This window comes from Geotrypetes seraphini, chromosome 12 (genome assembly GCF_902459505.1).
Source record: "Geotrypetes seraphini chromosome 12, aGeoSer1.1, whole genome shotgun sequence".
NCBI lineage: Eukaryota > Metazoa > Chordata > Amphibia > Gymnophiona > Dermophiidae > Geotrypetes > Geotrypetes seraphini.
This window is the reverse complement of record NC_047095.1, coordinates 112,947,207-113,091,234: the sequence shown is the minus strand read 5'-3', so window position 1 is coordinate 113,091,234 and position 144,028 is coordinate 112,947,207. Positions and strand designations below refer to the sequence as shown.

General features: G+C 42.0%; 2 protein-coding genes across 2 annotated transcripts; both read right to left on the bottom strand.

The window, feature by feature from the left end:
• Nucleotides 1-34,576: 34,576 nt before the first annotated feature.
• On the bottom strand, nucleotides 34,577-76,347 carry LOC117346308 (vomeronasal type-2 receptor 116-like). The gene is made up of 6 exons (XM_033915708.1): nucleotides 76,218-76,347; nucleotides 73,706-74,004; nucleotides 62,278-62,784; nucleotides 49,289-49,516; nucleotides 38,379-38,505; nucleotides 34,577-35,472 (listed from the first exon to the last, which is right to left on the bottom strand). The coding sequence occupies exons 1-6, from the start codon at nucleotides 76,345-76,347 to the stop codon at nucleotides 34,577-34,579; spliced, it is 2,187 nt and encodes a 728-aa protein (XP_033771599.1).
• Nucleotides 76,348-86,322: 9,975 nt separating this feature from the next.
• Nucleotides 86,323-109,458, bottom strand: LOC117346307 (vomeronasal type-2 receptor 26-like). The gene is made up of 5 exons (XM_033915707.1): nucleotides 109,102-109,458; nucleotides 104,652-105,434; nucleotides 101,237-101,464; nucleotides 92,809-92,935; nucleotides 86,323-87,218 (listed from the first exon to the last, which is right to left on the bottom strand). The coding sequence occupies exons 1-5, from the start codon at nucleotides 109,456-109,458 to the stop codon at nucleotides 86,323-86,325; spliced, it is 2,391 nt and encodes a 796-aa protein (XP_033771598.1).
• Between the last annotated feature and the right edge of the window lie 34,570 nt (nucleotides 109,459-144,028).

Below are 144,028 nucleotides of genomic sequence, written 5' to 3'. Positions count from 1 at the left end.
TGGCTTCCATGCGCCTCCTTTGGCACATAGGATCGGCTGTTCGCAGCTTTGAGCAAAAGCTGCAGCAAGACGGAGGATGGAGCCAGCAAGACTGTAAATATCTAGGGGCGGCAGAGAAAAATACTGCATCACCCTCGAGCATAAGCTGGGCCACACAAAATTTTTCACAGGGCTTCATGCGGCCCGGGGACTACGGGTTGGACACCCCTGCCCTAAAGAGCAACCAGAAAAGGAAGTGAAAATGTATGTTGTCAACAATGAATAAAGAATCCCATCCCTGGCAAGGACAGATTTTTTGATATCTTGGTTTACCCAAATGTGTTTTGCGGTCGTTGTAGCTTGCACAAAATGCTGCAGCACGTCTTATTTCTCACACCTTCAAATATGATCTGAGAGGAGGGGGAAGAGCAATAAGTCCTTGTATCATACAAGTGAAACTAAATAAGCCCTTTAGGTAGAACTAAAGGTGAAGAAAAATGGAAGAATTACCCTACCTCCAACCCTTACTACCATAGACCATTGTATTAAAGGCCTAAGAATGATTCATGAAACATTCTGGCTATACTGGTCAGCTGTCATACAGTATTTGCGAAATAACCTGCTGAGATAAGCGAAACTTATGATAAGTAAAACAAGCAAGACTCACCCAGCTTGCATGCCAACAGGCACCACATCTGCTATGATATCATAAAAGGATTAAGACACATCCTGATCAGCATCCTGATCAAGAATAGAATATTAAAGACCTCATTTGGAATACTGTGTGCAATTCTGGAGGCCACACTACCGAAAAGATGTGCTGAGAGTAGAGTCGGTGCAACGGATGGCCACCAGGATGGTCTCGGGGCTCAAGGATCTATCGTACGAGGAAAGGCTGAAAAATTTGCGGCTGTACTCACTCCAGGAATGTAGGGAGAGAGGAGACATGATCGAGATGTTTAAGTATATTACCGGCCGTATCGAGATGGAAGAAGAGATTCTCTTTCTCAAAGGACCCTCAGCCACAAGAGGGCATCCGCTCAAACTCAGGGGCGGGAAATTTCATGGCGACACCAGGAAATATTTCTTCACCGAGAGAGTAGTTGATCCTTGGAATGAGCTCCCGGTGCAGGTGTCGAGGCAAACAGCGTGCAAAAATTTAAGAGCAAATGGGATGCCCATGTGGGATCCCTTAGAGCACAGTTCTTCAACCGCCGGTCCACAGAAAATTTCTGCAAGTTCGCGCAGGGCTGGCGAGATCAAGTTGGCAGTTAAATTTCCTGCCGACTGCGGTTCCTGCTCATTAATGTTCCTCCCAGCCTCAGGCGATTAAGATAGGCTGCCGACGTCGGGGCCTTCCCTCTCTGAGTCTCACCTGTTCGGAAACAGGAAGTTGAAACAAAATAGGCGGGACTCAGAGAGTGAAGGTCCTAACGTCGGCAGCCTGTCTTGATCGCCGCCCCTGCCGAGTTGCTGAACAGGGCCGCGGGGAAGTTACAAGTAGAATGGAGAGAGCTGCAGATACAGGTGCAGGTGGAGGGAGATGGTCAGCGTGTGCGAGCAAGATCCTGGGAAGCCTTCACAGTGACTTCCTCCCCTCCCACCAGCTCTCCTACTTGCCAGGGCAGTGATTTACCGGCAACTTCCTGCAGGCAAGTACTGAGAGCTGCTGGAAGGGGAGACAGCCACTGTAGGAGGCAGGGAAGCTGCTGGATAAAGGGAGAGCTGTTACTTGGAGAGAGTTAGAAGGAGAGATGCTGCTGGGAAGGGAGGAGGGAAAGGGATGGGAAGAGAAGAGAGTTAATGTTGGATAGAGGGAAGAGGGAAGGGAAAAGAAGGAGAGATGCTGCTGGAAGGGAGAAGGAGGGAAAGGGATGGGAAGAGAGTTAATGTTGGATAGAGGGAGGAGGGAAGGGAGAAGGAGGGAAGGGAGAAAGAAAAAAGGAAGGAAACAGCTAGCAGGGAGATTACAGGAGGGGAAGGGGGTCAGGGTGGAATGGAGAGATTAGATGAGGGAAAGGGGAGAGAGAGGAATGAGAAAGTAGAGAGACATTGATGCTGGAAAGGGGGTCAGCAGAGAAATGAGAGAGGGATAAAGATGCTAGATCTGGTGTAGGAGAGATAAAAATGAAGAAGGCAGTGAAGCTGGAATGAATGATGTAAAAAGGAGAGAGGAGGAACAGGCTGGATGGACAGGGAAGAGGGGCATAGAAAGAAGTCAGATACATATGGAAGGGGGAGAGGGCAGACATTGGATGGAACGGGTAGATGCTGGAAGGAAAAGAGTGAAAAGAAGATGAAAGCAGAAACCAGAGACAACAAAAGGTATAAAAAAATAATTTTATTTCTATTTTGTCATTAGAATATATCAGATTTGAAATATATATCCTGCTAGAGACATAACTGGGGACTGCAGTATTCTGTTAGCATGATATTTCTATGTAGCATTCTATAATAACTTGGCTTGTTCAGTTTTCTTGATAGTAGAGGGGATATATGTGAAGGGGAGGGGAGACAGGGGTTTTGCTGGTCCGTGCTCTGTATATTTGTATTTATAAAATCACAGTTGTTCAGAATATTGTTTCTTTTTATACTTTAATAAAATACGTTCAATATAAAATCATAATTGCGGCTTGTGCAGATGGGATCAGATGGTTTGCGGGGACCGAGCTCGCGGAGATGGGGTGTAAACGGGGTTTTTAAATTTTAGTCCTAGTAGTTTGCCTGTCCACAAAATAATTATTTTATTTCTGCCGGTCCACGGGTGTAAAAAGGTTGAAGAACACTGCCTTAGAGGGTTAAGCCAAGGGAACCTGTCACCAGGAGTGGGATTCCTAGGATAGTAGACTTGGGGGTGGGTCAGTAGAGTGGGCAGACCTGATGGGCTATGACCCTTATCTGCCGTCATCTTCTATGTTTCTATGTTTATTTTGCAAGAATGCCATGTAACAAACAGGATTTACTGGCCAAAGGCTCGGAATTGCTGATAGTGATATTTAAAACGGCATATGCAGGAAAAGATAGATTTTTGGTAAACAGGACGCATGTATTGCATGACACAAATATTATAAACCAATTAGTGAATTAACAGGTGTAATGACGTGTAAGAAATAACCAATAAAAACTAATCGTGTGATTTAGACCAACATGGTGCCGGCCACCTAGAAATGTATAAAAACAGGCCTTTTAGAGGAAGTAACTAGAACAGACATCTTCAGGCCTGAAGATCACATTCTGTTACTCTATATGCTGAAAGATTTTATTCTCGTAAGCTGTTACTGATTTGTTAATAAATATACTTATTGATTAATAACAGTATATTGAGTGTGAGGTCTCTCATTGGCCGTAGGCCCAAACAACGGGCCTTCGATAGATCATATCACACTAATTCTTCATGAGCTTCATTGGTTGCCAATTGTTATGCATATTGAGTTTAGCGTTCTTTGCTTGATCTTCAAACTGCTTCAGTTAAACTGTCCATTGAGTGTTCGCTCTTTGTTGCAGTGATAGCGTCCTTCACGGGAGTTGCGGTCCGCTGAAAAAAATTGTTTGGATCTGTCATCCTTAGCGATGGTGTGACTTTCAAGAAATCATAAGTCAATTCTTTCAGTCCAGGGCCCAATGCTCTGGAATGCCCTTCCTTTGTTTTTGCGGCAAACTACTGTGCTTTTGCATTTCAGAAAGGGGTTGAAGACTTTACTGTATGAGTGTTTCTCTGGCTCCATCTCTAAGAATGTTTAGATTTTCTTTTATATTGTGTATACAATATTGCTTTTGTGTGTGTTTTTATCATATTTTGTATGCTACTCTGTTCCTCGCCTAGATTTGTGGATAGGCAGGTTATAAATATTTTTAAATAAATAAATAAATAAAAATCCAGGGAAACCACTACCGCTACCACCTTAGAACCTGTTCATGGAGGACTAGAAAGACAGGGAGAAAAGCGAGTGAATAGCAGCATCAAGCAAGATTTACCAACTCTAATTGCAATCAGATATCAGACATCATGGAAGAAATCCCTATACCTGAAGTTGCACAACAGTACTCTCATCTGTAACCAATAGAAGAACACCTGCAATCAGTGCATCCAAAAGCCAAGATCCTGCTCTTACTATGAAGAGATATACCAGCCCTTGACAGAGCTCTTGAGCTAAAGGTAGGACCAGCTGATGCTCTATATGCTTACCAACTCACCCTCAGATGGGTGATTGTAGGTGACATCTGCCTCAATGGGCTGAGGAGATTAAATGAAGATAATAATAATAACATCAATTAAACAGATTTACAAGAATTAAACAGATTTACAAGAATTACAGTAAATCAGATTTACAAGAAGCGAAGTCGTTGAGGTAAGCATGAAGGGGTTGTATAAATCATTGTAGTTAGCAGGTTGGGGGAGAGCAAAGAGAAGGAGTAAAGGGAGAGATCATTTTGTTGGTGGGGGGAGAGAAGTGGAAGAAGGGGGGATTAGGGATTCCATCCGTGGAATAAATGAGTTTTGAGTAGTTTTCTGAAGTCGAGGTAGGTGGGTGCCTCAAGCATAATTCGGGCTAGCCATGGGTTCTGTTTGGCCGCCTGGAAGGCGAAGGTTTTGTCGAAGAACCTTTTGAGGTGACATAGTTTTAGGGAGGGGAAGGCGAATAGATTGATTCTGCGAGGGTTCTTTTTGTTGCAGTTCAGGTTGAAATGAAGGATGAGGTAACTCGGAGATAAGCCAAATAAAGTTTTGTAGCAAAAGCATGCAAACTTGAATAGGATTCTAGATTCAAAAGGTAGCCAATGTAGTTTGTGGTAGAAAGGGGTGATGTGTTCTCATTTGTTCAAGCCAAATATGAGGCGGACGGCGGTGTTCTGGATCAGTTTTAGTCTTCTGATGGTTTTCTTCGTGGAGCCCAGGTAAATGATATTGCAGTAGTCAAGGATGCTGAGAATGGAGGATTGTACTAAGAGGCGGAATGAAGTGTCGTCGAAGTATTTTTTTATGGTGCGTAGTTTCCAGAGCACCGAGAAGCATTTCCTGACTGTAATATCAGTATGTTTTTCAAGGGATAAATGTTTGTCTAGGGTGACTCCCAGTATTTTTATGGTTTATTCGAGGGAGAAAGCCGTTCCTTTCACTTGAATTGTGGTGTCTTTGATTTTGTCATTGTGGGTAGCTAGGAAGAATTTAGTTTTGTCAGGGTTTAATTGTGCACAAGATGTGAGTCTTGGCCAACAGATGCAATACCTTATTCAAGCCTTGTCAGAACCATCTGCAAGTAAAAAAGTCTAGAGTTGGAAAGAACCAGAACCTAGTTCAATCATTTACCAGAGCACGATCCAGAAAATCATTTGGGTGATACACTGTTCCAAGTCACAAAGGATGATGACAAACTAACTTTCAGTTGAGGATAGAGAATTCCTCAAGATCATGGATCAGGAATTCTCTAAAGATGAGTCTAACAGTAGGGTGGCTATTCTACCTTTTTGGACACCCAGAATACAACTTCTAAACAATGGAGAACAAGCTCTATCTCAGCTCACTTCACTGCAGAGAACTTTATGGAAGAAACCAGAGACAAAACAGCACTTTATAATATTCGGGACGTGTCCGAGCTCTAGACAAGATGGAAGCCTGAACTCTGCTCTCCTCCTTTACTTCAATTTCTTTCAAAGCCAGACTAAATATATCCATCAAAAAACATATTTTTTCTGCAATCCAGATAAAAGAAAATGTCAGCATCAAAACCATGTAAAATGGATGTAGCTACTAGCTCTCCTGCTGGTATGAAAAGAACCAAACTGGATCCACCAACTCCTGAAAAACTTTCACCTGAAAAGAAAGCCACTACTGCAAGTGATATTGTACTGGATGAATTTCATGCCCTCAGGGAATTGACAACTAAACACTTTGATGCTACCAGAGAATTAAAAGCTGATCTGGCTGAGATTAATACTTCACTTTCCAACTTTCAGCTGTGCATTGAAAAGCTTGAAGCATGTGCTGACACTGCTGTACTGGAATCAGCACAATCTCAGAGCCTTAAGGACAAACGTTTCAAAAAGCTGGAACAAGATCTGGAAGATTTGGCTAATCGCAGTCGTAGAAATAATTTGAGAATTATTGGCTTAAAGGAAGGAATTGAGGGTTCTGACATGACTGCTTTTCTACAGAAATGGTTACCTAAAGTACTACAGATTGAGTCTGAAAATGACATTGATATTGAACGCTCTCACAGAGTTCTCTCCAGAATGACACAAAATCAATCTTCCCCACGCCAGATTGTTGTTAAATTTCTCCGCTTTCAACAAGTTCTGTGTCTACTCACTGCAGCTAGAGCACACACTGGATTGATCATTGATGGAAGAAAGATTTTTATTGTTCCTGATCTGGCTCAAACTACTGCCAGGAAAAGAAAGTCCTTTCTGGCTATGAGACCCAGATTAAAATCAATGAATGCCCGATATGGTTTGCAGTACCCAGCAAGAATGATTGTTACTATACACAATGCTACCAAAGTCTTTGACTCACCTGATTTACTCCAAGAGCATCTGGATCAAATTCAGTCCAAAAGAATGGGAACCTGACTGTTCACTGGTGCCTGTCCGGTATCACTGTTAGACTCAACTACAGTTCAAAATTCAACTTTCTTCACTGGTTTTGACTTTTCCCCTTATTGGGACATCTGGTTTTACAGCATTTTACAGTTTCTGATTGTTTATCTATTACATGTGCTTTTGCCACCATTTTGAATTGCCTTCTTCTCCCTCTTGCTTTCTGTCTCTCTTCTTCTCTCGATACGACTCCATTTTATTTCACCTGATTTTCTCCTACAACAAGGTTTTTACCATTATTTATTCTTTTTACTTTATCTGATGAACCCTAACAAATGAATATTTGAACCTTTTATTGCTTGCTTTTCCTCTAACTGGATTTTTGTGGCATTTCACTTCCATACTACCCTCCCTGTGCATATTTCTTTATCTTCTTTTTATGCTTCAATGTACTACTTGGTGTTTGTGTTGCTGTGTCTCCTGTATTTTGTGGCAGACTATGTCATCATTGCACCCTGATTCTTGATGTTTCTTTCCCTTTATTATTTGTTCTCCCCCTCTTACTGTGTTTTGGGTTTTTTTCAAGCTGTTTTGCCTATGCCTGCACTCTACCTCAGAGATTCTTCTTTTCTGATATGCACTATAGCATATTTTATATGGCATGTTTCCCAGACTCTTTCCTGCCTCATAATTTGATTATGATTTCAATATTTGTTTTCTAATTCATCTGCTTGCTTCTCTTTTTGCTGTTCGCACTGGCGCATTGTGTGTGCATTTATCTTTTCTTCTCTTCTGTTTGCTCCTTTCCTTTCTCTTTTATTGTCTGTATATGGATTCTGGATATCAATCTAATTTTGCATTAATGTTTGTTTGCTCTGACTTTCTGTTTTGATTTCCTGGGACCTTAGAGCCTGAGGCTTGCATCTGTTCATTTCCTTGTGGTGTGCTCATTTATTTCCTTTCCCTTTTACTGTCTTCTTGGTGTCCCACTATTACTTTATATTATGATATATTCCTTTAGATATATATTCACTCGCTAGTACCACCAATTGTTTGTATTTCCGTCAGACTTGTCCACTTGTTTATTTCTCCTTACTTCTGATTTTACCATTCTAAAGTCTCAGTATATGATGTTCATCTCATGTTCTCTTGGTTTCCCAGCAATGATGAATTTTTATGAATTTTATCCCTTTGTTATCTATTGCATTACATTACATTACATTACAGATTTCTATTCCGCCATTACCTTTCAGTTCAAAGCGGATTACAAAAAGAGTTATTGAAGAAGGGTTACAACGTTAGATCAGAGAAGGTTTCCAAGAGAGGGAAAAGTAGGATCTGGGGTTAGGGAGGGGATGGTAAGAGGGGGGTTAAGTTTTATCATGGTATTAAGCTTTATTAAGGGATTTCTTGAAGAGTATAATTTTTATTTCCTTTCTGAACATCTTCTAGTCTGGGGTTGTTGTCAATAGGTTGGAGACTTGGTTGTCTATCTTCGCTGCCTGAGTGGCCAGTAGTCCGTTTTTTTCCATTTTACTTCTTTGATTGGGGGGTAAGTGAATGGGGTGTGTGTTTTTCTATGCCTGGTAGAGGTGGTTTGGATGAGGCGGTTGTTTAGATAGGTTGGGCTGTCTCCATTTATAGTTTTAAATAGTATACAATAGAATTTAAATTGTATTCTTTCCTGGATTGGAAGCCAATGAGAATTGAATGCCTCAGTAATGTGATCATGTTTTTTCAATGAATAGACGAGTCTCAGAGCTGTATTCTGAATTGTCTGTAGTTATTTAATCATTATTGCAGGGCAGGGGAGGTAGAGGATGTTGCAATAGTCTAGGATACTTAGAATTAGAGATTGTACTAGGAGCTGAAATTGTATTTTTTCGAAGAATTTTCGGACTTGTCTAAGGTTTCTCATAACTGTGAAAGATTTCTGTATTGTTTTGTTAATTTGTGGTTACATGGTGCAGCCTCTGTGAATAGTCATACCTAGAAGTTTTAGGGTGGTTTGCAAAGGGTAGTTGATAGAGTTGATTTCTAAGTTGGTTATGGTTGGGATTTTGTTATTTTCTAGGAGGATGAATTTAGTTTTGTCTGGGTTGAGTTTCAGTTTTTGGTCTTCCATCCAAGTTGTAACTGTAGCTAGAGTTCTGTGTAGTGTGTCTGACATTAAGAGCATTGGTTGGTCGAAAGGAATGAGGATGGTGATGTCATCAGCATAGCTATAAGAGGATAGGCCTTGTTTGTTCAGGTAAACGTCATGAGAGGCCGTATATAGGTTGAAGAGAGTAGGGGACAGGGTTGGACCAAGGTTTGGATTTTTCTTTGTCTGATTTTACTTTGTATGTTCTGGATTTTAAGAAACCTTCAAACCATGAGTATACTTTATCTGAGGACAGGGTTGGACCAAGGTTTGGATTTTTCTTTGTCTGATTTTACTTTGTATGTTCTGGATTTTAAGAAACCTTCAAACCATGAGTATACTTTATCTGAGATGCCTATTGAGTCCAAGATTTGCAGTAGGATGTTATGGTCTACCAGGTCAAATGCCACCATCAGGTCCAACTGTATGAGCAGCATTTTTTTTCCAATGCTGAGGTGTTGTCTTGCTGTGTCGATAAGGGAGCCTAGTAGTGTCTCTGTGCTGAAGTTAGTTCTGAAGCCGGATTGCGTGGGATGGAGTAAGTTATGGTCCTCGAGATAGTTAGTGAGGAATTTGGCTACTAATCCTTCTGTAGTTTGATATATAGAGGTATTGAGGTTATTGGTCTGTAGTTGGATGAGAGGTCTGTTGGTCCTTTAGGGTCTTTTAAGATTGGGGTGATGATGATTTCGCTGAGGTCATTCGGGAAAATGCCATCTGTGAGCATGGTTTGTATCTAGTGTAGGAGTAAGGTACGGAACTTAGTGCTCGCTGATGACAGGAGATATGGCGGGCAGTGGTTGAGTTCACATGATGCATAGCTGTACTTATTGTAGAGTTTGTTGAATTCGTTCCAATGTATCTTAGGGAATTGGGATCAAGATCTGTCTGTAGCACAAGATTCATTTTCTGTGGGGAGTATTGTGACTTCGAGTAGGTGGGTTGGGTTACTAATGAGAGTAGCTCTGGTGTTTGTAATTTTATTCTTGAAGTGTTCAGCTAGGAGGGAGGCTGAAGAGGAGGAGTTATTGTTAGTGGTCAAATAGGGTATGGTGTTAGTTAGATCTTTTAATATTTGGAATAGTTTTTTGGTATCTTGGGTTTCCGTGCCTATTAGGTTGGTGTAATGTTTTTTTCTCTTTTCTTTTAATAGAAGTTTGTATTGTTTGTTAATTTTTTTCCAGGCGGTTTTCGTGATCTTGGTTGGTTTTTCTCCATTTTCTTTCCAGACATCTGCATTGTCTCTTGAGTAGGAGTAATTCTTCGTCGAACCATTGGTCAGATCGTCTGCATGTTCTGGTTTTGGTTCGAAGTGGGGCTTGTTCATCAAGGATGTTGTTGCTCAAATAGCCCCAGTGTGAAATGAAGTCTTTGGGGTTATCTTCTTGGATTGTTTCGTCTACTTTTGACCAGAAAATGGCGGGCTCGATGCATTTGCGTGATGTGTAGGTTACTATTTTGGATATTGGTTTGGATTTGTTTTTGGTCCAGATGATGTTGAAGGTGTAAGTGTAGTGGTCTGACCAGAGGGATGGGGACCAGGTTCCATTAGACATTTGAATTTCTGAAGTAGATGTTTGATGGGTCATGAAGGCTGCAATGTCCAGTTGGTGTCCTTTCTCATGAGTAGTTTGTGGGTTTAAAATTTGGAAGGATAGGGCATTGAAGAAAGAAAGTAGATTGTCTACTGGCTTGGATGAATGGTCTTCAAGATGAAGGTTTAGGTCTCCTAGGATAAGATTGTGTGCTACTGTAAGTGAGTTTTGGTATATGAAGTTTTCAAATTCAGATCTAACCATGGCCCAGTTTCCCGGTGTTATATAACAGAGCATGCAGTTTAGTGAGTTTTTCAGTGCGGTGGAAGAGATTTGACATGCTAAAAGGTCCATGTATTATGCTCACATGCTGCCTACACTGATGTCATATATATCTCCCCTACTATTTAATTATTTTACTATTTACTGTTTATATTTCTGTCTTTAATTCTGCTGATCACATCAAAACCTTCAGTAACTTCTACCTTGTATCACCATTTACCACCAGTTCCTTTTCTAAAATTAGTTGCTTTAGATACAGACTCTGCTGCCTCTTTAGCTCAATACTATACTATATTGATATGCATTAGTCTATCTTTACTCTGCTCTTCTTTTATAATTGGTTTCTATTAGTATTATATGCCTTTTTAATTATTGCTCAACTCAATGAATTTATTAACTCTCAATTGTCCTTCAATTCACTTAATATTTAATCTCATGACAATTCACTTATATCACAACTCTAATATATGATGAATTTTCTTTGATTGTCTTTTATAATTAGTTTCCTCAATAGTTTATAACTATTGCTTAACAGATGAATTACTTCAGTCATTTCCCTCTTTAAATACTCATTAATTTCTCATCTACAACTTCAGATAATCAATTATTGTTTCATCCCCAACTGATTCTATATGTATAATGAATTTTCTTCATCTGTCTTTAATTTATTGATTTCTCTGTAGTTTCTAATTCATAATTATTAGATGAAGTGCCCCTGTCACATCTTTCTTGATACATATCAATTGTTACTTCTACAACTGCAATGTCATATTTACTTTAGAGAGTTGCGCGGGGACAAAACTCCCACCCGTCCCCACCCGTCCCCACCCGTCCCCGCCAAAGTCTCACCCATCCCCACCCGTCCCCGTGAGGAATCCCTCCATCCCCACCCGTCCCCGTGAGGAATCCCCTCTGTCCCCGCCCGTCCCCGTGAGGAATCCCCTCCGTCCCCGCCCGTCCCTATAAACTTCAGAAATAGTTATTTCATTTAATTATGCTACTGAATTAAAGGCTCTGGTAGAAACCCATTTACAAATAAGCAAAAAGACTATTAATTTGGAAATATTAATTGGGAAGAATACATACTTTGTAAATGAGTTTCTACCAGAGCCTCTTTTGTTTATAAATTTTTATCAACACAACTAATATACTACTTTATCCTGAAGCAAAAAAAAAAAGAAATAGAATTATTTTCCTACCTTTGTTGCCTGGTTTCTGCTTTCCTCATGTTCTCATTCAGTTCCTTCCATCCACTGTCTCTCTTCCTTCTGCGTCTTCCATTTGCTCTGTTACTGTGCCTCTCCCTTTCTCCCCCTTCCAAATTGGTCTGGCACCCATCTTCTTCCCTCCGCTCCCCCCATAGTCTGGCATCTCTGTCTTCTTCCCTGCCAGCGTCTTCTCCCCACTCTCTCTTCACTATTTCCTTTCAGCGTCCTTCTCCACCCATCTTCCCCATGTCCTGTCAGCGTCCTTCTCCCCCTCTGTCTTCCCCATGTCCTTTCAGTGTCCTTCTCCCCCCTCTGTCTTCCCCATGTCCTTTCAGTGTCCTTTTCCCCCCTCTGTCTTCCCCATGTCCTTCTCCCCCCTCTGTCATCCCCATGTCCTTCTCCCCCCTCTGTCTTCCCCATATCCTTTCAGTGTCCTTCTCCCCCCTCTGTCTTCCCCATGTCCTTTCAGTGTCCTTCTCCCCCCTCTGTCTTCCCCATGTCCTTTCAGTGTCCTTCTCCCCCTCTGTCTTCCCCATGTCCTTTCAGCATCCTTCACCACCCCCCGTCTTCCCTATGGCCTTTCAGTGTCCTTCTCCACCACCACCCCCATCTTCCCCATGGCCTTTCAGCGTCCTTCTCCACCCCCGTCTTCCCCAGTGCTTTCAGTGTCCTTCTCCCCCTCCTTTTCTCCTGCCCCGGGTGCAGCACAGCCGGCCAGGTCCCCTTACTTTTGTGCCGACAACAGCCCTGGTCTGACAAACCTCCCTGCTTTAACCACAAATCTAAATTTCCTTCTTACAGCTGCTGTAAGAAGGTAATTTAGATTCGCGGTTAAGGGCAGGGAGGTTTGTCGGACCAGGGCTGTTGTCGGTCGGTCAGGAAAGCGCCACAAAAGTAAGGGGACCTGGCCGGCTGTGCTGCACCCGAGGCAGGGCAGGGCAGACCACCCCCCTCCCTTGGTAGCCATTCGAGCCGCGAGGCTACTCCTCCTTACCTACCCTGCCTGCAGCACAGAGCCGAACGGAAGTCTTCCCGACGTCAGCGCTGACGTCGGAGGGAGTGAGGGCTTTGTTTAAGCCCTCCCTCCCCTCCGACATCAGCACTGACGTTGGGAAGACTTCCGTTCGGCTCTGTGCTGCAAGCAGAGCAGGTAGGGAGAAAAGCCGCGCGACTTAGTACATCCAGCCCTCAGGAACCCCGCGACCCTAGGGGGCGTCCCCACAGGATCCCTGTGACCCTAGGGGGCATCCCCATGGGATTCCCGCGACCCTATGGAGCGTCCCCATGGGATCCCCATGACCCGAAGGGGGAACCCGCGAGATGCCCGTGGGTCCCGCGGGATTCCTGTCGTCCCCGTTCCCGTGCAGCTCTCTAATTTACTTTTACTTTAATTAACAATACTTTATACTGTATATATTATGAATTTTGATGAATTGCCTCTATAAGTATCACAATTGATTCCACATTATTCCTTTGTTTACTTTTTTCTGTTGCATTAATCGAGATCAATTTGAATATCTGAACCAATATGTTTCTAATAATCAGTTTTATTGAACTATATTTCTATATTAGCACAAGATTTACACTTTTACTATATAAATTGTGTATTGCTGTATCTGATTTCTGCTGTTTTAGATTCCCTATTTATTTATCTCTTATTTTTATTTACCATTTCCCTTTCTATAACATTTGATAATCGATATATCACTGACAGCCAGTTGCATTGCTTTTCATATTCAATTGCCATCTCTGTCTTTCTATTGATTTTGTTGTTTGTCCTCAATAACCGATTTCTTTATTATATACAAAATTGTTTTATTTTCCTCCTGATCTATGTACTTGAATTTAAGATTAATTCCCAACTCTTTTTTTACTTTTACTACTTCTTGATTCTTTGATTTCCGGCCTCTTTACATTATGTTTCATCTATAGGAGGATTCCCTCTTTTCAAGCTTTCCTTGTATATCTGCTTTTCCCCCTTTCTCTCACAATTCCTGTAGACCGGCTGAGCTTTCTTCAGCTCTTTATGCCTCTTATTCTTTCTTTCCCTCAGAGGTCTCTCACTCTTTTTCTTTCTCTCTCATTCTTTCTTGAGTTGCAGTGCCAAGTACGTATGAACGGCTTTTCACAATTCCATGGCAGACGATAAAACATTCTCCAACCTCTCTTTTATTTCTTGGAATGTTAATGGCCTGAGACATCCCATAAAGAGGAAAAAAATCATTACTCATCTTAAAAAATTCAAGCCTTCCATTGTTTTTTTTACAGGAAACACATATCTCCAATCTCTGCCATTTTTTAGATAATACTAATTGGCTGACTTATCTGGCAGAGGCTCCAGTGATCGGTAGAAAACATGGTGTAGCAATATTATTTAACAAAACTACTCCAGTTCAGCTTCTGGAAGTCAAACATGATACTGAAGGTAGATGGTTGATAGTTAAGGCAAATATTCTCTCACAGGAAGTTCTTCTTGTTAATGTATATGCCCCAAATGTAGATTCCCCTGAATTTTTTACTCAACTTTTCCACATCATTGCTGAGTTTGACACCCTCCCTCTTATTATGGCTGGTGACTTTAATCTTCCATTAGACATCTGGCTGGATAGACACTCTTCCAGTGTTGTTGTACCTTCTAAAGCTAATTTTGTCTTAAACTTCCTGCTTAAGCATTATGACCTTACTGAACCCTGGAGGCTACAACATCCAGATGATAGAGATTACACCTATTTTTCCTCCCCCCATAAAAGCTATTCAAGAATCAACTATTTTCTTATTTCCTCCTCACTAGTGCCTAATCTACTTTCCACTTCAATCAATCCTATTGTCATCTCCGATCATGCCCCTATAACACTTTCATTAAAGTGGAACGCTCTGACCCCAACCAAATCTCCCATTTGACGATTGCCTAATCACCTCCTATCTGATGAATCTGTTAGACAGAGAATTGCTAAATTTATAGACAAATTCTTTCAGTTCAATTACTCCGATTCTATGGATCCTCTACTTATATGGGAGGCCTTCAAGGTCTCATTAAGAGGAGAATTGATTTCTTGTCAAGTGTTTAAATTAAAACTAGATAGAAAAGAACATCATCTTGAACTTCAAATTAAGCGTCTTGAGCATGACTTTTTTCTTGCTAATGATAAATCTCTTCTTCCCCAAATATATAGACTAAAATACACTTATAATAAATTAGCAACTATGGCAGCACAACATGACATTTTCACCACTTCCACTAAATAGTATATGGAGATGAACAAAAGTAGTAAAATGCTTGCTAACTATCTTAAGCGAAAATGAACTAAAGTACAGATCTCCTCTATTAAAGATTCAGATGGGAAACTCCTTTAGTCACATTCTGACATCTCACAAGCCTTCCAAGATTTTTATTCTCAACTTTATTCTTCTGAGATCACACAACACTCGCCCTGTGCCGAAGAATTCCTGGCTACGCTGCAATCTCCTAAATTAGGTTCATCAGACTTTGAAAAACTTCAATGCCCTTTTGACTCTTCTGAAATTCTGTTAGCTATAAAACATTTATCTTCTTGTAAATCTCCTGGTACTGATGGCATTACAGTTGAATTTTACAAACTCTTTCATGACAAACTCTCCCACACTCTCACAGCTTTATTCAATTCCTTAGATCCACAAAAAGTATCTAACATTCATTTTTTAGATGCTATTATCACTGTTATCCCAAAACCTGGCAAAGATCCTCACCTAATTTCAAACTATAGACCCATTTCTCTACTTAATACTGACTATAAAATCTACGCTACTATACTATCCAATAGACTTCAACGTTCAATAGGCTCGATCATCTCTCCCCATAAAATGGGCTTTATGCCAAGATGACTTATAACAGACAACTCCCGTCTCTTATACTATCTTACTTCCATTGCTCGTAACTTCAAAGAACCTTGTATAGCCCTCTCCCTTGATGCTGAAAAAGCATTTGACAGGGTGGAATGGTCCCATCTCTTTCTTACGATGCACTGGTTTGGATTTCCTCCGCAATTTATTAATTATGTTAAAATCCTTTACTCTTCCCCAAAAGCATCTATAATCACCAATAACATACTATCATCCTCTTTTAAGCTGCATACAGGTACCCGACAAGATTGTCCCCTCTCTCCTCATTTATTCAATACCTCTCTTGAACCTCTTCTTCTAGCAATTAACTCCTGTGATAGAATTTCTGGAATTCTCCATAACAACATTGAATATAAACTTACAGCTTATGCAGACGATGTACTACTTTATCTTACTAATCTCGATCAATCTCTACCTGCCCTTTTTGATTTAATAGGTTATTTTTCTCTCTTTTCTGGTTAAAAAATCAATCAACATAAAACAGAAGTTTTACCACTTAACACTTATTCTCAACCGGCTTTAGTTCAACCTTTTCATCTTCTTTGGTCTCCCACAAGTATGAGATACCTAGGAACTGATTTATATGCTACTCTGTCTACTACAATACACCACAATAGTGAAAAACGTATTGCTTATATCAAGACTCTATTACATTCCTGGCACCCTCTTCATATCTCCTGGTGGAGCAGAATTGAAACAATTAAAATGGTCATAGCTCCTAAGATAAATTTTATCCTTAGTATGATCCCATGTTTATTTCCAACTTTGTTTTACAAAACGATTGACAAACATATTTCATTCTTTCTATAGAGTCAAAAACCACCGAAAATTGCCCTTAAAAAACATAAGGCTCCAAAAACTGAGGCAGGTGTATTACTACCTGATTTTCTGACATACCACAAGGCTTTTATTCTACAACAATCTAGCCAATGGCTTTCATTGTCATCTGACTATTGTCCTCTCTTGCTGCTGTTGGAACACTCCCTCTGTACTTTCTCTCCATCACTAATTGCACTACTGACATCCCACTCAAAACTTCACAAGTACAACCATATCATCTCCCAATCTGTTTCTTGTCTACTTGAGCTAGATAAACTACTTGAAATTTCTATTTGTACCTCTTCTTTAACTTCACTATGGTTCAATCCGCATTTCTTAATTGACAAAGCACCAATTTTTTGGTCTTCTTAGGCTAAATTGGGGATATGGTCCCTCAACGACATTTATACGCCAGCCTTACAATTGCTGACATTTGCAGAATTAAGTAGCACATTTGCTATACCGGCTTCGGCTTTTTACCAGTGGTTACAACTAACTAGTGTAATCACTAAATCAAAAATTTTACAATCAGTAGTTGTTGGAATCCCTTCTTTGCTCTCACACTGTTTCCTGCTTATTACAACAGGTCATGTTGCGTCCCGAATGTATAAATTACTTATCACCCCTTATACAAAAACTGACACTTCACTATGTAAAACCTGGGAACTCAATGTAGGACACCCAATATCAGACAGGCAATGGACGACTCTTTGGTCTACAGTCATCAGAACAGTTTCCTCTGCAAACTCAACCCAATCAATGTTTTTCTTACATCATAGAATGAACTGGATGCCCCAAAAGCTACATATTGCTAGTCTCCTTCCAAAAAATAGATGTTGGAATTGTAAATCTCTCCCTGGCACATTGCTGCATATGTTGTATGAATGTCCTGTACTTCAATCCTTCTGGTCGGACATATGCTCTCATCTCAGTCAGATTTTTAACATTCAAGCTGCTCTTTCTCCTTCAATTATTTTACTAAAATCCGAGGCTCCTATGCTTAACTTACCTCAAACTCAACATACTTTATTTGATACACTTTTTATTATAGCATTAAGACTTATACTTTCTAATTGGAAGTCATTTGAATCTATTTCAATCTATTTTTTGTTTCAGTCAGTGCTTCTTCAACATAAACGTGAAATGTTGATTTCCACTTATACACCCATGTTTTCCAAGGCTCGTCTAAAATGGTCTGCCTTCATAGACTATCTTAACCTTCCTTGATTCTCTCTTCTAGCTTTCTCTTCTTCTCTTTTTCTCCGTCTCCTTTCTTTTCTTGACCTCTGAGGGATTTTCTTTCTTCTTTTCTTCCCTTTCCTTCCCCTTTCTTTCCTTCATTTAGCCTCTCCTCCCTTCCCTTTTTTACTCTTTTCTCTCCATTCTTTTACTTTTTTCCCTCACCCCCCTTGTCTTCTCTTCCAACCACTTTTACCCTCCCTTTTTATGTAACATAATTGGACATGCTTGACCATCGTACTGTATTATATTATCTATTATCATTAATCCCTGATTTCTTTGATATTGCCTTTATATGATTGTCCTTGATTGTTCTTATGACCCTTGTACACCTTTTTCCTTTTTGTATTTTACTAAAACTCAATAAAATTTCAAGTTAAAAAAAGAGCACTTTATAATATTCATGCAGAATATGCTGGACAATGACCATTGTCACCAGCGAGCTCAAGGCAATGGGTCCCGAGCCGCTGGGACAAAGAAAATACTCTTGTGTGCCGCTGCGGACGACACAAGGAAAAGAAAGGTAGGTTCAGTAGAAGAAAACACAAGTGAATCAGGTAGGTAAAAATCAAAACCGGACTGGATTTATTCTTCAGAACAAAAATCAAACTGTTGTTTTACTCTAATGTTCTTAAACCAGCCCTCAAAACAAAACCGAAACATAAACTCTGTCAGGAATTAGCTACAAATAGTTCAGTCCCCGAACATCAGGTTTGGGTAAACTTAATAGTCCTATTGCGGTACAAACAGGGGTTTTAAACCCAAAACCAGAAACCTTATGCTTCAAGCAAAAATGGATTCTTTATGTAAGCAAGAGTTCCAGTCAATAAGGTTTCACTACAAAATAGTCCCAGCATAAGTTCTCACTTTCCACAGGAAGACTTGTGCCTGAATCAGTGCCCCAACACTGATTCCTCCAGCTGCAGAAGTGCTGGGGAAGGTGGTGTGCTCCACGTGTTGGAAATTTGCCAAGATTTGGCCCTCAATCCCTCCGCATGAACATGGGGCAAACCCCACCACCTTAGCTACAAAACAGTTACACTGCAAAAATAGTCCAACCAGCAAAAACCCGGATATTTGTAATCCACATTGAGAGTTTTAACCACTTGCCTTGGACTAGCAGATTTCCATGGGCTGAACACCGGTAGGTACCTCAGTGAGTGGCTCCGGCTCCGGTTCCGGTTCCAGTTCCATGGCTTGGGATTCTTCCAAAAGGTCTGAAGGTAGTTCTGCTCCAGCCTCAACAAGTTCCATGCATTCAGGCACCGAACAGCCCTGCAGAACTCCCAGCCCTGAGCTTTGCAACTGCCTCTGTTCCCTTCAACTCTCCTTCTCCCTCTCCAGCAGGTCAAACCTCTGGTTTAGGAGCTGGCAACCACGCCCCAAACCCTCAGGTGTAGAGGATATCCAGTTCCTTCCTCTCTGATTACGTGGGGGAAGGGAAACCTGCAGTCTAGCCCCAGGACTCCCTCTACTGGATACTGGAGGAACACTAGGTGAAAGACTAAACTGGGGTTTAATTTGGGCCAGTTGGGAACAGTCTGCTTTAGAGATAGGTCTAACCCTAGAGTCAGACCTAGCAGGCACAGTCTGCATATCACACCATGCAGAACCAGCTCCACCACTGAAAGATAATAAGGAGTGCTGGTACTTATCTATCATTGGCATATATTAGAGAATGACAGGAAATTTTTTTTCATTGTTCCCAACCCGTCCCTGTAAGCTTGTCCCCATCCCTGCTCCATCCCTGTGAGCTAGGTCCCCATCCCTGCCCCATCCCCACATAACATATATGTCTTCCACATTCCCTCCACACTATAAGTAAAATTTCATATCTAATCTAATCTAAACCTTAAGTTTATATACCGCATCATCTCCATGAGAATGGAGCTCGACACGGTTTACAAGAACTTAAAATAGTGGGTAGAGAAGAAGAAAAAGGTTACATGAACTTATGTGTAGAAGGGGGGAGAGAAAGGGGGGAAGGATAGAGCTACAATTTGCTGAAAAGCCAGGTTTTCAGTTGTTTGCGGAATAACTGAAGGGAGCTCAGGTTCCGCAGTGGGGTGGTGAGGTCGTTCCAAAGACCTGTGATTTTGAAGAGAAGGGATTTTCCCAGTTTGCCTGAATAGTGGATGCCGCGTGGAGAGGGGAAGGCTAGTTTAAGCCTTTGGGCAGTTCTGGAGGAGTCGGGACTGGAGGAGTTGAAAGACAGTGGGATAAGAGGAGGCAGGATTCCGTGAATGATCTTGAAAGCCAGGCAGGAACATTTGAAATGGATTCTGGAGATTATTGGGAGCCAATGAAGTTTGGCAAGGAGTGGGGAGGCATGGTCAGACTTGCATTTTGAGAAGATCAGTTTGGCTGCAGTATTCTGGATTAGCTGGAGTCTTAGAATACTTTTTTTGATAATTTAAGTAGATGGCGTTGCAGTAATCTAGTTTGGAGAGGATGATGGATTGTACAAGGATGGCAAAGTGTTGTTGGCTGAAGTAGGATCTAGCTTTCCTCAGCATGTGAAGGCTGAAAAAGCATGATTTTGCCAAGGAGTTTCACCTTCAAAATGGCTTCATCAGGGGTCGACATTGAAGTGTGCAGCTAGCTTACGTTAAGAAACAAAAATGGCGCCATTTTTGCTTCTTAACGTAAGCTAGTTGCTTCTTAACATAAGCTATCTGCACACTTGAATGTCGACCCCTGATGAAGCCATTTTGAAGGTGAAACAGGTCCCATAGGGCTATTGGCTACACCAGCTACATTGGCCATTTAAAGATCATTGTTTAACAACTAAAAAGATAAGTGCTACATAGAGTCCTTTAAAATATATATTTTTTTGATTGAAGCACAGTACACTTTATTGATAAAAACTTCAAAATATTCTCAGCTCGATGAAAGATACCCTTTCCCTGCTTTATCTTTATAAGATTTATTGCAGGCATCTGAGAGCTAGAGAGATTTAAATGCAGATCTTTTGATCACAATTATTGACTATAAGTCCTTGAGTTTGTTTGCTTGTTCAAGTTAGAGGACTTAGTCCATTGGCATATTTTTGATTTTTGTGGTATTGAATTATATTAATATACAACTTTTAAGAATATTGAGTTAGTATAGCAAGATTTAATTTTATTTCAAAGTTACATTTATATGTCAATTAATAATTAATATGCAAAGGAAAACTCATATAATTTGTTTAATTTCTAGTTTAAAAAAAATTTAAAGATTTTCAAGGGAGGGATGTTAGGAACATGCCTGTTCTGATGTTTTCAAGTTATCGTAAATTTGAATGGGGGGAATATGAGTGGGTGTAGGGGGGGTTATGGGGATATATTATTTAAGCAATTGAAAATTAAATCAAAGGAAGAAGAAAGAAGAAATAATGGGAAGAAAACAATGTTAATGAATAGATTACAATATAACAGATTATTAGTTTAGACCTATGAATTTAGTAATAATTTTTCTAATGGAGGTTAAAATATATTCAGTGAATGTAAATGGTCTCAACCATCCTATAAAAAGGAAAAAAACACTTCTTTTCCTAAAACAACAGAATTGTCTGCTATTATCACTTGCCTGCTATTAAATCTAAAAAATTAAAATGTGATTGGATAAAGCATTGTTTTTTTGCACCAGCTATAGGGAAAAAAGCAGGCGTAGCAATTCTAATTCATAACAAGTATAATGCCTTATTTAAAATGATAAATGCAGACCCTTCAGGAAGGTGGATACATGTGGACATGATAATGGGAAATACTACCTTGGCACTGTTCAATGTTTATGCACCTAATTCAAATCAAATTGAATTCTTTAAAAATCTTCATCAATTATTAATACCACTGGCTACTTCTAATGTAGTTGTGGCTGGAGATTTTAATTCTGTTATGGATCTGATTTTGGATAAAAAACCTAGTACATGTATGAAATCATTAGGGTTAGATAATTTAATACAAAATATATCTGCATGATATATGGCGAATATTTCATTTTAATGATCGTGAATTTTCTTTTTATTTCCAAGTCCATAAATCTTTTTCTAGAATAGATTATTTTATTTGTTTCAGACTCCTTAGTTCAATTAGTAACGCAAGCTTCTATTGATCCAATCATTCTATCGGATCATGGAGGGATGTGGATCAAAATAAATTTAATGGATCATCTGAATAATAAATCAATATGGAGATTTGATAACACATTGCTGGCAGATCCAAATTTTGTTGAAAAAATTCAGTCAAGAATTAATGAATACTTTCAATTTAACAATACTGAAGATGTATCTATTGAAACAATTTGGAATGCATTCAAAGCTACCATAAGAGGACAAATTATTTTCTTTTCAACATTTACTAAAAAACAAATTTAAAAAACAATTTTCCAATTTGGAACAAGAAATAAAGAGATTAGAGTCAAACTTAACTAATAATTGGGATAATTCTACTTTACAAGAATTATTAAAAATTAAAGGAAAATATAATGAAATGTCTTCTAAAATAATAGAAAAGACTTATTCTCTCAACAAACAATGTATTATGGAAATTTGAATAAGGCAGGAAGATTATTGGCAAATTATTTAAAAGTAAAAAACCAAAAAGCAAAAATAGGGATGGTAAAAGATGAAAATGGGAATACATCTTCTCAAACAGATGTAATTATAAAACAGTTTTTGAAATGTTATAAATCTCTGTATTCTTCTGAGCCTTATTCAGACAAGGAAAAAGATGGATTAGAGTTTTTTAAATTAATTAAAGGATCAAAAATTCCTGATCATATAAAAGAAAGCTTGGAGAAGCCTATATCATTAAAAGAATTACAAACAGCATTGGGGTCCCTTAGATTTGGATCTGCTCCAGGTGGTGATGGTTTCACAGTAGAATTCTACAAATCTTTTCAAATTACCATATTACCTTATTTATTAAATTTATTTCAAACACAATTAATAAATGGAAGTATAAAAGGAACTATGGCAGAATCAGTTACTATAGTTTTGCCAAAGCCAAATAAAGATCCCACATTGGTTTCAAACTACAGACCTATTTCTTTAATAAATGTAGATGGGAAAATTTTGGCTAAAAAAATCAGCCAATTGCAAGTGGAATATAATAGATCACCACAATTATTATTCCAAAAAGTCCCACTACCTGAGAGGAATAAACCGAAATAAGATCAATGGGAAAAAAAATATATTTTTTCAATAAATGGAGAAAAGACCTCAGTTTCTTCCAGGAAAAATTCACCTGGAGAATCTCTATGCCAGCCGTATACAACTTAAAGCTGCATAGGAAAAAACATCCTAGGTCAATAAAAACTCCATTTCAAAAGCTTATAATAAATAATCCAAAGTCCAAGTACAAAAATCTCACTTATCTCAGTAAATTACTGTCCTCCAGGTGGGGTCCAAATCCACACGATCCATACACTTCTCTCCACGCTGTTAGATTTTCCCAGCATGGGAGGAAAATCAAATCAGACTCCTGACAGGCCCTGTTTCGCTTTAAGTCGCTGTATCAGGGGAGGTCTCTCAGCCAAGCAATACAGGCATCAGTCCTTTTTCCACAGATTGGGCCTCAGCTGATGTCTAAGGAAAAATCAGGAGTTCTCTGTGGTTTGTTATCAAATGGGAATGATACTAGTGTTTTTTCAGGGGTGTTTTTACAAAAAAATAAATAGTACTCTTACAAAATTTATTTGGCAAGGTAAAATAGCTAGAGTTGCCTTAGTGACTTTACAAAAATCAATTGTGGAGGGAGGGGTAAATTTTCCAAATTTCTATAGGTATCATCAATCCTTTATTATGTGCCAAGGTATGTATTGGGTCCTCCCAGAACTCATGGAAAAATTACCAGATTGGTTAAGATTGGAATGGCAACTAATGTCTCCTATAAGGCTGTGTCATATTATTAGTACTAAAATGCCTAGGTTATACAAAGAAAATAAAATATTAATTGACACCTGGAAAACTTTAAATTTGATAGATAAATTAACTTCTAATCCAATTCATAAATCGACTAATCAAACAATATGGCTTAACTCCAAGATTTAAATTGGCGAATTTAAGCTTATCTGGAAGCAATGGATAATAAGAGGAATACATACTCATGATGATGTAATTTCTAATGGTAAACTGCTTAAGTTTTCACAGTTGTAACAAAAATTTGGCTTGAATAAATCACAGTTATAAATGGTTGCAACTGAAGTAGGTCATTCAGGCGGGGTTCCCTGAATGGAAAATTCTTAATAATCAATATAGTTTAGAATTCCTATGCTTTCAGGCAGACTTTCTGGGACACCAGGTCACGCAGTGGTACAAATTAATATCTGGATTATTGAAAAAAAAAAAGGCTAAGAAATGGTCTTAGAGACATTTTGAGCATTGAGATTAAGAACAAAATTATAGCATCTCAATGGCCACGTATTGGGTCTTAGAGGATGAGATGTACAATGTACAATATATGAGACAAACTTGGTTTTTCTTGTTGCATAGAGCTTTCTGGACCCCTGTTCATTTAAAAAAATTAGATGGCTCTAAGTCTGATAGATGCTGACATTGTAATCTTGAAGCGGGGGAGTGTCAAAAAATGATGGGTCCCGGGTGTCACATATGCTAGGTACGCCACTGCTAATGGTCTCTAATATATTATTTTGCTAATAGATTACCATTGATATTGTGCTTGTTTGTTGTGCATAAAGATTAGTAACAAATACAGGACATTTATCAACACACAGGTTAACCTGGACCCATCTTCCATTAGCATCATGAGAAGAAATGTGATATCCGGTCCATTTCTGACTAGGGTAAGGACCCCATTTCTTTTCCCTAATGCAGGAGAAAAGTAAGGTAAATGGGCCCAGGGAAGCCATATTTTATTAGCCTCTGTAGCACTGAAATGGGTTTCCTGTAGTAATATGACATCTGGTTTTGAGGAACTTAAGTACGACAGAATTTTCTTTCTTTTAATAATATTATTAAGGCCCTTGACATTCAGTGATATATATATTGTAACAGGGAACTCCCTGTCCCAGCCAAGAGAACTACAAAACCCAGCATGCACCCAGCCCAGGTCACTGGAAAACCTGGCAAGGAGTCCGGGCAGCCGGCACAGCCAGGAAGGAAAGGGAAAAGGTAGGTCATAGCCCAGCCCAAGAGCCAGAGGGGGAGGGCCATAGTACCTAATTCTTCCCCCTATTACTCCTTTCCTCAAGCTCCAAAACCTAAAACCCACCAAGGAGGGGGTGGAGTTAACCCTCAGGGTGTGCAGCCCCACAGCCTCAAATACGAAACAGGGATAGTCAGCAGGGGAGCTCAGCTGGTGCTAATCACAATCAGCCAGCCACCAGCAGGGAGTGCAGCTTCCCAGGAGCTCATGTGCCCCAGCCCCGTACGCTATTGAGGAGGCAGACCTGCCGGATAGAAATTGAAATCCCTGGACGATATCGTGCCCTGGCAGACAAACCCTGGGAGGGTGAAACAGAAGACTGGCCTTGGAGAAGACAGGTTAGCAAGGAGCTTACCCGCAGGCAAGGAGGGGGCTGGGAAGAGCCACGGGAGGTCACCGGGTGGAAAAGCAGCCTCTGCTATGAGTCCCATGACTGGGAGATGCACAGCCTTCCTGGGGAGAGTGAGCCCAGGGAAGACATGGATATAGGGGGAGAGTGAGGTATGAGAGGTCTTGCCAATCCTCCCAGAAGTCCAGTCCAGGTTAATTGTAACCCTGGACACAAGCAGAGCTAGGAGCAAGGCTGGGACTGGCCTGCCCAATTGAGAAAAGTCATTGCCTGAGGTTTTACGTTGCCTTACCTCTGGAGAACTTGTAAGAACCCCCTGGAAGTTAGCCCAGGTGGTGCCTGGCTACGGCCAGCTACTAAGGACACAAACTGTATAGGGGAATTTGGACTATAAACCTTTTTTTTTTGTTTGTGTTTTGGGGTTGGTGTATTAACTTGCTCTGTTTACTGGACCTGGAAGCTCCAGGCGGGGCACAAGGACTGGAGCACATGTTATGCTTTGGGAGAAAATGTGAAGAACTAATTATAGGTTCCAACATGTTTTGCTTTTGAAAACATTAATAAAGCTGCATCCAGTTCCTAGAAAATCCGTTATCCGGGTTTTTCATTCACCCAACCATATAAAAGGCGCTACAATAAATCTGCCTGTGGTCCGAGCCTGGTTTCCCACCTACTTAGGAACTGGCCAGTCACAATATATATATATATATAAATAATTATTTATTTCAATAAGTGCAATGCTTTATTCATTTCATTAAGTGCAATAACTTTCAATAAGTGCAATACAAGATAAAATCATTTTACACTTTAACATCACTTAATACTCTATCAAAGTCTAATTCATATCACATATCCCTTCCCCCACATCCCCAACAATTATTCTCAGGCTTAAGAAAAGAAAAAGTATCCCCTTCCCCCTCCAACTTAAACTTGTATGTTCAAAAGGAGAAAGTAATATTCATTCTTTACAATATTTTGTTAATGGCTCCCAAACATCCTTAAATTTCTTAAAATGCCCCTGCTGTATGGCTATACAAGTGTCATCCTCAAGAAATGAGCAGACCACAATATGTTGCATGGTTGCACTATTATCAGAAGTGACCTCCAACACAAACACTGGAAATAATGCAAAAGAGCTACTTCCATAAACAACCATAGGTTCTACTGAAAAGGGACACTTCTATGTGCATTCAAGGGACCTGACACAGCACTGTGTTTTGGTAAAGATTATGCTCCCTTGGTGTTCAATAGGTCTGGAAATATAGATCTGGCACAATCTTCATCAAAACATGGTGCTGTGCCAGGTCTCTTGGATGAATATAGAAGTTTCACTCATGAGATCAGCCTTTGGTTGTTTATGGAAGTAGCTCTTTCACATCAAAATTTGCTAAATATTTAGCACGCACTAAAAAGGCTAGTGCACCTTAGTATAAGGATCCCAAAGTCTTTTTTAGAAACAGACTTTATTTTTGGTTGAAAAGACACCTCCCTTGTCTGTCTTTGTTGCACTACATGTAAAACATCACATTGTAATATGGAACATTTTAAATTGATGTATAGTCAATATATTTAAAAGTTTTGAAATGGAAAAAGATTTTCTAGCAGGCATTGAGAAAACAAAAATAAGTAGCATTTTATATGGAATGAATACCTGAAAATCCAGATGTCTTTATATGAAGTTGAAGTAATAGGTGGAGAACTGAAATGATATGATTAGAGGCTAGGGTTGAAGCTTCAGCACCCTGAGGTTCAAGTCCAGCACTGGTCCTTGTGACCCTGGTAAGTCACTTAACACAAGATTGCCCCAGGTACATTAGACAGATTGTGAGCCCACCAGGACAGATAGGGAGATATACTTGAGTACATGATTTTGGATAACTTAGGGCTCCTTTTACTAAGGTGCGCTAGTGGTTTTAGCGTGTGCTAAATTGCCCCGCGTGCTACATGCTAACACCTCCATAGAGCTTGCGTTAGTATTTTTGGTGTAGCGAGGGGTTAGCACGCGCTAAAAATGCTAGCGCACCTTAGTAAAAGGAGCCGTTAGACTATGGCCTCCTTTTACATAGGTGCGCTAGCATTTTTAACGCACGCACCGGATTAGCACGCGCTATAGTGCTAGTCCAGTGTACTTGTGTGCCTAGGGGCCCTCGATGAATTAATCCTGCCCTGCCCATGCCAGGATTAGGGATGCGACTTCCTCAATTGTGGCAAGCAGTTATGAGCTGCCCTAAGCCTATCCTACTGCTGTTCTTCTAGCTCTTGAAAAGCCTTTCCAACTACCTTTTCATCATGGCCATAATCATACTGGTCATTCAGGTCATGCTATGTCCAGGTAAGTGAAACCAACATTATAGTCATCAAGCTGTGGTTTTCTCCAGGCTAAAATGCTGGTTCTACTTATATGGACACTGCATGACCAATATCACCATAAAGATCATGGGACCAGTTAAGGAAGCTTAAGAGAACAAGCTAGGCAGAGTTTTGCATTTCCAGCAGGATGCTCAGGGCCTACTGTCATTGACACAGGCTCCCGGAACATCTACTGGGGCTGATGGAATAAGTATGTGGTAAAATCAGTTAGCTTAGCAGAAAAATTAACATCCATGGAAGTGAGCCTTGAAGATGTACGCAGGCAGATTGAAAAATTAAAAACTGACAAATCCCCGGGTCGGATGGAATCCATCCAAGGGTTCTGAAGGAACTAAAGGAGGAAATAGTGGAACTACTGCAGCAAATTTACAATCTATCCCTGAAAACGGGCGTGATCCCGGAGGAGTGGAAGATAGCCAACGTTATACCCATCTTTAAAAAGGGATCAAGAGGTGACCCTGGAAACTACAGACCGGTGAGTCTGACCTCTGTTCCGGGGAAAATGGCGGAAGCACTGATGAAAGAAAACATCGATGAACATTTTGAAAGAAACAAACTTCTGATAACCAGCCAACATGGTTTCTGCAAGGGGAGATCGTGCCTAACGAACTTATTGCACTTCTTCGAAGGAATTAACAAACGGATGGACAAAGGAGACCCCCATAGACATCATATATCTAGATTTCCAAAAAGCCTTTGACAAGGTGCCCCATGAACGCCTACTCGGAAACTGAAGAACCATGGGGTGGAAGGAGACGTACATAGATGGATCAGAAACTGGTTGGCGGGTAGGACACAGAGGGAAGGAGTGAAGGGCCACTACCTGGACTGGAGGAGGGTAACGAGTGGGGTCCCGCAGGGCTCGGTGCTCGGGCCGTTGCTATTTAATATATTCATAAATGATCTAGAATCAGGGACAAAGTGTGAGATAATAAAATTTGCAGACGACACCAAACTATTTAGTCGAGCTCGGACTAAAGAGGACTGCGAAGAATTGCAAAGGGATTTGAACAAACTAGGAGAATGGGCGATGAGATGGCAGATGAAGTTCAATGTTGAGAAATGTAAAGTATTACTTGTGGGAACCAGAAATCCGAGGTACAACTATATGATGGGAGGGATGTTAGTGAAAGAGAGTACCCAAGAAAGGGACTTGGGGGTAATGGTAGACATGACAATGAAGCCAACGGCACAGTGCGCAGCGGCCGCTAAGAGAGCAAATAGAATGCTAGGTATAATCAAGAAGGGTATTACTACCAGAACGAAAGAAGTTATCCTGCCGTTGTATCGGGCGATGGTGCGCCCGCATCTGGAGTACTGCGTCCAATATTGGTCACCGTACCTTAAGAAAGAAATGGCGTTTCTAGAGAGGGTTCAGAGGAGGGCAACACGTCTGATAAAAGGGATGGAAAATCTTTCATACGCTGAAAGATTGGAGAAACTGGGACTCTTTTCCCTGGAGAAGAGGAGACTTAGAGGGGATATGATAAAGACTTACAAGATCTTGAAGGGCATAGAGAGAGTAGAGAGCGACAGATTCTTCAAACTTTCGAAAAATAAAAGAACAAGAGGGCATTCAGAGAAGTTGAAAGGGGACAGATTCAAAACAAATGCTAGGAAGTTCTTCTTTACTCAATGTGTGGTAGACACCTGGAATGTGCTTCCAGAGGACGTAATAGGGCAGAGTACGGTATTGGGGTTTAAGAAAGGATTGTACATTTTCCTACTAGAAAAGGGGATAGAAGGGTACTGTGCAGGTCCTAGACCTGTTCGGCCGCCGCGTGAGCGGACTGCTGGGCGCGATGGACCTCGGGTCTGACCCAGCGGAGGCAATGCTTATGTTCTTATGTTAAAAAAAGGTTTGGATAATTTCCTAAAAGAGAAATCCATAGGCCATTATTGAGATGGATTGGGGAAATATACTGCTTATTCTTAGGATAAGCAGCATAAAATCTGTTTTGCTTCTTGGGATCTAGCTATATACCTGGGACCTGGGTTGGCCACTGTTGGAAATAGGATACTGGACTTGATGGACCTTTGGTCTGTCCCACTTTGGTAATTCTTATGCCAACTGCTCAGAGAAGCAAGTTTTCAGAGGAGCAATCCATCTGGATCAAGTACCTTAAAAGAATCCCTGAGTCTCCAAACACATTTATCATCAAACATTACTGAACTTTCTTTGATACAATGCTATGGTACTTTTTACCCTGTTGTAGAGGAGGGTAAAAGAAGCTACTGATACATTTTAACTGTGAGGAAAGAATACAACAAGCCTTACATTTAAATATTGTACTTAGCTTTGTTTTCCTCGACCGGCTTTGTGTACAGCTAGTAATACAGACTTCTTGCTGTCCACTCAAATACCATCATTAAGTACAGCAAGAAGTCTATATTACTGGCTGTACACATAGCCGGACGAGGAAAACAAAGCAAAGTACAATATTTAAATGGAAGGCTTGTTGTTCCTCAAGCATTGGTTATCAAGGTTACTGTTTTGAAAGATAAATAAACTTAATTTGTTGAAAACAAACAAAATTTATATTATTAAAATCAATCATTAATTAGAAAAATTTGTTTATAAAAGAATAAAAAATAAGAAACAAAAAAAGAAAAAATAAGAAGGGGAATTTAAGGAATAAAATGATAGCTTGCATTAAAGCTATATTGATAAGACTAGTTCTAAAGTCAAAATAGCTGCAAGCTCTTGAAGTCACCTTTTCCCAGAATGGTTACCAAGATATTCAATTGAGTCGTTAAATGTAAGGATGTCTAATCCATTCATATATAGTCCATCAACTATTGAGAAGGGTGATTAGTCAGCGACAATATTTTGAGAAGGGAGTGATATATTTAAATAAAGGGATGACATGATCATTTTTATGCTTACCAAATAACAGTTTTGCCGGTGATGGGTCAAAAGCGCGTGAAGACAAAGGCGTGCCGACAACTGAGCACAGACAACTGAGCGCAGGGCTTCATCGCGCTGAAGAAAAAATGTATTTTAAAAGGCTCTGACAGGGAGTGTGGGGGGAGCCCCCACTCTACTTAAAAGGGATCGTGCTGCCTCACGCTGTGTTGGGAGTGTGGGGGGGTGTGTAACCCCTCCACATTATACTGAAAACTTAACTTTTTCCCTAAAAATCAGGGAAAAAGTTAAGTTTCCAGTATAATGTGGGGGATTACAACCCCCCTAAACCCCCCACAATGCCAGTGCGATCACTATTATGTAAAGTGGGGGGTTCCCCACCAACACCCCCCGTCGGAGCCCTTTAAAATATGGTTTTTCTTCGGCACGATGAAGTCCTGCGCTCAGTTGTCCGCGCTCGGTTGTCGGCGTGCCTTTGTTCTCGCGCGTTTTAGACTATGAACCGTCTCTAGTGGATGAGCTGTAACTTTTTCAGGTCACATTTTTTCAAACAAACATAAAGTAAATTAACATAATCTAATTGTGATAAAATAACTGCCTGGACCAAAACAGTAAAATATTGCTGGGAAAAATAAATGATGAACCCGTCTAAGCATCCTGAGGCTGAGAAAACATTTTTTGTTACATTATTAACTTGAGAAGAAAGAGAAAGTGAAGAATCCAAGATAAAGCCCAGGATTTGAGATGTAAATTCAATTTTCAATGAATCACCTGAAATTGAGGCATCGTCATTAAACATTACTGGGAAGCAAATGCAAGGGAGACCAATGCTTATTAAAAGAAATTGTATTTCCAAATTTTTTTGCAAAGGACTGACTCATATTTATAGGTAATAGAACTGATTGCCACCAGAGGTGGGAGGAAAGAAAGTTGGTTAACTTCCATTGAGAAAAAATGCTCTTAAGTGCTATGGACAGAAGAATGTCAAAACGTTTTTCATAATGTTCCATTAGAAATACTCCTGAAGCATATTGTATATTAAATATCTTAAGAATAATATCCCAAATTTCTTTACAATATTATTTTATATGTGTACCTTTGTACATCATATGAAGTAGTGAGCCAACAGCCTGCCCACAATTCCAACAGTTGTAAATTAGGTAGGTGGCCTACCAGAGAGTGTATCTGTGTATGGGGGGGGGGGGGGGGGTCAATAGAGCTTTGTGCCACCCATTCATTAGATTTTAACCGGTTTGTACTTCTCAACCCATATCAGGCACATTTCAAATCAACTAGACATGAAGTTTTCTATTTTTTTTAGCTCCCTATCTCTCCAACTAACTCTCTGACCAAATATAAACAGAACAATATTTTCCCATTTGAAAGTATTATTTAATACACAGTTTTCACTCTTTTTTAAAGTGGTTCAGGGTGATATTGGCGTTTGGGTATAAGCAGTATACCAAGATAATAAATAATAACATAAGAACTTTAATATCAGGACAGACTGAAGGTCCATCAAGCCTAGTATCCTTGTCCCAACAGTGGTCATCCCAGGTCCCAAGTATCTAGCTAGACCCCAAGTAGTAAAACAGATCTTATGCTGCTTATCCTAGGAATAAGCAATGGATTTCCCCAACCCATCTCAATAATGGCCTATAGAATTCTCTTTTTTATACCCCACTAAGCTAACTGATTTCACCAGCAACAAATTCCAGAGTTTATTTACATGTTGTGTGAAAAAATATTTTCTCCGGTTTGTTTCAAATCTACTATTAGTAGTTTCATCGCATGCCATTAGTTCTAGTATTTTTGGAAAGAGTGACCATGGTTAAAGAATGTAAGTGCACAGTATAAGATAGTGACCAATGCATCAGTGCCTTACAGACCAACCTCTCTGAAGTCCCCAGCCCCAGAATCAGGCCAAGGCATGGAGAAGGGGGACAGAGAAAATATCACAGAACATCACCGCGAACTGCACAGAGGTATGTTAGAGAAGGCCTCATTGGAAGTCATGGCAAAGTATACCCTAAAGAGCAACCATGAAAGGCAGTGAAATGTATGTCGTCATCAATGAATAAAGCATCCAGGCCCTGCTAAGGACACAGTTCTTTGATATTTTTAACATCCAGGGAAAGCACTACCCCTACCACCTTAGAACCTATTCAAGGAGGACAAGGAAGACAGGGAGAAAAGCAGGCGATTATACCATAGATTCAATGGATAGCATCATCAAGCAAGATTTTCCAGCTCTAATTGAGTGCAACCAGATACCAGACATCATGGAATAAATCCCTACACCTGAAGTTGCACAATAGTACTCTCATCTGCAACCAATAGCAGAACACCTACAGTCAGGGCATCCAAAAGACAAGATCCTGCCCTTACTATGAAGAGATACACCAGCCCTGGTCAAAGCTCTTGAGCTGAAGGTAGGCCCAACTGATTCTACATATGCTTACACAACTTAATTTATTGGTATAAATATTTGGCTACAGCTTTATTATTTATAATAATATTATCTTGACTTACAGTACAATCCATGTCCAAAATCTACAAACGCCCAATATATATTACACCCCCCCCCCAGGAGCTCATCAGTGTTGAAATTAGTTCCCATTTAGTCTTTAAACTTTATAACATCCCCCCAACGTTACAGGCTATGCTTACCCTTGCAAAGGTGTCACCTACGAGTGTTACATTTATTTACTTATTAATGGCTAATCTCACAGTTCCAACTGGGCCAATACTCCATTTTCTATCATGCCCAAAGCTGCGACCACACTTTCTAACCCTTAAAGCTCAACCAAATTTACCCAAAGCCACATAAAACCGGAAAAAAATCTCCCCCTATTCTTGAAGTCTCTGATGACTTCCCAGCCATACTCATCATACTTCAAGTCACCTAGTAAGGTCCAGATGCTTTTGAAATCCTCTTTCAGGTACACTGAGTGAGCCAATGGAAGAAATGAGTACGTGATTCTGTTATGGAGCAGCAAGACTTTGATACTCTCGGATGAGCTGTAAATGAAGAGATGCTACTCTTTTGGGTTACAGGTGAGTCCAATTGCATTAAACAGACTGGTCACATTTTGGCAGGGTGAAGGTGAAAAAAACTTGGTGATACATTCCTTATTTGTGAATGGCACACTTCAAATCATCAAGTTTCACTGCTTAACCTAGACCTCAAAAGCTCGACTTTGGACTTGGTGAAATCAAGATTTTTTTTCCATCAGAAGCAAGTGCAATGTGTCTGTGGTATTGTTTGCCATGTATCAGTACCCTACCACTCCATAGTAAAAGGGCCCCTAAGTTTGCTCAGCTTGGAATCAATTTGGAATGTTCTATAAGAAAGGTAAATTTTAAGAATATCAAAGTCCTGGTCACAAAAGCAAAGTTTGAGGGAAATGATAACCATTAAACTATACTTTTGTGTCATAGGCAATTAAGAAAGAACATATTACCCAGAAACAAACAATGCTGTATTTTTTTATGAACATGACAGTTTTCATTACTGTTCTGTACTGATAAACATCTGTTACTATGGTGCTTAATTTTAGGCATCTGAAAGCTGCCTATTGTATGTGGTGCCTATTCTACAAAAGAAAGTAAATTCTAGTATCATATTCAATCAAAGTTTATGTGCTGATATTCTATTTTATATAGTCAGGAGAAGGTACCCACAAACATATGAACCATATTGCACTTCCCACTAACTTTAAAGTTAAAAGAATAAATATCAGATCCCCAGAGGAAGGGAGATATTCATCCCAAATGCTGGTGACAGTATTTAATTTATTCTCTATACTCTATATGTTTCATATTCTGCAGTCACAGTGGTGGCACTATACTTTTAAATTACAAGAAATAATCTATTAGGATTGCGACTGAATATTGCCAAAATCAACTTAAATTCTCATCCTACTCTTCTTCAGCCCTTGAGAATGATGAACATACAGCTGGCTTTGAATATTGGATGGACTGTGTACAAGTTGAAATAAAACTATAGAATTTATAAATTTCTGACATAATGCAAGAATTTATTTTTGGGCTCCTTTAACTAAGGTGCACTAGCATTTTTAGCATGCGCTATATTGCCACTCACGCTAACGCCACGCTACGTGCCAAAAACTAACACCAGCTCAATGGAGACGTTAGCATCCAGCGAAGCTTAGTAAAAGGAGCCCTTAGGTTTCCTTTAACATTTCGGGAAGTTGAAGTCAATTCATTTTTTTGCGATATACTTCCTATTGTTCCTTTCAGGCCTCAATAGAATAATGTAGCACTTGGGAATAAAGATACACCCCAGTATTCCAGAACCAGAGGCCAAGATAGCAAATATCTCCACTGCTACCATATACTTGCCCCTGGTGCTCAGGTATGTAGGGATGAAAGACACCCAGACACTGCAGAATACCAGCATGCTGAAGGTGATGTGTTTGGCCTCATTGAAACTGCCAGGCAGATTTCTTGCTAGAAAAGCCACAATCAAGCTGATACCAGCCAGAAATCCCAGGTAACCCAAAACACAGTAAAATGCAATTGCCGACCCTTCATTGCATTCAATTTGAATTGTTCCATCTTCTCCTTCCATGTTAAGATGTGGGAATGGAGGAGCAGCTCCCAACCAGATGAGGCAAAGGAAGACTTGAAGAAGGGAACAGGAAAGGACTATAGAGTATGAGACCCTGGAACCCATCCATTTCCGGAGCTTCCTTCCAGGTTTGGTGCTCTGGAAAGCCATCACCACAGTGATTGTTTTTGCCAGGACAGAGGAGAGAGAGATGGAGAAAGTTATTCCAAAGGCAGCCTGTCGGAGAACACAAGTCACTTTATCAGGATGGCCTATGAATATTAATGAGCAGAGGAAGCAGAGCATGAGGGAGACTAGAATAATGTAGCTTAGGTTCTTGTTGTTGGATTTCACAATAGGAGTAGCCTGGTAATAAATGAAGATTCCCAGAATGACAGCAGTGATGAAGAAAAAGAAAATGCTGATAAGTGTCAAAATGATTCCCCAAGGTTCTTCATGGGAAAGGAAGCTTATTATTTTTGGGACACAGGCATCTCTTTTTTCATTGGGCCACTGGTCCTCTGGGCATCTTATACAGTCGTCCATATCTGAGAAGAAATAGAATTTTCTTAGCATCTGAAAAATGGCCTCAGTTTTCAAGAATGGCTAAATATTGCTCTAAATTTTAAAGATATGAAGGTTGATATTCAGCTGGTGGTGCTTAGCATTTTGCTGAACTTGGATGACTTTATGTTCATAAATTCAATGTTGGGCCATGTCACTAGCCAAAGTAAGTCAGAGAATTGCATAACATTGCACTTAGGGTTTATGAACCATGCACTTTTAGGGGTGTTCTTGAGGACATCTTTGCATTGGGAAAGTAAAATACTTGCAAAAAATGGAATGTCCAAATTTCCCTCCCTTTTTTAAATCATACAAAATGTGCAAAGTTTGTAATAATTTTATTGATTATAAGCCCATTAAATTATATTAATTTAAAAAAAACCCTCACATATAGCTTGAAAAATGTCATAGGGGTTTTAAAAGGGATGGAACATAGATAGGCCATAGACGGGGATTACATTTAAGCCCACAGGTTTCAGAATATTGTATGGTTTCTAAATGGTGGTACAAAGTTATTGAATTGCTTGTTATGTGTTTTTGCAGATTAATTGCTGATATTTGTTACTTTAAAAGAATAGCATTACTGTTTCACTAAATTATGCATGTTCTTTGTGCTAAAAAGTGTAGGAAGCTTATGATGCTATATTATACTATGCTTTGGTCTTATATCTCACCAAATCTTCCTAAAATAGATTTTTAAAGATGCAGAGTTTTATTTTCAACCTGAGAACACTGTAGAAAGAGACAGACCCGCAGTTTGGAGTAGGGAGAAGCAGCTTGTTTCTCTGGTTAATAGTTTGGTGGAATCTTGTAGAGAATTGCTGTCAGTAGCTGGCTACCTTTATAGATATAGCTCTGGGGATCAGTGTCCCAGTCCCTGAATATACTGGTAAAGGGGAAATTTCTATTTGTTCTTTTTACATTCTTTTTCTCTGATAGTGTCCTTCTGGCCTCCCTCCTGTACACATAACCATCTATAGGGTACCACAGGAGGCCAGGGGTTACATTTTTAAAAAAATAAGAGCCCCCAATCCCCTCCTACCCTTCCAATGACATCTTCTTTCCCTCCAGTCTCTTTAAGAAGCTTATCAACTTGATGCTTCTGATCACTATGAATAGGACAGCATGTGGAATTTATCACAGGTTTTTTTAATTCAAATATCACATAAATAAGATTCCATAGATTAGTGACTCTCATGGTAAACTAAGCTACAATAAAAAGCCAGTTTCTTAAGGGTCCCAAAGCATCAAGAGGGCATCCGCTCAAACTCAAGGGTGGGAGATTTCAAGGTAACATCAGGAAGTACTTCTTCACTGAAAGGGTGGTTGATCATTGGAATGGCCTTCCACGTCAGGTAGTTGAAGCTAGCAACGTGCTCGACTTCAAGAAATGATGGGATAAACATGTGGGTTCACTTCGGGGTGTTGCTTAGGGGGATTGTTCTTTTACGGGGAGGGTTCTTTTGAGTGGGCAGACGTGTTGGGCCGACGGCCCTTTTCTGCCATCATACTCTATGTTTCTATATACTATGGGGCTTATAATCGAAAGAGAAAAACGTCCAAAAACTGGCCTAAATCGGCACTTGGACGAACATTTCTCTAAAACGTCCAAGTGCCGATAATCAAACTGGGTTTTGGACGTATTTCTAAACGACTTAGGCCTTCATAGAGCTGCTCAATGTTCAAAGCTAAACGGGGCATTTCGGGAGGCGTGTCGAGGGAGGGAGTTGGGCGGGACGTGGGCCAGCTTAGACTTAGTTGTACAGCATGTATAACCGAAAGTTGAACAACAGAGACTAGAGGAAACTTGGACGTTTTGACTTAGACCATCTAAAACATGGTCTAAGTCACTAAAACCCACTTAAACTCACCAGATAATCACTGAAACCACATAACACAGACCCCCACACACTACCCCAGTGATCACTAACACCCCCCACCCCAATAAAAATTTTAATCATAACTTGAAATTTCAGCCTCCAGACCATCATCACCTGGCTGCCTAGCATAGGAAAGCCTAGTCCTCCAGCCCAGAGGCAGCTTAAGTCATCTTGGGGACCCATAGAGAGATGTACCCATGCCCATAAGCTCCTGTAATCACTGCATTGTTACTGAAACATGTGCACTCCCCTATGCACCCCAAACCCCTTTTGTACTGGCATGTAAGTGGCTCCTGCATCCATAAGGGCTATAGGGGTGGTAGATAAGTGGGTCTAGGGGATTCTGGAGGTGGTTTGGGGGACTCACTGTCACCTATAAGGAAGCTGTAGTGAGGAGAAGCCATGGCACCCTGTTTGTGAAGTTCACAGCAGTGCCCTGTAAGGTACCCCATTATTTAGGTGCCCTGTCTGGGTGTTCTGACAATCACTTTGGAGACCCTTCCCACGTCCAACAGGGCTTGTTCTAGATGTTTTTGACTTGGACGGACATTTGTACGAAAATGGACTATAAAGATAGACGTTTCAGATCAGATCTGCAGGACGTATAATTTGGACGATTTTCGAAAGTCAAAAGAAGTTAGTCGTCTCTTTCGAAAATGTCACTTAGGCACTTTTTGACTTTGGATGACTTGCGAAATGGACGTAAACGGACTTAGACGTCCCTTTTAATTATGCCCCTCTATACCTTTAAAATTATTCTCCCAAAAATCCATTAGCTGTAGAGCCCCTAGTGTACACTTAAGCTTGGGTACCTCCACTATATACTTCTGGATCTGAATAATCTACTGGATTCTTCTAAGTAACCAAGCCCAACCACTGTTGGAGACAGAATTCTGGGATGGATGGTCTATTTGGTCTTTTTTCAATACGGCTTTTATCATATTCACAGAACAGACATCGTACTGAATAACCTGCCACCATGAGCATCTCAAGTGTTAAACATCACTTACCAGTTTGATTGGAGATCTCTCTACCTGTACAGGGAGTACAGTCATAGCAGCAGACTGGCTTTCCTTCTCTGGGTAATTTACTATAGCCAGGAGAACAGCTCTGACTGCATCTGGATTGTGGAAATGACTGAAGATTGAGGAAAAAAAACTGTCTTCAAATGACAGTGGACTGTAGTGTATAAAATGCACATTATTTTTCTACTACTATTACTAATAATAATTATTATTATTTCTAGAGCACTATCAGATGCACGCAGCACTGCACAGAGTCACAAAGAATAAGAAACAGACCCTGCTCAAAAAGAGCTTACAATCTAAACAGCCAAAACAGACAAACAGGATATCATGGATACAGTTAAGTGGAACGATTAATCAGCAGGCTGGGTTGGAGGGCAGAGGAGTAAGGTTAAGGATTTAAAGCTATATCAAAAAGGTGGGTTTTCAGTCTGCTTTTAAACAAGGGAAGGGAAGGGGCTTGACGGACAAACTCAGGTAATTTATTCCAGGCATAGGGGGCAGCTAGATGAAAGGAATGAAGTCTAGAATTGGCAGTGGAACAGAAGGGTAAAGCTAAGAGTGACTTATTTGAGGAATGGAGTTCTCTGGGAGGTGTATAAGGTGAGAAAAGTGAGAAGAGATATTGCAGGGCAGCAGAATGAACACACTTATAGGTCAGCAATAAGATCTTGAACTGTATGTGATGGCAGATAGGGAGCCAGTGAAGTAACTTAAGGTGAGGGGCGACATGAACGTAGCGAGGTTGGTAGAAGATGAGTTGTGCAACAGACTTTTGTACAGATTGCAAGGGGGAGAGGTGACACTGTGGGATACCTATTCTGATTGGCCCAGGTGCCTTAGGCCCTACCAGTAGGCGGGGCTTTGGGACGGATGGGCCAATCCGGCCTCATTCCATCGTTGGCTGCCTGCCGGACAGGCGGGTTTGGCTCCCGTCTGTCTGGCCAACTAAACAAAGGTACGGGGAAGGGGGATGGGGTGTCGTGGGGGTCGGCCATGGGGGTCACGGGTCAGCTGGGGGGCGGTCGGAGGTTCTTGTGGGGGGCGGTCATTGGGGAGAGGGGGGTTTGCATCGAGGGTAGGAGGGCCTGGGATCCCTCCTGCCCGTAATGTAGTGCGGGGTGGGGGTAGGGGGTCGCCGTGGCCAGGAGGGTTTTGGCTCCCTCCTGGCCCGATGTTGTTGGGGAGTTGGGGAGTCGGCGGGGCAAGAGGGCTTGAGCTCCCTCTTGCCCCGATCGTGTCGGGGAGTCGGGGGGCAAGAGGGCTTGAGCTCCTTCTTGCCCCGATTGTGTTGGAGAGACAGGGGCAAGAGGGCTTGAGCTCCCTCTTGCCCCGATCATGTCGGGGAGTCGGGGAGTCGGCGGGGCAAGAGGGCTTGGGCTCCCTCTTGCTCCAATCATGTCGGGGAGTCGGGGGGGGGCAAGAGGGCTTGAGCTCCCTCTTGCCCCGATCGTGTCGGGGAGTCGGGGAGTCGGCAGGGCAAGAGGGCTTGGGCTCCCTCTTGCCCCGATCGTGTCGGGGAGTCGGCGGGGCAAGAGGGCTTGAGCTCCCTCTTGCCCCGATGTTGTCGGGAGGGGGGGTCGCGGTTTGACATGGCAGGAGGGCTTGGGCACCCTCCTGCCTAGATCATTGTGGGGGGGATTCTGTAACCGGTGTTGTTTTTGACAGACACCGGTTACAGAATCCAGCTTTTAGGCGAAGGACTGGCTCCTCCTTCGCCTAAAAGCCCTTCTTGTTGGACGTTTGTGGCCTAGGCGTGTTTTTGTTTCATTATGGATAAAAAGTGTAGACGTGCTGTGGGGGTACTTTTAGTAGAGCAGTGGAGATTGGGCGTTTAGGCAGAGGAAGGCCATAATCAAAACATGGACGTTTGTTTTGGTTATGGACACTTTCACTGCTTCTGGGTTGAATGTTTAGGGACTTAGGCCAAAAGGGGACTTAGACGCTTTTTTTTATTATGCCCCTCCACGTTTATATATTTTTTTTATACTGGCTGGTTTATGCACTTTTTTATATGAGTCTAGTTTTTATTAATTTTTCACTTATTCTAGAATGTTGTACATGTTAAAGAGTGTTTAATATTTTTATAATTGTCTTTTTATATATGTCTTAATTTATATACTATTTCTTCTAACAAATTGTTTTATTTTATTGTTATAACATTTTATGAAAGGAATCAAATAAATGTACAATAAAATGATACAAAGAGATATTCATTACAATTAAATTCATAATAAAACATTTGCATACATATTTTATCATTCCTCCAAAATTTATTTCTATATACCTAATCTATTTTTTCCTATATCCCCCTTTAACCCCTTCCCTTTTTCCCTTACCCTTATCTCCCTTCATTCTATTTATTTCATTTACTAGTCTTTAAGCCCGTTACATTAACGGGTGCTAGAATAGATGTATTTCTTTCTTTCTTTCTATCTCTCTACCTCCTGCTGTATTTCTCTCCCTGGCCCCCTTTCTCTCTCTCTTTCTGTCCCTCTTCCTGCCCCTGTGGCTTTCTTCATTTCTGTCACCCTCCCTCCCGCTGTCTGTCTGTCTTTCTTTCCATCTATCTGTCTCTCTCCCTGCTCCCTATGTAACATTCCCTCCCCCTCCATTTCCCTGTGCAGCAGCATTTCCCCCACCCCACTTTCCTGTGCAGCAGCATTTCCCTCCCTCACCCCACTTCCCTGTGCAGCAGCTGCAGCATCATTCCCTCCCCCTCCATTTCCCTGTGCAGCAGCATTTCCCTCCCCCACTCCACTTCCCTGGGCAGCAGCAACAGCATTTCCCTCCCCCACCCCACTTCCCTGTGCAGCAGCTGCAGCATCATTCCCTCCCCCTCCATTTCCCTGTGCAGCAGCATTTCCCTCCCCCACTCCACTTCCCTGGGCAGCAGCAACAGCATTTCCCTCCCCCACCCCACTTCCCTGTGCAGCAGCTGCAGCATCATTCCCTCCCCCTCCATTTCCCTGTGCAGCAGCATTTCCCTCCCCCACCCCACTTCCCTGTGCAGCAGCTGCAGCAGCATTCCCTCCCCCTCCATTTCGCTGTGCAGCAGCATTTCCCTCCCCCAAACCCACTTCTTTGTGCAGCAATAGCAGCAGTATTTCCCTCCCCATCCACTTCTCTGAGCATCAGCAACAGCGGTATTTACCTTCCCCTCCAGGTCCCTGTGCAGCAGCAGCATTTCCCCCAACCCCTCCCTTCCCTTCCGGTCTGGCCTACCATCACAATCACTGTGGTCAAGGAGATCTCCCTCCTCCAGATTAGACACACTGATTGGCTGCTTCATTAGAACTGTTCGTTGCCGCAATGCTTCATTCAGTGAAAGAGAGGGAACAGGAAGAAAAACGGCACTACCAGTAGAAGTTTATTTTTAAGTTTAAAGGTGCCGCCGCGGCTCCTCTCAGGATCGCTGCCTGCGTTGGAAGCCTTCTCCAACGCAGGAGCGGCTCATGAGAGGAGCCGCCGCAGCACCTTTAATCTTAAAAATAAACTTCTACTGGTAGTGCCGTTTTTCCTGGATGGAGGTCTGGAGCGGCAATTCTGTGCACGTGACCGCCGCCAGCACTCCCAATGACCTCTTCGCGGTCCAATGCGGGCAGCCATAGCGATGTTTCTCTGGTGGTGGGTGGGTGAGGGCGGGAGGGTGGAGTCGCGAATGTTTGCTGCCTCTGTCAACCGGCCACAGCCAAGCGTGTATGCGCACTGCGAAAATATCGCCGCTGCAGCTCCTCTCATGAGCTGCACTTGCATCGGAAGATGAGAGAGGAGCCTTGGCGGCTTTGGAGGTCCGTAGTCCGAAGCTTTAGAGGGACTGAAGGGGACGGAGAAAAACAAATTGCGGATGCTGGGAAGTAAGTCTGGCGAGTCGCGCATGCGCACTCATGCGGCCACAGACCTACAGGGCACGGAACACGCAAATAGGAGTGCGCATGTGTGGCTAGCTCTTTATTATATAGGATACTTTAGATTATTTTTTAATATTATTATATTATAGTAAATGAATTAAACAGAAATACTTTTCAAGTAATTTAACATATATTAAAAACATCATTCCTATTTCCCTCCCGACCCTAGAATGCAAGGTGACATGAAATACCAAATAAATAAAAATACTAAAAACATTTACTTAAATTTAATATAAAGTATTAAGAATCATACTTCTTGCTTTCGAGAATAATTTTTGTATATAAGGGTCCCATATTTTTAAAAATAAACGTGTTCTTTTAGGAAATTTACGAACCTCCAAAACCTCAAATAAAATTAAACGATGGAATTGATTCCTCCAATGCCAATAACTTGGAGTATCTTCTTGTAACCAATATTGCAATATGCACTTATGACCAATCATACATGCCTTTTGAAATAGAATGCATCTGTCCTGTCCAAAAACCCCACAAGCTATTGCTTTACCGAATAACACCCCTTTTGGAGATTCAACCAATTGACAATTCTATAATGACCCTAAAAATAATAGGATGGCAGACCAGAAAGATTTAACCAGATGACATTTCCAAAATGCATGAGATAAAGTATTAGAATCTTTCTCACATTTGATACAAATAGGAGAATTAACTAATCCGGCATGAAATGCTTGTACTTGTGAAAAATATGCACTATCCAAAACTCTATATGCAGTAGCGTACTAAGGGGGGGCGGGGGGTGGTCCAGCCCAGGTACAAGCCCTGAGGGGGTGCTCCCGGCCTTACCGTTCAATCCCCCCCCCACCCCCAAAGGATCGCTCGCCCCCCTGGCCTCCCTGCACCACCTATGAAGCAGCCCGCAGCGGGATCGCGATGTCAGCGATCCCTGAGCTGCTTCGGTGCTGCTTCCTGTGCCGTGGTCCCGCCCCTCCTCTGACATCAGAGGAGGGGCAGGACCGCGGCGGAGGAAGCAGCTCCGAAGCAGTGCGGGGATTGCTGATATCGCGATCCCGCTGCGGGCTGCTTCATAGGTGGTGCAGGGAGGCCAGGGGGGCGAGTTGTCCTTCGGGGTGGGGCGGGCAGGCAGGCAGGCCTTCAAGGGGGAGGGGGTGACAGATAGGCAGGCAGGCCTTCAAGGGGGGGTACAGGCAGGCCTTCAAAGGGGAGACAGGCAGGCAGGCCTTCAAGGGAGGGATAGGCCTTCAAGGGGGGGACAGGCAGGCAGGCTTTCAAGGGAGGGACAGGCCTACAAGGGGGGGACAGGCAGGCCTTCAAGGGAGGGACAGGCCTTCAAGGGGGGGACAGGCCTTCAAGGGGGTATAGGCCTTCAAGGGGATCAGACAGGCAGGCAGGCAGGCCTTCAAGGGAGGTGCAGGCCTTTTGGGGGGGTGCAGGCCTTCGGGGGTGCAGGCCTTCCGGGGAGGAGTGCAGGCCTTCAGGGGTGGGATGCAGACCTTTAAGGGGGGGGACAGGCCATCAGGGAGGGGGGCCCTGGTACAGAAATACACGGAGGGAATGGGGGGGTTCAAAGAGACGCGCATATGCCGGACTTTGGGTGGGAAGAAATAATGAGTCTGAAAATAGAGAAGAGGGAGAGAGATGATTTACCATGGTTTTTAGAGAGGGAAGGAACAGAAAGGGAGAGTAGTTGGGCACAAGGGATGGTGTGGAGGGGGGGATAGAGATACTGGATAGGAAGGTAGTTGGGAAAAAAAAGGGAGAGATGGTGGACCCTGGCATGGTGGGGAAGGAGGGAGAGATGCTGGATGAAAGGGTAGTTAAGAAAAGATGGATCTGTGGAGGGAGACGAAAAAAGGATAGATGCCAGACCTCCTGGAGAGGGAAGGGAAACGGGGAGGACAGAGATGGCAGATGGATGGTTAGCATGCAGAAAGAAGGAAGAAGGAGACCCTGGCAAGCAAGTTATCAGAAGACAACCAGAGCCTTGGACCAACAAGATTTGAAAAATAACCAGACAACAAAAGGTAGAAAAACTAATTTTATTTTCTGTTTTGTGATTACAATATGTCAGATTTGAAATGTGTATCCTGCCAGAGCTGGTGTTAGACCACAAACGTAAGCTAGGATTTAACAGAGAGGAAAAGTCCTTTTTGTTTCTTTATTTTATTTACACCACAGCGCCAGTGTGGTTAGGAGAAGCCAAAGGGGGGTGAAAAAGCTATAATATAAACCCACCAGGATGTTTGAAAAAACAAACACCCAATTGGGCAGGAAAGTTGAATCGAAAAATCAATTCAATAGGCTGAATCGAATCAAAAAAATTTTTTTTCTTGAATCGGGCAGCACTAGTTTGCGCTACTGTCTTAGACTTTAGGACCTGGGATTGGAGAGAGATGGCATCCTCAGTACTTTATAATGAAAGTGAAACGAGGATTTGGTCAGACTTTTGAAGGGTCTGCAGAAGAAAAATATTGTATAGGCCGGGGACATGAGACAGCAGGAAACGAGAACTTTTCTTCCTTCTATTTTTGTGAATGGCAAGGCTGAGGATGTCAGAGAGTTCAGTTAAAATATGTGCTTTTAAGAAAATATAATAATGTGTTTTATAAAGTTTATAAGCATTGCTGGCCTACCCGGTGATTTTCATGTGCTAGACTGTTGTGCAACTCTCAATTTGAAGCCTCTCGGACTAGATGATCATGGACTAATGAACTGATGAACTAACCAAGATCCAGTTTTGGATAAAAGTAGTCACAATGACTGTAGTATGTGTGTGAAAGTTGGGAAGTGAGTGTGAGTGAAGGGTATTAGGTTCACTGACTAAATTATTTTGATATTTAATAATAAATTAAGTATTGGAAAGTTGTAAAAGTACTGCAATGAAAAGGTGGTGGTGGTGGCGGCGGCAGCGTGTCAATGTGTTGAGAGGAAGAGGTGGTCTGGGAAATTCTGCTGAGCAAACTCCGGGCCCATTTCCACCCCCCAGTTAGTCCACTCCACTCAACTTGTTCACACATTGAGTGGGTCTTTGGGTGTTGTGCCTGGGTAGTTGTTTTGGGATCTCTTCCAGTGGTTTGTCAGTATCTCCTTGTAGTCCAAGGAAGGAAACTTTGTTAACCTTAGCATTGACCTTCAGAATATGGTTGTAACAGCGCTGCTTGTGTGGTATTAGGCTATGTAGTGATCGAAAGAAAAAAACAGACCTTTGCACATTTTTGCACTATATGGTGGGTGTATGAGGAGATTCACATTTCCTACACAGCTAAGTCCTTGTGAAGTAACCTTGTTCTTTCTGTATTTGACATCTAGCAAGGTCTCTGTTTGGAAGGAAAGATCTAAGCTTAAAAATGAAGTGGCCAGAAATTATGATAAAAGCAGATAGCATTGCTGATTTTAAGAAATGTATGGCCAAATTCCTGGAGGAAAAGTCCATAGTCTGTTATTAAGACATGGGGGAAGTGTCTGCTTGCCCTGGATCGGTGGCATGGAATGTTGCTACTCTTTGGGTTTTGACCAGGTACTAGTGACCTGGATTGGTTACCATGAGAATGGGCTACTGGGCATGATGGACCATTGGTCTGACCCAGTTAGGCTATTCTTATGTTATGTTCTCATCTGTAGGGGCCTTTGTTTTCACTTCTTATTTTAATGTATTTTTTTCTGGGAACTTATCAGTGTTTTTTAGAATGGGAGCAAAAATGGAAGAGAATTAATGTGTGTGGAATGGGGGGGTTACTAATTTTTTCAGCTAAATAATTCAGTCCACCTCAACCAGACATAGGAGAACTCACGCACCATTCACACATCCTCCAACCAAAATCGTCAAAAGAAAAAAACTGTTCGACAACCTCCTAACACTCGACCCCCAACTCTACAACCTATTGACCTCGACCATAAAAACCCTTCTATTCAAAAAACACATAAAACCGAACTAACACAATCAGAACTGTCCCAAGCATCACCTGCAACTACTCCATATGTACTTCTGATGTCATGTAAATTCAGACATAATTTATGTTATGTTTGGATTAATGGTTACATATATGAGGTTCAATAAAAGAAAATTTTCAGTGCCTGTTTCTATTATGACCATTTATTTTTCATGGTTATTACAAAAAATATTTTTTTACATGGGGAGTGTGTAAAAAAATGATGGGCCCCGGGTGCCACATACCCTAGGTACGCCACTGTCTATATGTACATTCTCTCCAAATATATCCTGTAATAATTTTAGGGAAACGATGAATAGCATGACTGAAATCTTGAAGTGATAATTGAATTCCCAATTCATCATGTCATTTTTGTATAATATTCTCATATGTTCTATTTGGAATCTAGCTCCACCACAATTTATGTAATAAAGATACAGAAATAGGAACATCATTACATTGATTTAAAAAAATTTAAAATCCTTTCATGTACACCCAATGAAAAACCCCCTCTTATGATTTGACTCACATAATGTTGTACTTTGTAGCGTGGCCGGCCCTCGAGGCTTGCGGTAACCGGCCCACGCTTAAAATATTCTCCCCAGCGTGCTTCCCCAAGAGGGAGGAAGACCCTGTTGTGAATAAGCTTATCCTATGTGCATAAAACAGAATGGCCTCACACAGGTAAGTAATGAAATAAAGGAATCAAATTTATTGTTCAACTGAACAGGTCCAAGCAAAAATGCATAAAAAAGAAAATGTACTCATAAGGTCTTGGTCATAATCATGAAAATAAAAATAATATGTTGGTAACCAGCCTGGTCTGGATAACTTTCCCAAAGTTCTTTCATCAATGTCCCAGGTATCACAGAGTCTCCGGCAGTCCTTGACTCTCTCAAAGTCTTATTTGTAAATTGGCAAACAAACTATGGTACACTGCAATGTGCAGCGCTGCCCTTTCAAAAGTAGTGGCAGCAGGCTGGCGGATTTGTCAAAGGGGCTCCTTGTTACCAATAGCAAAGTAACCAGCAAACCCTTCACTAAGGTACTGGGTAAATCCTGTCCCAGCTTTCAGGATATTCACACCTTATGAAAAGAACTTGCTGAAGTTCTTTTCACAGCAGCCATATTGGCAAACAAAAAAAAAACTTCTCATATAAGCAAACATTTTGCTAGCATACATTCCTTTAGCTAGCAGGCTCAAGGAAAATCCTTATGCCCAGCAGAAATGGAAACATTCAAAACTTAACTCAAAAAGCAATTCCAGACTAATTGATATCCATTTCCTCAAATAGTCCCACCTCTGGTAAAGCACTGCAATCCATAGCTTCACATTCTGGGTTTACCAGGGTTGTTCCTCCTGGTTCTGTGTCCAGCATTTCAATATCTTTTGGCTCTGGAGGAATTGGAGGCTCCTTTCACCTGAGAGCTTCTCCAGTGTCTCCCTTCCTCCTGGTCATCCAGCTCTCCAAATGCTGCAAAGCTGCTGTACCACGCCCAGCCCTACTCAGGGGCTGAACTTCCTTCAGCTGAGGCTGCCTTCTGCCCTGTTTAGCCAGCTTCTCACAAAATGGAAGATTTAAAGGGGCCCTACCTGTTTTCACCAGGCTGTGTTCTGCAGCAGGTCTGAACACAGCCTGTGCTTCCTGGTCTTGTTCCTGCCTATCAGGGACACAGTGATTAGCCCGGACCAGTTTCAGGGGATGTTTTCTCCGGGGTTTAACTGGCACAAGGCCGGCATTGGGCTCGGGTTTGTGACAACTTGCATATATCCATACAATGACCCTGGACCACTTCCAACAATTAAGGAAAGTTCTGGAAATCTACGTAATCTCCCAGACTCATCTAAAAGCTGAGCATAAATTTAACCCCTTTATTTGCCCAATGTGTAAAAGTAATATTAGTCATACCTGGAGAAAAATCACTATTTCCTTGAATAGGCAAAAAATCTGTAACAAATTGATGAAATTCCCATAATTTCAATAATTTATTTCATACCAATCTTAATGGAATCAAAATAGAATTACCTTTTAAATAATCTGGTAATCTTGAACTTGGCACTTGAATCAAAAATAATAAATGGTAAGGGTGAAAAAATGCTTTTTCATACGACAAAGGGGTAAATGAATCATCCTCTAAAACCCAATCCCTTATATGTTGTAATAAACAAGCCCAATTATAAATACGAATATCTGGAAACCCTAAACCTCCTTTTATACCCGGACCTAGTAAAAAATCAAAAGACAATTTAGGGTTTTTAGCAGCCCAACAAAATTTTATAATTAAAGTTTGTAACTTTTGCCAATCACCATTACTTAATACCAAAGGGATCATCTGGAAAACATATAGCCATTTTGGAAAAATTATCATTTTAAATAACGCAACCCTACCCACCAAAGATAAAGGTAAATTCTGCCATTTTTGTAATTTTAGTTTAGTATAATTAAGCAAAGTTGGAATATTTACCTCATATAACCTTTTAGGATTCCCTGGCAAATAAATACCTAGATATTTAAAATAATTTTCTGTCCACTTTAAGGGAAAATCTGGGCCCCATTCTCTATTTAACTTATCATTGGTCGCTAACGCTTCAGATTTGCCCATATTTAATTTAAAACCAGAAAAATCTCCATATTCTTTACAATATTCTAATAATGTTTACAAAGATAAATGAGGATTAGTTAAATATACTAGAATATCATCTGCAAATGCAGCAATTTTAAAAGTAAGCCCCTATATTTACCCCTTTAATATCATCAGTTAAAACAATATCCCTAATTAATGAATCCAACATTAAAATAAATATTTTATTATCAGTTGTGGTTATAGCCGCTGACACATCACTTGTGTGGACATGCTTTGTGTTATTTTGGCATAGATACGCTTTTGCACCGATGGCCATTCAATTCCGGCCCGCACTGTCAGCTTTTGAAAAAAAGGGGGGATAACGAATTAAAAGTTAGCAATAGAAACTATGTGATCTATGTGAAAGTTAGCAATAGAAACTGCTGTATTGGATCTTATGGTGTTGTTTTATGTTTGTTTTTTTTTATATTACAAAATGTTACATCTCTCTCACCTGGATAAAAGCAGCTTCCCACCCTATCTCTTTTTCATTGATTGTGAAATCCTCCCCAGGGGGAGCAGAAGGTTTGTAACTTCCAACAATTTTATGTTTCAGTTCCCACTTGGGTAGAAAGATAAGATTAATAATGTTGTAGTCCATGAGAAAGTCTCCATTCTCATCAAAAAACACCTCTTCACCCAGCATGTTCTTAAAGTGCACATTCCTCAGATAACGATGAAGCTAAAGAATAAAGGACATATTTTCAGGAATGTCCTGATTAGCCGGTTTTCCTTTTAATTATATATTTATGAACATTTATAATCTGCAAGTCTAATATTCAATTACATGGCACAATTAAAAACACAATGACACTTAGGATCTGAAATTCAAAATGATTTAACTGGTCACAATGGCTGCTATCCCCAAATATTCAGTGAAATTAACCTAAAGCCTAAGCTTGGGTTTTTTTTCAGTTAATTAAATAGTTGCCTATTGGATAGCTCAAATTCTTAAAACCAGCTATTAAATATTTTATACAAACAAGAATTATCTGAATCAATTTGATTTTAATCTTATCTCCCACTGTTCATTTCATTGCAGTACTTTTACAACTTTCCAATACTTAATTTATTATTAAATATCAAAATAATTTAGTCAGTGAACCTAATACCCTTCACTCACACTCACTTCCCAACTTTCACACACATACTACAGTCATTGTGACTACTTTTATCCAAAACTGGATCTTGGTTAGTTCATCAGTTCATTAGTCCATGATCATCTAGTCCGAGAGGCTTCAAATTGAGAGTTGCACAACAGTCTAGCACATGAAAATCACAGTTTCTTAAACACAATCGGCAGGCCTCTCTGTCCTCATGATTGTCCTGTTCTTTACAATCACAAAAACAAAGGTACTTAACTTCCGGGGCACCGACTTCACACGCATGGGAGATTTTATCCATCAGACGCTGCAGGACCAAACAGAGACCGGTAATGTGGAAGCTATGTGGTCGTACCTGAAATCATCCATACACGAAGCTACTAATCGCTACATAAAATCGGTAGACAAACGGCAAAGAAACAATAAACCCCAATGGTTCACTGAGGAGATCTCGCACCTCATTAAGGAGAAGAAAACAGCATTTCTTTCCTACAAACGTACGCAGAGAAGGGAAACTAAAGTAGAATATAAGACCAGGTCTGCAGCGGTCAAAACAGCAGTTAGGGAGGCCAAACTTCGAGTGGAAGAAACTTTGGCAAAAAACATTAAAAAAGGGGACAAATCTTTCTTCAGGTATATTAGTGATAGGAAAAGGAACACAGACGGCATAGTACGCCTTAGAAGACCGGACGGAAACTACACAGTGGCGGATTCTGAAAAAGCCGAAATACTAAATGAATATTTCTGCTCAGTCTTCACCTGTGAGGCACCGGGACACGGACCACAGTTGAAGGCAAAACAAATTGCGGAAGACCCGTTTCAGAATTTTGAGTTCACACCTGAAGATGTCTACAGCGAGCTGACAAGGCTCAAGGAGAACAAGGCCATGGGACCGGACAATTTACACCCAAGAGTGCTTAGAGAATTGAGAGATGTTCTGGCGGAACCGTTGGCCGTACTCTTCAATCTCTCACTAAGCATGGGGAAAGTTCCGTTGGACTGGAAAATAGCCAACGTCATTCCTCTGCATAAAAAGGGTTGCAAGGCTGAGGCTGCGAACTATAGACCGGTGAGTCTCACTTCAATAGCGTGTAAACTCATGGAAACACTAATTAAGCATAAATTAGATACGGTCTTGAATGAGGGGAATCTCCGGGACCCCAGTCAACATGGATTCACCATGGGTAGGTCCTGCCAGTCCAATCTTATCAGCTTCTTTGACTGGGTAAAAGAAGGCTGGACTCGGGAAAGTCCTTAGACGTCGTATACCTTGACTTCAGCAAGGCTTTTCACAGCGTCCCACACCGCAGACTGCTGAACAAGATGGAATCGATGGGGTTAGGAGTAACACTAACTGCATGGGTTAAAGATTGGTTAAGTGGCAGACTTCAGAGGGTGATAGTTAACGGTACCCTCTCCAAAACGTCGGAAGTGACCAGCGGAGTGCTGCAGGGCTTAGTCCTGGGTCCACTCCTCTTCAACATATTCATTAGGGATTTGACTCAAGGGCTTCAAGGTAAGGTAACCTTATTCGCTGATGATGCCAAACTATGCAATATCATAAACAGCTACAATCTGCAGAATACTATGGAACAGGAACTCCGTACTTTAGAAAGTTGGTCCTCTGTCTGGCAGCTGGGCTTCAACGCCAAGAAATGTAAGGTCATGCATCTCGGAAATGGAAATCCATGCAGAACTTACACCTTGAATGGAGAAACTTTGACCAAGACTACAGCAGAACGAGACTTGGGAGTGATCATCAGTGCAGACATGAAGACTGCTACTCAAGTGGAGAAGGCTTCATCTAAGGCACGGCAGATGATGGGTTGTATCAAGAGAAGTTTTGTCAACAGGAAGTCTGAGGTCATGATGCCATTATACAGAGCCATGGTGAGACCTCATCTAGAATACTGTGTGCAATTTTGGAGGCCACATTACCATAAAGATGTGCTCAGAATTGAGTCGGTTCAGCGGATGGCCACCAGGATGGTCTCAGGGCTAAAGGGTCTCTCGTACGAAGAGAGACTGAACAAATTGCAGCTCTATACTCTCGAGGAGTGTAGGGAGAGGGGAGACATGATTGAGACATTTAAGTACATCACGGGACGGGTCGAGGTGGAAGATGATATCTTTCTTCTCAAAGGACTCTCAAACACAAGAGGACATCCGCTCAAAATCAGGGGAGGGAAGTTTCATGGAGACGTCAGGAAGTACTTCTTCATGGAACAAGTGATAGAGCATTGGAACAAGCTTCCAGTACAGGTGATCAAGGCCCACAGTATCCCAGACTTCAAGAATAAATGGGATACCTATGTGGGATCACTGCGAGAGTCATACCAATGAATAGGGTCGCTAGGATATAGACTTAATAGAGCAGGTCAGTAGAGTTAAGGGGGCCAGTAGACTTAAAAGGGGGTCAATGGTATGGGCAGACTTGATGGGCTGTAGCCCTTATCTGCCGTCATCTTTCTATGTTTCTATGTTTCAATTCATAAAGCATTCAGCTGACAGGGTTGTGGTCCCTGGGAGTGCTTGTGAATTTTTCTTAAGAGCACACACAGACTGTTACACTAAGCAGGTTGTGTATGGTATAGTTTGACCGTGTGATAAATGGTATCTGGTCCAAACATGATGAAAGATCAAATTTAGGGTGGTTCAATATCTTAGTAATCTCAAATTGGGTAAGGAGGATACCCTGCTTGTTTCACATTGGAAAACAAATGCTCATAAGGTAGAGGATATGCGGTTTGTGGTTTTGATTCAACTGTCTTTGCCAAGTGGTGGTAATATATCTGAGGTACTGCTTAGAAGGGAACAGAGTTTAATTTATGAGTGGAATACGGTTAAGCCTTATGGGCTCAACATAGAAGTGAAATGGAATCTGTTGTGACAGGAATGGGGGCTGAATATGGTTGTTTTCAACAAAGAAGTGGACTGGAAGTTGTTATAACTGGAATGGGAGTTGTTTGAACAGGGATATAGAAGGATATGGAGAGGAAGTGAGGTCATGCAGTTTGATTTCCTGGTAGACGGTATGTTTTCTACTTACCAGCTGATCCCGGCTTCTGCCGAACACTGGATCCCTGCTCAAGTCATGCTTAGTTTACTGGTAGGTGAAAGGTGTTTTAAAGATTTTGGGGAGGTTTAGTATGAATGAAAGGGAATGTATGTGATATTGTTGTGATATTGGTGAGCCTTGAAAACACAGCTCCTGAAGATGCCAGGTGGCGAAACACAATCTTGGGTTGAGCTGAATGCTTTATGAATTGAAGAACAGGACCATCATAAGGACAGAGAGGCCTACCAATTGTGTTTAAGAAACTGTGATTTTCATGTGCTAGACTGTTGTGCAACTCTCAGATTATATGCCTCGGGGGGGGGCGCTGTTGAGCCCGACGAAGATGGTCGTCTGAACAACCGGCTCCAGCAACCTTTACCATCTTTATTCTATCTGGCTGCACTACACTGGTGCCAGACCCCTCAATCCAACTCCATCTGCACTGTAAAAGATGGCTGCAGCTACCAAGGGCAAGAGGCACAAACCCGACCCTCCCTATCCTGCAAAGAATTCAAAATCGGAGACACATGATGGCCCTGAGGATCCCTCCATGTCTGATTTGTGGAATGCAATTAAAACGGTGCAAGACCTGATGACTGAGACTAAAGATGCCATCTCCGAGCTTAAGGATGACCTTTCCACAATACAAACCGAACTGACCACCTTCAAATTAAAAATAGCGGATTTGGAAATAAAATCGGCGACCACAGATGCCAATATTAAGGCACTGCAGGGCCATGTGAAATGCACGTTGGCCCTGGAAAAAGAGATGGAAGACGCAAGTAACCGTTCGCGCCAAAATAACCTGCGTCTTTTGGGGGTCCCGGAGGGTCAAGAGGGTAATAATATGGTGGCGTTCCTGGAGTCCTTTATCCCCAAATTACTGGACTTCCAATTTAAACATGATTTTGAGATTGAGCGCGCTCACCGCTCACCATCCTCCCGGTTCCCGCGTGATCGCCATCCATGACCCATTGTGCTTCGGATCCTCCACTACCCACAGGTCATCGAAATTCAACAAAAAGCCCGATCCATGGTGCCTGTGACCCACAAGGGAAATAAAATCCTCTTCCAACCAGATCTTCACAAGAATACCGTTAAAGCCCACCAGCAACACCTTGCATTCAGACCGCAATTGAATAAGATGGGAGCCCGCTACAGACTGTTCTATCCGGCGAGAATGAGGGTTACTTTCCTGAATCAAATGCGGGACTTCTCTGACCCGGAGCTCCTGGCTACTTACATCAAGGAGACTTCGCCCACTACGATTGACTCTGTATGAGCTTGCCCCTGCTGTGCCTGCTGCTCGTCTCTCAAGCTGCCTTTGAAAAGTGACTTTTATACCTTGTTTTCAAATTTTAAATTGCATAAATATTATACCATGACTCTCTCTCTTTTTGCTATAACCTGCTTGAATGGCTCCTTTCTATATTTCTTTCTACCTCATCTACCTTATTGCCGTATGTGCTGGTCCTCTCTTCATGTTCTTTGCTCTTTTTTCTTTACTGCCATGTGACTTTGCTCTGCAGGATCATGCACCTCGGCCATATTGCTCTTCTGTCCCTACCTTTACTTTGATTTTACCTTCCTTTTCTGTAAGTAACTCCTTACTGCTAACTGCCTGGTATCTCCAACACTTTCCTGCAGTGTTATTTTTTCACAATATGCTCCTTATTTGTAGTTAACAATTATTGGCTATGCTTCACAGTACTGATTACGTGTTAACCGAGTTCGAGTGCCTTTTTCAACCACTGTCTTATTGTACTGCATGTGAGCTGTAATATTCGATCTATTTGCTTCTGCATTTTCTTCTTATTTCCCCCTTCTCTGCTCTCTTCCCTTACAGCTACTAATATCTATATCTCTCCGTCGTGTTTACTGATTAAACTTCAGCGCTACTGAGCATTTGTTTACTTTTTATCCCTTTTTCTCTGCATTTTATTTTTCTTTCTTATCATTAACTATTCTGTTATATTACCATGCTCACTATGTTTGTAGGGACATCTCCTTCCAAATTAACCTCTTTCTCTCCTGGTCTGGGATGTTAATTGCTATTTTATGCCTCTTATTCTTAATACTATCAAAAAGTGTTACTTTCACAGCATGCTCCATTAGTTTACTAGCCATTAGATGTGCCTCATTACTCTGCTGACTCACATGTTTGCACTGATTGCTGTTAATTAGCCATTGTTGACTCAGATGTTTCACTTTGCTACAGCACTTTAACTTTTTGACTCTGCTGTTTGCTTTGTTAATTGAGTGTGCACTCAGAGCTACTATTTGCACAATACTGTTTAGCTGGTTGCTGAGTCTGTTTGTTCACTCGGCTATCTGTCCCCTCTTCGGCCACCCACAGTTCTTGGCTTGCTGTTTTATTACAGTGGGCTCTCTCCTCCTTTCAGGTATATCTTCCTACTCCTTTACTTTATTTATTTATTCTTTCTATTGGTGTTTCATGATGCATACAGCTTCTACTTTTTCTGGCCTTGTCATATATATTGCTTATGAGTCCTCAATCAAAATTTGTATGGTTCTTACAAGTACCTCAATCCTACTGCATAACACATTTCCTTGCTTCCAATGTCATTATCTATAATCTCTTTAAACGTCAAAGGTCTTAATAATGTGATTAAAAAACGTAAATTACTGTCTTACATTGATGATCTTAAAGCAGATATCATTCTACTTCAGGAAACTCATCTTAATGATTTTGGATCAAGTAAGTTTCTTAAACAAGGTTTTTGTTCATCTTTGTTTTCCCCTGCTTTAAATGGATAGAATGGTGTTATTACTCTAATCAAGCAACACCCGTCCATCTCCATATTATCCAGCTCTCATGATACTTATGGTAGATGGGTTAGTACCAAACTTTCTATATCCAATCGTGCATTGCGTATCATTAATATATATGCTCCAAATTTAGATTCTCCTGAATTTTTTCATAATTTGGCTAATCATATTTTACAGGATCCTGATACTCCTATTATTATTGGAGGTGATTTTATCCTTATTTTAGATCCCTCCAAGGACAGGAAATCACATGCCTCATACAAGAAACCAAAAACCTGGTACGCATTACATGATATTATTTCCCAGCTTCATTTAACAGATCCCTGGAGACTGCAGCACTAAAACCATGATCAATTTACGTTTTTTTCAGAACCACACTCGACCTATTCAAGGATTGATTATTTTCTTGCTGGTGCATCTACCTTATCACACATCACCACTTCTGATATTCACTCCATCACAATTTCTGATCATGCTGCTATTGCCCTGACTTGCTCTTACTTTTCTCTTACACCTCGCAGTAGGCAATGGCAGGGAAGGGGTAAAACGCAGACCTTACGGACCTGACGGACCTCGCGGATCTAAACCCGTATGGCCTTAAAAAATCTGAGGTCTGTGTCGGTCTGTATCCCTGCCACTTGTAGTTTCTGTCGCTGACAGACCTTGATTGAGATTTGAGCACTGACGGATCCGTCTCAGCATAGGGAGGGAAAAGTGTTAGGATCCATCGGCGCTAAAAATATCTTCGAGGTCTGTCAGAACCAGAGACTAGTGCTGGAGCGGCAGAGCAGAAGCCAAGACAGCGGGGATATAGGTTTTGGACGTGCGTTATGGAAAAGAAATCTCCAAAGTCCAGCACTAGTCTCTGGCTCTGACAGACCTCAAAGAGATTTTTAGCGCTGACGGATCCTAACACTTTTCCCTCCCTATGCTGAGACGGATCCATGAGTGCTAAAATCTCATCAAGGTCTGTCAGCGACAGAAACTACAAGCGCCACAGACACGGACCGACACGGACCTCAGATTTTTAAGGCCGTACGGGTTTAGATCCGCGAGGTCCGTTAGGTCCGTGAGGTCCGCGTTTTACCCCTTCCCGCAATGGCGGTTCAATTCCTCTCTCCTCGCTGGGGCCCAATTCTCTGAGTGCATTACTGCTGCCATCCAAGAATTTTTTCATTTTAATATCCCCACACACTCCAATTGGATAACCACCTGGGACGCCTTCAAAACTTTCATACGTGGGACGATAATTCAGTTCACTGCTCGACTCCACTCCTCTAGAAAACAAGTCCTACGAGATCTTGAATCTCGCATACGTGAAGCGGAGGCTACTCATATTTCAGACATTACTGATATTCCTGCCCTGACTAATCTGCGTAACCTTAGACTCCAATATAACTCTTTATTGAGCTCATCTGCCGTCAAATCTGTCTTTGTCCAGGCTGCTTCTTACTATGCAGATAATAATAAGCCCGGCCACCTGCTCGCGAATTATTTGAAAAAATCCCAAGAGAAGACCACCATATCATCTATTAAGGACCCCACAGGACAACTTACCACGGATTCTTCAGCCATCTCTTCCGCCTTCCATAATTTCTATCAAGATCTTTATTCTTCTGAAACCACTTCCTCTTTATCTAGTCTCAACTCCTTCCTGTCTTTCCCACACCCCTCTCTCTCTCTGACTGATACTCTTTCGCTTACTTCTCCTTTCCCTTCCCAGGAACTCACGGATGCCATTAACTCCATGGCTCCAAACAAATCTCCGGGTCCTGATGGCCTTACAATTGAATTCTACAAAGCCTTTCTACCCATCTTACTTCCACACATGCTGCCTTTCTTTCACTTTTTATGTAATCAAGGTCATTCCACAGGTTCTTTTACAGAAGCTACCCTCATTGTCTCCCAAGATGTCAAAAATTACCGCCCCATCTCACTAATCAATGTAGATGCCAAAATTTTTGCCAAGATCCTCGCTTCCCGTCTACAATCTGTACTCCCTCTTCTCATTTCTCCAGATCAATCTGATTTTCTAAATAATCGCTACTCTTCTAATAATACCCGACTATTGTCTCATATTATCCATCATTCTACATCTCATTCAGACAGACTCTTAATTATGGCCCTAGATGCCGAAAAAGCCTTTGATTGGCTTGAATGGCCCTATCTCTTTCATGTCCTTCATTGGTATGGCTTCCCTGATTCCTTCTTATCTATGATTAAAGTTCTGTACTCTCACCCGACAACACGTATTATGATCAATGGACATCTTTCACAACCCTTTTCTCTGTCCCGTGGCACGAGGCAGGGCTGTCCCCTATCTCCCTTACTCTTCAATCTTGCCCTTGAACCACTTTTATCTGCTATTAGGAATGATTCTCGGATTGATGGCTTCCACTATAATGACTTTTCAGTTAAACTATCAGTGTATGCTGATGATGTTCTTCTCTACGTCACTCCGTAGTCTCTCCTCTTTGTCCTTGAACAAATTGACCGCTTTTCAGCTGTTTCTGGATACAAATTGAATGTCAATAAATCTGAACTACTGCCGTTGAATTGTATCGACATTCAATCTGACTCCTCCCAATACGGTTTCATTTGGTCCCCCTCCAAGATCAAATATCTTGGTCTGTATTTTGGGCCCTCTATTGAATCCACTTCACGACTTAATTCAGACTATATCTTTTCTATTATTCGTTCTTGCACCTCTAGATGGTCCCCCCTTAATCTTTCCTGGTGGGGTAGACTATCTACAATACGCATGATGATCACTCCTAAAATCAATTACATTCTTAGTATGCTCCCCTTTCTTTTTCCCCATTCGGTCTATTCTCGCATTGAACAATTACTCACTTCCTTTTTATGGCAAGGCAAGCAGCTTCAGATTGCACTCCATAAATTGAAATGTTCTAAGGAGCAGGGTGGGGTCAATTTCCCAGCTTTCGTGAATATCACTATGCATTTTTAATGTCTCAGGGCTCCTTATGGCTGAATTTGGAGTCTATGCGTAAGGCTCCTACTTGGTTATCTTTGGAGTTTGCTATCGTTGATTCTTATATTTTGCTTATTTCTTATATCATGCTCCTGCTATCCCTCTTCCCCAGTTGGCAAAACAAAACCCAATATTGCAGAGTACATGGCAGGCGCTCAACCATATTGACTCCCTCTCAAACAAGAAATTGATAGATTCAGTATTTGCACCAATCTGGCATAATCCCAAACTTAAGATAGACAATGCGGTGATCATATGGAAAACTTGGCATCAGCATGGAATTTGGCATATTTCCCTTCTATTGCATAATGACAAATGGATCACCTTTTCAGACATCATGGCCAAATTTAATATTCCTCCTTCTCAATATTTCAAATGGATTCAACTTCACCATTGTCTTACAGCGAGGTACCCTACCCCAGCATCTCTTCATACCACCTCAGAATTACACTCTCAGGCTCTTTCCTTCACTGCATCCAAAGGCCAATCATCTAATTGGTACAAATGTATGCATTCTAAATGTTTCGCTGCAATCCCAGCTTCCCTGACTAAATGAGATATATTGTTGCAGTCTCCATTAACTGATTGTATTTGGAAGGAGCTGTGGGCCAGAATTTTTAAATCTCTCCACTCTGCCTCCCATAGACAATCCGCGATTTTTCTATACCATCGAGCCTTCTGGACTCCTTCCAAAACAGCCAAAATTAAGAGGTCCTCAGATAGCTCCTGTTGGACTTGTAAATCCTCAGAAGGCTCTCTACGGCATATGATATATGATTTTCCCCATTTACAGATTTTTTTGGTCCTCTATTTGGAATATGATTACCAAAATTTTTCTTATTAATGAACCCTTTACATTAGGTGTATTAATTCTGGGATCCTCCGCACTATCCTCACCTTTATCTTTGTATCATGATCGCCTTTTGACCCTTTTGCTATTTCTAGCTATTCAATTAATTTTGCAAAATTGGAAAGACTTCTCTAATCTCAGCTTCACTCATTGGTGGAATTCAGTTTGTCTTCATGTTAAATATGAACGACATTTGGCAGAACGCTTTAAATCACTATCCACTTATAATAAAACATGGTCGATACTATTGGATTACTGCACTCAAGACCTTTGAACTAATAATATTTATTAGATCTTTACCTGCATAATTTTATTGATCTAATTGATTTACTCATTTGCATTTTTCATTGGTGTTTAATATCTACTGCATTCTCAGGACTCATCAGTGACCCCTTCAACATTTATGATAATTGGTTTTACATAGCTTTTGTAATCTATGATTTTCTATCTTTGCTTAAATTAGGGTTTCCTATGCACATCCATTGCCCTACCAACTTCTCTGTCTTGCTATTTATTGTGGCTAGAAGACTGTATTGTATTATTTAATGCTTTCTGTTTGATACCGATATATTATCTTATTGTGGTGATGTACTTGAAAGGAGCTGTCACTTCTTTTTTTGTTGGGCTTTCTCGGAAGCCTGTTGTTGTTTATTTTATACCTATAAAATCAATAAAAATATTTTGAACAAAAAAAAAAGATTATAAGCCTCTCTGAATAGATGATCATGGACTAATGAACTCATGAACTAACCAAGATCCGGTTTTGGATAAAAGTACACTTCCCCCTCCCAATTCGCTGTTTCTCCATTTGCGGTTTCATATAATCGCGATTTTTTTCTGGGGAGGGGGAAATAAAAAAAGCAGTCTTAATTTTAAAATAACCGATATTTTTTTCCTCCCTGCCGCCTTCCGGGCCTTACCTGGTGGTCTAGAGGGCTTTTGGGGCAGGAGCGATCTTCCTACGCTCCTGCCCCGTGCAGATCGCCATGAGGAAATGGCTGCTGTGAGTTTCAGTAGTCTCTCAAGACTAAGTTGGGAACTCCCTACAGCCATGTCCTCATGGCGATCTGCACGGGGCAGGAGCGTAGGAAGATCGCTCCTGCCCCAAAAGCCCTCTAGACCACCAGGTAAGGCTGGGAAGGCGGCAGGGAGGTGGGGGTGGATCAGAGCCAGATAATCACGGTTTTTCGCCATTCGCGGTCCGGCTCTGCCCGTATCCCCCGCGAATGACGAGGGAGAAGTGTAATTACAAATACTGTAGTATATGTGTGAAAGTTGGGAAGTGAGGGTGAATATGAGTGATGGGGATTAGGTTCACTGACTAAATTATTCTGATATTTATTAATAAATTAAGTTTTGGTAAGTTGTAAAAGTACTGTAATGAAATGAACTGTGGGAGATAAGATTAAAATTGAATTGATTCAGATAATAAAAAAAGGCAGAGAGAAGACCAAATGATGACAGCTACTATGGTTAAAAAATGAGGTGAATAAAGAATGTAAATGAAGGAAACAGAAAACAGTATATTAGAGTTACAGCCTCAACACCCTGAGACTGTGGGTTCAAGCCCAGCACTGATTCTTGTGACCCTAGACAAATCACTTAACCCTCTCTTGCCCCAGTTATGTTAAGTAGATCTTGAGTCCTCTGGGACAGATAGGGAAAGACACTTGAGTACCTGAATGTAGATAACTGATAACCTCCATTGATAGGCAGTATATAAATAACTAATGAACCTGATGTGGTGCACAATTGAGTCCAGTGGGGTTTGGAGGGACCACCATACACTTAAGGGAGTTATGGTAAGGTATATTCCTGGGCCTTTTTGGGTGAAGTTCAATGCAGTGTTCCACTTCTCTGTGTGGACTGTCTGTTAAAAGTGTTGGCCCCTCCTTCATCCCAATGGCTTATTTTTACATTTTCCACTTGGACTTTTTTTCTTCTAAAATGGTTCAAAAAAGATACAGTAGATGCACCGAGAACAAGCACATCTGAGAAATGGCCATTTTTGAAACAAATAGATATTTTGTGGTTTTGAAAATGGTCATATTCCACAAAATGTCTAATCTCAGATTTGGAAGTTATATTGAAAATGCCCCTCCACATATTTTTTGAGATATGGTGATCATGGGAATTCCATAGAGATTTTACCCACAATATACGGCCCATATACCCAAATTTATTTGAAGATACATATATTTCATTCTGACCAAAATCTGAAGAATTGTTTTAAGATGAGTGCAAAAGTCTAGATAACACATGTGGTAATAATAAATCTTTTAAATAAGATGGATCTCCCTCCACGCTACCAGTAGCTAATTGCCACCAATTCTATTTCTGAATATAGCATTCCTTTATGAAATGATATTACCTTCCATGGCAAATAATCTGATAATCTCTGTCGGTCTCCATTCCACATGGTGGTATTTCCAGAGCCAGAGAAAAGCATGTCTTTCAGTGCATGTGCCAGGGCATACACAGCATTGTAAATAGTATAACTTCTGGCAAAGTGGGTATTGGTACAGTGGGGATAGTAATATTTTTTTGGAAATTTACATGATTTTCTGATGCTTTTGGAGCAGATTTTTTCACATAGTCCATTCCACCACAATTGAATATATGAATAATTAGGAAACATAATAGGATTTACCTCTCGTACAAATTTGATAAAGCTTGGAATATTTTTCTTCATTCCTGTGAATAGCAAGGTGTTATTCTGGAAACTAGATTTAAATTTGTAGCTGGTTGTAAAATCAAAATCAGTTATGATGATACAGACCTTGCCAGGTATCTCTAGAATATTTATCCATTTAAAGAAAGTCCATGAAAGCTGTATTTCAAAATAGCTAATGATTACTTTAGTTGATGATTTATGAATAGTCTTATTCATTTTGTCAGCTCTTAGATATGGCCACTTTCTGAGTATTTCTATGAATTCAATACAGGCTCCGTTCTGCTCAATCCTTTCTTTCAGGAGATGGACAAACTGCAGGCTGTTGTCATCTTCATATATAATGATACCAACCCAAGTCCAGTTGAAATGTTTCAGTAATTTCATGATCCCAGCAATGATCGGAAGAACATTGGGCATAGTCTGATATAGATAAGGAAACTTAACAATATATCTGTTAAAAGGATTCTGATAAACATAGCTGATCTGTCAAGAAATATAGTTAATTCAGAATTATCTTTATCTTCCAGAGATTGTGGGAGTTAGCTACTAAGCTACAGTAAAATATTGCATGTTAACACAGCTTAGTTTTCTGTAAAGTCAATAATACAACTTGTAATTATGATCAACCCCACAAACTGTATTATTGTTATGCCCTGAAGCATTAAGCCAGTATGTACAGTCCAGTTCTACTGGGCACCATCTTAAATAAAGACTTCCTTAAAAAGAGTGTTCCCAAATAAAGACTTCCTAATTCTCAGAGCAGACTCTTATCCTTCTGAAGTAACTCCAACTTCCTGAGGCCACCCCCTCCTTCAAACATATTATCAGACCCTTGAGGTCAACCCTATTTCCCAGAAGCAACTGCCTCCAAAGTCACCTTACCAGATCACTCACCCACCTCAAGTCACCCCAGCCCCTTAACTCCCCAGAAATCCACTGGACCTACCAAGGAATTCCCTGCTGTCTAGCAGACATTCTATTTTGCTCCATCAGGCTCTGGATTCAAAATAGACTACTTCTAGGGTTTGCATTACCAGTTAAAAATACAATATGAAAATTCTTTATTTCACAATTCACCTCAGCAGTAGACGTATAAAACTACTTAAGGATTTAACAGGTTCCATTTTAAACCTGGAGAGTAAAAATGTCAGAATAACTTCTGCCTCAAATGCTAGACCCCAGGGAATGCTTTAGTAGGTTTGGGGAGAAATGAGTTTAAGGGTGGGGATTCTGTGAAGTGTCTTCAGGAAGGTAATAGTGTATTCTGTGGAGGGAAGGTTGACTTTGGGTGATAAGAGTTTATTCTGGGGATTGGAATGATTTTGAGTGATTGGATTGGAGGAAGAGTATAAAGGAAGTACATACCTCTTTGTATGCATTGGTCCTTTTAACATAGAAACATGATGGAAGATGAAGGCTAATTGACATATCTAGTATGTCCATCTGCAGCATCCACTATCTCCTTGTCTCCCTCTCTAAGGGATCTTATGTGCCTGCCTCAAGGTTTCTTGAATTGAGATACAGTCCTTGTCTCAACAACATCTACCAAGAGACTATTCCATGCTTCTACAACCCTTTCAGTAAATATATACATATATATAAATATATATTTCCTTAGATTATTCCTGAGCCTATCACCTCTTAACCTCATTCTATTCCCTCTCACTCTGGAGCCAGGATCCAAGATGTGACTACCTGCTTAGGAAAAATAATCAAACCCCAAGACCACTACCCAATGCTCCTCATCCACGTTGGGACAAACGACACCGCAAGGAACTCACCGGAGAAGATACCGGAAGACTTCAGAGCCCTAGGTGAAAAGCTGAAGCAATTGAAAGCACAGGTGGTCTTCTCCTCTATCCTATCAGTAAGAAACAAGGGGAGTGCTAAAGAACGGATCCAGAGGACTAACAAATGGCTACGGGGATGGTGCAAAGAGATGAAGTTTGGCTTCCTGGACCACGGAGAGGCACTTCAGGGACTGCAGGGACCAGATGGGCTACACCTAACCAAAAGAGGGAAGAACATCCTGGGATGATGCCTGGCCCACCTGCTCCAGAAGGCTTTAAACTAGGTGAGCCGGGGGAGGGGACCCACTCTCACACTGGTAGGGTAAGTAACTCCATCTTGGAACCTAAATACTAAAGGGGACAGAGGCTATACTAAAGGAGACATAGGCATGATTGAGGAAAGCAAATTATTTTGCATCAATTCACAGGGAGTCAGAGCGAGAGACAGAGACTTAGCATCTTGGGTAAGCATTCGAGTCGATAAAGCAGGGGGCAGAGGGAGAGACGGTGAATACATCTTGGAGTCAGGGGAGTCAGAGGTAAGTAATCAAGTCGATAATGTGGGGGAGAATACTAAAGGAGACAAAGGCAATAATAAGGGCGACAAAAGCAAGATTAAAAGGGACAAACTAATCCCCTAGGGATCCAAGATGGTGTTTCCATGAGCTTGATGAGAGGATGCCAGGAAGTTCACCAGTAAATTACCTCTCCACTTTTCTCTATTGAAAACTTTTACCTTTTACTATGCCGAAGTGAAGAGGCAGGAGCGTGGCTGAGGCCTCATGGCGTTCCGGACCAGTAGCTGTCGGCACAGTTGATGAACTTCTGCGGCGGATGCAGGACATCATGGCGGCATCGGCAGATTTCCCGCTGGAGGTGCAGGAATGAGGCGAGGTGCCGGCAGCCTCTTTGGGGCTTGAAACAACACTCAGCCCCGACGCCAGAGCACTGCCACTACAACCTCACATTACTAGCTCTCCAAGGGAGGGAGTGTTGCCAGGAGTCGGTGGACATTCTACCCCTGAGGCCAGAGAAGTCAATCTGGAGAGCAGAAGTTTAGGCTCTCAGCTTTCTCAAGAGAGCCTGAACTTAGAAAGTGAGGATTCAACAGCTGGTGGAGTAAGAACAGCCCAGACGGAACAGAGACAGGGAGAAACTGCAATTGGTGAGCAACTTGGAATAAATTTACAACTTTTCTTACCTCAAAAACCCCAGGAAGTTACATTAGAATCCCTTTGGAACTTGATTTCTAATTTGGGAAAGACTTTTAATTCTCAATTCCAACAATTAGAAGGAAAAATTAACAATTATGATACTGAAATTTGGAACTTGAAAAAAGATTTAGAAGCTTCTAAATCTTTAACGAATAATCTTTCAGAAGATATAGGATTATCAAAGAAACTTCAAGAGACTTTGATTAAAGATAATATAAGTTTAAGAAGGAAAATTGAATCTTTGGAAAACTTTTCTAGGAATAATAACTTAAGACTGATTAACTTTCCAAAAGTTTCTACGGTAACACCTAAAGATATATTGAAACGATATCTTCAAGAAATATTGGAAATACCTGAGTCTGCATTACCACCTATTACACAAGTATATTATTTACCGACTAAGACTCGAGATATTCAACAAGTAACAAATCAAAACCCTATAAACATTTCAGCTGTATTAGATTTATCTGATAGAGAAATGTCTGTTCCATCTACTTTGCTTTTAACGCTTGCTCTTACCCCTGATAAGAGTTGGTTAATGAGAATGTTCTATAAACATAGACAAAAATAATTTCTTGGTCATAAGATACAAATGTTTCCAGATTTGGCAAGGGAGACTCAAAAGCGTAGAAGAAAATTTCTTTTGTTAAAACCTGGTGTTCTAGCCCTAGGGGCAACTTTTTTCCTTAGACATCCTTGTAAATGTGTAATTCATTATAAAACTCAGAAGTATGTCTTCTTTGATCATCCCCAACTGACGACCTTCCTGTCCTTGTCCCGACTGGAGAAGGAGAGTGCTAAATAGATTAGAGGTCCTTACTCTCTGTTAGCTTATGATTCTATAAAGATTGTTTCTTTTTGATGTACTCGCATTTAATTTATATCTTGGATCCATTTGAGGACTTGAGAAGATTTATGTTAGGTTATTTTAATTGCTTGTTTAATTTTCTTATGACGATTTTCTTTTCATGAATCATCTTTCTTTACAAGTTTATCTTGATTGTATAAAATTGGAAACTTATAAATAAATAAATTAAAAATTAAAAAAAGGGACAAACTATCTCAGTCAGATAACACTCCATACAAACAAAAAGTATGGACAGCCATGTATGCTAATGCCCGTAGCTTGGGCAATAAAATTCTGGATCTAGAAGCGGAAATGAGGAACGCTGACCTTGACGTAGTGGCGATATCAGAAACTTGGTTCTCAGAGTCCCACGGATGGGATATGGTCATACCAGGATATAACTTACTCCATCACGACAGAGAAGGCAAATCAGGAGGAGAAATAGCTCTATACTTTAGAGAAGACATCAAAGTTACTAAAATCACAGACATCAAGTATAAGGGAGAATCTCTCTGGGTGAACCTTGCCAGGGGCAATAACAAATGCCTGTATCTTGGTGTTGTATACAGACCACCAAGACAAAGGGAGGATGCAGACGATGAACTAATTGATGACACTGAGACCATCACACAGCGTGGAGAAACAGTGTTATTGGGAGACTTCAATATGCCTGATGTGGACTGGAACAAACCCTCCGCTACTACCAGCAGCAGCAAGAGGCTACTAGCCGCCATGCGAGGAGCACGCCTCAAGCAGATGGTACTAGAACCCACCAGGGATCAGGCAATCCTGGACCTGTTACCAATGGAGACAGTGTCACAGAGGTTTCGGTGGGAGAAACCTTGGCCTCCAGTGACCACAACATGGTGTGATTCTACCTCAAGAAAGAGACCACTAAGGTCCTAAATTTTAAAGGAACTAACTTTCAGGGCATGGGGGAATATGTCTACAAAGCGCTGCAAAACCAGATGGACAATGTAGAGGTGCTATGGACAGCTCTGAAATCTACTCTGTAAGAGGCAACCAACAGATACACAAAAACCGTGAGCAAACAACGCAGAAAAAATAGACCACAGTGGTTCTCTGCAGAGATCTCAGAACTAGTAAAGCAAAAGAAAAAAGCTTCGTAACCTACAAACAATCACAATGACCAGAATCTAAAGAAACCTACCTGGCGAAATCTAGAAAAGTTAAAGCGACAGTCAGATGGAAGAAAACATAGCTAGGCAGGTTAAAAAAGGGGATAAATCTTTTTTTAAATACGTTAGCAACAAGAAGAAGAACACAAGCGGTATTGGGCGCCTAAAGAAACCTGACGGTAGCTTTGCAGATTTGGACGCAGACAAAGCAGAACTACTCAATAACTACTTCTGCACAGTCTTCACCTGTGAAGCGCCAGGATCCGGACCTCAGCTACAGACAAAGGGGAGCTCAGAGGACCAATTCCGAGACATGGAATTTACAGCGAGCAACATCTACCACGAGCTATCAAAATTAAAGGTAAACAAAGCTATGGGTCCGGATAACCTACACCCCAGAGTACTTCGAGAATTGAGAGATGTCCTTTAAGAACCGTTAGCCAAGCTTTTCAATCTTTCCCTAAGCAAGGGAAAAGTTCCCTTGGACTGGAAAACTGCCAATATTATTCCACTCCACAAAAAGGGATGCAGGTCAGAGGCTGAAAATTACAGACCGGTGAGTCTCACATCAATAGTGAGTAAACTCATGGAAACATTGATTAAAAATAGATTGGACACTATTCTGGACGATGAAAGATTAAGAGATTCCCACCAGCATGGCTTTACAAAGGGAAGGTCTTGTCAATCCAATCTGATAAGCTTCTTTGACTGGATAACAAAAAAACTGAATGGGGAGAGTCCCTGGATGTCATGTATTTAGACTTCAGCAAGGCTTTTGATAGTGTCCCACACTGTAGGTTATTGAACAAGATAAACGCGATAGGAGTTGGAGAAACACTGGCTAAATGGGTAGAAGACTGGCTTAGCGGCAGATTTCAAAGGGTAATGATAAACGGTATTCCATCAAAAATGTCGAGAGTGACCAGTGGAGTGCCACAGAGCTTGGTCTTGGGCCCGATGCTATTTAATATCTTTGTAAGGGATCTAACTCAGGAACTTTAAGGCAAAATTACATTATTTGCCGATGACGTTAAATTATGCAACATTGTGGGCAACGCAACGGAACCTGACAGCGAAACCTGGCCCAAAGCTATGGAGCAGGATCTACTTTTACTAGAACAATGGTCCAGTACTTGGCAACTAAATTCTATTCAACCAAGAAAAAGAGAGAAAAAAATTAGTATACAAATAAGAAGGGCAAAAACTAGTCGAATCAAAAATAAGCCCCTCACATTCAATAACGTCAAAATAATATAATAAAAATTGGAAAAGCAAAAAAGTGTAAATGTCAGAAATAGACATAAACAATTTACAAAACTTTATTCATTTCAGAAATATTATAATATGAAAAGTATCATTAACTTAATAAGACTATTATAAAATCAGTATAAAGATATATAAAAGACTCAAGCCCCACTAGCAAAAAATGTAAGCTTCATGATCATGAATGAAAAAGGGATCCCAATAGCAAAAGTTTCCACCCTTTAAACACTTTTAAATCTAGAAAATATCATCTATATAAACCAAGAAGAGTGCTCAGAAGCAAAAGCATCAATAGTAGAATGAATAGATACAATTATAAATGTATAAAACAAACATGTATGGTAGCATAACAGCTTAAAAGATGCAAAAACGATTACATTCAATAACAGTTACAGACAAAGCAAACACAGGCAAAAAAAGCACATGAAAGGGTCACCTAACAATCAAGTGAAAATATCGTGCAAAAAATAAAGAGTTCAATCAGGTAAAAAGTGAGAACAAGTTCAGGCAAAATCCGAACAAAAAAAAATTTTAAAGCAAATGTCCTGAAAGCAAAGCAAGTCCAAAAAAAAAGAAACAAAGTCCTTAGAATCCTAGGACTGAAGATCCTGTATACTAAAGTCTTTAACGTAAGGTAAGGGACCACCACGGATGCACCAGAAGTTCACAGTCAAGAAGCCCATGAGCAAGAGGGGCAGTTCTAAATCAGAGTCATGAACATTCTTCTTAACTCATTCTCAGGCCATATTTCAAGCTTTCTTTTTCAAAAGGAAGAAACGCCACTAGAGCCAAAGAGTAAATATGAGCTAGCCAACAAGTCATTCATGATCATGAAGCTTACATTTTTTGCTAGTGGGGCTTGAGTCTTTTATATATCTTTATACTGATTTTATAATAGTCTTATTAAGTTAATGATACTTTTCATATTATAATATTTCTGAAATGAATAAAGTTTTGTAAATTGTTTATGTCTATTTCTGACATTTACACTTTTTAGCTTTTCCATTTTTATTATTATATTATTTTAACTAAATTTTAATGCCAAAAAAGTAAGGTAATGCATCCTGGTAACTGAAATCCATGCAGAACATACACCTTGAACGGTGAGAAATTAACAAGAACTGTTGCAGAAAGGGACTTGGAAGATATGAAAGCTGCCAATCAGGTGGAGAAAGCTACAGCTAAGGCTAGACAAATGATGGGTTGTATCAGAAGGAGCTTTATCAGTCGAAAGCCTGAAGCCATATTGCCGTTATACCGATCCATGGTGAGACAGCATCTGGAGTACTGTGTCCAGTTTTGGAGGCCACACTATCAAAAGAATGTGAAGAGAATAGAGTCGATCCAGAGAATGGCCACTAGGATGGTCTCGGGACTTAAAGATCTCCCATATGAAGAGCATCTGAGCAGACTGCGCTTATACTCTCTCGAAGAGCGCAGAGAAAGGGGGGACATGATAGAAACATTCAAATACATCACGGGCTGCATTGAGGTGGAGGAAGAAATCTTTTTTCTTACGGGTCCCACGGTGCATGAGGGCATCTGCTAAAACTTAAGGGGGGAAGATTTCAAGGTGACATTTAGGAAATACTTCTTCACTGAAAGGGTGATTGATCGATGGAATGGTCTTCCACGCCAGGTAGTCGAGGCCAGTAACCTGCTCGACTTCAAGAGGCATTGGGACAAACAGGTGGGGTTGCTGCAGAGTTATACTTAAAAGATAGATTCTCAAAGGAGGGAGGGTTCTTGAGTGGGCAGACTTGTTGGGCCGCTGGCCCTTTTCTGCCATCATACTCTATGTTTCTATGTTTCTCTATGTTTAAATGTCTCTATAATATCTCCCCTCTCCTGCCTTTCCTCCAAAATACATATTGAGATCTTTAAGTCTGTACCCATACATCTTATTATGAAGACAAAAATATTTGTTAAGCAATTCTGTCTTTCTTATCAGCTGTTTTTACCATGTCAGCTATTTTTTCTTCCATTAGTATCTTTGCTTTCCTGACTATTCAACCAGCCTTTTTTTAACTATCCTAGATAGTTTTGCCTGTGTTCCTCTTTCTGTGATCTTTTGTGGTTTATGAAAGCTAATCTCTTTTCCTTACTTTCTCAGCTTCTACTTTTGAGAACCAAAGCTGCTTTGTTTTCCTTGTACTTTACTTACTGTCCTTACAAAATGACTTGTTGCCCTTGCAATAGCTCCTTTCAGTTTTGTCCACTGGTTTCCTACTCCTTCCAGATGTTCCCATCCAGAAAACAATCCCTTGATGGGATCCCCCATCTGAATAAAGTTAGTTTTTTTCAATGAGCAGAAGCTTCACTTTTGAATGATCTCCCTTTACACTTGTCTTAATATTAAACCACACGATGAGGCGATCACTGATGCCAGATAATCACCCAATGTGACATCAGAAACACTTTCCCCAGGTGTAAGCAGTAAATCCAGTATGTTCAATCCCGCACAGGTTCTAATACCAACTGCTGGAACAGTTCTCCTTGTAAAAAATACAGGATTTCCATACTTCTAGAAGACCCCACAATAGGGATTCCCCAATCAATATATGGCATATTAAAATCACCTACTAATATTACTTCCCTTTTTCCAGCCATATTTTGAATGTCTACTACTAAATACCTGTTCACGTCGTCTGTCTGTAAATGAGGCCTATATATTACACTAATGTAAATACATTTCCCTTCCCTCTTTCTAGTTTGACCCACAGTGCCTCTTCCACGTAGAAGCAAGCTAACAAATTTCCATGGACAGAACAAAACTGGAAGAGAAAAACAGATTTATGGAGAAGCTCAACAAAATGATGGATATAGTTACCTGCGAGTGTGAAATAAAGAGTTGTATTGATGTGAGATGCAATTCTGTCTGTGTCAGAGGAATACACATACTTTGTGACTGCAGCAGAGAGAAGATTCCTGGGATTGAGATAGCTTTTATAAAAGGTCAAAGGAGAAAGATGGGAGTGCTGAATCTCATCAGATTGGACAAGTCAACCTCTCTGAGACCAGAAGGCAAGAACCAAAGAAGAAAAGTCAGGCAAAAATAAAGGAAGATGAAGAAAAGAGACTGAAGAGTGAAAAAAGAATTTTACCAGGCATACGGTTAACATATGGCTCCAGAAAAAGAAGACGAATATAAAGAAAGAGTAGAAATCACTCTCAATATATTTATCAAAAGTCAAGTTTCAAGTTTGAAGTTTATTTAAAATTTCTTATACTTCCTAATCAGACTTCTAGGTGATGTATTTCACATCCCAGAGTAAAGGAAGGATGTGGAGGACCAGGAGAGAACTATAATTTATTCCTAACTGAGATAATCCCCTGATGCAGCCGTAGGGTGAAACAGGGCCTGTCGCGATATCTCTGTGTGAAAGGATATTGAATGGATTTTTCCAAGCGTGGTTGATTGGTACCGCGCTGGACCTTAAATTGCAGACTGCGGTGATTTTGTAATATCAGAAGAAATTATTAAGATAAGTGCTCATTTTTATCTTCACTGAATTTTGAAAAATTAAGAATGAAATAGTGATAAGAGATAAAAAGAAACAAAGTAAATAGTGAAAATAGTGTATCTGAAGTGGTGCTATTGAGACCAAGGATGTATTTCTCTATGGTAATATTATTGTTGCCATAGATGGTTTCACAGGAATTTTCCTGAGAAACACTGAGGTTTCTTCTGCTTTCATAAGTTGAAGAATTGAAGCACTTGATTTCTGATATTAGGAATATAGGAATAAAGTACTAAACCTCCCATCATACCCAGAAACCTGGAAACTTCAGAATTAACACATTTGCGTAGATACTCAATACCTTCAACTTTACAAGCATCTCGCCAAACCAACCAGGGAATGATGCAAGACCATACAAAACGAGTACTTGGAAAATAAAAGAAGGCAGACAACAAATCTTGCTTCATTCTCCGAATAAGGTCCACTTCTTTAGTATAACACAAATCATTACCCCCAACATGGAAAACAATCACTTGAGGTGAAGAAAAATGTTGAGCTTGCAGTAAAGTTGGAAAAAACTGTTCCCACAGCATGCCTCTCAAGCCCAGCCATCTGATGTGGACTCCCAAATGCACCAGTCCAAGGTTCGGTTCCCAACGAAACTCCTTTGCTCAGTGCTGTGCCCAAAAGACACAGGAATGGCCACAGAACCATACAAAATTATCAGGCAGCAAGGCATCTGTAGGAGAAACTGAAGCAAAACAAGATTAAACATCAGCACTGTCCGGCAGAGCACGCACATAGCGCTGATAACAAGCCGAACACCAGCGCCCAATCCTGCATAACATAGACGCAGAAGCTCCACGCCCTGCAGCATAAGACGCCGCCCCAATTCTAAAAGAATGTGTTCCAAAATGCTTTGGATCACAACCAAGCGCTAGTAAATACAATTTGAAAACAGAAGCAAACTGATAACGCGTTAATGGTGCACCACTGGCATGAAGGAGCCAAAATAAGCCCCCAACAGGTTGCACCACCGCATACACCTGAGCGCAAAGGACTGGACAAACAACCCCAGTCCCCAGTGCCCGTAATACCACCCATACTCCAGCACCCATTTGGTCAGTTTTAGATCTATGAATGTGCAAACGCAAACAGTGCCCTTGCAAAACCACATCTGAGACTAACAACCCAGTCTCCCCAACAGCAGAAGAGGCCGGGGCAACGAGCTCACCAATCCTCATGGCTGCAAAAAAGGCAACACTAAATGCCACCTGAAACAGACACACTTCAAAGGCATCAGTACAAACAGTAGGCAAAGCGTCCCAAAACTGCAATAACACTGCTGGAGAAAGAGGCAAATGCAACGGCCTCAAACCCTGAGAACTGCTGGAACGCTGAAAGCCTTGAAATAATTTCTGCACCAAAAACGCAGCACAAGGATTAGCATAACCCAATAATTGGGACAGAAATGCCACGCTCGCTAAAGAAGAGCGCACTACACCTACCGACCACCCCTGCTGCCGGGCAAAAAACAAAGACTGTTCCATCATAGGCACCGAAAAAGGCAGACCTCCACTAGAAACTGGATCCGCCAAAAAGAGCAGAACATGGCACCAGCCAGAGCGATAGGATTTCCAAGTATTCACAGCCAGACTATTCCGCAGCAGCTCTGTTAAGAATCCTGTACTCTGCTCCACAGCTCCACCGGCATCACAGTAGGTTTCAGGTCTGCCATGGGGGCTAAAGCCCGAAAACGGGTCCACTGAAAATGAGATAAGGCATCGGCAATCTCATTAAGCAAGCCTGGTACATGCTGAGCAGTTAGAGTAATATTTAATTGCAAACAACGGAGCACAAGAAGACACAGTAACTCCACCAGCAACGGACAATGAGCTGATTGCGCATTAACAGCTTGCACCACCTCTACATTGTCCAAAAACAGCACCACCTTCCTGTGCTGCAAACGGTCACCCCAAATTATAGTGGCTACCCAAACAGGAAACAATTCCAGAAAAGCTATATTAGCACTCCACCCACGCTCGTGCCACCAGACTGGCCAAGGTTGAGCGCATCAAGCTCCCCCAAAATAGGCACCAAAACCGAAACCTGCAGCAGCATCAGTAAACAGATGTAAATCTACCGATGAGACACACAAACACAATTAAAGCTCTGCAAAAACTGATACCAGAGCCGAAGATCAGCCTTAACACCCGCTGTCAGGCGTACCTTAAAATTCTATTTAATAAGACCCCTGGAAAGAATAGCCAAACGGCAAGAAAAAAACACGACCCATTGGAATCATCCTAGATGCAAAATTAAAGTGACCCACCAAGGACTGAATCTCTTGGAAAGTCAACTTAGACTTCCCCAAAGCCTCTCCAATAGCCAGACACAAAGCCTATACCTTAGCCAAAGGTAGCCAAGATTCCATCCGAATATAATCTAGTTCCACACCCAGAAAAACTAAGGAAGTAGCAGGCCCCTCCAACTTTTCTAACGCCAATGGCACACCAAATTCTTAGTCACAGCCTCAAATGCTGCCACCATCTCAGCACACTGAGTAGAAAAATGGTTGAGTACCTAAATAAATGTAAACCGTTCTGAGCTCCCCTGGGAGAATGGTATAGAAAATTGAATAAATAAATTAAAAAAAAAAATAGAACACACTGGACGCCCAAACAAAAAGTCATCCAAATGATGAACAATACTTCCACAACCTGACACCTGCTCAGTGACCCCATGCAGAAAAGATGAAAAGGCTTCAAAATAAGAACAGGACACAGAACACCCCATCGGCATGCACTTGTCAAAATAATAACCATTTTGGAACTGAAAACCCAACAAATGAAAGGAATCAGGATGGACAGGAAGTAAGCGAAAGGCAGACTCTATATCCGCCTTTGCTAATAAGGCCCCCGGACCCAAATTGCGCAGCATAGACACTGCCATATCAAAAGAAGTATACTGCACAGAACAGAACAAAGAATCAATAAATGAATTCACACTGCGCCCCGGGGGAAAAGACAAATTATGAATCAGCCTATACTTCCCCAACTCCTTCTTCGGTATTACCTCCAAAGGAGACACCACAAAATCCGGCAATGGAGGGACCGAAAAAGTACCAGCAATCCTTCCCAAACCCAACTCCTTCTTCAACTTATCCCATACCACCTCCACATGCAACTGTACCAAAGACGCATTATTACACAAATGTGAAAAGGGGGGATCAGCAAAAGGAATAACAAAACCCAAATGAAAACCCTCCCACAACAACTGCGCAGCATCCTCATAGAAACATAGAAACATAGAAACATAGAAATAGACGGCAGATAAGGGCCCACGGCCCATCTAGTCTGCCCACCTTAATGTCCCTCCTCTACCTTTGCCCTGTGAATAGATCCCATGTGCCGATCCCATTTGGCCTTAAAATCAGGCACGCTGCTGGCCTCAATCACCTGTAGTGCAACCAGACATCCAAAACTTTCAAATCAATAGGCGAAGGGGTTTTAGCCATGCATGCTCCCCAGCAAATATCCTGAGGGCCACACACCTGCACCCTGGCCTCACCCACCACTACTGGCACACCTAAAGGCTGGGTGGGAACCGGCACATTGACTGCAAAGGTGACGGTATTTACAGGATGCCCTCTCATTGAATTGGAAAATTGCAGAGGCTCCCCCATAAAACCCAGACCCAAAGGAACTGCTGGGACGAAAGGACCAAGACCTGGCCTGCATCATCTCCCCAACCATAAATCTACATCCCTATAACCCCACGCCCAGGATTTGTCAGCCACCAGACTTTTACGAAACTGCTCATCATAGTTTAACCATGACTAGCTCCCAAAAGTCCGATACGCCCGTAATATCATATTGGCATAACGGAAAGAACCTACATACAGAGCTGGCCAAGCTGCACCAACCACCGCCGCATAAATATTAAAACCCAACAACTTGTTCATGATAGTACGCAGTACATGAGACTTCTTACGAGAGCCTTCAGCCTTACCATCATATTTTTTCTTATCACATTTATCATGCTCCTTTTCTAATAAACTAAACACATCCACAAATTTCCCTCTCAAATTTTTTTGCCGCAATTTATTAGAACTACCACCATCAAGCGGAGCAATCTCACACATCGTATGACCATTACGAGTCACACCCACCGTGGCAGCCCCAGAGGTACTCGGCACTGACCAGCCACAGGGGCCTGACCAACCAGCCGAAACTGCTCCTCCAAACCAGGCGCACCCTCATCCTCAGAAGAAGAAGAAACAGAAGAAGGCTCCAAAGAATCATAAGAGTCCGAGGACTGCCAAGCTGCCATCGGATCCCCCTGAACACTTCGCCTCTGTTTCTTTTCTCTATCCAAACGCTTAACCACATGACGCAAATTTTTCAAAAACTTGAGGTCACGCAACTTTTTGCTAACTGACTTTCGACCACCCGAAACCACCTGCCCATCCCCAGATGATCCCACACCCCTACCCAAAACCCCACCAGCCCCTGCTAACAAATCATACAAAACCCCCATAGATTCATCCAAAATAGCAGCAGGAGCAGGGCCAGAAGGTCCAGGTAAAGAGTCAGGAACAGACGCTGCCACTGGACGTCTATGCACTCTACCAGCCACAGGCTCTGGACCCACACGCTGACACGAGGCTGCCCCACGATGACCCGAAGCACCAGCTCACAAACCCCTCGCCGCAGCCACAGCACCCACAGGCTGAGACGCAACCACAGCATCAACAGCCTGGGTCAGTACTGCTGTCCGTCCCCCAAGTCCCACCCTTCCCTCTCCTGGGACCACCAGACTTGGTGGCTGGTGCCACGAGGATACAAAACCTTTACAATTTCCCAACCACTCCAAAAAATCCTTAAATCCACTGTATAAGCCCCAACCCTAAACACCAACACCCCAAATCATACCAAACAAGCCCCTTGCACACACCCTTAAACACACCTCCCCAGACACACGTTCCTCCCAGCCCAATCCCAAGAATACTTGCCACCACTTGCAGAATTCCACCCTGCCATGCAGGAATAACAGAGCACCGACCGCTCAGAAGTCTGGATCCAATACACAAACTGCCGCACAGCTGACTCCAGCGGAACCAGAATGAGGCTTCTGCCTCCCTGTCTGCAAAGTGCAGCAACGCACCACCAAGGAAGCAACCGGCTCACTCGACCCGACAGGCTCACCTCTGATGCAAGGGCTGAGCTGATGCATCCTGCCTTCAAGAGCAGCAATGAATGCAGAAAAAACAGCGCTCCCAAAAGCGGTAAGCTGCTAACGCACTCGTCCCGAACAAGGCTCTGCCTCCAATACAAGGAAATGGCAAGGCATCCCACCAAGCAGCAGCCCTGTCCGACACAGCCTTCAGGCAAAATCAACAAGGAAGGCAAACACAGCACTGCCAATAATGCAAAACAGCTGACTCAGCATGAACCAGACTCTACCGCCGATGTCCAGCGCAGCCACCACTACAAATCGCCCACCCTGCCCGACGCAGCCTACATTCAGCAACAGCAACAAAGAGGTAACATGTGGCTACCCATGAAACTCACCCCCCAACCAAACCCCTAGCCCCACAAATACCCACCTATCAAGCTAATTTTAACAATTGAAACACACAATTTTCCCCACCAACCCTAACCTTCCCCACTCCCTCTAAACCTCTAGTTCTCCACTGCCCACCAATTCTCCTCAGAAAACTCCTCCAATTCCAGAGCCCCTTTTCCTAGACAACCCTTGCTCGCTCTCACCTACACCTATCCCTACCTCTTACTTCCACCCCTCCCCTTACCTAACTTGCCTAACAACCCACTACCCATTCTCCTACCTACCTACCACTAATTAATTAACCCTTACCCCTCCAAAACCATCTTCGCGGGCTCATCCAGTGTTATAAGCCTGCAGATTAATCTGCAAGCCACTTAAAACCCAAAAAACAGAATCATATCTGAAGGATATATGCTAAAACCATAAATAAAAAGTGCACATGAAGCATTAAGATAACTTATCTAAAAGCAAATATCATAAGGGAGGAACAGATAAGACTCAAATGAAACAATAAAAGATAAGAACCTAAGAGAGCCTTGTGTACTAAAATTAGAATACCATGCTTAAAATATGAAAGGACAATATGGAAATGATTAATTAGTTAAACTCAGTTAAAACACGACAGAGTGAACTTTAAAAAAAAAATATGAGATGGCAGGACTGAAGGTGGAGTTAGCACCAAGTCTGAAAGTATGTGAAAGCCAGATGGAGAGAGACTGTGGTGGACTCAACGGACCAGGCCGCGATCATTAATGGTGTGGGAGGATGGTTTTTCTGGGCTGCTGAGCTGATTGTGGAAGCCACGATCAGCTCAGCAGCCTGATTCTGAACTTACACCTGTATTGACTTGGTCTAAGTCAAAACGTATAAGTTCCGTCTGGTAACCTGTCAAATCTTTTTTGTTATGGCTGCGAGATGACTAAGTCTAGGTCGGCCTACTTCCCACCCTATCCACTCCTTCAAAAATGCTCCTTTTAACTTTGGGCTTGCAGAGGCATTGGAAAGACCTAAGCTGGTTTTTTATACGTCCAAAACCAGTTATAATTATTGGTACTTGAACGATCTGTCTTGTTGATCGTCCAATTACCTACTTAAGCCACTTTTTCTACTTTTTAAAAAAATTATGAGCCCCTTAGCATATACATTAGATTTTGCAAATAGATGTGCTACTAAAAATGTAACTTTAATTGCCATCCTTTAGTTTTGGAAGCTTATAACATTTATGTTTGTAATATCAATTTGGATTCACTTTTATTAAAGATGATGGTCTGTAGAAATGGATTATAGAACAGGAAATAAAGTAAAATGTAGCTGTCACCTTACTTGTGGGTAGTGGTATATTGAGATCAAATTTGATATTTGACTTGATCCCTCAGATGGGAGACCTTCAATGATAGCTGCAAGTGTTCCAGATGTTTTACATTTATAATTAATGTTTGGCACATCGTTTCGTGAAAATATATTTATGGCAGACCTAAGTTGTGTGAGCAAATTATTGTAAGAGTCATAAAGGTGATACCCCAGTGTAATGTTGGGTAAGAGTTTTGAGCTGTTGTTAATCTCCTCCACTGCAAAGACGAAGGCCAGGAAGTTGTAGTAGCTGTTGTATTCATAACTGTAATGAGATTCAGTATCAGATAATGTAAATTAAAATGCAATCTGCTGCTACGCTTATCTTTGGTAAAAGTAAATTTGACCATGTAACTCCTTTGCTTAAAGAATTACATTGGCTTCCTATGCATCCCTGAATTCTTTTTTTTAAAATCTTTATTGCTTTTATAAGCATACAAAAGTGCAAACAATATACATTCAAAAAATTCAATAAACAGCACTTGCAAATTACTGAAACAAATTACCCATCCCTTCCCCCTTTCCCACCCTCCCTTACTAGATGTGTGTGCAAACAAGACTTAATCTAGTGAATTACGAATCATTAATTTGTTTAACAAAAGACTCCAAGGGACTCCAAATTTCTTTAAAATTTTTACATTTCCCAGATTGTTCCGCCAACATTCTTTCAAAACAGTAGTATAAGCAAAGTGTTTCCCACCAAAAGGTAAAATTTAAACGCTCCCAATTTTTCCAATTTCTAATGATTAAATGTATCTGCATTGCTTTCAAGATCCTATTTGGCGTTTTCACTACTCGGTTCTTTTAGATTGGAATGTCCCTAGATGTCATCTTCCAAGAAGTTCTCAAAAAATAAAACTTTTATTTCCTTCCCTTAGGGGTAATAATAGATCTACCAGGAGATTCAGTTACTCTTTCATTTTCAAAATGACTGAGCTATGAAACGACAGATGAATTTCCTGACTGTGGCTGGTCACTGTAGAAATGTGCCTACTGTTTGGACTCATGAGCAGGCGGTAGTTTTTTGCCAGCGCATGGAAGGCAAACACAGGAAGCGCATGATGAAAGGTCCTACGCACTGAAGCCGCGGCTTGATAAAAGGAGCCCTAAATCAAAATCCATATCCAATATTCAGTTGCTGTGGTCAGTTTGGTTTTCATTACATTACATTAGTGATTTCTATTCTGCCATTACCTTGCAGTTCAAGACTGATTACATATGAGTTGTCAGGATATTTAGGAGCCAAATAAGGAGGTTAGCACTGGAACTAATCCAGATGGTGGCAATATCATCTGCTATCCTGTTAACTTCACTGGATAACTTACGACACCCTGGCACTTTATACACAAAGCAGAGGGGTCTTTAAAGATATTCAGAGACAGTGCCCAGATGGTGCCCGAGAATATCCCAGTCAGCAGCACCTACCCAGTAAACAGATGCTCTTCTATGGCAAAGTGCTCCGGAATATTAATTTCTGTTGTTATTCTACTCCATGGTCACCAATGTGTTATGAAGCTAAGGTCCTCTTTTACAAAGCTGATTACCGTGGCAGCCAATGGTAATCACACCGAAGTTCACTGGGCAAATTTGGAATTCTAATCAATAATAGAATCCTAAATTTAGATAATTCAACTTAGTCAATTTCAAAAGGTCCAACTACATTCATTAACTCCCACCGTTAGTAACCATTTAATGTAAAATATGTGATCATAAACCTAGTATGAATGAGCTAAACAAGGCTACTTACAAATATTTATGAAGGGATTGAAGAGGATTTTTGATGAAACGCATAGCTGAATCAATTTCGGAGATAGTTACTATTCCCCCAACGATGATGTCTCCATTCTTGTGATATCCGGGTGAAGCCAAAAAATCTTTCCCTAAAGAGCATGAACACTCAGTGAACTTCCATAGGATAAGAAAAATAATTAAAATAATCAGAGGAGAATGAGTTTTCATCTTCAAAACTGTGAAATAGTTTGTCCAACGAATCAGCTGCTGAGACTGTACATAATTCATTGGTCTGGCAGAAGATGTTGCAGGATTCTTGCTGATCCCACTCAAATTCATCTTTAAATTATTGACATTACACTTCCCTCTAAAATCCAGGCAATTTTATAAACAAAGAAATAGAAATCGAATTAATGGGAGGGGGTATCATTTAAGTCTGTTGCTGATTTGAGTTTAACTCTCACACTAAGGATATAGAACCTTTATAGTGTCCTTCTCCCCAGAGTTTAATCTCAAGTGCATCTGCTGTAGTTCTCTGCACTTAACATTAAATATAGTTTGCTGCTGTTTTTGAAGCTAAACTCATATTAAGAGAGAGACAAACATTAATCTGGCTGAAATGTGTGGGGATGAGAATGATGACACTTATCAAGTACATTGCATATGTGGGCAGAGATGTTATTACAAGGCAGCTAAGCCTAAGGTGGACAAACAGGTTGAAAAGGTGATAGTGAAAGCTAGAAGGATGCTAAGGTGTATACGGAGAGGTGTGGCCAGTAGGAAAAAGGGGGTATTGATGCCCCTGTATAAGACTCTGATTAGACCTCATTTAGAATATTGTGCAAAGTTCTGGAGACCGCAACTTTAAAAAGATATTTAAAAAATGGAGTTGGTCCAGAGGAAGGCTACTAAAATGGTGCATGGTCTTTATCATAAGGCTTATGGAGACAGACTTAAAGATCTCAATATGTACACCTTAGTGCAGAGGTTCCCAACCCCCGATCCTTGGCCCACTAGTAGGCTATAGCCATCTGACAGCCGGGCCATGATAATATCGATCCCTCATTCCCAGCCGCAGCGTCTGACAATTGAACCGCAAGAGTATCCATCCTTCCTTCCCAGCCCACCTCTGTTCTGAAAAGTGCAGTGGCGGCTGCACTGAACAGGCTGCTTTGCTGCCTTCCCCAGGACCTTCCCTCTACTGCCGTGTAATTGATGATATCATTAGTGATGCGGTGGCAGAGTGAAGGCCCTAGCGGCAAAGACATTTAAGCAGCCTGTTCAGGGTTGCCACTGCTGCACTTTTCAGAACTGAGGTATGTCAGGGCCTCACATTAGGAGGGTCATCAGGGTTTGCTGCATGTGGGGGATGGGAGAGATGGAAAAATTTCAGGGGGATGGGTTGTCGAGATTCTGCTGCATATGGGGGATGGATGGCAGAGATGAAAAAGTACGCAGGGGGATGGGTTCTCGGGGTACTGCTGCACATGGGCGATGGGAGGGAGAGATGTAAATGTGCGCAGGGGGATGGGTTTTTGTGGTTCTGCTGCACATGGGGGATGGGAGAGATGGAAAGGTGCACCAGGGGATGGGTCCTTGGGGTTCTTCTGCATGTGGGGGATGGGAGAGATGGAAAGGTACGCAGGGGGATGGGTCGTCGGGGTTCTGCTGGTCATGGAGGATGGGAATGAGAGATGGAAAGGTGCACAGGCGGATGGATCCTCGGGGTTCCACTACACATGAGAGATGTGAGGGGGAGATGGAAAAGTGCTCAGGGAGATGGGTTGTCAGGATTCTGTTACACATGGGGGATGGGAAAAATGGAAAGGTGTTCAGAGGGATGGGTTGTTGGATTTCTGCTGCAAGTGGGGGATCAGAGGGAGAGATGGAAAAGTGCACATGGGGATGGGTTGTCGGGGTTCTGATGCACATGGGGGATGGGAGGGAGAGATGGAAGGGTGCACAGGGGGATGGATTATGTGGTTTCTGCTGCCCATGGGGGATGGGAGAAATGGAAAGGTGTGCAGAGGGATGGGTTGTTGGATTTCTGCTGCAAGTGGGGGATCAGAGGGAGAGATGGAAAGGTGCACAGAGGGATGGGTTGTTGGGGTTCTGCACATGGGGGATGGGAGAGATGGAAAGGTGCACAGGGGGATGAGTTCTAAGGGTTCCGCTACACATGGGGGATGGGAGGGAGAGATGGAAAGGTGTGCAGGGGGATGGGTCTTCGGTGTCTGCTTCACATGGGGAATGGGAGGTTGAGATGGAAAGGTACGTAGGGGATGGGTTATCAGGGTCCTGCAGCACGTGGGGGATAGGAGGGAGAGATAGAAAGGTGCACTGGGGTATGGATTGTCGGGATTCTGTTGCACATGGGGGATGGGAGGAAGAGATGGAAAGGTAAACAGAGGGATTTGTCAGAGGGTTATCAGGGTTCTTCTGCATGGGGGGATGATAGAAAGGGAATGGAGATATAGCCTGACCAGTGGAGATTATGTACTGATATTCAATTTTATATAATCAAGAGAAGGTACCCACTAACATATGAACCATATGCCCATCTTTACAAATTGGTATGGATGAACAAGAGATCCAAATTTATAATAATGTGGACCCAGGGCTAGGTGAATAAGCTTATCAAAATCTGCAGTGTTCCTTTTGTATTTCCCTAGACCCCAGTGAATCAGAATGTCAGTAGCCCATTTGCACCATTCATTTATGTTAAAAGGCATAGGTCCCACTTTTTGTACTATTCTTTCAATGTCACTGTCCTTCATATGTCCCTGCAGCACTACAGTTACTGGAGCTGTGTCACTTATAGGGGTACTATTGGTATTGCTCTGGCCTGGTGGTGAATTTTCCTCATCTTCATTTGTCGGTTCTTCTTCCTGTTCTACATCTGTAGCAAGTTTACCTTTTTGCTGGCATGCTACAAAAACGGTGTTCTGTTTCTCTATAAACTGACTACATGGATTATATGGTGAGGGTGGCAATGGTGCAGATGGCAGAATCTGTGAGGAGACAGCATTAACCTGTCCCTGTGAGGCACATTTTGACTTTAAATACTTTAATTCTGCCTTGGCCTCTTCTAATTGTTCATTCACAGCTAAAAAGGAATTTGTAGCTTGAACAATTTGGGTTCTTAGCATGGATATATTAATTTGTGCCTCATCTAAGTCTTTGGACAGCTGATGGCACTGAGTGTTCAAGTCAGTATTTTTTTTGTCTTAGACTACTAATTCCTCTACAGAAGTCTTGAATGAAAAGGCATTTTCGTTTATTTGTTTTCTTTCTAAACTCCTGAGAATGAGTAACTATTTGTTTCTGAATCTCGTGCCATGTGTGTTCTGGAAAATTACCCTCATACGGACCGCCTTCTTGTCAAAATATTTCTGTACAATATCTGTGAGTTCTTGAAAATCAAAAGGGTTCATATTTGAGGCTGCAGTCTGCCTTGGTACGTGGGCCTTGCTCATCCCTGTCTGTGTGTAGCCTTTGAGACGGAAATGCTCCCACTGATGAAGGAGGGAGACTTTAGTTAATAGGTAGAAAAAATGAGATAAAGCATCTTAGGCAAGAGTCATTGGCATAAATAATACACTTATGCCCACACTTGCACACACTTTAAATGCAAAGGTTACTACCTGAAATTTACAGGCAGGAGTTTAGCAGGAAAAAAATATAATAAGTCTGTTAGAAGAGGAGAGATGCCAGCTGCCAGTTCCAGTCCAGTGTGCACTGGGCCTTTCACCAGGGCAGAGACTGACAAGAAATAGAAGTAAAAGCACAAAGGAAAAAACAAAAAGGAAAAGTTATTAGTAAAGATGTGGCGTGTCTTAATTGAGTAACTGTTTTAATTTTGGACCATGCTTTTCTTCAGAGCAGCTCAAATATTCTTACATGCAACACACTCTAGCAAGCCTATAATAGCAAATCATACAATGCAAACTGGCACAGGTAACACTACAAAGCCTTTTGATAGTAAAATCTCACCAAATATAAAACCCAAAATATTTCTGGAACTTTTCACCAGTGTGTCATCCAGTCTAAAGTACAATCAATCTAAGGGTTTTCCAAGGTCTTTTGATTTCTATCTCACTCTGTCTATACTGCACAAGGTCTTTTGAGTGGAAAATACCATCTCTCACCTTGTCTTATGCAGCCAAAATCCTGCCTATTGCATACAAGAGAAAAAAAATTGAATTCTACTTACCCATATGAAATCGTCAGGAAGGACCGAAACAAGCCCCCAAAATGTAAGGATTGATAGTTCAGGTCCCCCACAATGTATATTGGTAGGGGTTATGTGAGAGGCACCCTTACACATGCCAGGTCTCAGGTTCAGTTCCCTCACAGAAGATTCACCAGGAGTAGAATCAAATAAGAAACACAGCCAGAGGTGATTGCATAAAGAATATATTATAGAAATAGGCTTACAGGAAAGCAATATTTATAAGCATTACAATTAATGAGAGAGCAAAGCAGTTTCCCTGCCTTACAGAGTTCAGAGGAAAAGAGAGACAAAGAGTCTGAAATTCCTGGGAGATCAAGAGAGAGAGAGAAAGGGGGATGGGGTGATGGTCTAAGTTTCGAGTTCCATAGATAAAGAGAAGGATAGACAAAGAGATAGACAGAGAAAGAGATCCATGTGTCTTGCATAGAGGAAGCTTTTATAGCTTGGAATCTTATTCTGAATATAGAAACTATTGAGCTTCAATAGAAGTTAAATCTCCTCCTCCTTAGTAAACTTGTGCTAGACAGACGAATAATAGGCTGAAGTCATATGTATTTCCAGTATGTCTCTGACAATAGTTTCTGATTAACTTTAGTTATCTGTGCACCTGGACCCATTGTCCTAAGCAACCTCTTAATCAGACATTAACACATTAACACCTTTTAGCCAATCATGATTTAATCAGGGATACTTGAAACCATCTCCCTGCCCTCAGGGTCTATCTGCATTCACATGCCAGAGTCAGATTGATATATTTTCCCATAGGCCTTTGCTGACATTAGTTATGCCAACTGAAAATGCTGATTGCTAGCAATAGCTATGCTGACAGTACCCACAAAAATATGAACCATATTGCACTTCCTACTAACTTTAAAGTTAAAATTAAAAGAATAAATATCAGATCTTCAGAGGAAGGGAGATATTCAGCCCAAATGCTGGTGACAGTATTTAATTTATTCTCTATACTCCACATGTTTCATATTCTGCAGTCACAGTAGTGGCACTATACATTTAAACTAAAAGGAATAATCTATTAAGATTGCGACTGAATATTGCAAAAATCAACTTAATTTTTCATCCTACTCTTCTTCAGCCCTTGAGAATGATAAACATACAGCTGGCTTTGAATATTGGATGGACTGTGTACAAGTTGGAATGAAACTTTAGAACTTAAAAATTTCTGACATAATGCAAGAATTTATTTTTGGGCTCCTTTAACTAAGGTGCGCTAGTGTTTTTAGCACGCGCTACATTCACGCTAACGCCACGCTACGCGCCAAAAACTAACACCAGCTCAATGGAGGCATTAGCATCCAGCGCTCGTGGCATTTAAGCGTGCGCTAAGCGTGTGCTAAAACCGTTAGTGCAGCTTAGTAAAAGGAGCCCTTAGATTTCCTTTAACATTTAGGGAAGTTTAAGTCAATTCATTTTTTTGTGATATATTTCCTATTGTTTCTTTCAGGCCTCAATAGAATAATGTAGCACTTGGGAATAAAGATACACCCCAGTATCCCAGAACCAGAGGTCAGGATAGCAAATATCTCCACTGCTACCATATACTTGCCCCTGGTGCTCAGGTATGTAGGGATGAAAGACACCCAGACACTGCAGAATACCAGCATGCTGAAGGTGATGTGTTTGGCCTCATTGAAACTGCCAGGCAGATTTCTTGCTAGAAAAGCCACAATCAAGCTGATACCAGCCAGAAATCCCAGGTAACCCAAAACACAGTAAAATGCAATTGCTGACCCTTCATTACATTCAATTTGAATTGTTCCATCTTCTCCTTCCATGTTAAGATGTGGGAATGGAGGAGCAGCTCCCAACCAGATGAGGCAAAGGAAAACTTGAAGAAGGGAACAGGAAAGGACTATAGAGTATGAGACCCTGGAACCCATCCATTTCTGGAGCTTGCTTCCAGGCTTGGTGCTCTGGAAAGCCATGACCACAGTGATTGTTTTTGCAAGGACAGAGGAGAGAGAGATGGAGAAAGTTATTCCAAAGGCAGCCTGTCGGAGAACACAAGTCACTTTATCAGGACGGCCTATGAATATCAATGAGCAGAGGAAGCAGAGCATGAGGGAGACTAGAAGAATGTAACTTAGGTTCTTGTTGTTGGATTTCACAATAGGAGTAGCCTGATAATAAATGAAGATTCCCAGAATGACAGCAGTGATGAAGAAAAAGAAAATGCTGATAAGTGTCAAAATGATTCCCCAAGGTTCTTCATGTGAAAGGAAGCTTATTATTTTTGGGACACAGGCATCTCTGTTTTCATTGGGCCACTGGTCCTCTGGGCATCTTATACAGTCATCCATATCTGAGAAGAAATAGAATTTCCTTAGTATCTGAAAAATGACCTCAGTTTTCAAGAATGGCTAAATATTGCTCTAAATTTTAAAGATGTGAAGGTTGATATTCAGCTGGTGGTGCTTAGCATTTTCCTCAACACGGATGACTTTATGTCCATAAATTCAATGTTGGGCCATGTCACTAGCCAAAGTAAGTCAGAGAATTGCTTAATAGTGCGCATAGGGTTCATGAACCATGTACTTTTAGGAGTGTTTTTGGGGACATCTTTGCACTGGGGAAGTAAAATACTTGCAAAAAATGGAATGTCCAAATTTGTACCTAATTTCCCTCCCTCTTTTAAATCATAAATAATGTGCAAAGTTTGCAAGAATTTTATTGATTATAAGCCCATTAAATTATATTTAGAAAAAAAAACCCTCACAAATAGCTTAAGAAATGTCAGAGGGCTTTTCACAGAGATGGAACATAGATGGGCCATAGACGGGGATTACATTTAAGCTCACGGGTTTCAGAATATTGTATGTTTGATGCATAAATATCACATGTACATACTAACATTTATGTGGTCCATAGACTAGAGTTACCCAATGGCTTCAGTGAAAATGGATGGAATGAGACATCTAGGTTTTACTTTTATTGAAAGCAATGGAAGTAAAACCTGGATGTCTTAATCCATCCTCTTTTTCCTGGTGCCATATGGTAATGATGCAATAGACCTGCTTAATTTTGGTTTCTAAACGGTGGTACACTGTTATTGAATTGCCTGCTATGTGTTTTTGCAGATTAATTGCTGATATTTGTTACTTTAAAAGAATAGCATTACCGTTTCACTAAGGTGTCCTTTTATCAAGCTGCGGTAGGGGTTTAAAGCATTGAGCAGGCGTTAGTTTTTTAGTCAGCTGCGGGGGTTAGCACATGATAAAAGGACCCCTAAATTGTGCATGTTCTTTGTGCTAAAAAGTGTAGGAGGCTTAGTGTGTTATACTATACTATGCTTTGGTCTTATATCTCACCAAATCCTCCTAAAATAGATTTCTAAAGATGCAGAATTTTATTTTTCAGCCTGAGAACACTGTAGAAAGAGACAGACCAGCAGTTTGGAGTAGGGAGAAGCAGCTTGTTTTTATGGTTAATAGTTTGCTGGAATCTGGCAGAGAATTGCTCTAAGTTGCTGGCTACCTTTATACATTGTCGCACACCCGGTACAAGCTGGTCAGAATGGCTACCAGGTGCTGCGCACAAACATAGTCCTGGACGTGCCTTCACGAATTGAAAGGTCCTGCTGGTAGTCACAAAGTCAGTAAACACAAAAATCAGGATACATAAGTTCTTCAAAAATAACAGTGCTTTATTTAACCACAGCGTTGTAGTCAACCATATAGTCACTGTGATAAAGTCCAAATCAAGAAGGTAAAATAAACAAAACACGGCTCAGAAGGTTCAGCTAGTAAATTAGCTTAAATCTGAGCAGCCCTTTCTTCAGGGTAAGTCTTTATCAAGTATACCAAGTTTTCAACACTCAGAGCAGAGCAATAATTGGTAGTCCTTGTTACTGGTAATAAAAGTCAATTTGTTTTAGTAAGCACACTGTGTTAGCCTGAGTTCACAACCGGCTTCCCCTTTTAAACCAGGCAAGCTGGCGGGGGGTGGGGAGTTGTTGAATCCACTTAAGCAAACTTGCCAGAAAATGGCCCCTCAATCCCAACCCAGGATCTTTGTGGATTCAGACCCCACAACTCCCACTAAGAACACACTTTAGGAAACTTCTCCTTATCATAAAAGGAAAAAACAAAGTCCCCAAAACATAGTCCACAATCTTTCAGCATACAGGAAGATTCCTTTGCGGTGAGCCTTACAAAATGCTCACACATACAGTCACAGCTAGCACAAGTCCCAGGTGCCTCAAAACACTATGCAGTTTTGAAAGAAAGAAAAAACAACAAGGAAAAACTTTACTTTCCTCCATGCAGATGTCCTCAGGCTCCCAGGTAACATCCATAGCTTCTTCAGGTTGTGGACAATCAGGCAGGTTTGGCTGAGGGAAATCATCCAGGTCCTTCATTTCTATTTCATTCCCTTGTTGAGCCACAGGAACAGCACCTGGCCACGAGTCTCCTTCCAAGGTTGGATCCAGACTGAATCTTCCCAGCCTGGTCTGCTGCTTTTGACCTGACCTGAGAAAGCCACGCACTAACCTGAATGGGGAATGGGCTGGCTTTTGCTGAGACTTCTGTTGCTGCTCAATTAGCTTCAGCAGCTGAGGGCTAGCCTGATTAAGAGCCTGACCATTAGAGTGCTTTTTACTAAGAGCTGCTTTAGGCATAGGGAAGTTATGAAACTCATCCTGCTTCCCCTCCCCCCCAGGGCTCCTGCTCTTCGGCATTCTCATAATGGCTAGAGCCTGGCTCTCTGCTGCTGGGATTACTGCCACATTGATCAGCCCTCTTACAGTTTAGGGGTTTTTGTATTTTACCAGGCACAAACCTCCCTTCAGTGCCGGGTTTGTGACAACATATAGCTCTGGGGATCAGTGTCCCAGTCCCTGAATATACTGGTAAAGGGGGGATTTCTATTTGTTCTTTTTCCCCTCTTTTTCCCTGATAGTGTCCTTCTGGTCTCCCTCCTGTACACATAACCATCTATAGGGTACCATAGGAGGTCAGGGGTTACATTTAAAAATAATTAGAGCCCCCAATCCCCTCCTACCCTCCCAATGACATCTTCTTTCTCTCCAGTCTCTTTAAGAAGCTTATCATCTTGATGCTTCTGATCACTATGAATAGGACAGCGTATGAGATTGATCACAGTTTTTTTTTAATTCAAATATCACATAAATAAGATTCTATAGATTAGTGACTCTCATGGTAAACTAAGCTACAATAAAAGGCCAGTTTCTTACGGGTCCCATGGCAACAAGAGGGCATCCGCTGAAACTCAAGGGTGGAAGATTTCAAGGTAACATCAGGAAGTACTTCTACACTGAAAGGGTGGTTGATCATTGGAATGGCCTTCCACGTCAGGTAGTTGAAGCCAGCAACGTGCTCGACTTCAAAAAACAATGGGATAAACATGTGGGTTCACTTCGGGGTGTTGCTTAGGGGGAGTGTTCTTTTAAGGGGAGGGTTCTTTTGAGTGGGCAGACGTGTTGGGGCGACGGCCCTTTTCTGCCGTCATACTTTATGGGGCTCATAATCAAAAGAAAAAAACATCTAAAAATGGCCTAAATGGCCCAAAAAGCCTGATTGTCCAAGTACCCATTATCAAAGCTGGTTTTAGACGTATCTAAAACCAGCTTATGCCTTTCCCCTGCCTCTAAACGCACAGAGAGAAAAAAGGTGTTTTTAGAGGAGCGGAAAGTGCGGACGGTGGGCGGGAGGTGGGCCGACCTAGACCTAGGCGTGCAGCAGATATAACCAAAACTTTAGGCAGGTTGCCCAGTCGGCACTTATACGTTTTGACTTAGACCAAGTCAAAACAGGTATATGTGCCGAAAAGGGGCCGCTGAGCTGATCGTGGCTGGCGTGATCAATTCAGCTGCCCGGCAACCTACCCCCCCCCCTCACTGCAACCATCGTGGCAGGAGAGATGCCTCATCTCCCATACTGCGATGCGATCACCCCTCTACCTGAATTGCCACGACCCGTGGCAGGAGAGATGCCCAATCTCTCCTGCCGCGGGTTGTGGCAGTTTGGGTAGAGGAGTGATCGCATCGCGGCAGAGGAGATGGCCAATCTCTCCTGCCATGATATAACACCGCCCACATACACACACTATCGGGGCAGGGAGCCCAAGCCCTACTGCCCTGTGGCCCCCTGATTATGTTCATGGCAGGAGGGAAGCCAAGCCTTCCTGCCCCGTGATCTCTAATCTCCCCGAGTCCGATGGGGCCAGGAGAGAGCCCCAGCCTTCCTGGCCACACAACCCCCATCCCCTACAAGATCGGGCAGGAGGGAGCCCAACCTCTCCTGCCCAGGTGGATCCCCTACCTCCCACCCCCACTAAAATATGGGCAGGAGGGATCCCAGACCCTCCTGACCTCGAATCGTCCTCCCAAGACAGCACTGCCCGAACCCCCGATCAGCCCCCCGCCAACCCCACGACCCCCCTACCCCCAATCCCACCCTCCATACCTTGTCAACGTTGGCCGGACAGACGGGTGCCAAGCTCACCTGTCCTGTAGGCCAGCCAGCTCTGGAATGGGGAAGGATTGGCCCAGGCAGCTTAAACTCCGCCCACAGGTGGGGCCTGAAGCACCTGGGCCAACCAGAATAGGCCCGGGAGCATTAGGCTCCTCCTGTGGGCGGGGCCTTAGGCACATTGGCCCAATCCACCTGCCCAAATAGTGTATGTCTGTGGGCAGGGTTTAAGCTGCCTGGGCCAATCCGGCACCATTCCGGAGCCGGCTGGTCTGCCAGACGGGCGGGCTTGGCACCCGTCCATCCGGCCAACGTTGACAAGGTATGGAGGGTGGGATTGGGGATAGGGGGGATGTGAGGTCAGCGGGGGTCACGGGTTGGCAAAGGGTACCGATTGGGGGTTCGGAGGGGGTGCGGTCGTGGGGGGGCCATTCGAGGGCAGGAGGGCCTGGGATCCCTCCTGCCTGTATTTTAGTGGGGGTGGGGGTCCACCTGGGCAGGAGGGGTTGGGCTCCCTCCTGCCTGATTTTGTAGAGGCTGGGGGTCGCTTGGCCAGGAGGGCTTGGGCTCCCTCTTGGCCCCATCGGACTCGGGGGAGATTGGAGATCGCGGGGCAGGAGGTCTTGGGCTCCCTCCTGCCCCGAATATAATCGGGGGTTCGGGGATAGGCCGCGGGGCAAGAGGGCTTGGGCTCCCTCCTGGTGCCATCGGACTCAGTGGGGGGTTGGGGATCGCGGAGCAAGAGGGCTTGGGCTCCCTCTTGCCCCGATGTCATCGGTGAGGTCAGGGGTGCCGTGGGGCAAGAGGGCTTGGACTCCCTCTTGCCCCGATATCATGGGGGGGTGGATTCTGTAACCGGTGTTGTTTTTGACAGACACCGGTTACAGAATCCAGCTTTTAGGCGAAGGACTGGCTCTTCCTTTGCCTAAAAGCTCTTGTTTTGAACGTTTGGGGCTTAGGCTTTTTTTGGGTTGATTATAGGGTATAAGTTTAGACATAATGGTGGTCTGGGCGTTTAAACAGCTGAACGTAGAGGCAGGCCATTATTTTAAAAAAAACCTCCTTTTGGACGTTTTTTTTTTATAATGGACATTTTCCCTGCTTCTACTTTCAACGTTTAAAGCCTTAGGCCAAAAGGGGATTTAGACTTTTTTTTTTAATTATGCCCCTCAAAGTTTCTATGTTTCTATATACCATACCTTTAAAATTATTCTCCCAAAAATCCATTAGCTGTCGGGCCCTTAGTGTACACTTAAGCTTGGGTACCTCCACTATATACTTCTAGATCTGAATAATCTACTGGGTTCTTCTAAGTAACTGTTGGAGACAGAATTCTGGGATGGATGGTCTGTTGGTCTTATTTCAATACGGCTTTTATTATGTTCTTATGAATTTCACAGAACAGACATCGTACTGAATAACCTGCCACCATGAGCATCTCAAGTGTTACACATCACTCACCAGTTTGATTGGAGATCTCTCTACCTGTACAGGGAGTACAGTCATAGCAGCAGACTGGTTTTCCTTCTGTGGGTAATTTCCTATAGCCAAGAGAACAGCTCTGACTGCATCTGGATTGTGGAGATGACTGAAGATTGAGGAAAAAAAAACTGTCTTCAACTGACAGTGGACTGTAGTGTATAAAATGCACATTATTTTTCTACTACTACTAATTATTTCTATAGCACTATCAGATGCACACAGCACTGCACAGAGTCACAAATAATAATAAGAAAACAGATCCTGCTCAAAAAGAGCTTACAATCTAAACAGCCAAAACAGACAAACAGGATATCATGGATACAGTTAAGTGGAACGATAAATCAGCAGGCTGGGTTGGAGGGCAGAGGAGTAAGGTTAAGGATTGAAAGCTATATCAAAAAGGTGGGTTTTCAGTCTGCTTTTAAACAAGGGAAGGGAAGGCATGACGGACAAACTCAGGTAATTTATTCCAGGCATAGGGGGCAGCTAGATGAAAGGAATGAAGTCTAGAATTGGCAGTGGAACAGAAGGGTAAAGCTAAGAGTGACTTATATGAGGAATGGAGTTCTCTTGGAGGTGTATAAGGCAAGAGAAGTGAGGACAGATATTGCAGGGCAGCAGAATGAACATACTTGTAGGTCAGCAATAAGATCTTGAACTGTATGTGATGGCAGATAGGGAGCCCTCATCCATCCCAGACCTAGACCCTAATTTCATCTCAGGTTGGAACACCTTCAGTAATCAGATCTTAAACGACATTGCTCCTCTGAAACTATGCAAGAAAAAATTCCACACATCTGCCAACTGGCTCAATGCCGACCTACTCACCCTGAAATGAGAAGTACGCAAGCTGGAAAGGACCTGGTGCAAATCAGGACAAACACTGATAGATACTCCTGGCGAATAAAAGTTTCAGCATACAAAAGAATAATCAAAGAAAAGCGCCACAAATACTACTCCCAAACTATCAACTGCCCATCCCTGAACTGCAATAAACTCTTCAAACTAGTTAATTCCTTATTTGACATTGACCTTCATAAAAGCTCCTCCACAGATTTACCACCCTCCCCAACTAATCTAGCCGACTACTTCGCAAGCAAAATTCTTAACTTGAAAGCATCCCTTGCAACATCCAACACTTACCCATCTATCCAGCTATCCACCCCAGAAAATAATAGTTCAATGGCCGACATGACCTGGTCTCGCTTCAATAACCCTGATTAGAACCTATTCCTTAAGTTATACTCTAAATATTCTAAATCCAACTGCCTATTAGATAACTGCCCTCCACCCATCATGAAAACTGCCCCCTCTCCTTCAAAGCCAAACTTTTCAACTGGATCACTCTCTGCTTGTCTACTGGTTTCTTCCCGCTGGAACTCGGCCACATTCTCATGTTTCCGTTAATCAAAAATCCCAAGGAACCATCCTCTGCATTCGCCAATTACAGACCTATTGCCAATATTCCTCTCTTCCTCAAAATCATGGAAGGTCTTGTCAATTACAACCTCATGGATTACCTAGAAAAATTTAATATCCTTCACGATTCCCAGTCAGGATTCCGAACCAACTATAGCACGGAAGCTGTTCTAGCCTCATTAACCGATCACCTCTTCCAACTATTCTCATTGGGTAACAGCGCACTGCTACTCCAGTTTGACCTCAGCAGTGCATTCGACCTAGTAGACCATGATATACTGCTTAGCTGCCTCGATTCCATTGGCATTTCCAGGCAAGTAATATCTTGGCTTATAGGCTTCCTAAAAAACCGCACCTATGAAGTTCATAACGATGGAACCTTCTCCCATACATGGTGCAACCCCTGTGGCGTTCCCCAAGGCTCCCCTCTATCACCTTCTCTGTTCAATATCTATATGGCATCACTGGGACACATGCTATCAAACCAAAACCTGAAATCCTACATTTATGCAGATGACATCACAATTATCATCCCTATTACCTCACTGCCACAAGAGACAGTACAACACATCTCAACTATCCTCACCATGGTTGAAAATTGGACCACTCGCTTCAAATTGAAACTAAACCCAGATAAAACCAAATTTTTCCTTGCAAGTCCCAACCACAAACTTACGACTACCACCCTGCAACTCAACGGTCTAACATATCCAATCAATCCCACCATTAAAATTATCGGAGTCATCTTGGACCATTGCCTCACCTTTGAAGATCATACCAATGTTCAGGTCAAAAAATGTTTTTCCACCCTTTGGAAACTCGTTCTATCAAACACTACTTTGATTTCTCCACCTTCAGTTTTGCTGGTCCAATCCCTAATCTTAAGCACCTTGGATTATTGCAACATCATATATTTGGGTTCCTACAAGAAAACCATTAAACGTCTTAGACTTATTCAGAACACCACCGTCCGCTTCATCTATGGCCTCAAAAAGTCTGACGATGTTAGCCCCTTCTACAGAAAACTTCATTGGCTTCCAATTGAAGCAAGGGTAATCTTCAAATTCGCCTGCCTCTGTTTTAAAACCTTGACTGGATCATCCCCGATATCCTGTCACGTCACTTTGTGTTCCCAGGCTCTAACCGAACACGCAATGCCCACCTGTTTGCCTTCCCCTCGCCAAAGGGATGTATTTACAAAAGATTCCTGGACAAAACCCTCTCTTTTCAAGCTGGCAAATGGAATGATTGCCTTACCACCCTCATCTCTCTTGCCCCATCCTACCTATCCTAAAGAAAATCTCTCAAAGCTTACCTCTTTGATAAATTTATCTAACCCCATCCTTCCTTCCTTTCCTCTTCTTCCTCACCTATATACCTCTTCTTCCCTGGATCTTACTATCCTCATCCTGCACTCCCTTGTAACTGTATATATTCCTTTCTCTCCTCTCTTCATCCTTCTAAAGTATTTTAGATCAATGTAGTCTTGTTAGAATGTTTATTTCTTATTTTTCCTCTATCTCTATTTTTCACTTCTTTGTTATTCTCCAGGTACTTTGGTTAGATTGTGAGCCTTCGGGACAGTAAGGGAATTTCTAAGTACCTATCTTATTTTTTAATTTTAATTGTTACTGTTACTGGTTACTTTATCCTGGTTAATCTGACTCTGCATCTTTGCTGTAAATGTACAGTCTTTTCTCCTGTAAACCGCTCTGAACTGTTTTATGGTATTGCGGTATACAAAAATAAAATTATTATTATTATTATTAAATTAAGGAGAGGGACAACATGAGCATAGCAAGGTTAGTAGAAGATGAGTTGTGCAACAGAGTTTTGCATAGATTGCAAGGGGGAGAGATGACACTGTGGGATACCAGTTAGGAGTAGATTGCAGTAAACTAAGCATGAGGTTACAACTCATGGAGAAGGGTCCGGGTAGTGTGCTCAGAGAGAAAGGGGTGAATTTTGATGAAATTGAAGAGATAGAAGCGACAGGTCTTAGCAGCTTGTTGGATATGTGTAGAAAATGAAAGGTCGGAATCGAAGATAACTCCAAAGTTGTGAGCAGAGAAGACTGGAACAATGTCAGTATTATTTACTGAGATGGAGAAAGGAGGAGGAGGAGAAGAGGGTTTAGGAGGAAAGAGGAGCAGCTCAGTCTTGGACATATTTAGTTTCAGATGATGGCAGGACAACCAGGCAGCAATGTCAGCCAAACAAGCAGAGACTTTTTCTTGGATGTTAGGTGAAATTTAAGGTGTAGAGAGGTAGATCTGGGAGTCATCAGCATTTAGGTGACACTGGAAGCTATGGGAGGAGATCAGGGCACCATGGCAAGAGGTGTAGAGAGAGAAGAGAAGAGGTCCTGAGACAGAACCCTGGGGTACACCAACCGCTAATGGGGTAGAATAGAGAATGACACGGGGAAAAAATCTGTCCCCGTCACCGCCCCGTCCCCGGCCCACCATCCTCTGCACCGCCCCGTCACCACCGTTCCCTTCACCGCCCCGTCACCGTCACCGCCATCACTTTCACCGCCCTGTCACCATCCCCGCTGCATCCATATAAGCCTTAGTACTGTAATATTTAGCTTATTCCTTTCTTATAAATCAAAGTTCCTGCTGCTGAACTAGAGAAAGAGATGTTCAGCTGGCAGGGCTTTGTTTATATATTTTTATCAATACAACTAATATACTACTTTATCCTAAAGCAAAAAATAAATAAATAGAATTTTTTTTTCTACCTTTGTTGTCTGGTTTCTGCTTTCCACATCTTATTCAATTCCTTCCATCCACTGTGTGTCTTCTCTCTGCGTCTTCCATTTGCTGTTACTGTGCCTCTCCCTTCACCCCCCCCCCCCCCCCAATTGGTCTAGCACCCATCTTCTTCCCTCCGTTCCCCCATAATCTGGCATCTATCTTCTTCCCACTCTGTCTTCCACATTTCCCTTCAGGGTCTGTTCCTCTCCACCCTCCTTCAATGTTTGTCCTATTCCTTTCCACCACCACCCTTCCCTCCCTCCTTTACCATCTGTTCTTTCTACCACCCTTCAGCTCCTCTCGCATGGCCTATCTATCTACCTTACTCCCTTATTTTCATGGCACGTTACAATGTAATTTGTGCAATCCACAGGAGCCTGCGAGCTCAGTCCCTGTCCCATCCCCACAATCCATCTAGCTTCTGTGCTCCTATTTTCCCCATTTCTAATATCTCCCCTATGTATCTGCCATTGCCCCCCCCCTCTGTGTCCATAAACCATCCCCATGGCATGTCCCCTTTATGTCTCTGTCCCTATGCCCCATGCACATAATTTCCCCTCTTTCTGTTACCTTCCTGTGTCCAGATTTGCCCTATCTTCTTCTTCCATATCAGTGTGTCTCTTCTTTTCAACCCCAACTAGCTTTTTTCCCTCTTTCTTCCCCCCCCCCCTGCTTCTAGCATCTGGCTCACCTGCCTGTCCTTCCCTTTCTTTCCTGCTGTGGGTTTTTCTTTCCATCTTCATGCCCTTGGCCCAGAATCCTTTTCCCTTTCACTCCCTCCTTCCAGTTTGAGCCGGGAACACGGGCGATCGCACGGTCCCCGCAGCCCCCACCCACCTGCCCAATCGATCCTAGTGTTTAGCCAGCTCTCTCCCTTCTCCTCACCTTAGTTTGCAGGCTTTCTTTTTCAGTGGCCTGCACACTTTCCCAAAGAGCCGCGCACGCGCGGCTGCTCAGTGTTCAATCTTCTGCTCTGCTGCAACTTCCTGTTTCCGGTTGCGTCAGAGCAGAAGATCAAAACTGAGCAGCAGCGGGTGCACGGCTCTTTGATAGTGTGCGGGTCGCCGAAAAAGAAAACCTACAAACTAAGGTGAGGAGAAGGGAGAGAGCTGGCTAATCACTAGGATCGATTGGGCAGGCGGGTGTGGGCTGCGGGGACCGCGCTATCCTTCATGCCTCACTGCGGAGACAAGACCATTCACCGCTCCACGGGGCAGTGAATGGCCTTGTCCCCGTCCCTGCAGCGACTGCTAGTTTTCATTCCCCGTTTCGGTGGGTTACCCGCGGCTAAACGCGGTGGCCATGGGTAAACCGCCAAGTGTCATTCTCTAGGGTAGAATTAAAAGAGGACCCACCAACACATACACTAAAGGTGTATTGGGAAAGGCAAATAAGGAGAGGACAGGAGAACAGAATCACAGAATCCAAATGAGGACAGCGTATCAAGGAGTAAGCTCTGATTTATAGTATCAAAGGCAGCAAACAGGTCAAGAAGGATAAGGATAGAGTAAATTCTCTTAAATCTGGCTATGAACAAGTCACTGCAGACCTTAGTGAGGGCAGTCTCTATGGAGTGTTGGAGGTGAAAACCAGATTTTAGAAGATTGAGAATTGACGAGTTGAAAGAAAGTCCAGGCAGTGTCGGAGAATAGCACACTCGAGTATCTCGATTAGGAACAGAAGGGAGACAGGGTGATAGTTGGATGGGCAGGAGGCACATCCTGTAGGCAGTCAGCCAGTGACAGTGACTGTCCTCCTCCCCAGTGTGCTACAGCACTCCTGAAATCTCAGGAGGTGCCATGGCACACAGTTTGCAATACACTACTCTACAGATAATTTACTCCTAGTACAGCTAATTATAGCCAACTATTTTTCATAGGAAGAAATATTAATGAATTCATAAGTACACATTACTGTAGGGGTGTTTAGGGTTACTACCATTATTAATAATAATAACTTTATTTTTTCTATACTGCCATAATCTTGCGACATCTAGGCAGTTCACAGTGAAGAGAGCTGTACAATCAGCGAAGTACAGTACAAATAGGGAAAGATGTCACTGAGCAGTCAGTGATTATAGAGAACAGAATAGAAGAATTATAATATTTGTATGTTACGATATAATATTAGCATGTTAAAGTGAAGGGAGCTGGATAGCCAGCGAATTTCAGAATACAGTTGGTGAGGAAGTCACTGAACGTTCAGTGAATACAGGTACAATTAGAGAGAATACGCAGTATCAACATGATGAGTATTAGTTTTAAACAAGGAGGGAGTTGTCTAACTAGGTAATAAATCTATTGAACAGAGCGGTCTTAATTTCTTTCCGGAAAGCGCCATAGGTCGATCTGGCTTTAGCAATGAAGTTGCCTAGCCAGGATTGCTGTCTACCAGCTTGAAACTTAAAAGACATGTTTTACTGTTAACCCCCAATTATTAGTAACTATCCCCCTCCTTTATTAACACGTAGTGCAGGTTATAGCACTGGCAGTGTTGGTAACTGCTTTGATGCTCATAGGAATATGACCATCAGAGCTATTACTGACAATCCACGCTATGCGTTATTAAAACAGGGGTTAAGTCTCATTGGTAATATTGAGGAGAAAATTGTATTGAACAGAATGGACATGGAGGTATACCAGTGGCATAGAAGGTCAGTTGAAGATTTGCAAAGATTTACTGTTTGGCACAATTCTATAGATTGCCATTTGCAGTTTAGCATAACTTGGGACGCCCAAAAAGTCACTTTTCTGGACACGGTAGTAGTTAACCAGGATGAAGTTTTAGGTTGTGTGCCTGAGTTTGCCCCTATTGCTTGGCTGTATGAAGAGTTTTGGTTTGTGCTGTATTCTAACTGGAGATTTTTGCATTGTTGGGTTTTGGCAAACTTGTATGATATGAGCAAGCATTCTGTATAAAAGTTCCTGCCTACTGTTTACTTCAGATTTTTGTGCTCCATTCAGCAGTGATTACTGCTGATTGCTGCCATGGAGACAACAGAGAGTGAGCTGTGGGTCTGTCAAGTGTTGTCCCCTCTAATCAATATAGCTTAGATCGATTCGGTAGAAAACAAAGACGGCCAAATAAAATCATAAAATATTAAGCAAAAAGATGTGAAAAAAATAGAGATAGGATGCGAAATAAAACATAGGAAGGAAAGAGGCACCACCACCTACAACCTAACCTGACGCCATCTTGAAAAAAAAAAAGACATGGCCGAAGCTGTAATATTCAATGGGAGAAGGTGCATAATTGGATATAATATACTATTTATCTGGTTAGGCATCAATATTCAACATAGGTTAATGGTCTAAAAGGATCACATAAATAGCTGTCCTATCTTTGACTGCTAGTATAACCGGTTAACATTTTAGTGGTTGGCTGCCCCACATATTCAATATTGGTTGCTGAAAATGGCCCAGCATTGAATATTTGGGTTTAATTCTGGCACCACATGGAATTCTGTGCCTAACTTTTCTAATTAATTATACAATTAACTTCAATTACCACACCATTCAATCTAATTGAAATAATTTAGGTTAGATTGGATTTCAGTTTGGCATCACTAGGCCACCGTTTATAGAATCTGGCCCTTATAGTGCAAGCTTACTTTATGGTGTTGGGTGTTGCCTGTCTAGTTTGTGTTAGGGATGTGATACTGAATTTCTGGGCAGATCATAATCCAAATTGAGTTTGGTTTTTGTAATTATGAGCATCTAAATAGAAATTATGTTCATATGTTTTTTCTATACTGGCTGGCTTATGCACTTTTTTATATGAGTCTAGTTTTTATTAATTTTCACATATTCTAGAATGTTGTACATGTTATAGAGTGTTTAATATTTTTATAAATGTCTTTTTATGTGTCTTAATTTATATACTACTTCTTCTAACAAATTGTTTTATTTTATTATCAGTTGTGGTTATAGCCCCTGACACAGCACTTGTGTGGACATGCTTTATGTTATTTTAGATACCCTTTTACAAATCCGCAGAGCTGAGTGCCATGCGGCAAATGCCCCGATGCCCATTCAATTCCTATGGGTATCAGAGAATTTACTGTGCCGCACTGTCAGCTTTTGAAAAAAAGGGGGATAATGAATTAAAAGTTGGCAATAGAAATTGTGTGATCTGCTGTCATTCCTGCTGTATTGGATCTTGTGAATCTTCTGCTGTGGTGTTGTTTTATGTTTGTTTTTTTATATTACAAAATGTTACATTTCTCTCACCTGGGTAAAAGCAGCTTCCCACTCTATCTCTTTTTCATTGATTGTGAAATCCTCCCCAAGGGGAGCAGAAGGTTTGTAACTTCCAACAATTTTATATTTCACTTTCTTCTCGGGCAGGAAGATCAGATTAATAATGGTGTAGTCCAAGGGAAAGTCTCCATTGTCATCAAAAAAGATCTCTTCACCCATCACGTTCTTAAAGTGCACATTCCTCAGATAACTATGAAGCTAAAAAATAAAGCACATATTTTCAAAATGTCCTGAATAGCCAGTTTTCCTTTTATTTGTATATTTAAGAACATTTATAATCTGCAAGTCTAATGTTCAATCAAATGGCACAATTAAAAATACAATGATACTTAGGATCTGAAATCCAAAATTATTTAACTGGTTAGCAATGGCTGCTATCCCCAAATATTCAGTGGAATTAACCTAAAGCCTAAGCTTGGGGGTTTTTTTCAGTTAATTAAATAGCTACCTAATGGATAACTCAAATTCTTAAAACCAGCTATTAAATATTTAATACAAACAAGTATTATCTGAGTCAATTCAATTTTAATCTTATCTCCCACAGTTCATTTCATTACAGTACTTTTAAAACTTACCTTTTACTAAGGTGCACTAGTGTTTTTAGCACATGCTAAAGATTAGTGTGTGGAGACTATGCGCTAAACAAAAAATACTAACGCAATCTCTAAAATTGGATCTTTCTAGTTCATGAGTTCATTAGTCCATGATCATCTAGTCAGAGAGGCTTCAAACTGATATTTACACCAAAGTCTAGCTCATGAAAATCACAGTTTCTTAAACACAATCGGCAGGCCTCTCTGTCCTCTGTTGTGCAACTCTCAGTTTGAAGCCTCTCTGACTAAATGGTCATGGACTAATGAACTCATGAACTAACCAAGATCCAGTTTTGGATAAAATAATAATAATAATAACAGTTTATATACCGCAGGACCGTGAAGTTCTATGCGGTTTACAATGGTTAAAAGATGTTACAAATTAATTAGAATTAACAAGGTTAGAAGCTAGTTATTAACAGCGCTAGAAATCAGTTATTGTGGAGTAGGATTGTACAGGTTAGTAGCCTAAATACTTCAGGAACGGGTATGTTTTTAGGTGTTTCCTAAATTCCCCATAAGTAGTATGTGTGAGCAATTGTTCCAGATCTTTGCCCCATAATGCCGCTTGATGTGATAGAAGATGTTGATGGTGTTTTTTAAATTTACATCCTTTAAACGGTGGGGAAACAAAATTTGATTGTGAACTTCTCTTATGTCTGTTGTTTGAGAAAGAGAAGAGATCAGTTATATATTTAGGGGCTAAACCGAATAGTGCCATAAAGCAAAAGCATCCAAACATAAACTTCACGTGTGCCTCCATCAGTAGCCAATGTAGAAGTTGGTAGGAAGGTGTTATCTGATCGAACTTCTTCAACCCAAAAATTAGCCTGACTGCCACATTTTGCACCAATTGTAATCGCCGCATATTCTTCTGGGAAATTGCCAGGTAGGCGATATTGCAATAATCTAGTTGACTCAGTATAAGGGATTGTACTAGGATTCTAAATAATGAGACATCGAAATATGCTTTAATGGACCGAAGCTTCCAGAAAGTAACTTTCATGGTTAGACTCTGGTCCAGTGTTACACCCAATATCTTCATAGTGGGTTGGATGGGATAACTATGTTTATTGATGCACAGTGATGTTTTAGTGTCAAGTGGGTGTGGTGAAGCAACAAAAAATTTTGTTTTTTCTGAATTAAGCTTCAGTTTGAATTCAGTCATCCATTGCTCCATCGAGTTTAGTACTTCTGTTGCCTTTGGAGTGACTTCTGAGAGAGAGGTAACGAATGGGATAATGATTGTAAAGTCGTCTGCATAACTAAATAATTTTATTCCCAGCTGGGTTAGTTGTGCACCTAATGACGACATGTAAACATTGAAAAGCAGTGGGGACAATGGTGGTGACCCTTGCGGCACACCAGATGGATTTCTCCAGGTATCAGAGAGATCGTAATTAAAATGTACTTGATATGAGCGGGACATAAGGAAGCCTTGCAACCAGTCTAACACTTCTCTGATACCAATTGCATCTAAGTATTGTAACAGTTTCCCATGGTTTACTAAGTCAAAGGCAGAGCTCATATTGAATTGCATGACCAGGGCATTAAAGCCCTTACTAAACAAGAACCATAAAAGTAATCACAATGACTGTAGTATGTGTGTGAAAGTTGGGAAGTGAGTATGAATGTGAGTGATGGGGATTAGGTTCACTGACTAAATTATTCTGATATTTATTAATAAATTAAATATTGGTAAGTTATAAAAGTACTGTAATGAAATGAACTGTGGGAGATAAGATTAAAATTGAATTTATTCAGATAATACTTGTTTGTATTAAACTTTTAATAGCTAGTTATCAAATATTCAGTTGGAGATAACTGCTGTAACTGTGACCTGGTTTCAAAAGGTTACAAGAAACATCTACAAAGGCTAAGGAATACATGTCATGTCAGAACACCCTCTCAGAAATTCAGGCCAGATGCATCTCTTATATTGAAGAAGGCAGAGGGAAGATCAAATGATGACAGAACTATGGTTAAAAAATGAGGTAAATAAAGAATGTAAATGAAGGAAACAAAAAACAGTATATTAGAGTTACAGCCTCCACACTCTGAGACTGTGGGTTCAAGCCCAGCACTGATCCTTGTGACCCTATACAAATCACTTAACCATCTCTTACCCCAGTTATGTTAGGTAGATCTTAAGTCCTCTGGGACAGAAAAGGAAAGACACATGAGTACCTGAATGTAGATAACTGATAACCTCCATTGATAGGCAGTATATAAATAACTAATGAACCTGATGTGGTGCATAATTGCATCCAGTGGGGTTTGGAGGGACAACCATACACTTAAGGGAGTTATGGTAAGGTGTATTCCTGGGCCTTTTTGTGGACTTTTTTATGGTTCAGAAACATACAGTAAATGCACTGAGAACAAGCACATCTGAGAAATGGCCATTTTTGAAACAAATAGATATTTTGTTGTTTTGAAAATGGTCATATTCTACAAAATGTCTAATCTCAGATTTGGAAGTTATATTGAAAATGCCCCTCCACATATTTTTTGAGATATGAAGACCATGGGAATTCCATAGAGATTTTACCCACAATTTACGGCCCATATACCCAAATTTATGTGAAGATACAAATATTTCATTTTGACCAAAATCTGAAGAATTGTTTTAAGATGAGTGCAAAAGTCTAGATATCACATGTGGTAATAACAAATCTTTTAAATAAGATGGATCATACATAAAATTTTAAATTTCTCCCTCCACTCTGCCAGTAGCCAATTTCCACCAATTCTATTTCTGAATATAGCATTCCTTTTTGAAATGATGTTACCTTCCATGGCAAATAATCTGACAATATCTGTCGGTCTCCATTCCACATGGTGGTATTTCCAGAGCCAGATAAAAGCATGTCGTTCAGTGCATGTGCCAGGGCATACACAGCATTGTAAATGGCATAACTGCTGGCAAAGTGGGTATTGGTACAGTGGTTTAAGTAATAATACTCTTTTGTATGTTTACATGATTTTCTGATGTTTTTGGAGCAGAAATTTTGACATAGTCCATTCCACCACTCATTAATAAGTGAACTATTAGGAAACAAAATAGGATTTACCTCTCGTACAAATTTTAAAAAGCTTGGAATATTTTTCTTCATTACTGTGAATAGTAAGGTGTTATTCTGGAAACTAGGTTTTGATGGTGTGTGGGTTGTGAAGTCAAAGTCAGTTATGGTAATACAGACCTTTCCAGGTATCACTAGCATACCTGTCTTAAGGAAATTCCATGAAAGATGCATTTCAAAATAGCTAATGATTATTTTAGTTGATGATTTATGAATAGTCTGAAGCATTTTGTCAACTCTTAGATCTGGCAACTTTCTGAGTATTTCTATGAATTCAATACAGGCTCCGTTCTGCTCAATCCTTTCTTTCAGGAGATGGACAAACTTCAGGCTGTTGTCATCTTCATATATAATGATTCCAACCCAAGTCCAGTTGAAATGTTTCAGTAATTTCATGATCCCAGCAATGATATGAAGAATGTTGGGCATAGTCTGATATAGATAAGGAAACTTAATATATCTGTTAAAAGGATTCTGAGAAGCATAGCTGATCTGTCAAGAAATATATTTAATTCAGAATTATCTTTATCTTCCAGAGATTGTGGGAATTAGCTACTAAGCTACAGTAAAATATTGCATGTTAACACAGTTTAGTTATCTGTAGAGTCAATAATACAACTTGTAATTATGATCAACCCCACAAACGGTATTATTCTTATACCCTGAAGCATTGGGCCAGTAATGTGCAGTTCTGTTCTTCTGGGCACCATCTTAAATAAAGACTTCCTTAAAAAGGTTGTTCCCAAATAACGACTTCCTATCCTTCTGAAGTCACTCCCACTTCCTAAGGCCAACCTCTCCTTCAAACATATTATCAGCCCCTTGAGGTCAACCCGATTTCCCAGAAACAACTGCCTCCAAAGTCACCTTACCAGATCCCTCACCCACCTCAAGTCACCCCAGCCCCTTAACTCCCCAGAAATCCACTGGACCTACCAAGGGATTCCTTGCTGTCTAGCAGATGGGGAAGGAGTTATCCCATTTTATTTTGCTCCATCAGGCTCTGGATTCAAAATAGATTACTTCTAGGGTTTGTATTACCAGTTAAAAATGCAATATGAAAATTCCTTATTTCACAATTTCACCTCAGCAGTAGACGTATAAAACTACTTAAGGATTTAATAGGTTCCATTTTAAACTTGGAGATTAAAATGTCAGAATAACTTCTACCTCAGATGCTAGACCCCAGGGAATGCTTTGGTAGGTCCTGAGGGTTTGGGGAGAAATGAGTTTGAGGGTGGGGATTCTGTGAAGGATCTTCAGGAGGATAATAGTTTATTCTGTGGAGGGAAGGTTGGCTTTGGGTGATAAGGGTCTATTCTGGGGATTAGGATGATTCTGAGTGATGAGATTGGAGGAAGATTATAAAGGGAGACACATACCTCTTTGTATGCATTAGTCCTTTTAAAATAGAAACATGATGGCAGATGAAGGCTAATTGACACATCTAGTATGCCCATCTGCAGCATCCACTATCTCCTTCTCTCCCTCCCTAAGGGATCCTATGTGCCCGCCTCAAGCTTTCTTGAATTCAAATACAGTCTTTGTCTCAACAACATCTATCGAGAGACTATTCCATGCTTCTACAACTCTTTCTATTAATAAAAAAAAAATTTCCTAGATTACTCCTGAGCCTATCACCTCTTAACCTCATTCTATTCCCCCTCACTCTGGAGTTTCCTTTCAGTTGAAAGAGACTCACCTTGCGTGTATTTATGCCACACAGGTATTTAAATGTCTCTATAATATCTCCCCTCTCCTGCCTTTCCTCAAAAGTATACATATTGTGATCTTTAAGTCTTTACCCGTGGAGGGGCATAATAAAAAAAAACATCTAAGTCCCCTTTTGGCCTAATGCCTTAAACATTGAAAGTAGAAGCAGGGAAAATGTCCATAATCATAAAAAATGTCCAAATGGAGGTTTTTTTTAAAATAATGGCCTGCCTCTACATTCAGCTGTTTAAACACCAAGACCACCACGAAGTCTACACTTATACCCCATAATGAACCAAAAAAAGCCTAAACCCCAAACGTCCAACACAAGGGCTTTTAGGCGAAGGAGGAGCCAGTCCTTCACCTAAAAGCTGGTTTCTGTAACAGGTGTCTGTCAAAAACAGCACCGGTTACAGAATCCACACCTACCCCCCCATGACATCGGGGCAGGAGGGAACCCAAGCCCTCCTGGCCTCTCGCCCCCCACCCCCTATATGATCGGGCATGAGGGAGCCCAACCCCTCCTGCCTAGGCAGACCCCCTACCCCCCACCCTCACTACAATACGGGCAGGAGAGATTTCAGGCCCTCCTGCCCTCGATATAACCCCCCATCGAATGCCCCCCGAGCCCCAGATCGCCACCCCCGCTAACCTGCGATCCACCGCCGACCCCATGACCCACCCCCCATACCTGTAAAATGTTGGACGGACGGAGAGGTGCCAAACCCGCCCGTCTACAGGCTGCAGAATGGGGCCGGATTGGCCCAGGCATATGAAACCCCGCCCACAGGTGTGGCCTAAGGTGCCTGGGCAAACCAGAATAGGCAGTAGAGGGAAATTTCCTGGGATTGAGATAGCTTTCATAAAAGGTCAAAAGAGAAAGATGGGAGTGCTGAATCTCATCAGATTGGACAAGTCAACCTCTCTGAGACTAGAAGACAAGAACCAAAGAAGAAAAGTCAGGCAAAAAACAAAGCAAGGCGAAGAAAAGAAGAATGAAAAAAGAATTTTATCAGGCAAAGAGTTACCCTATGGCTCCGGAAAAAAAGACGTATATAAGGAAAAAGTAGAAATCACTCTCAATCTATTTATCTAAAATCAAGTTTCAAGTTTGAAGTTTATTTAAAATTTCTTAAACTTCCTAATCAGACTTCTAGGTGATTTACAATTATAGTAAAAACAGATATTGACTATACTACAAATTTAAAATAATAAACATCTTTACTGGTAGTTAATACATCCTAGGACGCTTTAACCAGAGACAAACAGAAAGAAAAGGAAAAAAAAGGTTGGAACTACAATATTATAGAGAACGAGAGAACAAATTAAAGAAAGTACAGTGGGAAGGGTTGCTGTGGAGGCTGAGAGATAACGGAAAACCACAGCAAGAAAACAACAGGTAGTGAAAAAGACCTCAGCTAAAGCCCCAAAGGACTAGGAAATGCTAAGACTCAAATGGCCTTTTTGCCATATTGAACATGGAGTTACTATTATTCCCTTGAAGATGTGCCTTGTGAAAGGGGATCTGCCATAGGGATTTGAAGCTTGGTTGGTGTTACTTAAAACAGCATTTAAAACATGAAAACAAGCCAAATAAAAAGATATAACCATGCAAACTATCTTAGAATGAAATATATGTCATAAGGCAAAAACTACTTAATTGAAGCATGAATAAAACCCCAAAATCAGAATCATATCTGAGGGATACATGCTAAAACCATAAATAAAAAGTGTGCATGAAGCATTAAGATAACTTACCTAAAAGCAAATGTCATAAGGGAGGAAAAGATAAGACCCAAATGAAGCAAAAAAAAGATAAGAACTAAAGAGAGCCGTATGTAATAAAATGAGAATACTGTGCTTAAAATATGAATGGACAAGAATGGTAAGACTGAAGGTGGAGATAGCACCAAGTCTGAAAGTATGTGAAAGCCAGATGGAGAGTGACTGTGGTAGACTCAACGGACCAGGCTGTGATTGTTAACGATGTGGGGGGGATGTGTTTTCTGGGCTGCTGAGATGATTGCGGCAGCCACGATTAGCTTAGCGGCCCGATTCTAAGTCAAAACATATAAGTTCCATCTGGCAACCCATCAAACCTATTTTGTTATGGCTGCTAGATGACTAAGTCTAGGTCGGCCCACCTCCCTCCTTATCCACTCCTACAAAAATGCCCCTTTTCACTCTGGGCATACAGACCTAAGCTGGTTTAGATACGTCTAAATCCAGTTTTAATTATTGGTACTTGAATAATCTGTCTTGTTAATCGTCCAAATACTGACTTAGCTCACTAAAAATGTAACTTTAATTGCCATCCTTTAGTTTTGGAAGCTTATAACATTTATATGTTTGTAATAGCAATTTGGATTCACTTTTATTAAAGATGATGGTCTGTAGAAATGGATTATAGAACAGGAAATAAAGTAAAACGTAGCTGTCACCTTACTTGTGGGTAGTGGTATATTGAGATCAAATTTGATATTTGACTTGATCCCTCAGATGAGAGACCTTCAATGATAGCAGCAAGTGTTCCAGATGTTTTGCAGTTATAATTAATGTTTGGCACGTCCTTTCGTGAAAATATATTCATGGCAACCCTAAGTTGTGTGAGCTGATTATTGTAAGAGTCATAAAGGTGATACCCCAATGTGATGTTGGGTAAGAGCTCTGAGCTGTTGTTAATCTCCTCCATTGCAAAGACGAAGGCCAGGAAGTTGTAGTAGCTGTTGAAGTTAGGTCTGTAATGAGAATCAGTTTCAGAAAATGTAAAATAAACATGCAATTTGCTGCTAAGCTTATCCATGGTAAAAGTAAATTTGACTATGTAACTCCTTTGCTTAAAGTATTACATTTGCTTCCTATGCATTCCAGAATTCTTTTTTTTTTTTAATCTTGATTGATTTTATAAGCATACAAAAAGTGCAAACATTATACATTCAAAGAATTCAATAAACAGCACTTGCAAATTACTGAAACAAATTACCCATCCCTTCCCCCTTTCCCACCCTCCCTTCTTAGATGTGTGTGCAAACAAGACTTAATCTAGTGAATTATGAATCATTAATTTGTTTAACAAAAGAGTCCAAGGGACTCCAAATTTCTTTAAAATTTTTACTTTTCCCAAATTGTTCCACCAACATTCCGGATGTGGAAAAAGGACAAAACTGAGGAAAACTGGAAAGAGCACAGGAAGCATCAAAAAGAGCAAAAAGAGAATACGAAGAGAGGCTAGTCAGGGAAGCACAAAATTTCAAACCGTTTCTTCAGATATGTTAAAGGGAAGCAGTCGGCAAGGGAGGAGGTGGGACCGCTGGATGAAGGAGATAGGAAGGGAGTGGTGAAGGAGGAAAAAGAAGTGGCAGATAGACTAAACAGGTTCTTTTTGTCAGTATTTACAACAGAGGACACATCCAAAGTGCCGAAACCTGAAAAAATCTTCAAAGGAGATCAAGCAGGAAAATTAACATCCCTGGAGGTAAGCCTTGAAGATGTACTCAAGCAGATAGATAGATTAAAAGCTGACAAATCTCCGGGCCTGGACGGAATCCACCCTAGGGTACTGAAAGAACTAAAGGAAGAAGTAGAGAAATTACTACATCAGGTTTATAATCTATCCCTAAAAATGAGTGATTCCAGAGGATTGGAAGATATCAAATTTTACACCCATCTTTAAAAAAGGATCAAGAGGTGACCCGGGGAACTAGACTGGTAAGTCTGACTTTGGTCCTGGGAAAGATGGCGGAAGCGCTGATGAAAGACAGCATCAATGAGCATCTAGAAAGGAACAAACTGATGAAAACAAGCCAACATGGCTTCTGCAAGGGGAGATCGTGCCTAACAAACTTACTGCACTTCTTTGAAGGAATTAACAAACAAATAGATGAAGGGGCCCCATAGACATCGTATACTTGGATTTTCAAAAAGCCTTCGACAAGGTACCCCATGAACGCCTACTACGGAAACTGAAGAACCATGGGGTATAAGATAACGTACATAGATGGATCAAAAATTGGATGTCGGGCAGGAAGCAAAGGGTAGGAGTGTAGGGCCACTACTCGGACTGGAGTGGTGTTCTGCAGGGGTCGGTACTCGGACCACTGCTATTCAATATAATTATTAATGACCTAGACACAGGGATGAAGTGCGAAGTTATAAAATTTGCAGATGACACAAAACATTTTAGTGGGGTTAGGACTAAGGAGGATTGTGAAGATTTACAAAGGGACCTAAACAAACTGGGAGAGTGGGCAAATAAATGGCAGATGAAGTTTAATGTAGAGAAATGTAAAGTCTTACATGTAGGAAACAGAAACCAGATGTACAGCTATACGATGGGAGGACTGGTAATGGGTGAAAGTAGCCAAGAGAAGGGGTACTGGTGGACAAAACATTGAAGCCATCGACACAGTACGCAGCGGCCTCTAAGAAGGCGAATAGAATGCTAGGCATTATCAAGAAAGGTATTACAACCAGAACGAAGGACGTTATCTTGCCGTTGTATCGGGCGATGGTGCGCCCGCATCTGGAGTACTGCATCCAATATTGGTCGCCGTACCTTAAGAAAGATATGGTGATGCTCGAGAGAGTTCTGAAAAGAGCAACGTGCTTGATAAAAGGTATGGAAAACCTTTCATACGCTGAAAGATTGGAGAAGCTAGGGCTCTTTCCCTAGAAAAACGGAGATTTAGAGGGGACATGATAGAGACTTACAAGATCATGAGGGGCATGGAGAGGGTGGGGCGGGACAGATTCTTCAAACTTTTGAAAACTACAAGAACGAGAGGGCATACAGAAAAATTGAGAGGGGACAGATTCAGAACCAATGCTAGGAAGTTCTTCTTCAGCCAAAAGGTGGTAGACACCTGGAATGCGCTTCCAGAGGGTGTGATACGACAGAGTACAGTTTTGGGGTTCAAGAAGGGATTAGATGATTTCCTGAAGGAAAAGGGAATAGAAGGGTATAGCTAGAGGATTAACATACAGGTCCTGAACCTGATGGGCCGCCGCATCAGCGGACTGCTGGGCGCAATGGACCTCTGGTCTGACCCAGTGGAGGCACTGCTTATGTCCTTAAGTCCTTAACATTCTTTCATAAAGGTAGTATAAGCAAAGTGTTTCCCACCAAAAGGTAAAATTTAAACGCTCCCAATTTTTCCAATTTCTAGTGATTAAATGTATCTGCATTGCTTTCAAGATCCTATTTGGCATTTTCACTACTCTGGCTCCTTTAGATTGGAATGTCCATAGATCTCATCTTGCAAGAAGTTCTCAAAAACTAAAACTTTTATTTCCTTCCCTTAAGGGTAATAACAGATCTATCAGGAGATTCAGTTACTCTTTCATTTTCAAAATGACTATGCTATGGAATATCTTACCGCTTATACTATGAAATTTGGGATCCTTCTTTCACTTCTGGAAAGCTCTGAAGACTTTCCTGTTTGCTAAACATTTTGAAAACTAGCCCCTTTTGTTAATTTAGATTTTCTGTTCACTGTTCTCTTAAAGCATTATGTTATCACTTACTGTAAACCGAGTCTAGCTCCATTTGGATGATGACCCGATGTATAATACTAAAGGGCAAATCCTATAAGAAGTGCCCTAAAGATAGGCACCTATATAGGCACTGTTCAGCGCAATTCAAGTAAAGGTGGGTGATGTTTAGTGAATCACGCTGAGCTGCACATATTTTGGATGCGACCATAGAATAGGTCAGCTCTAGGCAAAACTAAATGTTAGGCATCCATGTGAGCGCTTAAGCATGCTTATGAGCAGTGAATCTTTAAGAAGGAACCTAACATGTAGCCATGCCCACGTCTAACATGCATAGCGCCTATGTTTTTGAAGGCCACCTAAATTTTTAGAGGCGCCTTGTTACAGAATCGTGCTTTCTTGATAGGAATCTAGGTTTCAATCAGTGCTAATTAAAAAGCTTAATTGAGCTTGTTATTCAATTTAGATAGGCGCCTATCTAGTTGAGCACCTCCGAAATTGGTGCCGTACATTTGGCGCTTGTTACAGAATTTGGGCCTAAGTTATAGTTTAGTTTATATAAAATCGGATATATGTATAACTCTGAAATGCATGGACAGATTTCAACCAAATATGGTATACATATTACTTACTCTCTGGGGAAAAATACTGTGGAGGTGGTAAAGGGATGAAGTAAAAATTATCGAAAACAACAGATTGAGTGTCTACCCCATAGTGTTTTCGGGCTCGCTGAGATGAATACTCAGCATAACTGATACGCATGGAGAGATTTCAACCAAACTTGGTACACATATGACTTACTATCTGGGGAGAAATACGGGGGGAGGGGGTTAAATGGGGTAACATGTGGGTTGGGGAAGGGGATGGGAAGAGGGTGGGAAGGGGGGTGACATTAAAAACGAAAGATATTAGTGTCTAATCCATAAATGTATGCACAGATTTCAACCAACTAGGTATACATAAGACTTACTATCTGGGCACAAGTACTGGGGGGGGGGGAAGGGGTTGGGGGGAAGCGGGTAGGAAAGTGGTGACATAAAAAATGACTGATATTAGTGTCTAATCCATAAACGCACGGAGAGATTTCAACCAAACTTGGTATATATAAGACTTACTATTTAGGAAAAAATACTGTGGTGGTGGAAAGGGGGTGATATTCGATATTAGTGTCTAATCCATAGTTTTTGGGCTCACTGATGTGAATACTGACACTCCCAATACCGTTTAAGTCCAGGTTCCAGGCATAATCACTGAATACAAGTCAATCGATACCGGAAGATTGGGATAAACAAAGACCCGGGCAACGCCGGGTGATCAGCTAGTAAAACATATACTAGAAACATATGATTTTCAGTGGTGGACAAAAAAAATATCTCATTCCACTGTCTGTGGTCTTGAATTAGCGTTAGCAAAATTTGGCACTGTACAAATGCCATCCTCAAGAAATGGGCAGACCACATGGTTGCACTATTATCAGAAATGACCTCCAACACAAGCACAAGTCCCAAAACTCTGAAACTTTTAATGCAAAAGAGCTACTTCCATAAACAACCAGAGGTTCTACTGAAGAGTGACACTTCTATGTGCATTCAAGAGACCTGACACAGCACTATGTTTTGGTAAAGATTATTCTCCCTTGGTGTTCAATAGGTCTGGAAATATAGATCTGGTACAATCTTCATCAAAAAATGATGCTCATCAGATGAGCCTTTGGTTGCTTATGGAAGTACCTCTTTCGCATCAAAATTTACAGCATTTCAGGACTTGTGTTCATTGGTTCTCTCCCTTTCTGTTTCCACAAGTCTCAAATGGGGAAGAGTATCCTTATTTTGCCAGGTCAGCCTTGAACTACCCATGCAGGAAAAGAGTTGATTTAGGTGAATTTCAAGAGTTGATTTAGGTGAATTTCAAGAGAATCACAGCAGCACTTCAGGACTTCTAATCTTTTTAATACCATTCTCCAAATAAATAAACAGTAAAATAAATAGCATCTTTAGTAAATCATCCACTAAACTGAGAAAGTGCACTGCTTATTTCTACCTTTCTTTTCCAATATTTCCACTTCTCTGCAGGTGCCAATCACAACAGTCAAACAGTCATCCTTCCTGCACACACACAACAGTAATTCCTCTATTTTACCACCAATATGCATATCCTCCTGTACATGCAAAGTGATGAATAGTAATTATTTCCAGAGCAAAGAATCCATGCATCCTTTAGCTTTAGAGATTATTCCAGGAAAACTGGTCCAGTTTTTCATGTTGTTTATAGGTTTTCACTTTGGGACTCTTCCATTTTCTTGCTTGCTTTGGGAAAATATAAGGTAAGGTCTGTAATTAAACATACTCCCACTTTAATTATTCACCTCCTAACACCATTTTCCACCTTATAATCTACAGAATTAATAAAGTTGCTATGACATAATCAATAGAATATGGAGGAGGGCTTGAAAAGATTTTCATTTCCTATTTACATTCATAATCATTTGAACAGCTGAGCTCTTGGGACTCAAAATCCTACCAATCAACCCCATATTTGATAAATGAAGCTCTGCAGATGAAGGGATGGAAACATCAGGATGTGACCTGCTGGCTATCTAACAATATGTAGCTGTTTGATTGGACTCTGAGCATGCAATATTTTTAAATAGATAAAAATGAATTCATTCTTTTACGATAATCAGATATATGAATGTTGTCTGGAAGTCTCTATAAATCTTACTGTATTAGGGAAGAACCCGAGCAGATCAAAAAACCCAAGCAGCCAAGAATTGATTCATTTTCATGGCTAATCATTTTAGAAGTTTTAAGTTTTATTAGGATTTTATATACCACCTATCAAGGTTATCTAAACGGTTTTACAATCAGGCACTCAAGCATTTTCACTATCTGTCCTAGTGGGCTCACAATCTATCTAAGGTACCTGGGGCTATGGAGGATTAAGTGACTTGCCCAGAGTCACAAGGAGCAGCACGGGGTTTGAACCCACAACCCCAGGATGCTGAGGCTGTAGCTTCAACCATTGCGCCACACACTCCAAGAGATAATGTTAGTTAGTGATAACGAAGGGAACAGAATATTCTTATTAAGCAACAGATTTAAGGACAGAGAAAGGAATATTCTATAAATTCTATGAGCATTGGAGTAGCATCAAAGCATTAAATGCTCTGGGTCATGGTAGAAACCTCAACCACAGAGTTCTTTAAGACACGTAATGACACGGAAGTGGTATTAGGCATCATGAAGCACCTCCATAGCCATGGCGCTGTTGTGTGATTTTCTAGGTGGCTGGCAGAGTTTGGTGACTACAGATAAAAAATGACATTGTAATATGGAACATTTCAAAATCATATATAGTCAACATATTACAAAATCTAGAAATGGAAACAGATTTTCCAACAGGCATTAAGAAAACACATATAATTAGTATTTTCCATGGAATGAATATTTGAAAATCAAGGTGCATTTATATGAAGTTGAAGTAAAAAGGTTTTTAATAGGTGGATAACTGAGGTGGTACAATTAGTGATTAGGGCTGCAGCTTAAGCACCCTGAGGTTGCAGGTTCAAGCCCAGAATTGCTCCTTGTGACCCTGGACAAGTCACTTAACTCTCCATTGCCTCCAGGTACAGATTGGAAGAAAGACTTAAGTACCTGATTGTAAACCAATTAGGCTATAAGTGGTACATAAATACTTAAATAAATAATTAAACCCTGGTGCAAATCAATCATGAAGGGCACCTTAGAGTAAGAAGGAATGAAGGAGAAAATGACAGATGAATTTCCTGACTGTGTCTGGTCACTGTAGAAATGTGCCGACTGTTTGGAACAAGAGATGCTCTCTGTTATGCTTGTTCATACCACACAGCTGTTAAGCCTTTATCTCTGGTATTTTCTCATCAATTTATCTAGATAGTGTTGAAACACTTTACATTTGCATTCATGAATATATGAATGTTTTTTCTTGAAATTTAATTGCTAGATGACAGACACTAAACTGTAGGTTTGCAATTAATTAACGAAGGAAAGTTGCCAAAATTAGCCCCCTCTTTTATGAATGCATAGTGTGTGTTTTAGCGCCATAGAATTTCTAAGAGTGTTGGAGCAGATACCACCACTGCCGGCGCTGCTGCCGCTAAAACCCGCACTATGCATTTGTAACAGAGAGGGCAGGTGCCTATTTCTGACAATAAGGGCTCCTTATATCAAGCCGCGGTAGCGGTTAAACGCACATAAGAGCATGCGTTAAACTGCTGGCCGCACTAGCCGCTACCGCCTCCTCTTGAGCAGGCGGTATTTTTTTGGCCAGCGCAGGGGTAGCACATGATGAAATGTCCCATGCACTGAAGCCACGGCTTGATAAAAGGAGCCCTAAGTTAAAATTCATATTCAATATTCAGTTGCTGTGGTCAGTTTGGTTTTCATTACATTAGTGATTTCTATTTTGCCATTACCTTGCGGTTCAAGACTGATTACATATGAGTTGTCAGGACATTTAGGAGCCAAATAAGGAGGTTAGCACTGGAACTAATCCAGATGGTGGCAATATCATCTGCTATCCTGTTAACTTCACTGGATAACTTACGACACCCTGGCACTTTATACACAAAGCAGAGGGGTCTTTAAAGATATTCAGAGACAGTGCACAGATGGCGCTTGAGAATATCCCAGTCAACAGCACTTACCCAATAAACAGGTGCTCTTCTATGGCAAAGTGCTCCAGAATATTAATTTCTGTTGTTATTCTACTCCATGGCCACGAATGTGTTATGAAGCTAAGGTCCTCTTTTACAAAGCCGATTACCGTAGCAGCCCCCGGTAATCACACCGAAGTCCACTGGGCAAATTTGGAATTCTAATCAATAACAGAATCCTAAATTAAGATAATTCAACCTAGTCAATTTCAAAAGGTCCAACTACATTCATTAACTCCCACCGTTAGTGACCATTTAATGTAAAATTTGTGATCATAAACCTAGTATGAATGAGCTAAACAAGGCTACTTACAAATATTTACGAAGGGATTGAAGAGGAGTTTTGAAGAAATGCATAGTTGAATAAATGTCGAAGATAGTTACTATTCCCCCAACTATGATGTCTCCATTCTTATGATATCCAGGTGAAACCAAAAAATCCTTCCCTAAAGAGCATGAACACTCAGTGAACTTCCATAGGATAAGAAAAATAATTAAAATAATCAGAAGAGAATGAGTTTCCATCTTTAAAATTGTGAAATAGTTTGTCCAACGAAACACCTGCTGAGACTGTACATAATTCATGCGTCTGGCAGAAGATGTTGCAGAATTCTTGCTGATCCCACTCAAATTCATCTTTAAATTATTGACATTCCACTCCCCCCTAAAATCCAGGCAATTTGATAAGCAAAGAAACAGAAATCAAATTAATGGGAAGGGTATCTTTTAAGCCTGTTGCTGATTTGAGTTTAACTCTCCCACTAAGAATTCAGAAGCTTTATAGTGTTTATTTCCTCAGAGTTTAATCTCAAGGGCAACTGCTGTTGTTTTGTGCATTAAACATTAAATATAGTTTGCAGCTGTATCTGAAGCTGAACTCATTTTAAGAGAGAGACAAACATTAATCTGGCTGAAATGTTTGGGGATCAGAATGATGACACTTATCAAGTACATTGCATATGTGGGCAGAGATGTTATTACAAGGCAGCTAAGCTTAAGGTGGACAAACAGGTTGAAAAGGTGACAGTGAAAGCTAGAAGGATGCTAAGGTGTAAAGGAGAGGTATGGCCAGTAGGAAAAAAGGGTATTGATGCCTCTTTATAAGACTTTGGTGAGACCTCATTTAGAATATTGTATATAGTTCTGGAGACCACACCTTCAAAAAGATATAAAAAAGATGGAGTCGGTCCAGAGGAAGGCTACTAAAATGGTGCATGGTTTTTATCATAAGGCTTATGGAGACAGACATAAAGATCTCAATATGTATATCTTAGTGTAGGAGTCCCCAACCCCCAGTCCATGGCCCACTAGCGGGCTATGGCCATCTGACAGCCAGGCCACGAGAGTATGCATCCCTCCTTCACAGCCATGTCAATCTGACAGTCGGGCCGCGAGAGTCTCCATCCCTCCTTCCCAGCACAACTCCGTTCTGAAATGCGTGCACTGAAGAGGCTGATGACCTCATTAGTGATGCGGTGGCAGATTGAAGGCCCCAGGAAAGGCAGCGAAGCAGCCTGTTCAGTGCTGCCATCGCTGCAATTTTCAGAATGGAGGTTTGTCAGGGTCTTGCAGTCGGAAGGTCATAGAGGTTCTGCTGCACATGGAGGATGGGTGGGAGAGATGGAAAGGGGTGCAGTGGCGTACCAAGGGGGGGGCAGGGGGGAGGTCTGCCTCGGGTGCCAGCCCTGAGGGGGTGCTCCCGGCCTTGCCGTTTCTTTCCCCCCCACCCCCGAAGGACCGCTCACCCCACTGACCTTCCTGCACCACCTGTGAAGCAGCTCGCAGCAGGATCGCGACGTCAGCGATCCCTGAGCTGCTTGGGCGCTGCTTCCTGTGCCGCGGTCCCGCCCCTCCTCTGACATCAGAGGAGGGGCGGGACCGCGGCGCAGGAAGCAGCGCCTAAGCAGCGCAGGGATCGCTGATGTCGCGATCCTGCTGCGGCTGCTTCAAAGGTGGTGCGGGGAGGCCAGGGGGGTGAGCGGTCCTTCAGGGTGGGTCGGTGCATCAGGCATTCAGGGTGGGGCGGGCGGGCAGGCAGGCAGGCTTTCAAGGGAGAGGGGGGTGATAGGCAGGCAGGCCTTCAAAGGGGGACAAGCCTTCAAGGTGGGGACAGGCAGGCCTTCAAGGGGGGAGACAGGCCTTCAAGGGGGGGGACAGGCCTTCGGGGGGGTGTGCAGACCTTCAAGGGGTGCAGGCCTTCAAGAGGGAGGGACAGGCCTTCAAGGGGGGGCAGGCAGGCCTTCAAGGGGGGACAGGCCTACAAGGGGGTGGGACAGGCCTTGAAGGGGGGACAGGCCTTCGGGGGGGGTGCAGGACTTTGGGGGGGTGTAGGCCTTCAGGGGGGTGCAGACCTTCAAGGGGGGGCAGGCCTTCAAGGGGGGGACAGGCCTACAAGGGGGGGAAAGGCAGGCAGGCCTTCAAGGGGGTGACAGGCCTACAAGGGGGGAAAGGCCTACAAGGGGGTGGGACAGGCCTTCCGGGGGGGACAGGCCTTCGGGGGGTGCAGGCCTTCTGGGGGGTGCAGACCTTCAAGGGGGTGCAGGTCTTCAAGGGTGGGACAGGCCTTCAAGGGGGGGACAGGCCTTCGGGGGGGTGCAGGCCTTCGGGGGGGTGTAGGCCTTCAGGGGGTGTGCAGACCTTCAAGGGGGTGCAGGCCTTCAAGGGGGGATCAGGCCTTCAAGGGGGGGAAAGGCAGGCAGGCCTTTGGGGGGGGTGCAGACCTTCAAGGGGGTGCAGGCCTTCAAGGGGGGCAGGCCTTCAAGGGGGGGACAGGTAGGCAGGCCTTCAAGGGGGGACAGGCCTACAAAGGGGGGGACAGGCTACAAGGGGGTGGGACAGGCCTTCAAGGGGGGTGCAGGCCTTCGGGGGGGTGAAGGCCTTCGGGGGGTGAAGACCTTCAAGGGGGTGCAGGCCTTCAAGGGGTGGACAGGCCTTCAAGGGGGGGACAGGCAGGCAGGCCTTCAAGGGGGGGACAGGCCTACAAAGGGGGGACAGGTCTTCAAGGGGGGGGACAGGCCTACAAAGGGGTGGGACAGGCCTTCATGGGGGTACAGGCCTTCAAGGGGGGACAGGCAGACCTTTAAGGGGGTACAGGCCTTTGGGGGGACCCTGGTTTAGAAGTACACGGAGGGAAGGGGGTGTTCAAAGAGACGTGCATATGCCAAACTTTGGGGGGGGGAAGAAATAATGGGCCTGAAAATAGAGGAGAGGGGGAGAGATGATGGACCATGGGATTTAGGGAGGGAAGAAACAGAAAGGGAGAGAAATTGGACACAAGGGATGGTGTGGAGGAGGGATAGAGATACTGGATAGGAGGGTAATTGGGAAAAGAAAGGGAGAGATGGTGGACTCTGTGGTGGTGGGGAAGGAGGGAGAGATGCCGGATGAAAGGGTAGTTAAGAAAAGGTGGATCTGTGGAGGGAGATGAAAAAAAGGAAAGATACCAGACTTCCTGGGGAAGGAAGGGAAATGGAAAGGGACGACAGAGTTGGCAGATGGATGGTTAGCATGCAGAAAGAAGAAAGAAGGAGACCCTGGCAAGCAAGTTATCAGAAGAAAACCAGAGCCTTGGACCAACAAGATTTGAAATATAACCAAACAACAAAAGGTAGAAAAATTAATTTTATTTTCTGTTTTGTGATTATAATATGTCAGATTTGAAATGTGTATCCTGCCAGAGCTGGTGTTGGACTGTAAACGTGAGCTAGGATTTAACAGAGAGAGGAAAAGTCCTTTTTGTTTCTTTATTTTATTTACACCACAGCGCCAGTGTGGTTAGGAGAAGCCAAAGGGGGTGAAAAAGCTATAAAACCCACCAGGAGTTTTGAAAAAAATCACCCAACTGGGCAGGAAAATCGAATTGAAAAACCAATTCAATAGGCTGAATCGAATCGAAATTTTTTCTCCTGAATCTGGCAGCATTAGTTTGCGCTACTGTCTTAGACTTTAGGACCTGGGATTGGGGAGAGATGGCATCCTCAGTACTTTATAATGCAAGTGAAATGAGGATTTGGTCAGACTTTTGAAGGGTCTGCAGAAAAAAAATATTGTATAGGCCGGGGACATGAGACAGCAGGAAATGGGAACGTTTCTTCCTTCTATTTTTGTGAATGGAAAGGCTGAGGATGTCAGAGAGTTCAGTTAAAATATGTGCTTTATAAGAAAATATAATAATGTGTTTTATAAAGTTTATAGCATAGCTGGCCTACCCAGTGAGGTGTTCCTAGTGGTGGTGGTGGCAGCGTGTCAATGTGTTGAGAGGAAGAGGTGGTCTGGAAAATTCTGCTGAGCAAACTCCGGGCCCATTTCCACCCCCCAGTTAGTACACTCCACTCAACTGGTTCACACACTGAGTGGGTCTTTGGGTGTTGTTTTGGGATCTCTTCCAGTGGTTTATCAGTATCTCCTTCTGGTCCAAGGAAGGAAACTTTGTTATCCTTAGCATTGACCTACAGAATATGTTTGTAACAGCGCTGCTTGTGTGGCATTAGGCTATGTAGTGATCGAAAGAAAAAAACAGACCTTTGCACATTTTTGCACTATATGGTGGCTGTATGAGGAGATTCACATTTCCTGCACAGCTAAGTCCATGTGAAGTTACCTTGTGCTGTATTTGACATCTAGCAAAATCTCTATTTGAAAGGAAAGATCTAAACTTAAAAATGAAGTGGCCAGAAGTTATGTTAAAAGCAGATAGTGTAGCTGGTTTTAAGAAAGGTTTGGACAAATTCCTGGAGGAAAAGTCCATAATCTGTTATTAAGACATGGGGGAAGTATCTGCTTGCCCTGGATCGGTAGCATGGAATGTTGCTACTCTTTGGGTTTTGACCAGGTATTAGTGTCCTGGATTGTCTACCATGAGAATGGGCTACTAGGCATGATGGACCATTGGTCTGACCCAGTTAGGCTATTCTTATGTTATGTTCTCATCTGTAGGGGCCTTTGTTTTCACTTCTTATTTTAATGTATTTTTTTTCTGGGAACTTATCAGTGTTTTTTTATAATGGGAACAAAAATGGAAGAGAATGAATGTGTGTGGGATGAGGGGGTAACTAATTTCTTCAGCTAAATAATTAAATCCACTTCAAACAGACATAGGAGAACTCACGCACCATTCACACACCCTCCAACCAAAAACATCAAAAGAAAAAAAACTGTTCGACAACCTCCTAGCCATTCGAGCTACAACACTCGACCCCCAACTCTACAACCAATTGACATCGACCACAGACTGCAAAACCTTCAAAAAGAAATAAAAACCCTTCTATTCTAAAAACACATAAAACCGAACTAACACAATCAGAACTGTCCCAAGCATCACCTGCAACTACTCCATATGTACTTCTGATGTCATGACAATTCAGACATAATTTATGTTATGTTATGTTTGGAATATAAGAAAATTTTCACTGCCTGTTTCTATTCTGACCATTTATTCCATTTCATGGTCATTACAAAAAATATTTTTTTACATGGGGGGTGTCAAAAAATGATGGGCCCCAGGTGCCACATACCCTAGGTACGCCACTGAAGGGTTGCAAGGGGATTGATCATCAGGGTTCTGCTGCACATGGGGGATGGGAGGGAGAGATGGAAAGGTGAACAGAGGGATGGGTTGGCAGGGTCATCGGGGTTCTTCTGCATGGGGGAGATGAGAGAAAGGGACTCGAGATATATCCTGACCAGTGGTGAGAGGGAGGAGGTGAGAGGGAGGGACCAGTGGTGAGCCATGTGGATGAGGTCAAAAGAAAGATGACTAGTGAGAGAATATTTAGTGCATTGTTAGGACTGTGGTAATGGGGAGTCTATAGAAGGAAATAGGAGGCTGGGAAAGGAGAGAGATGGGAAATGGGAGAGCTAGGGACTGAGAGAAGATGGAGAATTGAGAGGCAGCTGAAAATTTAAAAAGAAGAAGGGTGAGAGAGGGCAAGATTTGAGAGAAAGGAGGAAGAAAAGAAAATGTTAAGAAGGCTGAAAGAGAAACATCAATACATTGGAGACAGGCATAAGGAAGGAATGGAACAGTAGAGAAGAGGAGGAAAAATGAACGGTAGACACTGGAAAGAGAATTGGTAAAAGATAGATAAAAGTCAGAAAGAGAAACCGGGACCAAGATGATGGAAAAACAAAACAACCAGACTACAAAAGATACAAAACTGCCCTATGAACCCGCCATATATCCTCCCCCCTACCGGTCCCTGGAAAAATTTACTTCTATAAAAGTGGTCCTCGGTGTCAAAAAGGTTGGGGACCACTGTCATAGAGGAAAGGCGGAAGAGGGGAGAGATAAGAACATAAATGCCTCTACTGGGTCAGACTGAGGTCCATCGTGCCCAGCAGTCTGCTCACGCGGTGGCCCAACAGGTCTAGGACCTGTGCAGTAATCCTCTATCTATACCCCTCTATCCCCTTTTCCAGCAAGAAATTGTCCAATTCCTTCTTGAACCCCAGTACCGTACTCTTTCCTATTACGCCCTCTGGAAGCGCATTCCAGGTGTCCACCACACGCTGGGTAAAGAAGAACTTCCTAGCATTCATTTTGAATCTGTCCCCTTTCAACTTTTCCAAATGTCCTCTTGTTCTTTTATTATTTGAAAGTTTGAAGAATCTGTCTCTCTCTACTCTCTCTATGCCCTTCATGATCTTGTAAGTCTCTGTCATATCCCCTCTAAGTCTTCTCTTCTCCAGGGAAAAGAGTCCCAATTTTTCCAATCTCTCAGCGTATGAAAGGTTTTCCATCCCTTTTATCAGACGCGTCGCTCTCCTCTGAACCCACTCGAGTATCGCCATATCCTTCTTAAGGTACGGCGACCAATATTGGATGCAGTACTCCAGATGTGGACGCACCATCGCTCGATACAATGGCAAGATATCTTCTTTCGTTCTGGTTGTATTACCCTTTTCGATGATGTCTAGCATTCTATTTGCCTTCTATTTGCTGCGCACTGTGCCGTTGGCTTCATTGTCAAGTCCACCATTACCCCCAGGTCCCTTTCTTGGGTACTCTCATTTAAAAACATCCCTCCCATCGTATAGTTGTACCTCGGGTTTCTGTTTCCCACATGTAATACTTTACATTTCTCAACATTGAACTTCATCTGCCGTCTCGTCGCCCATTTCCCTAGTTTGTTCAAGTCCTTTTGCAGTTCTTCACAGTCTTCTTTAGTCCGAGCTCTACTAAATAGTTTGGTGTCATCCGCAAATTTTATTATCTCACACTTCGTCCCTGTTTCTAGATCATTTATGAATATATTAAATAGCAGCGGCCCTAGTACTGAGCCCTGCGTGACCCCACTCGTGACCCTCCTCCAGTCCGAGTAGTGGCCCTTCACTCCTACCCTCTGTTTCCTATCCACCAACCAGCTTCTGATCCATCTATGTACATCTCCTTCCACCCCATGGTTCTTCAGTTTCCGGAGTAGGCGTTCATGGGGCACCTTGTCAAAGGCTTTTTGGAAATCTAGATATATGATGTCTATGGGGTCTCCTTTGTCCATCCGTTTGTTAATTCCTTCGAAGTGCAATAAGTTCGTTAGGCAAGATCTTCCTTTGCAGAAGCCGTGTTGGCTGGTTATCAGAAGTTCGTTTCTTTCAAAATGTTCATCGATTTTTTTCTTTTATCAGTGTTTCTGCCATTTTCCCCGGAACCGAGGTCAGACTCACCAGTCTGTAATTTCCTGGGTCACCTCTTGATCCCTTTTTAAAGATGGGCGTAACGTTAGCTATCTTCCAGTCCTCCGGGATCACGCCTGTTTTCAGGGATAGATTGCAAATTTGCTGCAGTAGTTCCACTATCTCCTCCTTTAATTCCTTCAGAACCCTTGGATGGATTCCATCTGGACCCGGGGATTTGTCTGTTTTTAATTTATCTATCTGCCTGTGGACATCTTCAAGGCTCACTTCCATGGTTGTTAATTTTTCTACCTGATTTCCATTGAAGAATTGCTCAGGTTCCGGAATGTTGGATGTGTCTTCGTTTGTAAATACAGATGAAAAGAACACGTTAAGTCTTTCTGCCACTTCTTTCTCCTCCTTCACCACTCCCTTCTTGTCACCGTCATCCAGTGGTCCCACATCCTCCCTAGCCGGTTGCTTCCCTTTAACATATCTAAAGAACGGTTTGAAATTTTGTGCTTCCCTGGCTAGCCTCTCTTCATACTCTCTTTTGGCTTTTCGAACCACTCGGTGACATTCTTTTTGATATTTCTTGTTCTCTTTCTAGTTCCCCTCAGTTTTGTCCTTTTTCCATTTCCTGAATAAATTTTTCTTATTGCCTATCGCTTCCTTCACTGTTTTGGTTATCCACGCCACGTCCTTTATTCGACTCTTTTTGCACCCCTTTCTGAATCTGGGCATATATAGATTTTGTGCCTCGCTCACCGTGTTCTTGAGAAAAGACCAGGCAAGTTCTACCATTTGCCATTTTTTTGCAGTGTTCCTAAGTTTCTTCCTTACCATTTCCCTCATTGCTTCATAGTTTCCTTTCCTGAAGTTTAAAGTTGTTGCTATGGTTCTTTTTCTTTTCGGTATTCCTACCTCAACCTTGAACTTGATCACATTATGATCGCTGTTTCCCAACGGTCCCACTACCTCTACTTCTTTAACAGGTCCCCTTAACCCATTTAGGATTAGATCCAGAGTGGCATTTCCTCTCGTTGGTTCTCTGACAAGCTGCTCCAAGAAACAATCTTGTATAGCCTCTAAGAATTCGGTCTCCCTAGTGCAATTTGAGCTTCCAGGACTCCAGTCTATCCCAGAGTAGTTGAAGTCTCCCATAATAACCGCGTTACCGCTTTTGGATTCTCGCTTCATCTCGGCTTCCATTTCTTCATCAATATCTCCGGTTTGCCCGGGCGAGCAATAGTATAAGCCCATCTTTATTTCAGGCCCTTTCCTTCCAGGTATTTTAACCCATAGCGATTCTAGCTTGTTGGTCATTTCTGCTGTGTCCATTTTTGTCGATTGTATGCTTTCTTTTATGTAAAGGGCTATTCCACCTCCTTTTTGTCCTGACCTGTCCTGGCTATAGAGCTTGTACCCCAGCAGTGCTGTATCCCATTTGTTTTCTTCATTCCACCACGTTTCAGAAACTCCAATGATGTCTATGTCCTCTGCATTGGCCATGGCTTCTAATTCCCCCATTTTGTTTCTTAGGCTCCTTGCATTAGTATATATGCAATTTAGATCCTGGTATATCTTTGTCTTTATTTCCTTTCCCTGTGCTTCAGTCTTTAGTTTCTTCTCTGTTGTCCTTATAACCTCCTCTTCTGGGTTTGTCAACTCCTGTGATTTGTCCATTGTTTCTTCCCAGCCTTTTTTCCCCTCGGTATCTTCACGGGATACAGTCTTCCGAATCATCGACGCTTGGTTGACTGTCGGCTTTCCCCTTCTTCTTAGTTTAAAGCCTGTTCTATTCCTCTCCTGACATTGTTTGCTAGAAGTCTTGTTCCCGCCGCACTCAGATGCAGTCCATCTCTCCTGTAGAGCTTGATCTTGCCCCAGAATGTTGTCCAGTTCCTCACGAAGTGGAACCCTTCTTCCTCACACCATTTCCTCATCCACGCATTTATTGATTGTAGTTCCTCTTGTCTTTTCACATCTGCCCTCGGTACCGGTAGGATCTCTGAGAACGCTATCTTCTGGGTTCTCATCTTCAGCTTCCTTCCCAGAATCTTGAACTGTTCTATCAGCGTGCTTCTCTTGTAGTCTTTCCTGCTGACATCGTTCGTCCCGATGTGGATCATTACTGTGGTCTCTTCCGTCTCCACTCCTTCCAGGATCCTTCCAATTTTGTCCACGATGTCCTTGGTTCTCGCTCCTGGAAGGCAGGTCACCAGTCGATCCTCTCTCCCTCCTGCTATGTGGCTGTCCACATGCCTCAGGATCGAGTCTCCCACTAGGATCGCTGACTTTCCCTTCTTTAGGTTTCTCTTCGGTCTCAAGTCAATGTCCTCGGTGTGCTTCGCTGCTTCCTCACCTGGGCATCGACTAGCCCTGTTCTCCCTATCATGCGATGTTCCTCTGAGGGTGTCTTCCATGAGGTCATCTGCTTGTTCTACCTTCCATGATGGTGTTGGTGTAACTTCATCTGCATTCTGAAGTTCGTTATCTTCCACCCGCCTCCTGTAGGCTTCCTCAATGAAGTCCTCGAGCTCCCTGACTTCTTCCTCGATGTGTCTCTCTCTCATGAAGATCTCAGCTGTCCTGTTTGGGTCCTCTGTGATGTGAAGTCCTTCCAGTTCCTGTATCTTGTCCTTCAGTTGCTTGACTTCTTTCTTCAAGCTTTCCAGCTCCTGACACCGATCGCATACATACGACTGTCTCCCCGAGGGGAGGTAGTCGTACATATGACAGACCGTGCAGATCACTGGAAAGCTCATCTTCTGGATTCCCTCTGCTTCCATTGGTGTCTGTCTTTTTGGGAGTGCTCTTTTTTACTTTACTGGTTCCTTGTGCTTGTGTGTGTATTCTTCTGTGCCCGCTTGCTACTTCTTTATGCCCTTGTTATATGATTTGGTCTGTATCTACTCCTAGTTGTGTTGTGTTTGACTGATAAAGAGTAGTGTGGTGTTCTGTGTTAGCTGATGTTCTTACTTTAAGTTAGGAGTTTACTTGTGTCCTGCTGATGTTACATATGTATGCCCTCTGTGTCTGTTTAGTTTACTCTGTTTTTGCTAATGTGTTCTTATTGGATATTTAGTTTTGTTTATTGCTAGTTTCCTTACCTTTTTGTAACTTCCTGGTGTACTGACTCTGCCTTCTCGAGGCCCTTCGCAAAGGCGCTCTCGCTAAGGCGAGCGCCTTTGCCGCTCGCCTTCGCCGCGCGCCGAACGGCTGTGCACCGTTGGCTCCTCCCCTTTTATGGGCGAGTTCGGCTTTAGAGAGCTGCTGATGTTGGAGGGGTGGGCGGAGTTATCTCTCACCTCTACCCCTCTCTGTGTCCTGCCTGCCTCTCTTCCTTCTAATCCTCTTCACTCACCACGTGCTCCTGACTGCCCAGCCGCCTTCCGACTCTCTCCGGCTGCCTCAGAATCTACTCTCCGCTCCTCCGCGCCGTTGGCTCCTCCCTTTTATGGGCGAGTTCGGCTTCAGAGAGCTGCTGACGTCGCAGGGGTGGGCGGAGTTATCTCTCGCCTCTACCCCTCTCTGTGTCCTGCCTGCCTCTCTTCCTTCTAATCCTCTTCACTTGCCACATGCTCCTGACTGCCCAGCCGCCTCCCGACTTTCTCCGGCTGCCTCAGAAACTACTCTCCGCTCCTCCGCGCCGTTGGCTCCTCCCTTTTTATGGGCGAGTTCGGCTTCAGAGAGCTGCTGACATCGGATGATAGAGACATTTAAATACCTATGTGACATAAATACTCATGAGTTGAGCCTCTTTCATTTGAAAAGAAGTTCTGGAATGAGAAGACATAGCATATGATTCAGACGTTCAAATACTTAAAGGGTATTAACGTAGAACAAAATCTTTTCCAGAGAAAGGAAAATGGTAAAACCAGAGGACATAATTTGAGGTTGAGGGGTGGTAGATTCAGGGGCAATGTTAGGAAATTCTACTTTACGGAGAGGGTGGTGGATGCCTGGAATGCGCTCCCGAGAGAGGTGGTGGAGAGTAAAACTGTGACTGAGTTCAAAGAAGCATGGGATGAACACAGAAGATTTAGAATCAGAAAATAATATTAAAGATTGAACTAGGCCAGTTACTGGGCAGACTTGTATGGTCTGTGTCTGTGTATGGCCGTTTGGAGGAGGATGGGCAGGGGAGGGCTTCAATGGCTGGGAGGGTATAGATGGGCTGGAGTAAGTCTTAACAGAGATTTCGGCAAGTTGGAACCCAAGCACAGTACCGGGTAAAGCTTTGGATTCTCGCCCAGAAATAGCTAAGAAGAAAAAAAAAATTTAAATTGAATCAGGTTGGGCAGACTGGATGGACCATTCGGGTCTTTATCTGCCGTCATCTACTATGTTACTATGTTACTATGTTACTATGTTAGGATGAAGTTAAGAGGTGATAGGCTCAGGAGTAATTTAAGGAAATACTTTTTTACAGAAAGGGTGGAAGATGCCTGGAATAGTCCCCCAGAAGATGTGGTAGAGCCAGACACTGTGTCTGAATTCAAGAGAGCTTGTGATAGGCACGTGGGATCTCTGAGAGAGGAAGAGATAATGGCCCTTGGCCTTTATATGTCATCATTGAAATGAACGGGGTCCGTTTCTTGGTCTTGGAACCTCCCTGCACGCACCCTGTCATTTGTTCAGATATCTGGAGGCATTCCCCTTAGAAAGGAAGGATTCACAGACAGTGTCCTAAAGAGATTGCCTATATTTTATTAGTTTACATCCATTTTTATACCTTTTTACATGGGTCAGTGGTAACCAACACAGGAAAAGGGGGTTGGACAAGAAAAAAGGGGGGTGGGTGGGTGAGCAGGATATGTGCTTCATTGTCTAAATCTAAAGGTGTTAAAGCTTCCCTTATCTCTCTCAACCGGTACATAGCAGTGGGGGGTCGAACCTCCATTGTCTCAGGCAGCTAACTTCATTAACAAGATTAAATGGCCTTTTCCCAGAACATCAAGAGAACAAACACAAACACTGTCTGTGTTTGAGCACCTCCTGCACAGACAGAGACAGAAAACTTATAAGATATATGTGTCCTTTCAAATGTGTCCTTTCAATCCCCTCTTACGTCATGAAAATGACATCATAATTGCACAGCATGAGCGTGGAGGGAGAGATATTCTAGATATGTCTCTTGAGGAGGGGTTTTAGGAGCTGTACAGAGACTGCTTTTGTGTTCTTGTGAATGAGAGACAACACACAAAGAAAGAGAGAAAAACAGGGGGGTGGGGAGTGCGATGTCCCAAGCTTCAGGTAGAGTGTGAGGGGGCTTTTATAGTTTTGAAACTTATTCTAAAATACAGAATAAACATAGTAATAGACTTGCAGTCAAATGTAATTTCCAGTATGCCTCTGACAATAGTTTCTGATTAATCTTAGTTATCTGTGCACCTGGACCCACCATACATCCCAAGCTGTCCATCCTAAGCATCAGACATCAACATATTAACACCTTTTAGCTACAAGTTGATCTGCAATTATGATTTAGTCAGGGCTATTTGAAACCCGTCTTTCTGAATAAGCACTCAGGGTCTATCTGCATCTACATTCCAGAGTCAGATTGATATAATTTCCCATAGGCCTTTGCTGACATTAGTTATGCCAACTGAAAATGCTGATTGCTAGCAATAGCTATGCTGACATCTCCCATTCTTTGTTTATTTTTATTTTTATTCTTTGAAATGAAGGCAAGCTTGTGGTACCCTTCTATAAACAGCCAGTCTGCATTTCGCAGATGCCTCGCTTACCTCCAACATTATAGCAGCACGTCCCTTGTCCTGCAGAATCTCCAAGCTATGAAGATAAACAGTTCCCATTATGAGTTCAAACCTCTGTCTTAGGTTGTATAGTCAGTATGCTATATCTTACCCATCATTGAGTGAATGAACGGTGCATAAGGGATGCAGGAAACTTTCTCAGGAGGTTCAGGCATAAAGGTACCAAGATGTCATGAGAGAGTATGCAAGTATGGGATATGAGATAATATATTATGTCTGACCCTGGCATGCAATGCAATATGCCAAATTAAAACCAAATTAGCCAAATTAGCAAGTGTCGGAGAAGATACTGGAAATATATGTATAACTGTCTTAAAAGCTAGAAGGAACGTTGTGGGATAAAGAAATGTACATGTGTTTCACTTTACAGCAAAGGGAATCATAACAATACATAGCAAATTTTGTAGAATAATTAAGGTAATGATAGGGTGAATTAAAACATTAAATACGTGGTTTGCAGTGGGCGAATACCCAAAGAAAAGTTCCCAAACTGAAACATGAGCGTTTCGTAGCAAATTTTCTACAGTTTGTGCAATTTGTCCATTTTCAAAACTGATAGCATGATTCACTTCTTTGGAGGTTTTCTTAAGTTGTAAAATGTATGCATGGAGTTCAGTAAAGTTCAGCAGCTTTTGAAATGTCTCATTCCCCATACCAAGAGGTAGTGGATGCACAGCATATGAAATAAAGTCTGGAATGTCCATAGTAGTAAATAAGTTGAACTCTACAGCAAAGCGTTCTTAGGAAGGTGGCTATCATGAATCCATAGATCCAATTAACAGGAAACAGCGAACAGGAAACATTGTGTACAGCATGTTTGAGGAAGTAGAGTAGATCTTTGCAGTCAGGGTGGAGGAAGCTGAATTAGTCCAGCAGGAACCGACAGTCTCTTTTAAACTGGTGAGATGCACACTTGGGATGAAATGATGTCTGCACAGGATCTGTCAGTCACTGGAAACTGGTGGTGTTCACCCTTGGGATTAAATGATATCTGTGCATACAGGGAGGGATACACCGGCTTGAAAAGAGTCCAGATATCATTTAGTAGCTGTACTCCAGTGTGATCCAAATAAGAGATAGAAAACGAGAGAGAAACCATGTTTCCTGTACTGAATGTAAAGAGAGAGAGCGAGAGAGACCAGGTTGCCTCTACTGAATGTGGAAACATGTGACAATATTAATGCATTTACTTGGTATAGTTATGGCAAAAGAGAGACAATATTCAGTTACTTAAGGCTCTTAATCAGACATTCCAAAAAGATATGTTTTTTGTGTGCTGCATATAATTATTATGACACTTCAGGGAGACCATAATTCTGTACTGAATGTTTTCGGAAATGTATACTGAATAGTTCATATTCAGTGAGCATCATAGAATAAACACTGTATAACCTTTTCTTAAACATATAACTCCTAACTAAGCTACATTTAGAATATGAAAGCTATAAATAAAAAGAACATTGCGCAATTAGGCTAGTAAAAAGTGGGAATAGAGCTCTAGAAATGGCCAATGTTATGTATCCTGGGGTACCCACTAAACTAAAACAAGTGGACAAAACAAAGACCACATGGCACAGACAAAACATAAAACACAAAGTTTTAGGCGTGAAGCTATTTTTCCATCTGTCAAGTGTGCAGGGCTGAATTTAACTCTGCAAATAAACACATTGTTATAGAAAACCAAAATAAAGATGAACACATGAGTAATACAAATAATGCATATCATAACCATCTCATATTCGGAAAAGGCATAAAGCTAATATCTTCTTTGGAACGTCTTTATCTCTGCAGTGATAAAGAGGATCCTTGGAAAACACTAGAAATATCTTTGTGCCAAAACTAGTCTGGGATGGCTATGTATATATCCGAACTGCTGCTAAGAAAAAGAAAAAAAAACATTTTAAATTGGCAACATCCTAATTTCAGCTAAAATAGGAAGGAATTTTTTTCCAATTCACAAACGTGTCAGCTGTGGCTCCTGATTTTGTCTTTAATAGTCCTGTTCATGCGTTCGACAATACCGGAACTCTGTGGATGATATGGGAGATGAAATTTCCACTCAATGCGGAGTGCGATAGCTAAATCTTTGCATACTCTGGCAGTGAAAGCAGGACCATTATCTGAGTTGATGTGTGTGGGACATCCCCACCTAGGGATGATTTCGCGAAGTAAAATGTTCACCACATTCTGAGGAGTTTCATTTGTAGTGGGAAAAAACTTCAGGCCATCAGGAGAACATGTCAACAATAACAAGGGCGTAATCCTGGCGAGTCCCGGTGGCATGAGGAATATGAGTAAAGTCAATCTGTAAGTGTGTAAAAGGAGAGGTTGGGTAAGTAAGGTGTCGAGCTATATATGTCTGTATCAGGGAGCGAAGGTTAAGAATGAAAAAAATCACTGGCAAGAAGTTGAAATGTCAAGCGAGCACTGCGGTGACCAATTCCATGATATTGGGCAATGAATAAGGCAGAGCTAGCAGCTGGTATACAGGGTTTCCCCTCTTTGCACCAAAGTCAATCCGAAGGGCGGCTTCGGGCACCGGCCAGATGGGCATTGATTAAGCCAGTGATCAGGGTCCCCACAATTAAAACATCCAGTACTTCTGGGTGGATTATTACCACTTCATTCGGAGGCAGGGGCCCACCCCCTACGAAACCCGTGACCCCCTCTTCCGCGAGGAGCGGACAGACGAGGTCCCCAGGTGGGTAGCTGGCCCTGATAATGTAGGATTTCCCGAGGCTTAGAGATCTCAGCGCAACCTGTGGCTTCTTTTTCCAATAATTTATTCTGAAATTCTGCACGAGAACTAGTAGGCCATTCTGAAATCATTTGTTTGACCAGAATTTGCAAGGGAGAACGGAGGTTAAAAAGGAAAGTCTGAATAAGTAGGGAATCCATATTTGCATGGGCACTAAGACCTGCCTCTTGGGTCCAGGTTTCATTAAACCTCTTCCAGAAATCCACAACAGTTTCACCGGATTTCTGTTTGCAAGCTACTGCAGTGGGAAGGGAAGATCTAGATTTAAAACACCTATCAAGCTCTGTCTGCAATCCTGATCGAATCACATTGGATTCCTGTTGCTCATCGCATTACCTTTAAAATCCTACTTTTAGTTTTTAAAACACTGTCTTCAAACGAACACCATTCATTAATAAACTACTTATTCCCCATAGTATATCACGTTCTTTAAGGTCCATTAATCAAAAACTCTTAACAATTCCATCACTGAAAATTATTGGAACTCGTCATCATGATATCTTCTCTGTAATGGCCCCACAATTATGGAACACCTTACCTCAGCATTTAAGAGAAGAAAATGACCTAAACCATTTTAAAGGCAATCTGAAGAGCTTCCTTTTTAAAGACGCCTTTAATTTATAATTATATTTAATGATTACTTTTTTTTAATATCTTATTCCCCTTTCCTATTGTTTTCACCATTCATGTCTTCTTTTGTGCTTTATTAATACAATTGTAGTTCTGCCCTTTTTCCCTTATGTATCTGTTAGTTTGTATGTCAATATGTCAAACTCATGTAATTTACTATAAATAAGCTTATGTGTACACCTTTTGTTTTTATTTGTAAATCGCTTAGCAAATTAAATTAAGCGATTCAATAAGTTAAAAATAAACTTGAAACTTGAATCTCACAAATTTCCATATTTTTCAGATCTCCAGTAGGAGGTGCTTTATCTTTAAAACTGATTCTGGCCCCTCTATTAATCAAATTTAATTTATCCTGACCCTCTATGGTAGTATTAACATTGGGGCAGTCGGAAGTGTCCAATATCAAAGGTGCCACATACCTCAAGCTGAATTCTGAGTCTGACTTCCTTCCCTTATCCTGCGTCTCCAAAAGTGAGTCCACAGGTAAGTGAAAGGAGTCCGGCTGGGCTGTGAAGGCCTGAGTCACCTTGGTATTTGGACACAGAGAGTCAGGACATCCCTATGCACTAACACTGTTTTTCCTGGCTGTCAAATCACTTTTTACTTTTTCCAGTTCTATCTGCATTGTATCTGATCCTGTTCCCATTTAATTTTCTCTTTTTCTAATGCTTCTGTCTGTGCTCTGAGCTCATGGAAAGGAATGTAAGTAGAGGCATTTCTGTAATTACCTCTGCCTTGCTCTCTATTTCCTGTGTGTGGTGTTTTCTTGTATTGGGGTGCTTCCTCAGCACGCCACCTCCTAGCTTCTGATACTGAAGTAATTTGAGCTGGCTGGGTCTTCCACACACTCCCAATCCTGAGCAGTAAAGAGTCAAAAGGGGTAGCTTTAGGGTCCTCCGGAAACAACAGAAGGTGTTTAGTAATCTCGGGGAATAATAATTCTAATAGAAATTCTTTATGTTCTCTCTGACCATAATCTGAAGAAATGGGCCAATGTTCATGCAGTAAAGTGTTTATTACCCACATTCTATATGCAAACTGCTCTAGTATATCGGTTCTAGCAACAACAAAAGAGGCAGACCTAGTCAAATCAAGGTTCATTAAGGGGCACTCAGGATCACAGACTATGCACACCGCACAAATCACATGCAACCTAATATAAATGATATCAAAATAAAGGGTGCTCTCAATGTGAACCACCAGTAATAGGAGTCCAGCTCCAACACTTCACTTTTTAGGTAGAGGTAGTGAACCCCCACCCACACACCATCATTGAGCACCCTGGGTATGCTGAAAATCAAAGTGAAAATATCCACCAATCAAACCAGTACATCAACAGGTGAGTAAACCAATGAAACCTGAGCGACCCCTAAATGAACCCTGCCAACCGAAACCCCAAAAGAAATTTGACCAAAAAATCAAAATACAAAATACAAAACAAATATACTTATCTGCAAAATGAAACGCAAGAAAAATACGCCAGGCAAACAGGTTCAACCGCACTGGTTTCGGGGAGGAGCCCTTCTTCAGGAACCTAACACCCGACTGAAACAAGACGCTGGGGTCGGCTGGAGGGCGGGGTGCCCAAGCGGTCCCGCACTCGCGCTCAAAAGCGAACGGGAAAGCAACGTCATGCATACAACAACCAATCACACATGAGCACAAACACCATTCACACTAGGACCCAGAAAAACCTCGAAAGCCATGCAGAAAATAAAAACACAGAAGAACCAAAACAAACCAAAAACAGCTAAATAATAGTGTTCCATTCTACACTTTCATTAAGACCACCGGGGCAAACAGACTGTAACTGAAAAATCCAATATTGCTCCCGAAGGTTAAGATGGGCCTGTCTGTCACCCCTGAAATCCCAGGGGACTTGTTCCAGCACAAACCAAGATAAGTCAGTGAACCGATGACCAAGTTCCACACAATGAGGTACAAGGGGGGGCTGAGTGGGTCGCAGTACGGATCTGGCTCTTATGTTCCTGCAGTCTGGTTCTAATCCTTCTGCTGGTCCGTCCAACGTAACATAATGCACAAGGGCAGATGATGACATAAATAACCCATTCAGAGTCACATGAAGTGTGTGATTCCTGAGTTGGTATGTACGCTGGATGCGGGGATGTTGCCAGCAGGAAATGGACAGTGATAAAGCACACATATCACATTTAACTTCAATTGTTTTATTGATTATTCAAAACAATACCATGAAAAACATACATACATGTCATTTTTTGAAATGTCATGAGATCTTTTTCAAATCACACAAAACTTTCTTAGACCCACATACAGTCTTCCTTCTAACTACAGTTAGAAGGAGGTTATTCTATACAGGATTCCAAGATGGAGGGTGGTAAGTGCTAGTTTTATAATAGCATTTGGGTACCCAGCTTCTCTAGAATTCAAGCATAGTTGATATTTAGATGTCAAGATGTAAATGTGAGTATCTAAATGTGTCACCTTAGCACGTAACTTGCAGTGTTCTATAAAGTTACACATGTAATTATGGGACTGTCCATGCTTCATCCATGTTCCACTCAGGTTTACACTCCATGCTTTGTGCACTAAGGCCTAGATTCTGTAAAGTGTGCCTAATGTGAGGCATGCTTTAGACGTCCTTGTGGCAATCAGCATTATTTAGGCACTATTTAGGCATCGTGTAGACGTCTCTAATGCACTAAGCGTATCTTAGGTGTCCATTAGGCACGCATTCCCAAATACCTCATATAGAGGCCAGATAGACGCCTCTACGATGTTATATATAAAAAGGTGGTTTTTACTGATTTGTTATCATTATTTCAGGACTTTAAGCTTTAAAATAATTAACCCAAAGTATACCACCATTAAAAGGATAATAAATACACAGTATTCCATGTTTAAAAGGACATTTATAACATACTAGTTTCAGTGGGAGTTGATCTGGGAACATAAGCATGGAAGGGGGGAAGTTTCACTCCTGTGCTGCACAGAAACCTGTACAGCAATGGTATCATTAGCTCCTATAAGAAGTGTAAAGCATAGGACTTTGCGCTCCATATAGGTTTACAATAGACGTGGTTGAAGCTCCAGAAAGGCTTTAACACAAGACATGCTATTTAGGTCATTCAATCAGCTTTCTCTGGGCAACCCACAGACGTTATTTGAGAGAGGTTTTTAGAAGTGATTCCTTGCTCTAAAGAACACTCTCTTTATCATGAAACATTGCTACAATCAGTTCATTCTTCAAAGCAAACAGAAAGCCTATAACTTCAATTGGCCAAGCTTAAAAACAGAACAGACCTGAATGTGGCTTCTAATTCATTGAAAATGGAGGTATGGAGCTGCACAATGATGACCTCATTGTGACATCATCAAAGTACACTTGCATAAGTAAAAGACAGGCCAGGAGTTGAACTCACAACCTCTGGAAGATAAGTACAGTGCTTTTACTCATTGAGCTACAGCACCTTCCACACCAGCTTCTCTCACTCCCCCTGTCATATCATAGTTTAGTGATCTGCTAAGGTAAAATCTGCTTAGCTATCATCTCAAGTTTCAAGTTTATTGAGTATTTGATTGATCGCTTACTCAAATATCTAAGCGATGTACAAATCTTTAAAATTACAGATAATAGAGGGGTAACAGGAACAGATAGACATTAATCAAAACATAATAAATTATGACTAACAATGTAAACGATAAACAAAAATCAAAGGGAATGAAGGGTAATGAAATACAATATTAATAGTAAAGAAACACAATTAAGGTAATAAAAACAATAGGAGGGAAAAAAAAAAGAAAACAGCATTATAAAAGTATGCCAAGAGAAGCCTGGACTCCTAAATATCATAAGCATCCTTGAAAAGAAAGCTCTTAAGTTTACTTTTAAATATTTCCAAATTATTTTCTTCTCTAAGATAAATGGGGAGGGAGCTCCAAGTTAGCTGAGACAAAAGACTGGTAGCGCAATGGTTTAAAGCGCAGCTTTTGTTGTCACAAAAGCCAGATTCTCAAGTTGGGTTCAATAAATGTGATGTGGATTCAAATACTGCTGTTTTGTATCAAATGCAAACTCAACTTTTGGAATAGATTGTTTCTAGTATTGCTAATGTTGTGCTGTTTGAGATGAAAATTAGATGTGATTGGTCTGTAGCTTGTAATTTTTATTAAAATGCGTATTTTGTTAGCTGAAGAACATGAGAGAGTCAAACCCAGACCAGGCTCACACCCCAACCTTCATTCTAACCACTGTGCTACAGAATCACCCACAAAATCATAGCAATTCTAATTGAATTATACTGTGCTGTTTAGGCATCCTTTGGCCACCCAAAGAATGCAGAATTGGCTGCAGTTCAGCATATTTCAAGCTGTCAGAGTAGGCACCTGGTTCATCCTCTCTACCTCTCATGTAATCTCATGTTGTCAAATATTATGCTAGTTGCAGGAGACACGCGTGCTACCCTGTTTGCCCCCCCCCCCCATCCTACCCCCCCTTTGCAGCCTGGGCCTCATGGAACACTAGATAAGACAAAGGTCAATGTGACCAAGGAGCTGAAGTGGTGCTTATTAAGGAAACACTAATGCCCAGCTGCTACTCAATAGAAATCAGCACAAGGTGAAAAATGATATAAGCTTTTTATTGCACAGTCCAGGAAAGCAGCAACTGCAGTTCGATGAGATAAATGACAGGTATGCAGAGTAAGGCACTCGTAGGTCCAAGTTGTTACTGTGATAGAATTGGTAAGGTCCCAGAATCTGCTCCTGGTAGAAGAAGGCAGGCTGAAGAAAAAGGAAGATGGATTGAGACAAATTAAGAGTTGATTGGTGAGTTTTAAGCTGTTTTTTTTACAAAGGTGTGCTAAATCCACATATGCACTAATTACTAATGTGTGCATAGGATAAAATGCATGCCTTAATCTTTACCACACACTAATGGTGCCTAAACTTTGCCTAAATGGTGCCGCTTCAGCGCACAGTAAAACTTTATTTTATTGCGTGCTGAAGCGGCACCATTTAGGCGCTGTTAGCGTGTGGTAAAGGTTAACGTGTGCATGTTATCCTTTGCACATGTTAGTAGTTAGCGCATGCATGGATTTAGCGCACCTTTGTAAAACTCACCAATTGACTTCTCAGAAAATCTTCTATAACTACACCCTTCTGAAGAGAAAAAATGTGAAACATGTTAGTATTGTGAAAATGTAGATAATTCATCACAAGGGCAAACAAAGGTTTCAGTACATCATTCTTACCTATTCTGTCTGTTTTAGTATTTGAGCTTTGTCCAGGTGCAAGCTCTTGTGCTGAACCCAGTTTGAACAGGCCCGGGAACAGGAAATCGGGAGAAAAGGGGGAAAAGGTCAAGGCATATGTGGAAAAATAAAATACAGCACAGTCTCAGAATAACAGCTAGAATGAACAGAAGCAAAAGAAACACTGTTCCTTTTTTTTACAATAAGGATACCTAACAATTATGACTCTAAAAAGATTTACCTTTAGCTCTATGAGGAAAAGCACTGCTATAGGTTCCACATATTCATGTAACTTGCATTTCCATTTTGCTGGCACCGAAGTTTCAAACAGTATGGGGGGGGGGGTTTCAGCCAAGATTCCTGGAACCAATTATTATCATCACTAATTCTCAGACCTGCTAATGACCCTGTGGAATGGAGAGAATTATTGAAGATTTCAGAGGGAGAAAAAGTTAATGGAGAATCACCAAAAGAAGTCCAAAAGGAGTCCAAAAGAAGAAATCAGTTCTGCCTGAACTTTTATCTAGTAAAGACACCTAAATAACTAGCAATATATCATTCTCACCTAGATTTATTCCTGGAAAGATGAAAAAAGTTAGACAACATCAAAATTGCTAATTAATATAGCTGCTAATGGTCCTATGAAATGGAGAGTTGTGGCAGATATAGGAATGAAAAGATTAAAAAAATAATCAAGAAAAGTAAAGTCTCAAAAATAAGCATTAACACAGAATAGGTGTCCTAAAAGAGAAAACACTGCTCTGATGGACCTTCTTATACTAAGCATGCCTAAGTAGCGTCTGATGTCAAAGGCACCATTTGGACTTCCCACTAGAAAATTTTCAAATCTGCATAAAGTTACAATTTTTGTTTGCATGCTTACAATCACAATGAAGGGAACAGAGAGAATTATTATATATTGAGGTATTATCATTAGACATTACTGGGAAGCAAATGCAAGTATGCCTGCAAGGGAGACCAATGCTTATTAAAAGAAATTGTGTTTCTAAATTTTTTGCAAAGGATTGACTCATATTTATAGGTAATAGAACTGATTGCCATCAGAGGTGGGAGGAAAGAAGGTTGGTTGACTTCCATTGAGAAAAAATGCTCTTAAGTGCTATGGAAAGAAGAATGTTAAAATGTTTGTCATAATGTTCCATTAGAAATACTCCTGAAGCATATTTAAATATTATTATGGAAAGAGAGATATTGGCTTGTATATTAAATATCTTAAGTATAATATCCCAAATACCTTTCCAATATTGTTTTATATGTGTACATTTGTATATCATACGAAGTAGTGAGCCAAAAGTCTGCCCACAATTCCAACAGTTTAACAACTGGTAGGAGGCCTACCAGAGAGTGTGTGTGTGTGTATGGGGGGGGCAATAGAGCTTTGTGCCCTCCATTCTAACTGGTTCGTACTTCCCAACCCATATCAGGCACATTTCAAATCAACTAGACATGAAGTTTTCTATTTTTTAGCTCCCTATCTCTCCAACTCACTCCCTGACCAAATACAAACTAAACAAACTTTTCCCATTTGAAAGTATTATTTAATACACAGTTTTTACTCTTTTTTAAGTGGTTCAGGGTGATATTGGCATTTGGGTATAAGCAGTATACCAAGACAATAAATAAATACAATAAATAAGAATATAAGAACTGTCATATTGGGACAGACTGAAGGTCCATAAAGCCCAGTATCCTTGTCCCAACAGTGGTCATCCCAAGTCCCAAGTATCTAGCTAGATCCCAAGTAGTAAAACAGATCTCATGCTGCTTATCCTAGGAATAAGCAATGAATTTCCCCAAACCATCTCAATAATGGCCTGTAGAATTCTCTTTTTTATACCCCACTAAGTTAATTGATTTCACCAGCAACAAATTCCAGAGTTTAATTACATGTTGTGTGAAAAAATATTTTCTCTGGTTGGTTTCAACTCTACTACATAGTAGCTTTATCGCATGCCCCTAGTCCTAGCATTTTTGGAAAGAGTGACCATGGTTAAAGACTGTAAGTGTAAGGGCGAAATTTAATACTGGGCTGGAAGGCCCAGTCATCCCCCGTCAGGATTAGCTCAGGCAAGGAAAAGATAGAGTAGAATTTTCCCGCCCCAAACCGTCGAAGCTTTCGATTGGTTGGGGCATGGAAGGTTCGAGAGAGGGGGGTATAAAAGGCTGGGACCTTCCGGAGTCAGGGGGTTCCTGGCTCCTGCGGGTGACTTTTTCTTCCTCCCTCCTCCCTTCAGCAAGGTGCGGCAGCATGGCTGAGGCAGTCGGAGGCAGCGATGGCAGCGTTTTACCTGAGGCCGGTGGGTTCCAGAGTGAGGCGATTGACCTGTCCCTGCATGCCGGCGATTCATTTGCCGAAGACAATACTTCGGATCAGGTGGGTGCAGCCGCTACTCTCTCCCGCAGGCCTTCCATGCTCTCCGCCTTGTCAGCTATCACTGCTGCTTCCCTAGCCAGACACGCTCATCGGGGTGGTCGGGATCGAGCGGTTGGGAGGGGCCGAGTTTGGTCGTCCGTCATTCGTTCCTCCGTGGTCGGTTGTTGAGGGGCAGGATGGGCTCTTTTACCTGGGGTCCCAGTGAGGCATTCTCCCCCTGCTACGCTTTTGCAGTCTGCCCTTGCTCCTGTACCTGCCTGGAGCATTTTGTCATCGGAGATCCCTGCGCGACTCCCTTTGGAGGCAGAGATAGGTGCGGTGCAGGAGCAGGGCTCAGAGTTGCGGGATTCCCAGATGGTGCAGGGCTCTGAGTCGCTGTGTCTCCCAGGTGGGCAGGGCTCAGCATCTGTCCAGGGATCCGAGTCGCAGAGTTACCTGGGTGTGCAGGGCTCAGTGTCTCTGCAGGGCTCAGAGTTGCGGGGTCACCCGGGTGTGCAGGGGCCATGTGTACAGGTTCCCACGGTTTTCCTGGGGACAGGCCTGCTGGATCTCCTGAGTGTGCAGGGACCACCTTCATCTAGTGGGCCCCCTAGTGGTTGGCCTTTATGGCCTCCTGTTTCCTGGATGCCGGCCTGGGGTCCTGCCTTGTGCCCACCCTTTCCTTCTGCTTTCTTTGGGTCACCAGCAGGTGTGGGTTCGGGATGCGACCAGGGTGATCTGGGCCCATGGGAGTCAATTTCTGTATCTTTTGCTCCTGCTATCAGTGCTGTGCCGGTTGCTGCTCCGGTTTCTTTTTTGCCTTTACAGGACACCAGCATCGGAGTTCCCGGTTTGGCGGTAGCTGCTCCTAGTAGTGTTTCGGTGATTGGAGTGTCTTCAGTGGTTCCCTGTGCTGGAGGACTGATAGTGGAGTCTATGGTGGTGGCTGCACATGGCGTCACTGCTTCTTCAACTTCTGGAATGGCAGGGCCATTGGGTACTGCTGGTACGGGTAATGAAACTGTTCAACTGGGCCGGGGTACTAGATCCAAGCGCAAGGGTAGGGCTAGGCGTAGGAGTTGGGTGCATGCTGTGTCTCCTCGTCTTCTTCTGACTCTTATTCATTCTCCTCTTCCTCCTCTTCCACACCCGGTTCGGCGGTTGGGGTTGGTGGGGATCCAGGTCCTGAGGTTGGGTCCAGTTGTCAGGATAGGGGCGCGCCTGCGTTAGTGACTCTTTCTGAGTTATGGGAGAAGGTTCTTAAGGCATTGCATAGAAAAATTCGCAAACGTGAATGTATTGATGTTTTCCGCTTGATGGAGGGATGAGTGAGTAAGCGTCAGAAATGCAAGGCCAGGAATGCTGATGGGCGTACGCATTTGCCTTTAGTGTCGAGGAATGTGGTTAATTGGATGTGTGCCTTCTTGCGGTTAGCTAGTGTGTGGGGCAGAGCGCACGTAGCAGATTATGGTCTGTTATTAGCATACGCGGACTCGGTTTTGGACGCTTATCAATGCTTCGGTGGTTGGGCTTGGCTCAACTACGATGAAGTGTTTCGGGACAAAATGGAGGAAAACCATCATATGTCCTGGGGCACGCAGGATGTGTCTTTGTGGCTGACACACATGTCTGCTAAAACTGGTGATTCCTTGTCGGGCGTTGCTTTGCGTGGTGGTTCTTCAGGCACGGTCGCTTCACGGTCCTTTCGGCCAGCCCCGGGCTCAAGTTCCGATATGTGTTGGAAATTTAATCGCGCTCTCTGCCCCTTTCCAGACTGCAAGTTCAAGCACATCTGTTCCTTATGTGGCCAAGGACACTCGGCCCTCAAATGCCCAAAAAAGGGAGTTGGATCCGCCCTGCCTCCTGTCAAGTAGTTTGTCCGCACGCGACATACCCACATCTGTTCGGTTTGAAGAAATTCTGCCTTGGCAATTCTGCGGCATTGTTGCACCTGGGGTTTGGGGAGGGTTTTGTTATTCCTTTCCATGATCAGGTACACCATGTGGAAGTGCGTAATGCTTTGTAGGTTCGTCGCTTACGGGATGTTGTGCACTTGAAGTTGCAGGAGGAGTTGTCTTTGGGGCGCATTTCTTTCTCCACCATTCTCATCTATGATGCTTTCTCCGCTTGCCGTTATTCCCAAGCGTGACCCTGATAAATTTCGATTGATTCACAATCTGTCGGCTCCTGTTGGGCGCTCTGTCAATGATGGTATTCCACCTGAATTGTGTTCTGTCCGATATGCTTCTTTTGACCATGCTCTCCACTTCATTCATTTGGCGGGTCGTGGCGCTCTCCTCGCTAAGGTGGACATCGAGGCAGCTTTTCGTCTTCTGCCGGTGCATCCTGACTCTTATCCTCTGTTGGGTTTCCGTTTTGACGGTTACTATTATTTTGATAAATGTCTCCCCATGGGATGCTCGATTTCCTGCACTTTCTTTGAGCTCTTCAGTTCGTTTCTTCATTGGATGGCAGAACAACGGTCGGGTCTGTCATTGATTGTTCATTATTTAGATGATTTTTTATTTGTGGGTCGCTCAGCTTCTGGTGATTGTCAGCGGTTGTTAGAGGAGTTTGGGCGTATGGCTTCCGACTTCGGTGTTCCTTTGGCTATGGACAAAACCGAGGGCCCCACCACAGTCCTGACCTTTTTGGGCATCGAATTTGATTCTGAGGCCATGGTGACCCGTTGCTGGCGGTTAAGGTTGCGAAATTGCTGGACCTTATTCAGTTTGTTCTGGGGGCCAAAAAGGTTACCTTACAATTGGTTCAATCACTCTTTGGGTCTTTCAATTTTGCGTGT

What these genes read in the sequence shown, in the direction of transcription:
- LOC117346308 (XM_033915708.1), bottom strand. Translation starts at nt 76,347, where the DNA reads ATGGCAGCTTGGCAGTCCTCGGACTCTTATGATTCTTTGGAGCCTTCT. An exon ending in TTATCAAATTTGTACGAGAG is followed by an intron (nt 49,517 to 62,277) that starts GTAAATCCTATT and finishes TTTATTCTTTAG; the next exon opens with CTTCATCGTTATCTGAGGAA. An exon ending in GGGAAGCTGCTTTTATCCAG is followed by an intron (nt 38,506 to 49,288) that starts GTGAGAGAGATG and finishes CTCAATCTTCAG; the next exon opens with TCATTTCCACAATCCAGATG.
- LOC117346307 (XM_033915707.1), bottom strand. Translation starts at nt 109,458, where the DNA reads ATGGATAAGCTTAGCAGCAAATTGCATGTTTATTTTACATTTTCTGAA. An exon ending in CAGATTATTTGCCATGGAAG is followed by an intron (nt 101,465 to 104,651) that starts GTAACATCATTT and finishes TTTATTTTTTAG; the next exon opens with CTTCATAGTTATCTGAGGAA. An exon ending in AGAGATCTCCAATCAAACTG is followed by an intron (nt 87,219 to 92,808) that starts GTGAGTGATGTG and finishes ATTTCTTCTCAG; the next exon opens with ATATGGATGACTGTATAAGA.